Source organism: Orbicella faveolata, unplaced genomic scaffold (assembly GCF_042242905.1).
Source record: "Orbicella faveolata isolate gen_17 unplaced genomic scaffold, um_ofav_v1 contig_24, whole genome shotgun sequence".
NCBI lineage: Eukaryota > Metazoa > Cnidaria > Anthozoa > Scleractinia > Merulinidae > Orbicella > Orbicella faveolata.
In genome coordinates, this window is record NW_028301552.1 from 11,831,474 (window position 1) to 11,950,000 (window position 118,527).

Consider the following 118,527-nt stretch of genomic DNA (forward strand, 5'->3'; position numbering starts at 1 on the left):
ATTCATGAATATTACATGCCAGCAGGGTTTCTTGGTTTTCATCGCATAAAACTTTTGTAAACGAACACCGGTAGCACGGCAGGTCTTGCATGGTCTTTTACAAGAAGAAGACAGCTAATACCAAGGATTTTATCGCCATAGCTAGGCTTTTTTGGTTAATTTCTGCATGTCTCCACTAAAAACATGTATATGCTGACTCACTGCTATATAGTAGCGCGGAAACGACTTAGTTCAGTTCTGTTTTCGCCTCGCAGATGAAATCTAGAAAATCCCGGGAAACCCTAGCCAGCAGAGCCAGGTGCCGGCAGTTTCAAGTGGTATTGTTCGTAGCACATATCAGGCTAACAGGATAGGAGCATTTTTGTGTAATTTGAGCAGAGCACTGAGACCACACCCGATGTAATCGCTCATTTGGGGGGCTCTTATAGCTTAGCCAGTTTCGTTTTGTTTCAGCTTTTTGCTAAAATCAATTTACCAGCACGTAATTTTGAGGAACACTTTGAAATTCAGCTGAACACACTTTTGAGAGCGTGGAAAATTCTCCCCGTAATGAGACGAAAACGTATTGCAAAACAAGCGACCAGCTTACATCCTACGATTGCATGAAACCCAGGCTGATTAACAGCGTGTTCTTTTTAACCTTCTGATGCTAAAATGTTTAAGTCGCAAAGCTGATTTTCCTTTAATAATTAAGTAGCATTGCTTTAAACAAATTTGACCGATAGAAAACGGAAAAACTTGTTGCGATGTTTGTCGCTGCGCAGTCGTGTCAGGAAATGATCTGACTGATCTCGAGCTGCTCTAGTTGACACGATAATTTTTATGAAAGCTGACCTGATTTCCGAACTGATTTTGCTTTGGACCATTAATCAGTTTATTTAGCTTCAGGGTACCCGTGTGTCCACGATATGCTAAGACAACACACGTGAATCAAGTCACCGAGCCCGTGTGAATCATTGAGGCGACTCTTGAACTCAAAATGAACGGTCTAAAATTCAGTTGTTAATACACAGTGGCCTCTCGCATATTCATTTAGCAGACTTAACACAATGATCTGATGCAGAATTCGGCTTGAAGAAAAGTTAACGCCTTGTCAGTGGCGAGCTACTTTGAAAGCACATTTCGTGATAAAACGGGCTTCATCCCAAATGAGACAAATTCCGGGTCCATACCTAGAACCTGCTTGTAATCACAGTCAACTTTAACTCTATTGACTGTAACGACTTACTATACACCGCACACCCCAAAAAGGAGCATAGAAAAACAAATAATCTGTGCGTAAATTAGAACACGATTGACTTAAGCAATGCCGGACTCGCTGCGATCAAGTCTTTTGTTTCTGCCACTGTTTAGGTTTATAAATTCGGTTTTCAACGAGCAAGGTTTATTGCTGTCCAGTTTTTGGTCTACTGTGAAGCTGCTGCGACTTCACACAGATTTTAAAATTAAAAGAGAAAGTGTTTGATTCTGGTGCAATGGACAATTCTGTGGTTCTTGTGTGAGTGTACACCAGTACTAACTGGTGCAGGCAGACTGTTTGCTAAATGAATACGCGAGGGGCCAGAACTGCAAGAACAAGATTGCACGCTTTTTCTCCTCCCATAACACAACAGACAGATAATTTTCACGCATTTATCTCCAAAGTTTGCAAGTTTTCACAACTTAAAGGAAAGAATGGGAATTTTCTTGGGGAACTGTCGGAGAAAAGGAACTTGAAGCGCGGAACGATGAATTATTAACAACTAACGAAGAAGAAAAGGGTTCCAGTAAACTAACTCAGTTTGCTGGATCTGTCACAGGCGCGGTGCCGTTTTAGCGCCGGACAGGAACAACTGGGCAGCTTTGATAGTCAGTTGCATCAAATAATGGAGTGAAATTCCTATAAAAATTCCTATAAAAATTCCGGAGAGAACCAACGAACGCAGTAGTCTTGCAATTCTGAAACAATAGGCTAATACCTGTCCCGCCGTCCAGTTCAGGCCTTTACTCCAAATTAACATTGTAAAACCCAGGCAAAAATGCAACATATACTTATACCGACAACGTGATTTTTTACGCGTAAGTTCCTGAACAACTCTGGCTAACTCTGTTAGCTTTCAGAGGATCTCAAAACGAGGGACACCCGTAGTTGATTTCGCAACAGATCCGAGTGGCATAGCGTGATGAGAAAGACTCAAAACTCCTAGTACTTAAAATCCAGTTATTCCATACAGACCTTGAACAGTTCAGCGAAGACTTCATCACAACACTTCTGTTCCAGTCAGTATCGCACAGCAAACTGGCTTCCGTCGTGCATTGAAAATGGCTTTGTTTAGTGTCACAGTGACAAATTTAACACTGATCGCTCCGTGATTCCACGGTAGACACAGTGCATCGAAGCGTTCACAGATGACCGGTATTACAGTACAACTGCCTTGAACTTCAGCCAGGTTTGCACGGGTGGGCGCCGGGAGAGACCCGGCCACCGGTTTGCACAGGCTAGTACCCAGGCGTTTTCTTCCACGCCCATTTGATTTGGCGCCAAACGTGATGACGTCATTGAAATGACAACACGGTCTGGAGCCCAGTCTCTCCGGCTCGGTCAGCGTTTGGGTCGAGCCGAAGACTATACAACGTAGGCTCGAGATTGACCTTTTGGTTTCTTGCCCTTGGTAAGCTGGTAAGTTCGCTGATTGTGGAGACTTCGGCGTTAAATGAAGGTTCAATGGTCGAGTTCGCTAACAACTGGTTAACCGATTAACATTCAGTTAGATTTCTATTACAAGGTCATTTTAACATCTATTTCTTATGGCCTAATCATTACGGGGTTCATAAGACCCTCTTTGACTATATTGGAACGGATTCATGTAAGAGCAGTAAAGATTATTTATCGCCTGGTTTGATGTTAACCAACGGAAGAAGTTTTAAATACTGTAGACTGATTACCTCTTAGGCACACCTGTTGTCAGCGGTTATTGTTTTCAGCCCACAACCGTTTTTATGGTGCTACACATGCACGTAACCCTCTTTAAGATTTATTTGTTAAACGTGAGACGAGTTACATTCTCAGACAAAAACTCTGTTTTAATGTCCCATGTTTTAGTATTCCATGCCCTAAGAAATATTGACTTTAGATATTGACGCTTTTAAAAGAACAATTAGAAAATGCCACGTAAATTTAACAGTTTTAAAATACGGATCTGGCTTTAAAATATTTTTTGTTTTATAGTTTTATATTTCATCGTATTATTTCTGTAATCAATAGTTCTCTTCTTTATAAATACCTTTTACTGCGAACCTCCATTCTCGACACACAAAGCGCACTGAGATCGAAAGCTTTAGTAATCTGAGCGCGCTCAAGGGAAAACAGCAGACTTTTCCGATATTTTTTGACGTCAGCATGATCGTAAAAAAAGCAAACCTGACAAGGTGTTTCCTCTGTTTTCTTGGGTAAAATTCTGTAAAATTTGGTACATTTAACAATTATTCTACCTTACTTGAAAATCGTTTTCCTTGAAGATCACCAAAGGCAATTCAAGAGCATCACAATCAAGGCCACATAAACACTGAACTCATTCGTTTGGGAGATTTTAAATCAAGACAAAAAGTTGTTAGCTAAGTTAACAGAGGTGACTCATCATCACTTATTACATTTCATAGGTGTGAATGAAACTGGGTAAAAACGAACCAAACAAAAACCTGAACGCTTTCAAAATAACTAGCGTGAAATGCTCAAGAGAAAACCCAGGCCAAATCATCCGAAAAACAGCGCCAAAACAGTTTGATCCGATTTCTGAATTTACCACTAAATTCACTACCACCTTCTGCTCTTTCAAAAATTTCCATCAATACAAATTTCTTTTTTAAGTGTCTATATGGCCAATGGGGTCTTTTTGCTGTTTTGGTATCTCTATAATGTGTAAAAAGGTATTCTAAGAAAACAAAAAAAATTAGATTCCGACATTTTAACGCCCAAAGATCTAACTTTAAAGTTCCCGCTTCAACCACGCCCAATGAAGTTGACCGTGAAACAGTGCAAAAAAAGAGTCTGAGTTCCTGAATGGGTCGTGACGTCAAGTCAGGAATTTCTAAATCCTGCTAGTTCAGGTCACTGTTGTTTCAGTAGTGGTTAGGAGTTTTCGTCGACAAAAAGCAAACAAACCGAAGTTGGTCAAACAATGCGGTCGTCAATCAAGCAAAATAAAAATATGAAGCTTTAAGATGTTCTTGAAGTGACGTCATTCGTCGCCAATCTTTCATTACGCGGTTAACTTCATTGGGCGAGGTCGAGGCGGGAAATTTAAAGCTTGATTTCAGGGCAAAAAAAGCGCAGGAATTATTATTATTATTATTTTTTTTTTTGGTGTGAATACATTTTCAGATGTTGTAGAAATACCAAAATCACAAAAACCCTGTTGGCCGTATAGACACTTTAAATGAAGCTGAACAGTTCCGCGATCAAGAAAACGTAACGCAAGTCGGTTGTCACTGCAGTAGTATTGCAATCAAACCAAACGGCATTCAAGGAAGAATCATGCAATCGGCGCCAAACGCGGGAAAATGTGCGTCAGATAAGTCACGACTGGGTTTGCTTTGGCTCCCGATTGGTTAAAAGGAAAGGCATGTTTGTTCTGATTGGTTGAACTTTGTTGCAAGCGTTTCTCTGTTAACTATTAACAAAGCTAGTGAATGGGTTTGCCTTGGGTTACAGTCACGTTCACCTTCCACCCGGGCAGGACCATAGGAACATGGAACAGGCGCAAAAGGGGTTTTGCCACGTAAAATTAGACTGCAACTAGCTTCCAATGGAGGCTCAAACGGGGAATAGCATTGAAGAGATTTTAAATGTCGTTTGCATTTGAAAACACTCCCCGCAATAGCCTCAGTTGCAAGCTAGTTCCAGTCCAATACCGAGAATACGGAAATGGTCTTTTCACCCCCAAACTCTACCAGTAAGAACGTTCATTGTTGGTAGAAAATTAGCTCGAGAATCTACCTCTTTCTAACGCCCGATTTCCTGTCCAGGGTCCAGAAACACAGACATCTTTTCACGGACAAGGGGAATACCTTTCTTCCCCAGACTCCTCTACGCAGGTATTTTTACTCACGCTGACTGAACGGTTCGCCTAACTTGTAGAAAGAAACAGAACCTGAGGAATCTTATGCTGTTTATTGGTCTTTCCCTCATCACGTGAAAAATACCTTCAACTCAGTTAATCGCGCGTCTCTTACAGAGACTGTACTTCAAAGTAGTAAAGAAATGCGACATCAGAGTAAAAAGTTACATACAAGGAAAATTGCTAGAGAAATAGGGCTGCAAAATTTACTGGGAAACCTCGTCTGCAAAGCAATGTTCGTGGTTTCAATGGGTTTCGTTTTCTGCGCTTTTTGTGGTAAATTGGTATCGTAATACATTATTGGGTAGAACCTGTTTTGTCCTTGCGACGACCATCTTGGTTGAATTGACGCCACAACACTGTTCTGCGGGCTAGGTTTCCTGTTAGGGAAGGGCTATCTACAGAATTTGATTACAAGTATATTTTTTTTTTCTAAACTTCAATATCATCCAGGCCTTAACGTATCCGTTTCGTCTCAAGCGAGTATTGGTCGACAATGACCGCTCTACGCCAGTAATACACACATTTATAGTAAGGCAATGTCACTGTACTACCGGACGACGAAAGGCAACAAATGACCACCGACACCGTAATCAAGACGGAATCGAGCGCGCCGTGCGCCGGACGACCACATTAAACAAAATACACAATAAAACGGCGCTTCGGCGTCACTTTTACCACCTCCCTCCGCGCGCAGTGAGTAACTTAAGACAAGGGTATGTAACAACCCTCGAGTCTGAACAATATACGACATCTTAAATTAATAAATTCTTTCGTGCTTTTCGAAGGTGTGGTCAGTCAAAGCTCAACTTCCTCAAATTAGAAATTAATAATTTCTTTCAGTCACTGGTCAACGGAGTGTCACTTGGATCACTTTTCACACTAATCAAAATGTCGGAGGAGGTCTGGACAAAACAGCAACCGCGGGCGGCGCTCGGGAGTTCAGCTCTTGGCATTCTTAGTCGCTGTCCCGGCTCCCGAACTGGTAGAGGGATTCGGGTTCGAGCCCGCGGGATTCGACGCCGAGCAAGTTGACTTATTTCTCGTTTCTATTTCCAACTTTTCGAGTTGTTTCCACAGCTCTTCTCTTTCTTTCTCCTTTTTCTTTTCTCTGAAAAGAAAAGGCGAACAATTTATAGTTACCACAAGCAAGACAAAGGTCCGATGACATCCGAAAGTAAAAAGTAACTGGTGAAGGTGCTGAGAACTTTCCAGTACTCAACAAAATCGAATTCTTTTGCATCCACCTTCAAATTGTGCCCTCATTTCAAAACCAATCCAACATTTCCAGGAGTGAATCCAAGAACTAGTTAAATGATTCACTGCAATGTAATATATGTCATAAACAAAATTGTTTTTAGTAGTTCATTTACTACAAAAACTGTTTCATTCCTTCCGCATCGGAAAAGAACGTTCTAAATCAACCTAACAAAAAAAGTACACTCACTTTTGTCTATCGCTTTTGTACGAAGACGTTAGTTCGTCAAACAGTTTCGAGTTCATTTCCATAAAGGTCTTCAAAACATTATAGACGAGCGCTACGATGGTCCTGAAAGCGAAGACAGGTCAGTTAGTATTGTACTATAAAACCGGATTGATGGTGACAACAAATAATGATGGATAAAAAAGGCTTGATGAAAACTCGCACGAAAACTCAGGCTGAAACACGACTGATCGCAGCCAGACATGAATACAAACAAGCGCCAAGTTAATTGCATTTAACGTTGTTGTATTTCACGGTGCTTGGGAAAAAATAAACACGGTAAAATCTGATATGTTGCCCTGGGAACATTCCCATCCAAAAAGAATTCTTTTGATGAGTTTATAACCAGAATTCAACGTGTTTAGCAAAGAATCCAAGCACTTTACCGGCCACTCATTTTCTGGAATAACGGTTAGAAATCTTCAGACAATAAGGAGAGGAGTAATTACGAAATGGAGTTTCAAACAAAGGGGACTAATGGAGTTTTTGCCGGATTTCTGATTAGGTAAAAACCGAGACCCGGAAAGTATTGACATACGAGGCCCCATTGGGGGAGAGGGGGGGGGGGGAGGGGGGAAAGTGGGTCTTAGTATCCCACATCCCGTTAATTTTTGGCCTACCATTTCCGAGTTGCCTTTTGCCTTTGTGTCAAAACCCTGTCTTCGTGCTAAACCATTCATTCCGTCTACAGGTTAACTTTCATGCAAATCAAACTTATTCTCATAAGGAAGGTTTCGCACGAAGACTCGTTTTGAAACAGAGACACAAGGTCACTCGGAAATGGCCTATTGCAAAATTAACGATTTTCCTACTCGATGTCCCGTTATAAATGATCTAAATATCCCATGTCCCATTAATTTCCACTCCCCAAACATCCTGTATCCCGTGAATATTTTACCTGACTATCTGTATTTCGAAAACCCCAAAAGGGCCTCACATACGAAGATTTTCCAAACGCAGACACAAGAACAACGTAAGAACGCAATGCCAGTCTATGGACGTTAATTGTTGTTACTACAGAGACCGAAAAATTTTATCAATGCTAACAGAAAGCTTTGGGTTACCGTAGACCTTCAAGGCACGATTTTTGTCGGATAGTTCATTTTAAAAACTTTACATTCAGTGGAACCTCGTTAATCCGGTCACCAACGGGCCACAAAAATCTGGCCGTATTAACGGAGTGGCCACATTAATAAAGGGGTTCTTTTAACTAAGAAAATGCACGTTTAATAGCCTTCCAACGAACATAAAGATTTTGCCACCTAAGGAACGTTTCAAGGCTATCTCCGATTTTTTTTCTTAGGTTATTTTTATAGAACATTTTCAATTCGATATCCAATTTTTATGAGAACGCTATTACCTTTTTAAGCTTTTTAATTTTTTAAACATTTTAGCGTATCTGTTAAAGTAGTTAGTTTTTTATAGATATATATTATTTATACATGCTCTTTTTATTTTACGTTATACAGGGCCCCCGTTGATACCAGTCCTGCGACTGAAGGGGTCACCCTGTTTAAATATCGATTATTATTCTTATTATTATTGACTGAGCTTTTGTTCGGGAGTCGGAGAGGGTAAAGTGACCCCATCAACGGGATGGCGGGGTTCTACTCGGCGACCGATTTTAAAACAGTGCGCTGACAATTCTTTTTAAACCTAGGGATACACGCGAAAGTCTACGGTAAGCTTAATGGTTTCGTGGGCTTCGCCGCAGAATTTGTGGAGGGCGGGAAAGACGATTAACACGAGTAGAAAACGTGATTACGCCTTGGTTGTTTGAAAGCCGATTAGCGGTAATTCAAAAAAAAAAAGTCGATCAAGATTAAAGCAGTCTTCTTTAAATGCTCCACTCCTGTTCCTCTAATCTCTGAACAACCCATTAGAATAACGCTTGTTATCAGAGAGGAAAACAAATTCTGGCGTGCAAACTTATCAGGTGAATCGCGGGAGCTTCAAAGTTCAGCACCGCTTGGCTCGTCTTCTGTCGTGGGTGCAACGGGGCGACAATGGAACAAGTGCGCCGTGATGTCTGGAGACTGGAGTCTACAGGATTATCACAGATTTGCTGCTAGACAGATTAAGGGCACGCACTAAACTACGCTGATCCAACAAAAGCACACAAATAACGCAGAAACGATTGAACTGACCGAGTGAGATTACGCCCAACCAGAAAGGCGGAAGAAAGAAAACCAAAAGAGCAGAAGTAAAAATAACAACAAACGAAACGGATTTCGATCATTTCAAAGCTGCACAGTTAACACCCACTGAGGAGTTTCGAAGACAATAACTGTCTAAATTGTTCCTAATTCTCTTCTCCTAATCGTCTTACAAATCGATAATCCTAGGATTACCAGACCACAGTTCTGATTGAAAAGCGTCTTAGCGCGATATGTTTAGTTTTTTAATCCTTACAGAAAGAAAAGAAGACAATGACTGATCGGGGGGAGCCCGGGGGTAAAAGCATCTCCACCAACAGACAGATAATACGATGCACATGATCTCAACATGCATAGGATACTCTTACGCAAAATGACCATTGATTTGTTAAGTAACACGCAAGGTCGGCAAAGAGCTTCACAAAACGTGTTTCTTATATAAAACCGGTTCTCTCGTCATTAGGAATATCCTTACTCCCACACACCAGACGAACTACCAGAACAAATTGACTGCTCCCATGTGAACAAAAATTCAAATTAAAGTATACCCGAAGTAAAATCTTATTTTGAGTATTACCAGTGGGTTCAATTTCACGAACATGACGCCTTCTTTGCCAGCTGGTGCAACACCAAAACCAAGCGTGGTTTGGTCTACATTTTCCCCTCGTTTTCTATAATGTACGATACAGGTTTTTAAACCGAACTGATTGGCTTATTTCACTTCTAACCACGATAGTAATTGGCTGTGACTTAGGTCACGTGATTTCTCTCGAATCACGATTTGGTTTACATGTTTTACTTCAAAACTTCCCACCAATCACATGTTTTTACATCGAGTTCTGTCAAATTTAAGTCACTTTTTGTTGCGTAAGAGAAATGCCTGGTTTTTTTTCATTTGGATTCTTTCAATTTGTCTATCATTATCCGAGCAACGCCAAACAGAATATGTAGGACCGCGATAAATTCCAAACAGAAGATTAAAAAATTTTCCTTTCTGGTTAACGGCAACAAAACACGCCAATATCACACACTCAGCCATTGTTCTGTTCATTATACCTCCTAATTGTTTATCGACGTTGTTGTTTGCCAAACAAACTCCTTCGCAGCCGTTATCTGGTTCTTCTCGAAGTATTTAAAGACGACCCCAAAAACCGTCGACGAAAAGACCAGGATTTCTCCTAGCCTGCGTAGCAAGCGTTTCCCTACGAACGAACAGCTTTTTTTCCCCCATTCTGGCCGCGCGAAAATTGGGGCGAGAGCAAACACCCCGGTCGAGTTTTTGCTCTCGCTCCAATTTTTGCACGACCAGACTTTGCTCACCCACACTTTCCTGTGAAACGCTTGCTACGCAGGCTCGATTTCTACAAGTTCAGGTACTTACTGGTTCCAGTGGTCCTTGGATATCCTATATAAACTTGAAAACATGATGGGTAAGATGGAGTTCGAGTTTTCTTCGATTAGGCTCATGATGTATTCGTTATTCCAGAAGTAAAGCGCTCTCTCAGCGACCTAACAAAAGGAAAGAAAAAAATAGGCCCAATTTAAAATCATCTCGCTGACTTTGAGGTGGCCGCGAGAGTCCTGGGGAAAGTTCTGTCCCAATTCTCCCCGGCCAAGGGCACTCCCCTTTTTCTCCCTTCAGCAAAAACAGCAAACTTACAAATAATGTTTCAAACTCACCTGGAAATGCGGGCTTGATACACATCGAGCGATATTTTTGAAGAGCGGTACCATAACTTTTTGAAACTGAGCGGGATCTATTACATCTAGAATTTCTTCTATTTCACCTAGGAACATCACCTGTAAAACAAAGTGTGCCATTGTGAACGCGAAGGAACAGGCGAGAAGCCATATTAAATAATTGGTCACCTTGCAGTTCAAAGCTGAAAGCAATTTTAGCAAAACCATGAAAATAAAACCAGTTTGGATACGTTGTCTTGTCAGGCGCAACAAACACAAAAAATTCTCGAGGTAATATATTTTGGGGCGTGGTCCTCAAATGAATTCACAACGCAAATTCTGCAGGGTGTGGACACTTTTAAAACTCGTAAATTTTTAGCTTCTAATGAATTATCTTTTCTGGAAATGATTTCAAGAAAGTGAGTAACTAAACAAAGGAGGTACAAAGTGAAAGATCCACAAACTGAAAACGAAATCTTCGGGATAACCGTATTACTTACCTCTTTTTGACTGCTTGTTTTTGGCCAGTATTTTAGTAAGCCTAAAACGACCTAAAACAACAACAATCAGGTTTCACGAGAAAGACACAAGTGAAGTCTACTCCCAGTCGAACCAGACAGCTCAATGATGCTGGCATGATCGCATCTAACTTTGTTCTTTTGTAATATGATGCAACAAAGAAGTCTTGCTACCCCCCTTAGATTAGGTACCACTCCAACGCAGGTTACCGACTTTACCCTTCCCACCCACCTCCCCTCCAAAAGAAAAGAAATATAACACAAAAGAATCAGTATGCCCGAACAATTCACATTGTGAAAATAAGTGCCTTGCTCAAGAACAAAACACATTCTAACGCTCGCAAGGTTTGAAACTTGGAGTTCAACAGACCAGCCAGAAGACCACTTTGCAAGGTGTTCCCAAATTTTGGGAAACTCAGATCTCCCTGGAAATTTACATTCCATTCAGTTTTCTTGGAATAGTGCATATTTCTTATGTTCATCACAAAATTTCAACAGAATAATAGAAAACTCACATTTTCTGTAAGTGTGGCATCCTTTTCCAAGAACTGAACGACACAATATGCCAACTGCAAGACAACGAAAGAAAAGAAATGTTGAAAAAGATATATTTAGATTTATCTTCTACAGGGTTTCCTAGCTTTCATTACTCAGTAGTTAAAGTTAAAGCTGTTGTAGGTGGACATCCATTTGGACCAGAGGAAAGTCTCTGCTTGTGTGATAGGCTTATTATGGGAAGTTATGAATCATAATGTTTATATGTGACTTGGATCATGATCAAGTGCCTGTTTAAAGGAGCTCAGTCGCGGTTTGTGAATCTTGAAAAGTCTAGCCTCAATTTCTCAAATTCGTCGTTTGTAATCCCTGTAAATCTTCTCCATTCTTAGCCATCCGTGTTCCTTTATGGTTTATCACTATCTCTTTGGCGTTTTTCTATCTTATTAAACTGTTATTTTCAGGTTTCCTACCATTTAAAGGTAATTTTGTATCTGGCCAAAATAACTCAAAATACCGTGACTGAGCTCCTTTAAGGTGGCTCGATAAGGTAATGATTTATCGCGTTCGGCGCGCTAGTGTTATGTTTTGAATGCTGTTTTTGCATTCGTTTTAACACCCAGTCCTCTCAAACATATTAGATGTAATAAGTAATGATGATATATTGATTTACTATCATCTCTGCTAAAATTTTGGCTTTTAATCTTGAATTGTAAATGCCCAAACAACTGCGTTTTTAACCGTTTTTATGGCTTTATTTGTGATTTTCTTGAATTTCCTGAAGGTGAAATCTTCCAAATTTTTAACAGTACATTAAACCCGGCAGGATACGAATTTGAAACACGAAAAAAATTGGGTTTCTAAAGGCAGTTGTTTAGATTTGTGAAAATTTCTGTCTTTTAGTGCTGCGGAAAAACTAGTCTGATAGATTTCCCTAAAAAACGAGCTCCATCTAAAGTAAGGTATTTTTTTACCAGTCTGCATCTTACGGAATTTCACCAAAGGAAACGCAAGAAAATTCACTGTCAGTTTTGCTTTTTGTGCTCATGTTGACATAATAAAATATCCAAAAACACTGATGTTTTCGTTTGAGCGCGCAGATTACTTGAGCTTCCGCCCTAAATGCGCGTGCGATCGTAAAACTATAGGGAGCCACCTTAAAGGAGTTGTCCGCCTACAGAAGGTGAGGATGACTCATGGCTCAACTGACCAACACCTCTTTAAAACCTCTATTTTGATTCATTCTTGTTAATCTGAAAGGCTTTTGTTCTTAGGGCTAGGTGTATTGTTTGTGTTGGTTACCTTCGTTTTAGAGCAGTTTTCAGTTGAATGTCAAAAAATCAAAGCCAAAGTAATCACTCTGGCCAATCACAAAGGACACAAAGAATCCAGTGAACCAATCAAAACTCGAAGTAAGTACATGGAGCTGACGCAAAGCGCGGGAAACGTGTGCGAGCGAGTCACAATTGGTTTTGGTTTTACTTCTGATTGGATGAAAAAGTGGCGCGAGTTTCTTAAACCAATTGTGTAGCATAGTTGATGCAAAACCAATTAGTTTTCAAAACTCAAATGAAAACCAGTTTTTTACCACTCTATTGGTGAATTATAAAGAACCTTGTAATTGGTGCAGGCTGCCCCTCAAGGCTGGATTGAAGATATTGTCAGTCATGGGAGCACTGCTCCCCCTAAGGGAATGGCTTGACACAGTGTATTTATTTAGTGATGCTGGCCATAGGTTATTTCAAAATGGAAAGGTCATTTCGTGTGTTTATCACAGAATAGCCTCCATTTTGTCTCCCATTCTTACCTGTGCATGGTACAGGCCCAGGCACTTCACCTTGTGAAGAGGAATTAAAACTCGGTTTAAGAACATCTTGTGTTCAGTCTTCAGTGGAAGAGCAAATCCATTGATGATACTGAAACAGAAACACAGTGATTATCTAACAAATGAAAACTCATTTTAAAGGAGCTCAGTCACTGTTTGCGCATGTTGAAAACTTTACCCTCAATTTTTCAAATTCATCGTTTGTAATCCGTGTTAACCTTCTCCATCCTTAGCCATCCTTGTTCCTTTATGGTTTATCACTATCTCTTTGGTGTTTTTCTATCTTATTAAACTGTTATTTTCAGGTTTCCTACCATTTAAAGGTAATTTTGTATGTGGCCAAAATAACTCAAAATACCATGACTGAGCCCCTTTAAATCTTGGCTTCTCCATGGGGTAAAACATTTAGAATATGAGGAACCTTTCTTACTTGAAATACCACTGGCTCTTCAAATTATAGGTACAAAAAGTTATGACATTGTTTTAGTTGGAAGACACTAGGGTGCTTAAGGAAACTTAACATTTCCTAATGTGCTTTGTGGTGTAAGCCTTATCAGTCATGGTCAGGGTCAGCCTTGCAGTTAAAGTTAGGTTTCCAAGGAACACAAATTAGTTTTAAGTGCAGAAAGATTTGGGCAAGGTCACTCTAAGAACTATCCACTACACAGGTCCAAGTGACTGAATTGGTCCTGGAATTAGGAGTAAGAATTAGAAAAGCACAAGAGTTTTGTGCCAAAAATAAAGCCAAAAAAGAAAAAAAACAGTCACACTCACCTTCCTAAGATTTCTAGTAGTTCTCCAACCCCATTGAAGTGCTCTGTCTCATAAACGAATCTGTGACATAGGATAACACCTCAGCAAGTTCAAAACGACAACTAAGACTCTTACAAGTAGAGAGAGGAGTACACATTATGGGATTCATTGAACAGGAAAAAACAACTCTAAATCTTGGTGATGAACATAATTTATTATTGACGTAGTGGAATTGCTTGAGGACAGTTGCATCATTTTTGATTGCATAAGAATGGACAAACGTACACTTTGAAAACTAGTTTCTTGCTTTATTAAGGGTGTGTCAATACACAAATGTAAAAACTTTCTTTTTGCTAAAACTCCTAGTAAAATGTTGACAGCTGTTTTCTCTTTCCTACCAAATTAACAATGTTAACACACACAGCCTTCTTCACTAAGTACTGGCAAAATCTTGTAACCAAAGTCATCGCTTAGGGAAAGATGAAAATACTTCGCTTGCACTCAAAGAAAAATAACTCGCATAAAAAATGAAAAAATAGGACAAGCTAAGGGAGTAGTTACATCAAGGTGGGAACTGAGCATATACTGAAAATCTAGTTCATTCATAATTCTTTGAATCTCAACCTCTCAAATAACTACACTGTACACCAACATGGTAAAAATAGACCTCTTTAGCTTAGGCACTTTGTTTCCCCATTGTAGACCATGTGATGTTCTGTAGAGAATTTTGCGTCAACCATCTTAAAATTACTCATTCATATACATGCAACTATTTAAGAATTTGAAAGCAAGAATCCTCAAGAGTATCATCACGTGGTCTGCAATGGGAAAACAAACTGCCCAAGCTAAAGAGGTCTATTGAACTTAATCCTTTCACTCCCAAGATCTGAATTCCAAATTCTGAACTTAATTCTGGGAATTTGCTCAAAATATATTTTAAGTTGATTTTATTGATTGATTTTTTTTTATTTTTAAGTGGATGACTTTCTTTATTCTTATCACCCATCTGCTTGAAAAGGTATTGATACTGTGAGGAGAATTTACACATCCACCACTTTAGGGAGTGAAAAGGGTGGGAAAATATTACCATAAAATAGTAACAAATAGGATGCACATACTTTAAAAATATGTGATTGATGTGTTTTCGAATGTAAGCCCTAAGTCCAAGGAACTTTCCATATATCCTGTGAAGGACTGTCTTGAGGAAGTCTCTCTCACGAGGATCTTCACTATCAAAAAGTTCCAGAAGCTGCAAGAGCAACGTTAAAGACACCACATCAAATACTAATAAATCATTTTCATGTGACATTATCAAGTTCTAAAAACAATGTATATTTATCTTATGATTTTTAGCCATTTGAGAAGTTAAAGCAGGGCTCAAAATTAACGCTCGCAAACTTGCAAAATGCAAGTGATTTTTGATAATCTGCGGGTGAGAAAAATATCCACTAGCAAACGTTTGTGAGTTAGAATCATCCATGTCTCCCAAACATTTGGAAAGAACTTGCTAGTGGTCTCACCAGTTTGCTAGTGGGAAAAATCTTGCTAGCAAAACTTTGCAAGTGGACTAAAAGTTACCCTCAAGCATTGTTAAAGTAATAGGTAAAGTGTTAATTCCAAATGATTGTTGTCCAGAACAGATGATCAGTGGCCCAAATAACCAAAGAAAGTTCCAGATCTTTACATTATTCTCACGCCGTCATGTTGGTGGACAACAGAGATGTACTAATATTGTCATAGTAACCATGATTTGGGATTCAACTTCAGTGTTTGTGACACTGAAAGTTGTAACAAGAGTTGTATTTTAACTTCAATTGATGGTACCTTAATCGCCAGAGGAAATAAAAGCCCAGTTTTAACCTAAACTAATGATAAGAAAGAAACTTTGTTTCAGTTTATGTTATGTCCCAGTAAAATGGCGTCATCGAACCAGTTTTTACCTGTAAAACAAACTTCTGATCGATGTGTTTCTTGGCAACACTGGGTTGAAACTCTGCAGACTCCAAGAACCGAAGGAAGAATTCATAGACTATCTGCAAATGTAAAGTTCCATTTTGTTTTCAGAAAAGGGAAGACAGGGCCTCATGTAACATTAACCTAACCCCCTGTTAACCTTCAAAACAAAAGCAATTTCACATCTTTCAATTCTTGACAAACCTCTTCCAGTTTTATCAAGTAAATAAATTAGAACTTGTGTATTGTAACTGATGGAAAAAGATTTTACAACAAGAGAGATCATCACCAGTTAATTGTACAATTTAGGTAGTTGTGGATGTTAAGTGTGGAAAAAAACAACAACAACAAAAACAAAAACAAAACAAAAAAAAAACACTAGCTTGTAAGGGGTTCAAACTCATAACCTTTTTGGTACCACAGCAGTGCTCTAGAGACTGAGTTACCAAGCGAACTAGGAGTTGTTTGCATAGTGAGTTCAAAATATACCCATATACAAAGAAGTGTAATTTTATTCAACTGATTATTTTGGGGAGTAAAAACAAAAACCAAAAAAAAAAACTGTGTTATAGATACCCAGTTCAGAGTTCTTATTTTTGTTCATCAAAATTAGATTAAAATTTTATTGCCCAAGCATTTACAGAAGAAACCAAACAAAAGAGGAAATAAAAAATAGTAACCTTGAAAAAATAAGTTTTTGTTGTCTTCCCTTCTGGTTTGTTTCAATGACTAACAAACTTTTCACTTTCAAAATTTCAGCTACAGTAAATCATTTCAGGGTAACATTGTTTCATTATGTAGCACTTATAAAAAAGGAATATTGCATAAGTCATAAACAATAATTATACTGGAAACCCATATTTTTTGATAAATATGCTTTATATCGAGAAGCATGATTGCAAAACCAAAGGGAAACACTTGATCTTTAGTTACAACACTTGCCTCTAAGCATAATCATTTTTTTTTCATTTTATCGTACTTTATCCTCTAATGTCTTGTTGCTGTTTCTTCCTTGCATGCTCTACTTTTAGAATTTGCATTTCTTAATCTGATTAGTAAACATGTAGTATCTGCTTCATTTTCTTGACTGGTTCAGCAAAACAATTTCATTTATTCCTGTCATAATCAAGTTCTAAAGGTTTTGTTGTTTTGGTTAAAATGCTGTAAGAAGAACTTGATGTTATTCTAGAGGCTAAGCTTATCCTTTCAAGAGTCAAAATTTAATTTACTATTGACTCCTAACATGTGATAATTCAAATGAAAACTTCCTGTGGCAGTGTTTATTTTTCAATTTTTCCCAAAGTAGATTTTTAGAAAATCTGTCAAATATGTTCATTGTCACAAAGAAATTCAGAATCAAGGGATACGTTCCAATTAAAACAGCACTTTGACTAAGCCCTATGCAATGTTTAGGGTGGCATGCAAATTCTTAGTGAAATAAAACCTTCTCCAAATGTCACATCTTCAATTAAGTTCAAAAGGAAAAAGAAACAACATCACCTGACGTAAAAAAATATACATATTAAAACAAGTACACAAACAATGTCCCTAAACAGAGTACACTTCACTGGATGTTTCTAAATGGCATTTTTTTTAAAAAAATGAAGGCATTGATTTTGTTTTATTTCAAAAATTTGATTCAGTGGAATAAAATTCTGGAAGAAAATAGATGTAAATTTTATGAATGTGAAGTACAAGTATATGAGAAACATGAAATCTCACTCATTTGCAGTAATTATTATCCCCACCACATTATTGATATCATTCACCTTTTCTGGCAGGAATTCATCATATAAGTGAACTCATCAAGTGGACATAAGTATGCACACTCCTTAATTTATCATGCGACTTAAAATGAGTTTAGTATAGGTAATCATATGGTTTCGAGTTCAATTTGGAATTAATTTGCGCGAGTGTGTTTTTCAAAAAGCTGAAATTGCACAAGCCGCTTCGTTGAGTGCAATTTCAGGTTTTTGAAAAACTCAAAAGTGCAAATTAATTCCCAATTGAATGAGAAAAACTGTATGATTACTGATTAATAATATAAACATGAAAAAATTCACAGAGGAAGTGCTGGAAGACCTTCCTTGAATCAGAATTGAGTACTTTTTTCATGTATATTATTATTATTTGTTACTGTGTGTGAATTTCAAATACTGTTAATGCTCTAGTAAGGCCCTTGAGGGTTATTTCTATTGAATTATTTTAGGAGGAGGTTTGGAACTCTTAAAAAAATATCCAAGTTCAAGAGGATGGACTTGCTATTAAAAAGCTGGAGGGGAAGGGGAGAGAGAGGAGAAGGGATAGACCATTACATGTTACCCCCCCCCCCTGCCCCCTCAGCAATTTGTCAAGTTGCCAAAACATTTGCCAGTACGAATTTATACTCAATGATGGAGAAAGGCTTGCCTCACAATACAACAAAATAACCCTGACTAGCCCTTTCAGACAGACTGGTGATCCAGTGCAGGGCTAAAAAACTTGAATTCCAGCTAGCCCTTAGGACAAGTAGTTCTCAAATTTTGCTAGCCCTGGGTAAGTCTTTGTTTGCTCTTTAAATGCTTTAGATGGCAGATGACATGCCTGATCCCTGCCCATTGGGCACATGAGAATGAAAATCTACTTGTCCTGGATGACCAGACAGCACTTTTTTCAAGCCCTGCCAGTGTCTGAGTAGGCGAAAGTGTTTCCCGCCAGGAAAGCACTGGGAACCCTGGTAAACTGTAAGCAGGAGTGAACCGTGCCAAGTTAAAAAGACTCACCTGTAGATGAGGCCAGGATGCTTCTAGCGTTGGATCATCTTCTTCTGGATCAAAGTCTGGGTTGTCCGACGGAGGTAAAGTCCTAAAAATGTTTGCATCGACCTATAACACAACAAAGAATGTGCATTAATAAAAGTACATCACTGTTTTTCAAGAGCAAAACCACACCGACCATGACTAGTTCTTATGGATGTCCTACACCAAATGTTCCATACTGACAACAATGCTCTACTACGATCTATTCAATAACTTGGAGGAGTTATTATTTTGTGCTAAATAAGGGATACTTTCCACTGGCTGAGAAAAACAAAAGAACTGGAAAATATTTTTCTCACACACCACTTGGGTCTGGAGCTAATAAAGGTCATGTGATTTGCGAGGCACGTAGTGGTTTTTGTTGCTGTCTGCCATAGTCTGACCTCCGCACCCACCCACCTTCGGTTGAATAATTAGCCTTTTTCAGCACTTCTTTTGAGATTATGACTATCATTGTGCATTGGTTCTGTGTTTTTTGTTCAAGACAGTGTATGTTTTATGGAGTTGTTTTGAGAATAAAGGTCAGGCTTACTATGGCCAGCTAGAGACGGCTCCTAGTGGTGTGTAAAAAGAAACAATTACAGACCCTGCATGGATTTTTGTGGCTAGAGCTGAGTTATCACTATGAAATTCTTCACATTGAGTTTCCAATGTCTCATAGACCCTTTGCAAAAATACTGCCTGAATTTGAATAACAATACTTTATACATCCTAAGCCTTGTCCTTATGTTTCCAGACAAAGGACTTTTCACATGAATGTGAGACTTAAGATGCATAAGTATTGTTATCCAAATATTGGTGCATTTATGCAAAGGGTCTACGAGTGGGAAGGACTGGGAAACATGAGATGTACATTTACTCAGGCCACCATATGGACCAACATTGGGAGCTGCAAGGTAAACTAACCACTGTTAAAGAGTTAAACAACTGATACATTGAACAGTAGGGGTGGATGTTGCTAATGCACAAACCGTCAGCTGTCTAAATCTGTAAGAAAGATCAATTTGCCTTGTTCTATCAAAAAACTATGAGCCCAGGCTTGGAAGCATATACTTCAAGTAAGAACTGTAAGTACAGGGTTTGCTATGTTTTGAAGTCACTATATCCATCTTTTAAGAGAAACAATAAGATACTTAAAACTTTTGATAATGAGCACTTGAAAGAAAAATCACTATAATCTCATACAAAATTATCATATAGGATTACATCTATTTTAAAACTTTTTACCATTTTGAGTCAGAGAATTAGAAAACAGCAAATTTCAAGCAATTTCACCAGCAAGTTCACTTTTCAAAGACTTCCACTATGTCTACAAACATTGTATTTACCACGAGATCCTAACAATTTTTTTCATTTCTACAGAAACTATTAATGGATCAAGACCCATCTCAACACTGATGCTGGGAAAAATACTGATTATGCCAATTCAATGTTGTTTTCACCAAACACAACACCTTGTACGTACAGTACAGGACTACAGTACAGCTTTAATTATTAGATTTTTAAGTAATAATGATTCTAGTTTGCATTTACATCTCTGTAATAGCCTAAAATAAATGGTCTCTTGTCCCTCCACATATATGGGAACTTTACATCTATGCCAACTCTCCAGGATTATCTAAAGTCTCCTGGATACAAACTGAATCTAAAGAGTTCTCATATAGGTCATCAAGTCTCCTAGATACCAAAGAAGCACTTACAGTACATTTGTTGCACTTATTTTTGCCAATTTTTGGTATTTCGGGGAAAAATTTTATACTTTCTGAACCGGCTCAAAACAGTCACAGACTTTAGACAATGTTCACTGTTTAAACATAAACATATCTGTCCTACATTTTTGTTACTGCTAGTGAAGCATTTTTTTAATTTTGTAATCTAATGTGAATTTGAGTTAAATCTGATCAGAAATTTAAGGCAATTGAGAACAGAGTTTCTTTTAAGCTAAAGACATCTAAAGGATTATCTAGTTTATGAGGTTACCTCTATAATGACATCTTGTTTTGTACAATACAAATGTTCAAACAATTTGAACACAATTTGCACAAACATCAGCCTTGGACTTAAGGTTACAGCATACCTTCAGGGGTGTCTCGCGCGCACGCGATGTAGCGCGTGCAGTTTAAGCTGTAGATACCTAAACCCCTATATCAAATTAAAGCTTATGGAGCTGGCTATCAAACTATACCAAGAATTTTGAAAGAAACTGAATTGTCGAATTTTTCACCACCACTAAATGCGAGCGCCCGAATCATCTTTCGAAAGCTACAAGTCAAAGCGAATTTAGTTTTTCACCAATTTAATTTTTTCCTCGATTTCAGGGCCCAAAGTACTTAAAAAAGGTGTCTGCGTTTTGGCATATTCAATTGCAGTAAAAAGTAACAGAACATTTTCGAAATAGGATTAAAAAAATGAGGAGTGATTGTACAAAAATCGCTCTCGAAGAAAAAGTATCTCGAAATTAACAATTCCCAGACACGCTTTTGTAGTTTATATGTTAAACTAGCCACTGTCCAAATTTAAGAGCAATTGAACAAAATCCCTTTGAGTTATAACTCTTTAAAGTGTCTGCTTCAAGTGAAAAAATTTATTCGAGAAAACAGCGCTAAGAAAAATTTTCTGCTTCGCAAACAAACTCCGCCCACAAACGCCTTCAACTGGGTTCTCAGATAACTAAACCAATCAATGCAGGGAAAGTTTACTACCGTTAACCTCCTGGTGAAATTTATGTGCGAATCTCTAAAAAACTCTTGTGTTTAGCAATGTGCTCAAGGAACCAAAGGCAGAGAGATAATTTTTCTGTAGCTTGGTTTTTCTTGAAGCTGGTCTGGCAAAATGGGGAAGACTAAAAGGGATACGAATGCTAGAGTGGCTGAGCGAAGGAAACAAACAAAAGAAAGTGCAGAGAGCAACTGTGTGTGGGCAACTGTGCATGGATAATATTTCAAATGGTCTCAATGAGTCCGACGATTCGTCGATATCAGACTCAGCATCCCTGTTATTGCTGTCAAGTTCCGAAATTTTTACAGAACCTTTCTTTTCTCTTACCACGAATATTTGCCCACCTTATACGATAACTATAGCTTCATCTGCGTGGCAAACTTTTGCTTCTTCACTCATTGATGTATTTTCATTTGTTCTTCGCTGTTTCCGCTTTTTCGAACTGGTCCATGGTTTAAACGTGGTCTATGTTTACTTATAACTTAATAGAGACACGCCTAATACCAAAAATGCTGGGTAGTCAGAACAACAATGCTGATCAACTGAGTAGTCAATTCGTGACATCCATATAGATAACTCCCGTGAAAATCGTCTTGGTTGATTGCATATGCGCCATAGGGCTGTCAATCAAGAGGTAAAGTTTTACTTCTGGTGAAAACGTAAAACCGCCATTTCTCCGCCAATATTTAGCCTTTTTCAAATTTTTTTCCAGAAATTAGAGATTATTCTTCGACCACTATTTTGACCCAAAAATCCAAATTTGAAGAAAATTGCCGACCCGAAGGTATACTGTAACCTTAAGTAACCAAGAGTACATTAATGTGAATCTTGGCTAACTGTACAGAAACCTAATTTTTCATGTCTTTAATGTAAGATAGCTTTGTAATGTTATATAGATTTGCTGGCATGAGGTTACATAATCATGCTATGCATTGACTAATTTAAGTGTTATCATATTTCAGCAGCATCCCCGCTTTTGATCACTGTCTACTTAAATCTCAAAACTTTAGTAAATTTTGTGTTATGACTGATCCATGTTTTAGTATTTTAGCTGTATTAAGTTATGAAAGGGCCATCCCATCAGTAAACAAGATGCCCCCTCCTACGCATCTGGTGTCCTTACTTGAATTAAGTTGGGAATTACTTTCTTTTTGTTTCACAGCAGAGTAATTAGACAACAAACAGTGTGTACCCTAAGACTGTGTTTGAACTTAGTGGTCCATCAGGCCAGTGGTGGTCTCTGCTTTCTGTAAAATAAACCTACCAGGAGTATTTCTACTCTGCCTGGGAGGAATGGTAGTCAATTAAAAGGTAACACCAAACATTTGCCACCACTGACCCACTTATACTCCTAGGTGAAGAGAGACACTGAAGACAATAACCCAACACCCTGACCCACTCCAGGGCTCGAATGCAGCCCATTCACTCCTGGGTACATGAAACTAACCAATTGGCCACCCGGCATCCCAGAAGGACAGAGTGTACAGGATTTTAAATTAATCAATCACATGTGACCAAGAAATGATCAATGAGAGTGACTGCCATTTTTAAGGATATCCTGTGATATAATGTTGAATGCACTCTTATGGTGACAGTTTTGGGTACATCCTGTAAACTCTGCAATAACATGATAACGATGACAGTTTCATTTTGCTTATAGTACTTTTAGCATCATTTTATCTGGTGGAGTATATAATTTCAGAGGGCAAACCGCTTTTTCGCAAAGTGTGGAACAAACACAACTTTGGCAACATTTAGGACCGCAAGGATGTCGTTCTTGTGAAAAGCCCAAACTTTAAATCTAAACAACAGCACTGGATATCTACAGGCAAGCCAAGGCAGAATGACAGCGATTTGATTGAAAGAAGTCCAATTGATTAGATCATATATTGGCAACATGAGGAATAGTGCTAAAAATAAAGTTACTTTAAATGGAGAGAGAGACAGACAGAACAAAGAAGAAGTGTGCATCTCTTGACAGCATCATATTACATGCTATCAATCATTGACTCAACAATTAGTTTACTCCCTCATAATTCATCACAAAAGCACATTAATTTAGGTTTATTTCCTTTATACTTGTAATAATGTAGGGGGGAAGATTGCCTTGGGAGGGAATTAAAAAACACATTTTAAAATTCTACTTGTGTTTTGAGCAGAAAATAATTTGACTTCCAAGGCAACATGGAAATTCTAAAACTCCAATAATACGTCTTGTTAAGTGCCAATTAGCTGTGACAAGAAGCTATCGCTCAAAGTATCACCACATCAATGGTAGTAGATTACCCTCATTAGCTCTGATGTTTGACAGTAATTAACTATACCGCATAACCAACATTAAAGTATCTTTTTTCAGGAAGTACACAACAAATCAGAGGTGCAGACTAGACGATTTTTGTCTGATCCATGTTTTGATACAAAATTCTCGAATATAAACCATAATCCATCTGTCCTTTGGACAAGCTCAAGTGAGATGTTTCTCACCAGGGAAAGGCAAAGGATGAAATTCATCTACTGTCCACATGTCAAAACTAGTCTTAGCAATCAGGTATCGGCAAATTTTCAGACATGTTTCAGGGTTGTCAAAGTTCGATTGACTGGGCGACTTTATCCTTGGAGCAGGAGTAGATGAATGATCTTGGCATCTCTTTCTAAAGAATCAGACTGATAGCTCAGCACAGTAGCTAGTAGATGGTGATTTTCACCAGCAACCAGCTACTATTGGCAACGCCCTGTAAGCAGTGGGTATGTCATTGGGAATTAACTGCATTCAACTTATTGTCGTAATCTTCGAACCCCTAGGTTACAAGAAGCCAATAGTACCTGTTCCTAAATAATCAAAGATGTGCACAACATTTTAGATATACAATTGCAGAATATAAATATTAATTATGTTGCCATGGTTGCTCCATTCTCTCAATTACTAGATGCAGAGTGAATCTTGGAGACCAGGGACGTCTGCTAAAGGGCCATTATAGGAAGCACAACTTAAGCACGACTTAAAAACATTTTTCATTTACTTTACAATCTGATAACAAAGAAGTTCAAATCATTACGAAAGTATAAAATTACTGATAGTCAAACTTTTCACACCTACAACTTAGACTTTTTGGAAATTCAAGTACCATAATGCAGTGCCAAATCAGGAGATACACATTCATTCCCTTGAACTAAAGGCATGAATGCAGCAAAACTAATAAAACATACGACAGAAGGACAAAGTATAAGCAACAATAGGCGTCGAATGAGAAAATATTAATTTCCATAGCCGGAAAAGATATTAGACTGTTTACAAGTAGTGGGATATTACAGCAACAGATCTTTCAGAATCGAGTGTACAGCTGAAGGTAGTCTCAAAAGTACGTGCATGGAAGGAAAGGTGACTTGTAAGTGTTTAATATGTGTCATTACTTAGGATTTGTATCATTACAATTCCGAGACATAGTTGGGCAAACACTCCTTCATCAAACACGTTTGGCAGAAGATCGATTCCTCGCTCGTGGCAATATCAAAGTAATTGATATATTTATCAATAGAGCCTGGTCGCCAGCAAAGATCTTAGCCAGAATAAAACAAAATAATCCTAGATCTGGGAAGTGTAAAAGTTCTTCAAACCCTGGCTCAATGTACTACTCAACCATCACAACGAACAATATTTACACTAACAGACATGTTTAATACCGAGGTATAGAAAGGCGGAATTTATCAGCTTTCTGCTGCAAATGCCCGGAAAGATTTTTTTTATATAAAATTTCGAAAGTTAATAACCCTCTGCAGAACTGACGTGTAATAATGATTTATGTGCAATAAACTCAACGACAAATCTCATCCCTCAGCCATTTGTGGAAAGGGAGTTCTGTAACTTGTTTAACGCCTTGAGGAAGACAGCATTGACTTGCTATAGGGCGAATCTTTCCATACTTAAGGATAATGCGAACTAAAACTTTCAAGATGAATGAGTCTAATGGACGAAAGATCGACTGCTGAGAGCTGGACAGATGAAAATTCAGGGGCCCAACTCCCTAACAAAATAGGCGCTCAGCAAATCGATTCTAAACATGTGAGCTTTCCACTACAGACTCACCGGTAGGCAACTCCTAATGGACTATAATAAATCAGCATTCTCATGACATTCGTATGCTTTACTCACCATTTCGATTATTTTTGGATATACTGCCTCAGTAAGGACTCCACGACCTGACGCAATATAGTCAACAAGTTCGTTTAAACATGCCCGTTTAATTTCCTTTCCCTTCAAATCACTGACTGGATCCATGAAATCGAAGACTACACAACACTGTTGTAGTTTCTTGATGAACAACTCCTGTTGTTCGGCTGGCGCCGAGTCTAGTTTGTAAACAGAACAGTTATTTTAGAGTAAAACATTGATTCTTAGGATATGAGAATGCCCAAACAAAGAATAAGGCCAGCTCTACCGTCAGTTTGTCACCCACCTTTCAAAAGACCAAGAGGTTGGATCTCAAAGCTTGGCTTGGACCGAAACCTAGACGATCCTTGTTGCTTTTTCTGCGCAGCTTTCTGCGGTTTCCTAACAGACTTTCTATTAAATGGATCTGGATGAGCAGTAGCAGGGGCAGGATTAATACCTGGCCTTTTTGCCTAGAGTACAAAAGAGGAAAAAGCGACGAAATGAGTCTTACAGTGCGAGCATGTTTGCACAGAGGCGAGTGCTTGCCATACGTAACGACAACAACACGCTTGACGTGATCTCTACTCATTATACTCACTTCCACAGAGTCCATGGTACGTGTGGATAGCAAACTGGCGATTTCCCGATGGAAAAGGGAAGATCGCTTCCTTCTCCGAGCCTACGACTACGTTTTGATTCCTTTTCTTGGCCTAAACAATCTTTTGGAAGAGATAACTTCAAGCTATGGAGTGTGGAACCAGCGAATAAACACCGCTGTTTCTCATTGGCTAACTGGTCGCCGCCATATTAGAAGTCCCGGATGTTAAGAGCGCGTTGACGTAAAGCGAGAAAGACCTTTAGCTGAGGAAGCGCTGCTTATGCGAAAGTCAGACTTACAGTTACATTGCAAGAATTAAAGAAAGCTTATTCATAAAAAAGTCCTTTGGTAATGTATTTCGAAGAAAAGTACTGGCAAGTCTCACATTCAACAACATGTAAGTTAAAAGTTCTATTTTTAACTCATGTCACCTCTGCCTGACCAGGAAATAAGTCAAAAGCCACTGTATAGGCTTATGCTGATTGCGATTTCAAAAAAAGATAAACGCGCATTTCAAAAAGTAAACAGACAGACATATTATGAATAGTGCCTGAAGTTATTTGCATAAATTCTATCTGACTATTAACTACTACTGTTACTATGCTGACTTATAATAAGGGCGTGGCTAAAGTTTATGACGCAGAGACAGTGGTTTGTTGTCAATTTTTTTAAAAACTACATTTACTTTTTGATGAAAGCACAATATTAAATCTAAGCCCAGACTGACTAACATGTATAATGTGTATCATAAAATTATACACCCGCTCTTTCGAAGATTCAAGAATACAGAGAAAAATTGACTCTATGGAACATGGATTTTTTTTTTTGCAGAATAGTTTAAGAATACTCTCTGCCTGTCTTTTTAGCCGGCCGCTCGCGAGAGCGAGAACATGGGTGTTTGTTCTTTTTGTGATTTAGACAAGGGAAGCGGCGAATTGATCTTCGAACCTGAACTTAAACGCAAACTCATACATACCCCCCCCGTGGTACAGTACAAGGCATGGGGTGGATAGAGTCCCTACTCTGATTCCACAATAATGACATATATCTAAATTGTTTTATCGTTTAATAGATATTCCGTAGGCCCTCGGCGACACCTTTTTTTGTTGGTGATGACGTCGTCTGACGTCACATGACCTACATCGTGGATCCATCATCTTGGATTTCACTTGTTTCGACTTGTTTCTCAGAAAGTCAGAAAATGATGTGGATTGGTGGGAAATTAGCCAAACACGATACTTTAATGTAAAGCGCCAGTAATTTTGTAATTTTGCTCAAAGGAATTGAAAAAAAAAAAAAAAAACCCAGATAATTTCTGTCAAAAAAGAAAGAAATTAAATGGATGATCAGCATTTCAAAATGCGGTTGCTATGGCAATGTCAAATGATTTAAATTAAAGACATAGTTGACAGGTCAAAATATTGGCGAAGGGTGAATGAACAGCTACAGACAGAGCTAATCCTCTTGTCAAAATCTGAAAGACCTTTGAGAGGTAGCATTCGCCTCATCGTTTTGATACTTTTTATGACCTCCGACGTTCGGGGTTTGTGTAAGGGAAGCTGTAAATGAAACTACGTTTAAATACGATTCTAAGATACTTATTCAAAGTCAACGGCGCACACACACACTAGTTCAGCAACATTTGCAATTTTATGGAGATGGAAAACCCCTCCGTACATGCAGTTGCAATGATTATTGCTTTGTTGATTTTAGGGCCCTTGGATCCTATTATTAACTGTCGCGCGAGGCGCGATCGTCACTCGTGCTCTCGCGTGTAAGAATTAAGGAATTTTGCTTACATTTCATTTTTCAAGGACATGCATCTTAGGTTTCCCTCAGAAAACAAGAATACATCTATCGAGGCAAATTTGTTTGTCAAAGTCTTAGCAAGTGTATGTCTAGTTGTAGAAACAGCTGTTGCCATAGAGACGGGCATGGCTACATAACTGGCCTGGTTACAATGTGCGACAGCGAGAACGCCTGTCAGATTAGCGACTTTGACAAGTGAAGATGGTTCGAAGTAAGATTTAATGAAAAATCACTGGCGAGAAAAAGCAGTTCCATTTAAATTTTGTTTACTTACCATCATTAATTATTTCCTTATAAAACAGTAACGGAGGATTTACTTCGGAAGAGAGCCGAACACAACAACTGCGAGATCTTTTCGCTGGAAGAAATCTCGCTCCACCAACAAGAAATCGAGAGGTAACTTAATTAACTTTGCATTATTAAGCTTAAACTTTCTTACATTGTGTTGTGTTCTTTGACAAGACACTTCACTCAGCTCTCACAGTGCCTCTCTCCACCGAGGTGTATAAATGGGTACCGGTGAATTTAATGCTGGGGGATAACCTTGTTATGGACTATAGCAAACATTCACTGAGAGGGGAGAAGAAAAACTCCTAGTGCATGCCTAATTCTATAGAAACCGGGATAAGCTCCGGCTGCATTGGCCACTGGTCTGATGCAGAATTTACCATACCATTTTAATTAGTACAACAACTTTGATAGGATGATTAGACCTTAGAATAACAGCAAGCTTATAGTGGAGGCCACCTCAATGATAAATTAGTTTTAATTTGTTAGCCTTCTGTGTACGGCATGACCAATTCGGCATTATAAAGATTAAAGTGGTTACCATATGGGTGGTGTGGTGGCCAAATGGTTAGTGTATTGAATTCAGGATAGAGCAATCTAGGTTTGAGCCCTCTCACTTCACCTCTACGCCCTGGAGTAAAGTAAGGATGGAATAGTGTCTCATACAGGGGGTAGCAATAGCCCGGTCACTTAAGGTCATTTTCCAGTATTGCACTGTGCATCCCTACTGCGCATAATTTCATGCATTATTAGCGCATGCATTACAAAGGCCTCCTAATATAACTTCCACTTGGAGACAAGCAGTTTTGCTGATGATTATCGTTGTCTTGCATTGCTTAAGTCTTTTTTGCCTTTATTCCAGGATTGAACTTCTAGATAAACTGTGTAGAGATCTCAAAATTGTGTACTTGCAGAGCAATCTAATACCAAAGATAGGTAAGTTGCATGGACAAATGGGTCTGCAAACAGAGGGGAACCAACAGTTTAAAGGAAAAGAAATTTAACGAACTATTTCAGAAGTACTCGTAGTATCTATAAAGAAGCCTTTCAAAATTAGGGCATTAACAGGATTGAAATCTGGGACCTTTGCAAGTCCATTCTACATAGGTGCTATTTGTCTTAATCTCTTATAAGGAATGAATTGATTGTAAGCTAACTAAGAGAAATGTTTGTTTACTTAGGGTGAAATTCAGTTATATCTTACTATTAGTAATTCAATGTTTAACACAAGCATAGGAAAAGAACAGATTAAAAGGGAAGGAGAAAACTTTGACTGGCCGGTTTCAGACAATATAATCATAAAAATATATCAATTGATTTTTTTCATTTCATTTTTCTCCTCTTAGTATGGTGTTGTTTAGGGGTCCAAATTTAAAGTATTTCATGCTGGTGGAATACTGCTTCAGATTTTAACAGACTTTAACTATTATCTCCTACCTCTTGGATTATATCCCTTCTAATTATCTATGACAATATCTAAGATATTCTTTTTCTCCAGAAAATGTTGGTAGACTGAAGAAGCTAGAATATCTTAATTTGGCACTGAACAATATAACAAGGATTGAAAATCTTGAAGGTGAGAGATCTTGATGAAGTTATGGAATTTCAGCATGGAAACCACAGAGCCATAGAAAGTGTCTGTGTTCTCTCTCCTCTGCAGAGGCTCAAAGGTTTTTTTTTTGGGGGGGGGGGGGGATGAGGGGGTGGAGAATCTACTGAATGATATGAGTGCAGGCGCTGGGTCGACTTTGCACTTGCACACACCTTGCACAGTGGCTTTCTATAACAAATGTTTTGAGCCTCTGTGGAGGAGAGAGGTCTATGTCTATATTAATCAGGTTACACTGAGCCAAAGTGAAGATATCCTCAAGTATTCTAGTCTCAAATGTATAACCATAAGACCTAGAGTATACAAGGTACACACAACAGGTGCAGTAGACCTGGAAAATTCAGGGATGTACATGTCTTTATTCAAGTCAAATTTGGAAAAAGCAGGCTGGATTCTAATAAAATATTCTGTGCCACGTGCCTTGAAAAGCTCAGAATACTTTGGAATACAAGGCATGCACTGATCTCACCTGCACTCATACCCTTCCTCCAAAAAATTTGTGATCCCAGGTTACTACTGATCCATATATATTCAAGCCCAAATATTTGGCTTTTTGTGTAGTGTTATTTAAGAGAAATTTCAGCCTCTCAGTTTGCTATAATTTTCACACTACATCTGTACAATATTCAGGTGTCTGAGGTAAGTACATGTCTATTACGGGATTTGATATTGATGATGGATTAGCACATGCCTAGTAGGAGAAGTAAGGCTTTTAGTCTCGAAAGAAGAGGGACAAGGGGCAATGTACAGTTCCAGAAAATATCCAAACCCAAGGAAATACATGTATTGGAAATTCCCAGGTGGTTGGGGTCTAAAGAGTCTGAAGGAAGCATGAGGTTTAACTGGAATTTCTGGAGGGTTGAGGAGGGAAGGGGGGGGGGGGTTGAATTAAAAACCTACAGGGAGAGTATGATATTTCTAGAACAACACATTGGTCTCTGGGTCTAAGTAACCTGCTCAGAACAGCATTGACTAGCATTGATTTCCATCCATAAGAGCTGGCAAATACTGACGCCAGACTTGACTTTACTTGCCTACACCTAGTCTGTTAGCAGTTACTTCAAACGATGTACATGTATAAAGTCATTCGATGAAAATTATACTGTTTTTCACTCTATTTTACAGGCTGTGAGTCTTTACAAAAGTTGGATCTCACTGTTAACTTTGTAGGAGAACTCACAAGTATTGAATCACTCAAAGCAAATTATCATTTCAAAGAGCTGTAAGGAATTTTTTTTTACATGCTATGGTTTGAATTTGATTAGAGAGTTTTTTGCAAATCATTAACAAATTAGACATTAAATTGACGTTTTAATTTTCCTTTGCCTAACAATTGTTGGAATCTGGATGAATCAAAGTAAAATTTAAAAATTTTATTTATCAATAAATGGTTGCAAGTAGTGAAGTCATATCATTAAATTTCATAAATAATTATGATAAATTAACTTCAAAAGCATCTGCTTAAAACCTTCTCTCTTTGTATCTTCAGTTCTGAGATTTGACCTCCAAAAATAAATGTTGCACTCAATTTAAGGTTTACATGGTATGTGCCTGCTAGACTGTTAGCCAGGCTCCACTCTCCAGGTATATCTCTACACAACTTGATTGTCAACCCTTGGTTTCAGGTATCAAATCACAGAGTGGGAAGAAATGAACTTCTAAAACTTATTAACAATTCATCAAGTTTAAACAAAGGAAATCATAACTTACTGTGACAGTACACTGTATTTGGATATCTGATCTTAATTACCATACATTTTATTTATGATTTACTTTTATGCTTTCTCATTAGTTTTTGTTTTGATTGAGAAGAGATATCAATCACTCAAGACAGTGTTTAACCACTCTTCCAAACACCCCAAAGTTTGTCAAATATACTCTGCCTCACATCATATGTTCAACTCTCTTCTTGTTGTTTAGAAATGCGGTGAAACAGTCTTTTGTGCCAATATATTTCATGAAGATAGAGAGGCACATGTCTTGAATGTATTTCTGTTTCAATTGGATAGATATCTGACAGGGAACCCATGCACAGAGTACGAAGGGTACAGAGAATATGTCATTGCTACTTTAGATCATTTACAGTGGCTTGATGGAAAAGAGATAGAAAAATCTGCGAGGATTTTGGCCAAGCAGGTTAGCTTGCAACTTGATGATCCACATTATACTCTGGTAATACCATAGATATAGTACTATGTAACTATGTTAAGTACAATCTGATAGAAAGAGATTATGCAGTGCAGTTGTAAAGCAATTGTTAGCCTGAAGGTGAGCAACAAAAATCCAGAGCTCTTAGTTCTTAGGGCTAACAGTTTTTCCCTGCACAAAGACCTTTTGAGGTTTGATCTACTAACTCTTTACTAGTTAATGACATAGCTACAAGGATATCCATGTTATATCTCATGACAAACAGCTGTCAAACCAACCTCTCCTTACAGACGGCTCTATGGACACTTCCATACTACAGACACTTCTATAAAACAGACACCTCATTCTGTATATTTACATCCAATTATTCACTTGGGTCCATACTAACCCATTAACCCAGGGATCACAGATGAAATTCAAGTCTCTAATATAGGCACCTCTACTAAATATATACAGATGCCTACATAGCAGACAATTCACTTGGTCCCACACAAACCATTAATTATTGTTCACATTATCCCAGCCTGCCTCTATAATATGGACACCTTCATGGCAATCCAGACAGTCAACTCTGTCTTTTATGTCCTTCATTAAAGATATTTGACTCTAGTTATAATTTAATTACTGACAGAAAAATTCAATACAGCAAGTTAAGACTACCCGGTAGTTAGAAATAATAGTTTTTCATAGGTAGTTATTTTAGAACCTTCCAATTTTGTCTTTGATTAACTAATGAAAAGTTTCTGTATCAAACCTCTATGTTTCAGAAAACAGCAGTCAACTTCTACCCTTCACATTAGAATATGTGTGAGTTTCCAAATGATAATGTTAATTATTAATTTTTTTATGTTTTAGGATTATGAGAATATCAGGAACGGGATAATTATTCAAGAAACAGAGTACACTAAGAAAAGGGTAAAACTTTAAATTTTTGAACACTACCTTGAAATTTAAATGTTAAAATGGAAATACACAGTACCTATACATCAGATGCAACTTTTCTTCAGGAGAAAGAAAAACAAGAAGCAACAAAGGCGAAAACAGATGATAAAGAAACTGAAGATCTCAGGTAAAACTTACATGAGGTTATACACCTGTCGGGGAATAGGGGTAGGTGAAGTCTACATTGGATCTAAGTGCTCATGAGGGATTCCCATATAAAGGACAGGGGTGCTTTTGGTACCTTTTAGGGGTTAAAAAGCAGGTTTAGTACCTCTTAGGGTGTTTAGCCTCAAAGGGTCTTCATCAGGAGCTTTCAAAGTACCTTTTAGGGTATTGCGCCGGGAAAAGTCATTGTCAGTCATATGCATTGCTTTAGAATCAGTACTTCTTAGGGGTGGAAAAAAGTTTTAAGCCACACCCATGAGACATGATCTTGGTACAATGTATCTCGTAGGGATTCTTTTCAAAATTTCTGATGAGCAGCCCTGTCCTTTTATACTGGAGTACCATGGTGTCTAAGTGTTCCATAGTCTTAACAATAGGAGACCTCTACTCCTACACTGATGTTAACAATGCCTTTTACCTCAGGCAAAGATTAGATTTGTCAAGCAACCAGTTCATAATGGTGTACGGAAACTTTAAATTATCTTAAGTTTGATCTGTGTAACCAATAGGCCAATTTCAATATGTTAAAGTTCTAACTTGGTTCAGAGGGTTGAGGCAGTAAAATAAAAGAAATGTCATTAAGATTGGGTGCTGAATATTTAATTTCTTTTGTTTTATTCCCCAAAGCCCTGGAGCCAAGTTAGAATTTAATCTATGGAGATTGGCCTATTTCCCTGCCCCCACAGATGGAAGGGCTGATTGTTTTATATTTATGGGAGATGGGGTGTTTCTTTGCGTCATCTCATGATGTAACCTTATTTCTTAGAAGCCTTTTGCATATAAGGCAAATCCCCATGCATTCCTTAAAGCATCAGAAAAGATTCTACCATTGAGTGGCAAGATTCACTGAGGACAACCTACATCATTACAGATGTGCTTGCTAACTAAGAAGCACTGGGCTGTGCCCCATGTGTGGAGATGTGGTGGCCTCATGGTTAGTGTGCTCAACTTGGGATTGAGTGATCCAGTTCGAGTCCTGGCTGGGGACATTTTGTCATGTTCTTGGGCAGGAGACTTTACCCCACAGTGCCTCTCTACACCCAGGTGTACAAATGGGTACTGGTATGGGGGGTAGCCCTGCAATGGACTAGTATAGTAGAAATATTCTTTAAGTTAGTAGCTTCATGGTACAGAAACCAGGATAAGCTCTGGCCTGATGGGCCACTTGGCTCGTATGCAGACATTGCCTTACATGGCCTGATGCTGCAGGCCCCCTATAACTATAGGTAAGCATGTGAGTGTCTGGTTCTTATAAGGGGTAAATGGCCTGTAGTCATTACTTTTGTCCTGTCTTTCTCTTCTAGTAAGAGTAATCAAGAAAAAACAGAGAAAGAAGAAGAAGAAGACGAGAAAAGGTATTCTCAGACTAATTTGTGTACGTGATTCATGCAGACCCATGGTGGCAGTTTTTCAACCTAGGTCAATAATAATTATTGGTTGTTAGCTATTGTTCTCTTCTCAAGCATTAGGTCTGCCATATCATATCCAAAAACGTCTCTGTTCTTAGTTATTCATTTGGTTGTTCTATTTAAGTTGCCACAGTTGTTAGTTATTTAATACTTTAATATCATTATGATTTCATAAATAATTTTGATTTTAGATTTTGGCAAGAAAAAACAGATTTCACCCCAGAGTCCAGGATTGAACTTCATCAACACATTGAAGAAAAGCGGAAACAAAAGGAGAAAAGAGATGATGAGTGAGCCAGTTTAAATGTCTTTAAAATCCAAATCATACCATTAATGTAAAAGTAATATGAATTTTAAAATGAGTAGTTTCTAAATTTGTAATTAATTTAAGAAGTTTATTAAAATAAATGTATTGTATTAAGTAGTGTTATGGTAATTTTAATGACACGTTAAAACATATTGCAAGCAATTTAATTTTTTAATTAATGTACAGTGAGTAGTTTATTACAAGAAATGTACGGAATGTATTTCAAGAAAATATTTTTTTGAACTGCTAGAACAAAGAAATGACTTGCCTCAATCTGTAATTTTTATTCCACAAGGCACGTTTTCCATGGATGCATGATCATGTTGTTATGACTCACTGTCATTTTTTTAAACCTTTTTCTTTACATTTTTCAGGAGACTTGGAAGAAAGAAACAAGTTAAAGAAATGAGGTTCTTTGCGGCTGATGGTCATGTGCTGAATGTAAACCAAGGAAAGTAAGTACTTGAATTCTATAATATAAGTGAGACATGACTGTCTGATGTTTACCCATTTGAAAAATGTTTACTAGGCACCCTGGGCCAAGTCTCAAGTTTCATGATGAACATTGAACAGTCAGAATTAAATTGACATCTGATACAACTGAGTTTGTCTTTTTTCTGAGGGAGAGTAGGTGGGGGGAGGTGGGGAGAGGTGGGGGGAGGTGGGGGTGGGGTGAGGAAGGGCCTTTAGCGTGTAAAGTAATATTGCCAGGGGTGATCAACAAAAATCGTAATGAAAAAAGGCACCTTAATGCCTTTTTGAGGCAGAAGCTCTGACTAAATCATGGTTCCCTTCAAGAGGTACCAATTTATCACCACCTTTATTTTCTCTGACATGTCATTCTCATCATACCTCTTCTAAAATACCCTGAAAAGTACTGGATGACTTTAACAGTGGTCACGTCAGATTAGACATTCTAAGTGGTACTTAAGTGGTACTAAGGGGTCAAATAAGTGGTATCTTTTAAGGGTTAAATAAAGCTCAAGCCATGCCCAGATTGGTCTCCTTTAGGGGTTTAAATTCAAATGTTTTGATGAGCATTCCTGACCATTTCATATGAGAGTCCCCCGGGTTGACACCAAGCATTTTCTAAGTACCAATAGTCCCCCCCCCCCCCACCCACCTCTTGAGCAGATGGCATGTAATGTTTCTTTTTGAAAATTTGAGTGTTCATTGCTCCTATAGATGGGACTTTGAGTTTCATGATGATGAAGATAACAATAGATTTGTTTTGGATCTACCTTGTTTTAAGTAAGTGCCATGTAATATTTGTTTTTAAATCCTTTTCTAATAGATATGAGGTTTGTGATTTAAATCCCTTAACACCATTGCAATTGTGATAAATGGAAGTACAGGTATCTTTATACTACCATGAAAAATTTAAAATGTATTTAAATTTTATTTTTCACAGAAAGTAAATTTTTATTAGAAATTTCTTTTCAGGAAGTGTTACATGTGTGTTAAGTCATTTCAATATTGATGATTGTTCCAGGTATTTGGACACATCTCTCATTGATGTTGATGTTCAGCCCACATATGTAAGAGTGACAGTAAAAGGCAAGGTAAGAAATGATAGCTCACATCCCATGATTGCAGTATAACTTAACTGGTGCTTGTTACAGCAGTTGGTAACAGCAATAAAAGTTTTTTTCAAAAACATTTTTCTGTGGGAATCCCATCTCCAAGAAGTGACTGTGCTTATATTAAGTTGTTAAGAGTTCAGCTTGTGGAAAAATGTTTTGTCCTCAATTTAACTGCTGTCATGACAGTAATAGAACTGGTGATTAATAATGGCATGATTAAGAGCTTTGGAATGCATTTAAAGAATTCTGGGTAAAACCCTGGCTGGAGTTGTTGTGTTGTGAATTGTTGTAAATGTTAGGTACAAATACATTTGTTGTTGTTGTTGTTGCTGTGTTCTTGGGTAATTGGAAGATACGGAAATTCCACTGTTTTCTGAACCACTTTATCATTTATTGGTACAGTGGAACCCTGCCCTACGACCACCCCATTAATACGGCCACCTTGTAATTACGGCCACTTTATTCTGACCCGAAAAAAGCTCAGTCAGTCATTTTCCTATTTGAAGAACTCCTTTAATACAGCCACCCCTTTAATGCGGCCAGATTTTTGTGGCTCATTGGTGACCGGATTAACGGCATTCCACTTTACCTGTGAATTGTTGGGCCAACCCGTTGTAGTGAACTAACGAAAATATGCTGAGCACTCTATGGAGAAGACATACATGTATACTTGGACACTTCATGATAAAAAACCAAGATTCTGTTCTAGACTGTTGAGCCACCAGCCTCTCAAAAGACAAAAGGAAAAGGTCTTTTTGCACTAGGTGCTCAGCATACACAACACATAACATTTTAATGTTTCTTGGGGAAGAGATATATCAGATAAACAGAGATACTGCGCACTATTAAAAAATAATATACAAATTTATCATTCACGTCAGTAGCTTAAAATATGTTGTAGGTGTTTCAACTGGCTCTGAACGAAGAAGTCAATCCTGACTCAAGTTCTGCAAAGAGATCGCGGACAACAGGCCATCTGATCATAGAAATGCCCAAGGTATGAAATGCAATCAATGGGTCTTTTGCAACAGAAGGTCACATGGTATTAAATCAGCCATGCTAAAGGGTAAGTTACATACTCGAACATTAAAAAAAAAAAACAAAGAAAACTCAAGTTTGATTGATTGAAATTGCTTTGTTTTGGAGGCTGTCACATTCTTTTGCCCTCCAGCATGACAGATTTTGTATCATGTGACTGTTTGTTGCAAAAAGCTTGTTGTCTTGTAGGTTAAGACTACATACAAGCCAAGTGGCCCATCAGGCCGGCACTTACGTCCCGTTTCAGTAGCATGAAGTGACTAGGAGTACCTCTACTCCCCCTGGATGAGATGCTAGTCTATTGCAGGGTTACCCACCAGCATTAAATTTGCCTGTACCCATTTGTACGCATGGGTAGAGAGAGGCAATGTGAGCGTAAAATGTCTTGCCCAAGAACACAACACAATTTCCTCGGCCAGGACTCGAACCTGGACTGATCAATCAGGAGACAAACATACTAACTATGCTGCCTTGTGATTGACAGGAAATGAACATACAAAACATACATAAAAAATCACTAGACCGCCTAAGTGACTAACTGTGACTTACTGCACAGACATCTGACTAGAGCATGAACAGGTTTCCTGATTTTTTGAGGAACACTGTAAGTGATTTTTTCTTCTTGTGTTGAAGATGAAGCAAGTGGTCAAGCCACTGAGGAATTTACCGACAAAAAGTCCTAATAAACCAAAACATGACAGTCAAGATTCCCAGTCACCTTCAGAACCAGAGAAAGAGAACAGGTATGTTGTTGATGAAGGTAATTTTTGAGGGTAAATGCCCCTTCCGAGGAGACCCCCATAAAAAAAGGACAGGAGTGCTCTTTGAAATTTAAAAAGAACCCCTAAGAGGTACTTAGATCCTGTTTTGTGGGTGTGGCTTGAATTTTTTTCACCCCTATTCTAAAACAACACATTATCTTCTGTCATTTGTAATTTTTTTTTGGGGGGGGGGCAGGGGGGGAGGACTCAATACCCTAAAAGGTATTGCAAACGTTCCTGCTGTGGACCTTTTAGTTACGATGAGAACCCTTGTCCTTTATATAATTGGAGTTCCTCCCCCCTTGGCCTGGGGTCAACCCCTGCCAAATGGTCCCAAGATTTTGATCCAGTGTCATCAAGAAAATCTTGGAACCATTTTATTCACCTAGTTTAGGAAGATATTGGATGAAGAGTTGCTGCAAGGGCTTCACTGACATTTACAAACACAGTCTGTCTTATTTATAGCTATGGTCACATGCTTTTGCCCAAGGAGATATTTCACTTGTAACTTGGGTGGTTGTAGACGGGATATTTGAATTTCTGAGATTAAACAGAACTTAGGATACATATACAGTCAAACCCCTGTTAAATAGCCACCCTTGGGCAAATGGGAGGTAGCCACTTAAAAGGAGTTGGCCGCCTTATAGAGGTTGGTGTACCTTAATACTTTTCACCATCGGATTAATTTCTTAGTGAACATGGAGTCACTTCAAGACAATCATGATGAACGTGTGTTTGAATGGTTTTGTCACTTCTCACCTTCTATTTCAGACACTTATTTGTCATTGCCTTTTCCACCAAAAAAGGGTTATTTAGGTGTATTAAAATTTGGGTGGCTGTTCAAAAGGGATAAAGAGGACAGAAAAACCCTCATGAGGACAACCAAAGGTGGCCGCGGCCACTTAATGGAGGTGGCCGCGGCCACTTAATGGAGGTGGCCGGTTAATAGGGGTTTTATTTACAGTATTTTGCTGACAATTATCTTGGGACTTTGATAACTGGCTGCTTGATAGAGGTTCAACAGTACACAAAGCCTTTGTCTTGGCTGATTCTCCAACAAACCACTAAACATCTCCGATGATGGGCTAACCCAAAACTGTCTGACTTCCTACTTATATTTTGGTGCTTTTTTTATACCTTACTTCAGTTTTACAATATTTGTCTTTGACAAGTGCCATGCAGACATGATTATTTCTGTTCATGATAGGTAGAAAAGTTCTTGCTCTCTCCCAGATCAGTCATTTTTTTAAGGCTAACTCGTTAACTTCCCAGCTATTTAGCCTCCAGTCTCAATATTTGTACTTTATTAATATGTGTGTGTGAGAGTTATAAAATTGTAAGTACAAGAGTAAATAAAGTTTTGTTGTTGTTGTTGCCTTCAGTCTGTCACAAATGCTACCTTGTGTTACAGATAGAGAGTACAAACTGCATTTATTATCAGATGTGAACACTTGTGTAAATACATCTACAAATTTTCTCATCTTTCTCAGAATACACCACGAGCGATTGGAGGTCAAACCCAATACTAACAGTGACATGGATTTCAGTAAAATTGTAAAAGACAGCAAAACTGTTCAAGACAAAACTAAAAAGCAAGATGAAAAGGTGAACAGAATAACAGAATCAAAGGAAGATAATTTTATTGATGACCCGGATGTTCCGCCGCTTATGTGAGATTTGGTGAAATCTTCTGTACATGTACATAATGTAATAAATATCAATGTTTAAAGAAGCATTTTTTAAATTTTTCTTAGTGTTTCTTCACATGGAATTCATTAAATGCTATTGGGAGACCAGAATGAACATTATTTTCTTACAGCAAAAGTCCCAACATCAACAAGTTCTTTGTCAAAACCAGGTTTTTAGCCAGATGGGTGTCCTGTGGATGGCCACTTATTAAAGAAAATCATTTTATTTTTCATGTGTTGCCTTATAAATTGTTCATTTGAGCAGACCCTATAGCACATTTTGGACGCCCACATTTTAAATCCTGGCTAAAAGCCTGCTCAAAATGTACTCTCTGCGTTGTTCAAGTTACGAGTCACAAACCAAACAACTGATTCAAAAAAAGACACAAGAAAAAAAATGCAATGCCTTGCAATAATTTTAATGGACTGAAATTGTTCTGCTTCCTTCTCTCAATTTTTAGTTTACAAAATCTTTTTGGGCAACATGCAGTTTCCATGGGAATAACACAAAATAAAATCCAAAACTAACGACAAATATCAGTACACAGTTCTCCTAAAAAACACGTTTATTAACATAGTTCGCCTAGGTGCCTTCACTCTTACAATCCAACCAAAATGTGTTGAAACTGTAAAAGACAAACCCAACAGCACACAGGCCTTACACCCCTCTATTTATTTACTTTTTTCAAAAGTTTTTGCACACAGAAGTAGCATTTAAGAGCTTAATCCAGGGAATCTCCATCTTCAGTTTTCTATCAAAGAGACAACAAGAGAGAAACTTGTGAGAAATTCACTTCAGTCATTCGTAATCAATCATTGACTTCCATCATTTGCAATGGATTTGTAATTGGGAAGTCCCAAGTTCAAATCCTCCTCCCCGCCACTTGATGGATTTGTGTTTGGTGGTCCCAGATTCAACTCCTCCACACTTTGTAAATAGCCAACTGGTCAGCCTCCTGCCAGTTAGGATTTTTAACAAGTTTCTGTTCAATTTACAATATTTCTTTGTTCATTTCAGTGTACTCAATTAGTGCAGTAGTGCTAAACACTTCGACACTTAAATAAAGTGATTTTTATTATTTGTTTTTTTTCATCATTACTCGGGGTTCCATAGGAAAGGTAAAGGTAAAATGTGCATAAAAGCCAAGTGGCCCACCAGCCAGAGCTTTTCCCCGTTTCTGTAGCATGAAGCGACTAGGAGTATTTCTACTCCCCCCTGGATAGGATGCTAGTCCATCACAGGGTTACCCGCAGCATTAAGTTTGCTGGTACCCATTTATTCACCTGGGTGGAGAAAGGCACCATGAGAGTAGTGTCTTGCCCAAGAACACAACACAGTGTCCCCGCCCAGGGCTCAAACTAATTATTGGCAGAGTCTAAGCATTGCAGGAAGGGGGAGTGACTTACTTCAGACATCTACAATATTTCCCAAGAGAAATCTATTCATTTCACCCTAGCAATTTACCAGTTAATGGTAAACATCCATCAAAACAGTCAAACAATAACTGATTTGCATGTAAAAGTTACACTAAAGTCCTCCGTGTTTTGGCAGCTAAATTTGCCCACCATCTCTCATGTGGCATTGAACTTAAACCTTTAACCCTCAAATTTAAACATGTGCATGTTGCTAATATAGACCATATTTGTATTCTCAATATTGGACTGGTACTAGCTTGCAAAGGAGGCTCACGTGGGGGAATATCATTAAGAAGGGATTAAGGTCATTTGCACTCGCTTTTGGACTAGACTGTCCGATAATGCCAATACAAGGTCATTTGCATTTGAAAAGCTCCCCGCATTCTTCTCGGTCGCAAGCTAGTTCCAGTCCAGTACCGAAAATACGAATATGGCTTATTTTATGAACGTTGTTAAACTCACTTGCGTTGTCGTGCTTTGTATGCTATTGAGGCTTTCGACCAACATTTGAAAGACATGTTCTGGTAGAGTTGAATGAAACACTTGTAAGAGCTGTTGGGGCTGGCCACAAACCACAACAGCATTTGTCAAGTGTTTTACAGCTTGCTCAAATTCACCTGCAAAAATTAAAGATAATGTCTTCTTTAGTCATCACTGATGAAAATCTACTCTCAGCCAGATATCCAATCAGTCAATCAATCAATCAATCAACTTTGTTATTGCACACTATTTACAGAGTTAAATTACATCAGTATAATTATAAAATAATTATTAGAAAAGAAATATATGTTACATATGGCTATGGAAAGAATAAAAAAATACGTGCATTTGAGATGATGCATTGTACGTGATAAAATTATTTCTCAGGAATGGAATAAAAATGAAGCTGATAACAGAGATTTTGCATAGTATTGTGTGGCAGTATAATAAAAAAAACTTGTTCCATATTCGGCCACAAATTTCCAGTTAAAATATTTCTCATTGTAGCAGAAATGCCTGGTCAGTGTGTCTGACCAGGCTAAGCTCTTACCTGTCAAAACCTCAAATTTACTGGACAATTGTCGGATGACCTACTGTTAATTGCAGGCTTGCAACAAGGAGAATTTAGAGACTGACCTTGTGCAAGAAGATCCTCTCCCAGTTGAACTTCCTCCAAGAAAAACTGTTGAACTGCAGCTGCATCTTTCCTATCTGGTACACGATTCTACAATAGACATGAGAATATAATTTCACTTTTACATGTAACAACGTTTAATTTTACTTAAAATCAAAAGTATGTGTCTGCTTTTGGTATGTGAATGAGAAACCTATATTGAAAAACAAACAGTACCACTCAGAAGGAATGCCAAGTGGCTTTCATTAAAAGGGTTTCATTCTCAGAAATCATAGGTAGCACAACCTTGGCTTGTACCATATAACAAACATTACTCATGAAAGTACCACTTGATAGCTTTCATTGGAATGGTCACCAATTACTGTTTCATCCACAGACTCAATGGTCAGAGTCACATGACTAGAGGTTGGCAGAAAGGGTGTAAGAAATGTTGTTAGTTGTTAATGTTCCCATCTATAATTATCATAGATGGTAATATCCAAGGCACGTGATAGCATGTTTTAGGTCACATAGACTTAGCCACAATAAGCAACAAATAACACCTTGTTGGCTTTGCTAAATAATTCTTCATGGTGAAATAAGGTACACAACATTTTTAAGATCCAATAAAGTAATTTCTTTCAGCAAAATGTTTCATCTATCAGGTGACAAATTTACCACTTCTGCACTATCATTTACCCTCAGCTTTATCTTCTGACTTGGGAATAATTTTAAACTAAATTATACAGTTTAATGGTGGTCCCCCAGCTAGTTTAGCTCTATAGTTATTTTCGGTGACCAGCTACTGTATATATTTTTAAGTTATGTAATTATATCTAATCCTGTACATTCAGTCAAATATTATTACAATGATAAATACATGTTGTCATATGCTGTTGTCAGCAACTGCTGCAGTTATCGTAGAAACAAAGATAAAAGACGCCCCAGTTTCTGCTACATGTTCAAAATTTAATTTTTTCACTTAACTTGTGCTTAAAGATGGAGAGCCCTTAAGTTGTTCTAAAGGCACTCACCTTCATTTCCTCCATAGACGCTTCCTTTTGTGCTTCCCTTTCTCTGCGACGTTCTGATATAAAATGGAATAATACAAAGTATGTTTCTAACTACAGACTGCCCTATAAATATTGTCAGGTGCCAGTGAAAGTCCTTTAAGAATAAAAGCTCCACTGAGCCAACATAATGTTGACCCCTAAAATATACCTCTTCAAAACAGACATGACAGCAATTTGTTTTTATTCGTTGAGAGCAACCCTAACAAATACCTTGACAGCTAAAAATAGTGCCATCTTGTTTTGAACACCCTAAGGTCTTCTTTACACGACTTCGGGTTACTTCCTAAGTCAGGTTGAATCATCATCAAGGGTGACCCTTTTGCAGCCAAATGCTTGTCAGCGTTAACATGAAAAGATAACTCAAGTCAGGTCAGCTTCCCTTGCTGGGTAACCATTGTCAAGACTCGGGTTAACCCGGTTGGAAGGGTTGAAATTTCTTCCATTCTTTCATGTAAACATTGGGCCAAAAGCTAACCTGGGCTGGTAAAGGTAACCATTTTTTTTTCTTTTTTTTGTTTTGTTTGTATATCATGGCCTCCCACCATTCCTTTACACTTGACTTTGCAGGATTATTGTTTGTCAACTTTCTAGCCCGTGTTTTCAGTTTTTCAGTCAGTAGAAAGGTTGACCCCAGTCAGGCTCGAAGCAAACTACATGCTTATTGCAGTGTGTTTTTTTAGCACTCTCTGCAGTGATTCAACCTGGGCTTGTGCAGAGAGGCCCTAAGTGAGACCATAATCTGTAATTTACACCCCAAACCAAGAATACGAACATCCCTGACCTTTTTAAGTGGGAGTTCCCCCATGGGGAAGCCAGAATCCTGTTTAAAGAGGGGGGAAGTAGTGCTCTTAGCCAATTTTTGCAAAGGAAAGAAGAGTTATGTGCCATCAGAACAAGAATACACTTTCCTTATTAAATATGTTTACAGCTCACATGTACGGAATGACTCATGTTTTGCACTTGACCAAAGTGCACTCTAATAATCTAAGACTGGAAGAATATTTTCAAATGATCTAAGCCAATAAATTTCTTCACTATCAGCGGTATTTTTTTTTTTTTTTGGTAGTTCATTAAGTTGGTTGCTGCTAGAAAGAATTCTAGTAATGAAGGTGCCAATGACAGGACATCCAAAACACATTCATTTGTTCTCATGTGTCTCTGAATGTATAGACTGCCTGATATATACAATCTTTCCAATAACACTGACTCATCAAATTCTTTTCACATGAGTGTCATTAGCTTACACAGCAGTCTGTGCGTAAAACGTTAAAAATGTGTTGTTACATCACACCATGCCATTCAGCTCGAGGGGACCCAACACCTCGCTGACTTGACAAGTCATATTCAGAGCAGCTTAGAAGGTACGCAAAATGCTATTTCAAATCAATCCTGTCTCCCACAGTATTTCCCTTTACGTACGACATGCAGTACATAAGCTAAAGTAACTTACTTTCAAGAAGTTTCTGCTTAAACATGGGGTCGCTTCGTCTCTTCCGGTCAAAGTACACACAGTAACCCAAGAAAAACGTGCCACAGATTCCCGCCACAATTCCCGCTATTAATCTAGAACTCATTTTTACGGTTACCTAAAACATAAATAAGGGTATCTCTTGCAAATTAACACGAATATCCTAACTTAACTCCGTGAATTAAAACCCTTGCTTGGGAGAGCTGTTTGGCACGTTTTGCAAGTTGCGCGGTCGCTAACGGGATCTTCCCAGCAACCTTTGCGGCAACGATAATTGGAAGAAAGGCCACCGTACCTTCACAGAAGTAAAATGTTCAATGGAATCCGTTCTCTTTATGGAGGAAAATGGTCGGCTCTATAAGAATCTTTTCCTTTCCTGCACACGGCCGTAGCTAGACTGAAACCTTACCGAGGCAGTATTTCACGATTTTTACTGACTTAATTAAGTGTAGATATAGATATCAGAAAAAAAAAAAAAAAAAAACGTTTCAGATCTTTTATATTGTTTTTTTTTTCTTTAATGCATAGCCTCTTATGGGAACTTGCATTCAAACGTTTTACCGAAGTAAGTGCCTCAGGTGGCCTGTTACTAGGTACGGCCCTGCCGAATCTCTTGTTATCTTGAAACTTTGCACTGTTCTAGGTCTGTGTCATGGGATTCGGGCTATGCAAAACCTCACTTGTTATAGCTAAATTAAGCATACCAGAACTCAGTCATTCTATTTCTCGATGATACATTAGCTTGCCTCAATCACACGCTAAAAGGGTAATCAAGCAAAGGAACCCTCGTGGTTTTATTATTTTTGAAAAAGCATCTGGAACTAGTCGTTGTAAATTGAAGCGTAGCCAATTTTTTTTTTTTGTTTTCATATAAACTGGGAATGATAGAAAAAACGCGTAGTCGGATCACCTGTCTAACATGCTAACGTAACGTGTCACAAGTTTGCAGACATTTTGGGCTTGAAGTGGGGTCCCGTCAACACTCGTTCACGTGTTTTTGTGGTGCGATTTTCCCGATATATTTATACCTATCCTCCATACTGAGGTATTTTTGGAGAGGAGGGGAGGGGGTGGGCAATTTTCTGGGACATGAAATTTTTTCACACTTTTAGGGCCTGTTTACAAGGAGAGAGGGTTACCCTACATTCGCACATTTCCTCTTTTTCTCTTCGTCGTGTTACCCTGGCAGGCGGGTTAACTTTTTTCTCTTTAAACACTCTAGGTAGGGTTTACCCGCCTACCCGGGATTAACTTTCTAATTGTTTCCAGACAGGAGACCCTTTGAGCGTAACCGCGCTTTAGGTTGTCCCAGGTTGTAGGGTTACCCTACCTGTGAAAGTTTGCTTGTAAACCCAGGCTTTCTTTTGCAATCCAGCTAGGGTTAACCCGCTTGCTAGGGTAACCCTCCCTCCTTGTAAACAGGCCCTACGTTTTCTTAGTGGGCAATAGCTTGTGCAAGAATTTCGTAACATCGAAAATCAAAATTATGAAATTATGATTGTAGAAAGCACTTGCTCTATTTTTTTCCCATGGTTACCCTTGCACGATTTTTTTTTCGGCAGTATTTTTCTGCGTAGGAATTTTTTCAGTTGGAAATTGTCCATTCCCTCACCCCCACCCCCCCCAAAAAATAATGGTCTGCCCCTAATACGACAGACAACGCTTCGCTGCATTTTCCCCTGAGTACACTGATACCATAGTATCACATTGTCCCTCAGTGTATATATCGCTTATCGTACTTAATGGACTTCATGGCATCCACATGCCCCGAGGCATTTTATAGCTGAGACGGGATAAAATATTGAAGCAGCGAAAGTTTTCAAGAACAGGGCTTTTCATTTCAAAAAGTTGTCCAGAGTAGACCGTCAGAGTAGCCTCCCATTCCCTATTTTCCAATTGCTCATAATTCACTCTGTCTGCGCCCAAATTTTGCATAAACTATTGTTGTGAAATGCTTTTGGGAATTTGCACACCTCCCAAGAGGGTATTTCACAACAATAGTTTGCGCAAAATTTGGGGGGAAGACAGAGTGAATTATTGGCAATTTGGAAGATAGAGAATGCAGACATGGCGTTTTTATATCATTCAGTGAGGTGCATTTTTTTCCTTCCTTTTCATTGGCGGTGTGGTGCAAGGAACGCGGGCTCACAACGGACTGACTGGTTACTTTCCATTGCAGCGTGGCGAATAGCATACTGGGTATTGGGGATGCCATTGGGGATTCAGCGATCACGTGACAGTAATTACCCGAGACACCTTGCGTTATAAAACTTGCCTTCACTTCGGGTCGCCAGGAGGCACCGACATTGACGTGCGATCGAGTAATTACATCACTGGCAAGCAATTCCTTCTTTTAAAATGTGGTCCATTCCCTTATTCGTAAAGAAAAAAGTATTTTCACTTAACCCTCTTTATTAGGAGATAGGAGATGGTGAAAACGTGGCGTGGTTTTTTCTACGGACGAGAAACTTGAAACAACAAGACAAGCGCGCAGAGGAGATTCCCCGGTTTCAGGTATGGACTGAAATTTACAAGATACATCTTGTTGAGTTCGTGCCGAAACACTTCTTTTTTACATTTTCCTTTTCTTGCTCTTCCTTTCGATCAACTTGGAATTCTTGAGAAAAGTATTTATTTTATATCCACCAGTGCTAGAAGAAAACGTTGTCGAATTTTTGAGCACGTTCGGATTTCTGCGTTAAAGCAAGAGGCTGCTTTCGGTGCTTCGCATATTTTTTTTCAATTTTCAGCATGGAAATTGGCATCACCGTTCTGTTCATGATATTAAACAGTGGTCTTCTGATCAACCTATGCCCACAGTTTGGTAGATAACGTTTAAATTTGCAAGATGAAGGGTGTAGCTTTAAGCAAAACCAGGAAAAACGAACGATCTGCAGTAAACGGTGTAAATTAAATATGGCCGTCTTTTAATTTCTTCCTGCTTGAGTCGCCGTTCTTTTGTACACGATTCGTTTTGTTTTATGTTTGGAAAGTAGATAACGTTTGGATTACTTAGAACAAACTTATCTACGAAAATGTAATGTTCAACTTTTGGCCTTGTTATTATTGTTATTATTATTATTATTTTTGCTATTTCATTTTGCGGCTCGGTTTTTTTTTTTGTTGTCTTTGAAGAATGAGGCATGGCAGCTGGTGAGGGATTGTGCTGCGTAGAGCACATCCTGTTTGCTTGTTACAGGAAATTATTTTTGCTTAATAATGAGCTTTTTCTACCCAATCGTTACTCATGAATCTTTTTAAAGTTCATGTGCTAAACACTTGACCATATTGAAGAGGATCACAGCACAAGACTGAACTAAAAGAGGAAGATGGCCCCACTATAATTGTACTTTAAACCTTCTAATTTCCAACAGTGCTTAATTCATAAAATTTTCTTTGCATCTTTGTAGTTAATTCAGTATGCGCAGGTCATAACTATATGAGACCTCAGCATTTCTGCCTTACTAAACAAAACGAAGCTGCCTCACTGTAGCTGAAATTATACTCAGTTATAAAAAAAACTCTGATCCTTGCCTGGGATTTCTAGCTTTACATTGGGAGACTGGACATCAGAGAAACAAATTAATAGATAGCTTTAGGTTTTTCACATCACTTATAGCACAATAGCCTTTAGACTTTAGTAAGGTGGGTGAACAGACCGGCAAAGTTTGTTGTTAAATGCTTTTGATAGCATGCTATTTTGACCATGTAAGCACCATGTAAGCATGGATTAAAGTTGCTCTCTCAAGAACAATTGATTCTGGTTTAAAGAAGAAATGTTTCCTGCTATACTGGTCAATTCAAATGATATTTCTGATTTAACTTTCTCATTAGTTGAACAGAGGCGTTGTCTATGAGAAATTTTTTTAAAGAATACAATTTGAAGGAAACTGCAAATTTCTGCTAGGAATCTTAAGAAATTACTAGGACTACACCTGTAGGTAGACTTAAAAAATTAAATGGGGGACCTATGTTGCAAAAACATATGTGGCAATATTACCAGTAGTCTCAATTTTTTTTAAATAGGAGAGAGGGCTTGCAATCCCCAAAGCAATTGTCATGGATATGTGGTACTATTTAAACAGAGTCTAAGATATTTCTCTTTGCCATTCTATAAGTTAGTTACAACATACGGTTGTAATCACTATGGAAAAACTGTCAGCAAGAAGAAAAGCAACAAACTCCCGACCACTGTAAGACAAGTGAGATAATCTCAGTTAGTGCAGCATGCAATGTTGAGCTCTGGCATATAATGGTCAGGTTCTAATCTTAGCAGTGTGAATGTTTTATGCATGTATTTTCATTTAAGGTCCAAAACTTAAACTAACCATTTTGAAGATAGCTTTGAATTTTACTGTGCTAGGGTTTTATGTTGATTTTTAAATTTGGTATAAAACATTGAAGTAGCAAATGAGACAACTTTACTTTTCACACCAACTTCTGTAGCTTGATACTTAATTTTGTATGTTTTGTTGCCAAGGTATGTAACATGACACCCTTGCTTTCTTGAAAACACACGGAAGTTGTACTTGTTTTTTCACTACTGGAGTCTAAGAATGGAAGAAAGTTAAATATCTGATTAAAAAATGGAAGAGGAGCGATTTCATGTTCCTCAAAATGCAAAGTTTCATTTCACTGATAAGCAGGAACTAATTAATTATCAAATAGTCAGGGAATAATGCATTGTTATCCTATAGCCACCATTGGTGTAACAATGAAACCATTTAAAACTAATACACAATGATATCAATTAATACAACAGAGAACTGGGAAGGATTTCAATGGGAAGTATTGATGGTAAACACTTTTACTTGACCAACATTATATCCCACAGTGGTGAATGAGTCCTGTCAAAGACTAAGTGAAGTTAATTTGCGCTTTCAGTTTTTGGCAGCAGTATATTTAGAAGTTTTTTTTAGTCATGAATTTACAATTTGACAAGTTTAAATGCCGCTAAGTAGGAATCAATTTTATTGTTCTGACCAATTTGCTGCCATGTACAGTCAAAGTTAACAGGAAACTTAACATGTCCATGGTACCTTGAACTCACCATACTTGTGTTTTATTACGAAAAGGAGCAATATTAAAACCAAACTACGTTTTGATGACTCACGCAAAACTTTTTACTTCAAGACAATTCTGACAATTGAATACTTTAACACCTAAGAATATTTTCATGCTATTTTTCCCATCTGTATAATTAATGTCGTGTACTTTGAACTTGATAATGATGACATGGAGTCATTGCAACGTTGTTCAATTTTAATTTATTATCGCTCCTTTTCATTTTAAAATGTTTTTGGAAAACCTTATGGTATTTGTGTTTGACATTTCAATCTTAGAAGGATTGCAGTCAAAACAGTACAGTCATGTATTCCTAGTAAAATTAAAAAACGAGAATTCAAATTCACTCTTGGTGAAAAGCTTCAATCCATAATCTTTGTTTATACCAATAATTAAAATGAATTGTTTAACATTCAAAATTAGAATCAGTCCTTGTCTCTATTTTAGTACAATCATATTTTCTGAGAGGGTTATAAAACATCTATAATGAATAGAATAGGGAGACCCTGTGGTTAACTGTTTATTTTCAGAGTTAATATGCAAATTTTGGAGACACATATGAAATAATTTCCCTAGAAATGCTTGTGTACATGTCACAGGATCATGAAGTCTGATGTAATATATCAAACATGAAAGGGCATGTCTGACCAAACTTCCAAACACTGAGAAAAGTGTTGAAAATGTGTTGCAAAGCAGAGTATTTTTGACAAACTTCAAGGTGTTTGGAAATGTGGTCAGACATGGTCTTGAGTGTTTGATAATATCTTCAGAAAATAAGGAGAAAACAGAGAAATAAAATCGTGAAAACCTATGCTAATAAAGACCAGTTATCCAAACATCTGTCACAGTCACAACTTCCTTTGTTAAAATTTGTTGACTTATTAATACCTGTGTTTGAGAACGGAAGTTAATCAGCATTGATGGACTAGCTCAAGAGTACTGTTTGTCACAGTCACTGTTTTGTCATATCAAACTCGACTGATAGTCTGAATAAGTTTATAACTTGCCTTTTAACACTACTATAACTCAGATATTTGAATTGGATTCATCAGCGTAGCAATGATAACAATAATCTCAGCTTCACTAACCAGCTCGGGTACAACGTTAATTTATTTCTCAAAGAACAAGTAAAGAACACTTATTTGGGTTTTTGAATGATCTGAGATTAGTGCTTCTGTTAAGACTTATGCCGGTCAGGTATAAGTACTGTTGAACTAAATAAAAGTTCTATAGATAACTTTGTACCCAGAGTCTTTGTTGCTGTCGTGGTTTCTTAAGCTCCCTAATAGCACAACAATTGAATCAGGCCTAAGAATAACGATATTAACTTTTATTTGCCAGGAAAAGAATGACAGACAAAAAGGACAAGCCAAGTATACCAGCTTATGACATGAACTCAATGAATGCAGGGATGTTTGGACTTGCTATTCCAATGCCATTCCCAGTTTTTGCTCCTCAAGTGATGCCCATGAGGATGATGCCTCCACTCTGGCCACCCAACAATGCTTTTATGCAGCAGTATATGGAGGCAATAAGTGCAGGAATGGCGCAAGCAATGGGCCAGTCAACTGTAACAGGAAAAGAGCAAAGTGGTAATTCAAAAACAGCATTGTCAAACAGAGATGGGACATCTATGGGGTCTTGTTCAACATCTCTTTCATCCTCAGGTTTGGACAACGCAAGTAATCACATTGACACAAATCAGTTGCTAACAGACTATGGTAAACGACAAGGCAATAATTTGCCGCAGTTTCCAAACACGCCTCTCTTACTTCCTTTTGGCGGTTTTTTTCCATTTGGATCATACTTGCCCTACTTCAATCAGGATGCGGCAGTTAGTGGTTTTGCCAGCAAGCAGGGTACAGAGAGTGAAACATATACTGTGGAGAAAACTTTCACCGAAGATTTAAAAAATAACAGTCCACTGGAAAGCATGGAAGCTAGTAGAGAACCACTGCAACTTGATCATGGAGACGAACAACAAGAGCAGTCACCAGTTACATCAATTAAGCTGTCTGAAGAAAACACAGAGTCAGTATCTGTCCAAAACAGTTGCTCTGTTGACATCAGTGATAATAATTCTGAAGAAATGGATGTCGCACAAATTCTTATCAATTTCATGCCTGTCCCAGTTATAAGTGGTGAGAAGCAAGGTGCTGGTGATTCTTCAGACAAAAGTGCAGCTGTAAGCAGTCATTCTGTTATTAAAGAGAATGTTTACCTTTCTGCTAGCAATCCAGCTGTTGTTGAGGATGCTTTGCCTGTTAGTGAAACTGTTGTCAAGAGTGCTTCTCCTAGTAGAAGGACATCTGCTGAAAGTTTGGCTAAAACTGTGCCAACTTCTGCAAAAACTCTTTCACCTAGCTGCGAAGCTGTCATAAAAGATGTTTCTCCCAGTAGTGTTGCTGTTGCAAAGGATTTAACAGGAAAGCTGACAAAAGAAGATTGCAAACCTCAACAGAATGTCAGCAAGCCACAAAATGATCTTGTGATTCAATGCAATAATAATAATTATATTGATTATAATGATGTGGAAATGACTGAGAATTTAGGACAAAAACATGGTGTTGAGCTTACCGCCCCTGTGACCTCAAGTTCTATGGTACTCCCATTAAGTTTACAGCAGCCTAAAGAGACACAGGAATGCCAATCAAGTGTGATTACTTATGTTAAGAATGAATCTAAGGGTAATGCTTCAATTCGCTCAAATGAATGTACAGAAAACAACTCTGTTGAGCTTGTAGCTCTGGCACCAAAATCATTGGAGTATCAACAAGGAACTTCTTCTGATGATGAAATGGCTATTCCAACAGTAGACGACCTTCTCAAAGGAGATGTGGGAAGTGACAAGTCAACTTACAAGTGTGAAGTGTGTGCTCAGTTATTTCGCAGTTCTCTTGGCCTTCAGAAACATTTAGAGTTCCACACTGATGATGGTCAGCATTACACTTGTACGATCTGTTTCCAGCTTTTTAAGGACCCCAAAACACTTGAAGGCCACATTGCTCTCCACATGAGGAAGAGGCCGCACAAGTGTTCATTCTGTCCTAAGGCTTTTCGTGATCCTGGCTCTCTTCAGAAGCATGTTCGTGTCCACACTGGAGAGAAGCCTTATAAGTGTACAAGTTGTTACCAATCATTTGCCGAGTACAGCTCTCTGCGGAAACATCTCCGTGTTCACACTGGTGAACAACCGTACCGCTGTCAATATTGCTCCAAAGCCTTTTCTATCTCTGGGAATCTTCAAAGGCATGTCCTCATACACACGGGGGAACGGCCATACAAGTGTAGCTTTTGCCCTAAGGCCTTTAACAATCCCAGTCATTTGAGGAGGCATGTTAAGAACTTGCATTTTAAAGGTGAAGCAACAACTGGTGTTGTTGAAGACATGATATCTGCAATTCAAGGTGAAATCAGTGCTCAGGTGAAAAAGCCTGAGGAACTTAATTTCCAGGAAGGAATTCAACCTGTGGAACATATTGTGGAACTTTCTTCTTCTTAAGATTGACTATGGCATTGGCACAGTGTTAAAAAAATTAAAATATTTAATTCACTTTTACCAATATTGCACATTTTGGAAAAAAATTTAGAACCTTAATAGAAAACACAATTTTTGCATATTTATTTTGATAGATTTAACTCTTCTATAATCCCAGCAATGCTGTAGTCCAGATCAAACATGTACTGTTAATAGCTTGTATTAAGTGTGATTCACAAGTCACAACCATTTTGTGCAACATTGATATATTAAACAATAGCACATGAGGGAACTTTAATTTAAATGGTGACATGCATGGGTTTCATCCACAAATGTAATAGTAAGAAAAAAGTCACCTTGTACAGCATACTAGACAGTGCCTCATAAGAATGCAGCTCATTAGCTCTCACTTGGTCAAACTGGTTAGTCCATATTACTTGGTGGTGGCTTTCTTATGTTCTCACACTAGGGTTTCAAAAATTAATTAAAGCTTGCACAGTATCCTAAACAGTGCCAGTTGAAAGTATTGTACAGTAGTTTTCACGTGAATGGCTACACCCTAAGGTTTAACCCACAAACATTAAGGTTAGAAACACCTTGTGCAACATAATAAACTCTTGAAAGTACTATTTAGAAGCTTTTGTTACTTGGATTTCTTTGATCTTGACTCTGGGGTGAAGAGTTGAACCAAATTTGCTCAGTTTTATGACAATTACATGCATGATGTTAATCTTATCTAAAACAAAATCCAAGATCATAATTGGTTCCTGTGCACCTATTTGTCACGTAATCAGGGTGCAATCACATGGGTGTCCAATTTCAAGATATATCTATGCCATCCGCTAGGCATGTGCATGTAAACTATGCATGCTTTAATAGCTTCTTAATGTTTCCTGCAGTTTTTAAACTTATGGAAAGTGCCATTGACTTTTTCACTCATAAGAAGTTCTTAAAAAGTTTTTTTATCTCAAACTTTGTTATTGATAAGATTAATTTTAATTAGTAATTGGACCCCATGTCATACAGTTCACTTGATTACTCACTGAATTGTACTCTGCTTGGTCCAATTAGTGTTACTTAAATATGTCTGCTATTTGTTTGACATGAATTTAAGTACTTTTATTTGCTAAGCTGCCTGGCTGGCCATTGCTTTGTCCTTCGGTAATTAATTGTCTAGATAGCGTTTTGTTTTCATTTCTTTTTAAAAATCTCACCTGCAAAGAATTGCATACTATTATAGGCTTTACTATTTTATCTCTACACATAGCTATATATCTAAGTTATTAGGAAATGTTAAATGCGATTCTTGAACTTTTCAATGACTTTGTGTACATTAAAGTACGCTGCCTGATTGTTCAAAACAGGATTAAATTAATGTAAATGTCTAGGATTATGTGTTCACTTTGAATAGCTGAATTTGATTAAGTCATCAAAATAATTTCCCTAGTGAAAATACTTCAGAGATCATCAAGGTTTTCACAAAGTCCTCTCTACATCTTCGAGAGTCTTGTAAGATTCTGCATAGATCTTGCAATAATCCTGCAAAGGTCCCCAAGATTCATGCAAACATCCTCAAGGGTCTTTTCAAATCTTGCAAAGAACTTATCCTGGTCAATAAGGGTGACAAAGGAGCACGTGATGAGGGAAAAAAATTAGTGCATTGTGCGATTTGTGAATTTAGGACAAAATCAGTGTAATTAACAGCAACTAAACATATATGTAGTGCTTGAATTTGGTTCAAATTCATGCATGAAATAAGATCGCAACCCCCTCCCCTTCTTTGATAACCCAGCGAGCAGAGTCTCCTTTCATCTACTTACAAAGATCTCCTTTCTCTTCCCAATTCTCCACGATTGAAGGAGACTCTGCTTACAGGTACCTTTGCTACCCTTGTCTTACACCCTGGTAAAATCCACCTATAAGAAATTCTTGAGGAGCTTGAAGAATCCTGCAAAGATCTTTCTGATGATCTTTTGCTAAGATATTTTTAACTGACAGGTCTTTGGAGATGTTTAAAGGTTCTGTTAGGTTTTCACTGTGGGTTTGCATTCAATTGCAAGTGACATAACATTCTAATTTCAACTATCCATTTCCCCGAGGGTGGCTGTTTAATAGGGGTTGAACTGTAAGTGGAAATTTTATGTGGAGTTGCCCTTAATTTTTGAGCAATAATCTTGAGCAAGCAAAAGAAAATTAAATATAAATAAATGAATGACTTTTACCAGTATTGTTGTGAGAGATTTGTTTTGCAGCTAACTGCGAGCCTACTTTGGTTCTAGAGGTTTTTGTTCCTCTTTTTTATTTCTCAATCAAATGTGATTAACAAGGCCCTGGGAGTAAGTGACAAGAAAACTCACAGTACTTCAGCAGCAGAAAGAAGAAAAAAACCTGTGAGATCAGGGTACTGCCAGCCAAGACTGATTGCCATGAATATTTTAACACTGTGTTAATTTACCAGTTTTGATTTCACTGGATGCAATACTATCTGACCAAGAAAAGGACAATGCAAGTATTTGCCAATCTGCATTTCCTCAACCCCATCCTTACTAAGAGATTCTCACTTGCTAAAGATTTTTGTGCTGGCAAGTAACATCCCCCAGTAAGATACATCTATATCAGATGACCAACTGATGCATCCTCACTGTTGAACCTCTATTAAGCGGCCACTCTCGGGGACAAGGCAACTGGCCGTTTAATAGAGGTTCACCCAAAAACAACGTTGGGCGTGGTCCAGGTTCAGTCATCAAATATCAGCACAAACAATTGCAAGTTGAGAAAAAGTAGCACAATGATAATACGGTCCATAACATTAAAATTATGTTTCCACATTGTAATTCTTTTAGCTTCCTCTGGCTAAAAACGTCCAACTTCAAAACTTCCTGGCCATTTAAAAAGGTATAAGACAAAAAATCATCCTTGGGACAGCAAGAAGCTGGTTGCGGCTGCTTGATAGAGGTTGCCATTGAGTAGAGGTTTTTATTGCAGTGTATAGCTGAATATTTTTCTGGGACTTTGGCCGCTGGCTGCCAAATAAAGGTTGGCCGCTTAATAGGGGGCTGCTTAATAGAGGTGTCACTGTATTCATATTGAATGACTTGTGTTAGTGTAGTCAGAATGCAGTATCCCCCAGTAGCTTTGCAGTGCAGAATAAGAACTATATGGAACATTAAAACCACCCATTGCATTCATGAGATACATAAGCACACAGGGGACAGCCCAAAACAAAGTGAAGTCAGCATGCCAGCCAAGTGGCCCATTAGGCTGCTACTCCCCCTAGATAGGGTGCTGGTTACCCCCCAGCATTAAATTCACCGGTTCCCATTTATACACCAAGGTGGAAAGAGGCATTGTGAGAGTAAAATGTCTTGCCCCAAAACAGCACAATGTCCCCAGTCAAGGGCTCAAAGCCAAACTGCTTGATCCGGAGTCTAGAACACTAACCATGAGGCCACCACGCCTCCACACATGGGGCACAGCTTCCTAATTAGCTTGCACAACTGCAATAATCTAGGGAGGCACAATGGTCTAATGGTGCAGTGAACTCGAGACCTGATCATGGTCACTGTTTTGAGCACTTAGCCACGACACTAGCCTCTCACAGAGTCTAATCTCTTCATCCAGGTGATACTAATGTTGTGGGAGATCCCGCGATAGACTTAAATCCCATTCAGGGGGGAGTAGATACTCCTAGTCAATTCTTGACACAAAACCAGGAGAAGCACTAGCCTTATGGGCAACTAGGCTTAAATGCAGACTTACCCTGTTTTTCTGACATTGCATGCATGATAAGAAGCCTTAATTGTTAACGTGTGCATAGCCCACATGCTTTACGAGGCTATAAGGGATGGACCATTAGAAAAGTGATGCAGGGGGTGGGGAAAAACAAAAAAAAATTCATGCAAGGGAGGGTGACTAAAAGAAAAAAATTGTGCAAAGGAGAAGTGAAGAAAAAAAATCCTGCAGAGTGAGTTCACCTGGTTTTCTCTACAATTCTCAAAGGACATTTTTTTCCTTTCAAGGCCAATACATTTTGTGCACAGCAAAACCATGTGCTACAAACAGCCATCCTGCTTGATTTGTTTCCAATTTAGCAAGCACATACCGTGTTTTGAAAGCCTGGAGATATAGGAGTGATTTCACAACTGACATGTATAAATTACGATTGTGGACACAGATGTGTGCACCCGTGGCGAACCATAACACTTCCCCTAAGATGACCGCTAAGATCAACGTTGGACAAACGTTGTAAACAAAGACAACCATGGAGGTGTCAACACAACTGATGCATTTAGTATTGGCTGTTTCAATCTATTTTAGGTCTTTGACAAAGTAAACGAGGCATGATCATTCAAGTCCAATCGATACCTTCAATTTATCGGCTGAAAATTGTGGAAAACGTACCAAAAATGCTTCAACTTTGCAAAATTTTCTGAGGTGGGGGGAGGGGCACTCCCTCAGACCCCCTAGCAGAATAGGCCATTTGCCCTGATATTTGTTACTGGATGGCCACTCACAGAATCCTAGCTAAAACCTGAATCCACTGGATGCCAAGAACGAACTTCATTACAAGGGGGAATATTTGTTTGAAGCCTGTTCCAGGCAATCAGACTGTGCAAGTGTCAAGATTAAAATTGTGACAGTAGAATACTCCCTGCCCAACCCCCCTCCAAAAAAAATTCATGCAGGGAACTTGACTCCTGCAGAGAGAGTGGATGTGAAAATCAAGAAAAGCTTCAGACAGCAATTAAAATAAGGAAATTTTATTCACTGCCAAAAAACTTGCTTACAAGAAATGCAAAACACTGAAGCTATCAAACTCATAATGTAATGCTATTCAGTGATGCATAAAGCATACAACCATAACTTTTGCAAGGTAACATTCTTGGCAAGAAATTAAGCAGTTAAATTTTATTTACAAGTACAAATTTTGACATTTTTTTCTGCATGTCACATAACTAGACAAGTACTCCCAATGTACGGGAAATTGAATAATACTAATAATAAGCTATACGTTCTCAAATATATATAATATTAAATAATCAGAACAATAATAATTTATAATTTAAATTCATTTGAATAAATATATTTTGTTTAGTTAACCAATAACTCTGATGGGAAACACACCAAAATATTATTTAATTTCCTTTAAATTTTCTTTCAAATGACTTCATATAAATTATTGAGGCCCTATTATCCCACTGTTCCTGAATGCTCACAGCTCAGATTTTGAACCTAGGGAAGCATCAGAAATTGCCCCACTCTAAAATTATGAGTTGCCAACCTCAGATGGAAATGTCCGGACTTCATTTTAGACAGCTGTTGCACTGAGATGGCAGTGTTCATTATTCAGACTGAGAGTTACCTCAGGCAGGGCCTTAAGATCAATCTCTTCAAAAGTTTCCTTAAAATGCTCCAAGGCCTTTAAACCTTTTTTCTCCTGTGGTTGGCATTAGCAAATTTGACAGCATGTACCGTTTTTATTATACTATCACTTTCCCTGTGAATATTGAGCTAACTCCTAAGATTAACTTGGTCTTAATTTCTTCATACCTGCTTACTTGAATTTATTTTTAAAAGGTGAAGAGAAAATGTAACTTGGTCAGATGCTAGAAAGCAGACATGTTAAAATGCCCAAAGCCAGTGATATCTCTTGGTTAGTTTTAAACTCTCTTAAAGCACCGAGTCATGGTTTGTACCATGAAATCTCCTCAAAAGTGAACGGTTTAACACTACCACAAAAATGGGTACAAACCATCACAAAAACAAACCTATGCACTCATGTTATGTCCTAACACAAACCAACACTGGAAAATGCTTAAGAAGAAAATGCTTAAAAATTCAAAAAGGCGTAACTAGTAATCACTAACAACTAACCATTAACCATCAACTACTGGGGCAGATCTAGGAGAGTTCAGAGGGTTTGGTTGAGCCCCCTAACTTCAAAATAATAATAACATCCGCCTCAGAATGCAGGAAATCTCCAAGGACCTCAATTAAAAATTTTACAGTAAGGATGCCCCCAACCCCTGAGAGGGGATTGCCTTTGGCAGTTTGTATCTTGAACCTCTGTCTCTACAATCCTGTATCCACCCCTGAACTATTTACAGTCACTCAACCTAAACTTCTACAGGGCTGTCAAAAGCAGGCTGCTGGTTGCCGATGAAAATCATCATCTACTTTATGATTTCAGCCAATTACTCAGCTGAACTGTTCTTCAAATTCCTTAGCAATGATAGCAAACTCAGCTGTCTACTCCAAAACTAAGGCCACCTACCGGTACTTAAAACCTTTGGGGCAACCGTCAGCCTCTCGATGCTTCACACCCAACCTTGGCATACTGTTTGTTCCTGAGTTTCAAACTTAACCTACTCCATCTATCACCAAGACAGGAAGAATGACTTTTTCAATACCTGTAAAAGTTTTGGACAGCTGCTATGAAATAAAACTAGTTTTGAGCGTTTCCTTTTTCAATGTCAAATGTAACTCAAGTCTGTTTTGCTTCTGCATTTTCTCAGCTCTACGTTTAAACATTTCCTTTATCATGTTCCAGTGAATCAGTCTGAGAGTGAGATGTGCTTTTGTTTGCACCAATCATTTTCTATTTCTTAAATTTATGTAGAGTCTAACTGTAGTTTACTAGCACTTGCTTGACACACACAACCCCTTGGATTCGTCCCTTGGGGATGGTACTATCTTACTTGACCACTCCTCCAATGAGGCTTTTCAGGGCCAATGGAAGCAAACAATAATAGGGGTGGTGAATGGTAATTAATGCGAGACTTTACAAGAAGGCAAGACTGGTGTTTTTCTTTGTGAGTCCAAGACATTTTGACTTCTTCAATTGCAAGGCCAAGACTTCAAAGTGTTTTAAATGTGAGCTAAAATGTTTAGACATCATTTATAGAAAAAAAAAAAACATACCGGCACTGTGAGACTTTATAGGCTTGCTAAAAGTCAAGACTGCAAGACAGCTTTGTGAAAAATCCAGACTGCAAAATGCACATAACCACCATAAAAAAGACTGCGAGGCCTGGGAAATTTGATGAAAAGTTTGCGAGACCCATGGTCTTTTAAGGACCATTCGCCACCCGTAATAATGAATATAAAATATAATAGTGACTGATGGACTGGGAGGTTCAAAGGCATATTTAATGTTGGAATTACCAAACCGAGGACTTAAGGTGGAGTTAGAAATTTTGTGATAACTTTTTTAAGTGGCTTTTTGAGAGAAAAATTTTTGTAAAGACTATTTTGTGGTCACCAAAAAGGTTAACCCAAGATTTTCACAGAAGGACATTTTGGGGTTAAACTCTGCGTCATTGGTGATTTTTTGGTTTCCATGGTTTTGGCCTAAAAGGAAAATTTTGGGTCCACCAGTTATTTAAGCCTCATTTACTTTTCCCAATCACTAAAATACCTGAATAGAGTGCCCCCTACCCCCCAACCTAGCCAGGTATTTCCCCAAGCTAAATGTAGTACATCTTCTACTTAATTAAGGTGGCTCCACAGGGTAATCATTTATCACATCACACGCCAGTGTTGTACTTTGAAAGCTGTCTTTTCATTTGTCTCAAACTTTTTACATAAAATAAGCAATGATGAAATTTCAGCTTTTAGCCTTGAATTATAAATGCCCAAACAAATGTGTTTTTGCCAATTTGTGCCTTTATTTTTGATTTTCCTGAATTTCCTTCAGTGAAATGTTCCAAAATTTCACAGGACACTGAATCCAGAGGCATAAAAATTTTAAACATGAAAAAAGTAGGGCTTGTACAGGCAGTTTTTTTTCCGATTTTTGCGAATTTACTTCTGCTACCGCTGTGGGAAAACTGGTCCCATAGATTTCCCTGAAAAAAGAGCTCCAACTAAAATAAAATCTTTATTAACAGTATGCCAAATTTTACAGAATTTCAGAAAAGCAAGAAAATTTTGGTTTCTGTGCTCATGTTGACATTATAAAATGTCAAAAAACACTGATATTTTCCTTCAAGCACACACAGATTACTTTAGCTTTTTTCATCAGGGTGCTTACAATCATAAAACTATAGGGAGCCACCTTAACTGGTTTTATACAGATACTTCATTAAATAGACACCTTCTGTGGTCACTGTTGTGTCCATATTAATGAGGTTTGAGTTGATACATTTTGTACAGAATATCTAATTGTGTATATATTTGGCTTAGATATATCTCTTTGGTTTACCTCATAATAATCTCTAAATTACTATTAATAATTCATAACAATGTTCTCCTTTGAAAACCAGACTTACCTGAGCATAATATCTAATAATTATTGTTCAAATATTCAAGATACTGAGACCTAGAAATCAGACCTAACCTGAAAGCAAATTTATACACATACAGCAATAGTTTTGTAACCACAGCTCAGTTTCTCTCTTGCTAGGTCATGCTTAGAATTTGCTCCAACAAAAATTGAATGCAGTATAAATATAGTACAAGTCATTTGAAAAAGAACTCAAAGTATTTCTTGAATAAGTAATGTAAATAACCAGTGAATTCTGATGACCCTTCAAATATTAGCAATATGCTTCGAGAAAGAAATTTGAGATCCCCCTTTGTCAGCAAGTTAGAGTAAGATTGTGTCAATTTTTCTAACCAATAGCATGAATCCCTTCCCAAATGATGGGGGAAATACACTGGGCTTTCTTAGCAGTCTCCCTAAGTTTCTGGATAATTTCTATGTTAGCCTCTAAGAATGTTTTGGACCTGTAGGTGATGTTGTGCTTCTTACAAAGCTCCTGGATTTTGACCTTCGCCTCACGTAGCCTGTGACGTGGCAGGCGTGGGAAAAGGTGATGCTCAATTTGGAATTGCAGACCGCCATGGATGAAGTCCAGCCATGGGTAGCACTCAATGTCCATAGTTGTTGCCAGTTGAGAAAGGAGGAATTCACTGCTCTTGAAAGCATCTAGAGGGTGACCATGATAGGTTTCCATCGAGAAGTGACTCAGGGTGATCTGAATGTGAAGGATTCCAGCGAGGAAATGTGCCACAAATACAAAGATGAACAAGGAAGTCCAACTTGGTAGGAATGAGCAGAGGTAAATATACCAAGTCCAAAAGAACACCAAGCCAAATACTTCAAAATATTTATTTTGTCCCCTGGGTAATGAAAACACCAACAGAAAGCTCTGTGCGTACAAATTATACCGTGCAAGACCCATTATCAAGTAATACAGCCAGTGCTGGTAAGAAACAAAGAACTTGGCCAGCCCATCAAAGTAGAGAATCTTCTCATGGTACATTGACCTCACTGACTGAAAAAACTTGTCTGTAATGGCTAGTACAGGAAGGTGCTGAATATCTGGATCAAACTCAACTGAGTTTGTCACAATGTGATGAGCATTGTGGCTTTTCTTCCACCATGCAATGCTGATTCCTGTAGTCATGTTGCCAACAAAAATGCCTATATTACTGTCTGTCTTCAAATCATGAGTGACGGCAGTGTGACCAATGTCATGTCCAATAAAAGCCATTTGTTGCCAAAACACTGCCATGGATATGGACGAGGCTACTTGTATGTAAACATTGTTGCTGAAAACAACACCATAAATGAGCAGAGCAAATATGACGCTCAAATTGATTCCATGTCCAACGTAGAACCAATCTGTTGTAACAAAAATGAAAAATAAATAAATAAATAAATACATGTTTACAAGAAGAAAAGGAAGTGCAATTTTTTTCAGATGGGCTGGGGGTTCTACATGATACTCTTAGAACTTCTAGAAGTGTCTAGGGATCATTTCTGTCTTCTAAGAAATGGTTCTTAAAACACACAGAAGAGAATTTACAGACATAATGCAATGTAATCAGGATTCTCAGCGAATTCTTAGATGAGGGAAAAGGTGTTATGAGATGTGTAGTTCCAGAGAATATCCATACCTCCCCCACAGAAGGGATTTTTTCCAAGACCCCCCATCCCTCTGGAAATTCCAATTAAACTTGATACATTTCTTTCAATTTTTTGGTCTTAGAGAACCCCCCACCCCCCAGGAAATTCCCATCCCTTCTGTGGGGGGAGTATGGTTACTTTCTGGTGCTGCACATCTCTTTGTACGTGGTGGAACTGAAGTTGTCTGGAACTAGATAAGAATTTGTAATAACTTTTGCACATGTTTTTTTCATGGCTCATGAGATGTATGCTTCTATCATTATGGATGAATCCTTGCACTAATGATAATAAAAAATATAAAGCTGTTTTGAGAAGGGTTGTGGGATGAAAGCATCAAGCTTACGCAACAAGACCAAATGGTAGTCTGGGTATTGCCTGGAATTTTACATATCGCTGTAGAGGAAATCTACAAATTTGAATTTTTACATGTGAAGTATTGACAAGAACACAGAAGATTTCTGCTCATAAGACAATTTTCCTGTAGCTTTTCTTTACTGATATCTGACTTTAATTGAAAATTCTTCTAAAATTCAGTGTGGTGAAAAGAACCTCGAGCTGAAGTTAATTTCATGACTTTAGCACGTCACCTTAAAACAGTTTTTCCAAATGTTTCAAAAGGAAGTAGGGAGCACAGACAAAATTGTGCAACTTTTTGATTTGGAATATTTGTCACAAGCTAGCTTTTAATATTTATGGACATTGCCATTATTAAGTAGAGAATAATACATACGCACACATAGATATGGAATTTCTCTACTAGTGTTCAACTTGATATCTCATCTCAAGAGTGAGCGCAGCAAATGAGCGAGATATCAAGTTGAACACGAGAAGAAAAACTCCGTATCTACAAGCAACCATGTATTATGTCGATTATATAAACATACTAATGACGACGTTTTTGACGATTTTCCGATGATTTCCGCACAATTTCCCAAAATTTCTGAAGATTCTCCAAAAGATTTCCAGAAGGCCAGACGAACATTTCCGAAAATTTCCGAAGATTACCGAAGATTTCTGAAGATAACTAAAGATTGCCAAAGATATCTGAGAAAGACCCAATGATGTTTCGATCATACATCAACACATTTAAGTGCAATTAAAGGGATTTATTATGTAACCATAGTGATGGTGATCTTTTCACACGTGAAAATAACATGGAAGATATCATGTTTTTGCACAAAGCTCACCTGGTATTTCATAGGTGTTTATATAATAATAAGGTTTATCACGGAAAATATCTTCAGCCTGACCAAATCAATTATAACTCCAACAACATGACAGAATTGAAGCCAGTTTAATCACCAACTTTTTTTATAATTTATGGAAAAAATATGCAAATTTCACTTGCCAATGTCTTAAAAACTACTAGTAATTTAAATGTAAATGTACATGTAATTCATCCCAAATCATATGCAAGATGACATATGCAACATAATTTTTAAGCATATGACAGTCACAAACAAAGATTTTTCTCAAATGAAATTATATTAATCAAGTTTAGTTTTTTTTGGCACTCGGTTTTTTCTGCATGATTGAATGTAAGCTTATTATGTCAACACACCGCAGAAATGAAATTTGCAAAATGAGATGAAAGCAAGCAAGTCTTGGAGAATGGCAAAAACGGCCTCAAATCTACTTTAGCATGTAAGCGGATAAAAAAAAAGAGACTTGACTTAATCTTCAATTTTTCGGGTCGGTTGTTAAAAATTAACCACCGCCTCTTAGTCCATCTAATACATGTAAGTTACTGACGATCAAAACCGAAAAATTAAAAAATTGTGTAAATAATCTCGACACAACTGCAGTGCTTTTAACATGAGTTTGTTTATTGATAATTCAAATAATAAAACGAAATAGCTGCACAACCACTCCCAAAAACATGAAACCGTCGTATTTGTTCCCTTGATATGGCGCGATTTTATCGCTTGCCGCCGGCGTTTATACAGCAAAGACTCAAACTGAAACTTGAAAGCTGAAAAGAAGGAAGCCATTTTATGCATTGCAAATAGTCAAAAATAATATAAATTACAAATCAAGGACGGAGGTTGTGAAAAATTAGATTCTCCCGTGATTTGATCTGTGAGGTATACAATTTCTCAATAAAGGAGAGTGACATTTCATCATTTCCCATCTCGCTGAAAAAAAATTCTCGAAATGATCGTGCCGGGGGGTGGTTCGTACCGGTAAATTCGTAATTCGTACCTAGGTGTGAAAAATGTTTCATCTTCAAACATCAGGCTTGGGTAAAAGTCAACTACAGCGTCAAGAAAACTCTAAATTGCTAGTGAATGCATGAAAAGCTAGTGACAAAAGATCAACTTACAGTTGGTGTCAAGACCGCGCTCAATCTCCTCTCGTACTTTTTGGAAGTCTTTGACCAAACTACACTCCTGTACCGTCTTTTCGCATTCGTTTTTGACTTCGCCGATCTTAAAGGCAGGCAGCTTCTTCTCAGTAACCCACGATAGATGAAAGGCTTTGAACACATCCGTACAGTCATGACCAGCCATATATCTTATTGGTAGTTCTCCACCAGGATGATGTGAAGCCCACCGGCTCAAATCATAAACTCCGCCGTCGATAACTATCCAATAATCGCCTTTACGGTTGTGCTGCTTCACCTCATCGAGGCTGTAGTACTTCGTTTTCTTCATTCTGAGGAAATAATGACGAAAATTCCCGTCACAAAGGTCGACTGGCCGTTGTTTCAGGCCTTGCTACGACCGCATGGGAAATTCTCGTAATGCTTTATGACATAAGTTAACAGCTCCAGGTCCGGGCAGCTGGCTGTATATTGCAAATCGCGCGCTGATTGGTTGATAACAATGGCGCAATAAACCTGGACCAATCAGAAGTGAGGATTTCTAAATAGCTTTGTAGTGGAAAGCCCGGTCTGCTTCCTGAACTTGAACTTGGGCACGAGGCTTGTCAATGCTAGTATCGCCGAGTAAAGTTACTAGATGAATTTTGTAACGATTCAAGCTGGTTTGGGCAGTGTTAATTACCAGTTAACTAGAATCACACAAGGCAACTGATGGGAAAGGTTCCGTTAAAGTTTATTTCTTGTTCATATCACTCCCCCGTCCGCAAGACCGTCAGACTGCTGCGTGTGGCCCACTAAGACCGTGCGTGATAACTTAATTATAACACTATTGATTAGCGTTCAGCTGTGACGAATTTTAGTTCATTGCAGCAACTTTTACATAACAAGTTGTTTTTTTAACAGGAAACTTTGAACTGGAGATACGTATCGTATGAGAAACAAATGAAATTTGACTATTTCTTGGTACATTTCGTTTTAGGGTTGTACATGTACTATTCAGATTTCTCTGTGTAAATTAATTGCGCAATCTCGACGTTGTAAATTTTGATCGTTTGATCGTAAGAAATTCTAACTTATTTCTTGTTTCGATTTACGAGTGAAATTGACATATCATTACTCGTGAGGCAATATTGTTTCCTTACAAGTCGATAACCACTTCATTCATTGATATTTAAACACTTCTCCATCGGAAAAGAAACATCACGCCGGTCTGACGCACAGGTTATTTATGACTCGTAAAACAATGAAATAATTAAGTGTCGTGGACGCTATCCCATCGGACTTTAGACTCGGTACACGATGTTCAGCGGGTTGTTCAGATCCTTGGGTTCAAAGGTCCCTTCTGTGGACAATACGGAATGTTCTCGAGAAAAAATATTTGTATTCAAGATCTCTTTCAAGACATTTCTGATATTCATTCTTACAATACTCGATCCTCTGTCTCAAATAATTTTTACACACAAAGTTCTAGACTCTCAATTCAAGTGAATTCATTTTCTAGAATCGGAACAAAAATTTGGAATGAAATGCCTATATATTTAAGAAAGCTTCCAAGAAATGTCTTTAAGAGGAAAATAAAACAAATACTTTTTGAAATTCTAGCTTCAGAAGACTGTTATATTGATCTTACAGAAATCGTTCAAAAAGTAAAGCTGAATTTATTTTCCTCCTAGTATGTATTCATTAATACCCAATAATTTCGCTTTAGTGTATCTGTAGTCTCTCGTCATAACTGTTGTTAATTATTATTTGTAATATCGTTAGTTTATTAGTTGTCTTTAGTCATCGTTGTCAATTCTAGTCTCTTTAGTTCTCTTGTTACCTTCAGTTGTATTTAGTTGTACCTAGTTGTATATCAATAACTCGTCCAAACATGACCCGCCTAGATTAGCTCAGCTATCCGCGGGCATGTTACAGTTGTAATTTTAGTTTGATAACAAATAAAATGTATGTATGTATGTATGTTGTATCAGGAGGAGCTAGTGTGGAGTAGTGGTTTAAAGCGCCGGTCTTTAATCGCAATAATCCGGATGTAATGTCTGTCCTCTACAAAATTCGCAAGCTATAGTTTGGGATATTTCCCATTTAATCGTAACAATTACAATTTCGTCAAATGTGATTGGTGCATAAACTGCTGTATTTTGCGCTAATTAATCTGCAAAGTTGTAATCGGACAGTGTAATCGGACAGTTACATAGGCCAATCATTTTAAGTCCTCTCCACTAAATCTAACGGTCACGATGATTACAATCACTTTAGAAAACAGCCCTGAGAAACTACGCGCGCTGATTGGTTAAAAATCGATTAGATTATTCGCTCTCGATTTCTAATTATAAGCGTGATAGCTCGTCATCAACTATCACGCGATAGAAATCTCGAGCTCGTAATCTAATTGTTTAACGTGAAAGCTAAGTTTGGAAGAACTCGAAAAGGCTGTGAAAACACTCGCCTGCGGCTCGTGTTCCCACAGCATTCCTCGTTCTCCCAAACTTCCACTCGTGTTTCTGTTAAACAATTAGATTATAAGCTCGAGATTGTTATCGCGTGATAGTTGATTTATACTAAAAGAATTAGATTTATATTAAAACAATTAGATTATTCGCTCTCGATTTCTATGCGTGATAGTTGACTCGGGCTGCGCTCTCGTCAGCTATCGCGCGATTGAAATATCGAGCTTATAATCTAATTGTTTATAAGTATCACCCAACTAGTGGACTAATACAAATCCTGTATTTTAATTGGCTACGCTACTCGAGGACTATTACTAATAGTCCTCGAGTAGCGAAATTAGCGCAATCGAGCGTGACGCTTTCTTTCGTTTTATTCCCAAATAAATATTTCTTCTTATACGATTAAATTTGGAAATACAGTTAACAATAAAGATTAGCGAAAAAACTGAGCAACGACGTTTCGGTGTCATCCTGGCACCATTTTCAAGTTAAAAAATATTAGTGCGAAAAGTAAACTAATTTATACCAATGGTAGAGGTGCGAAATTGAATAAATTAAGATTAAGATAGCTGTTCAATGTTCATGTTCATTCCAATGAGGTGTCAAACACTGGTAATGAGTTCAGTGTCTGTTCAAAGCCTAAACAAATACTTTTGCGCGAATGGAGTCTGACTGTGTGTTAAGGCTCGGTTTCTTCTTGCGAATCCACAACATTTCGTGGATCAAGCAATCGAACTTTCCCTGACATTTCTTTAGGATCTTAAAGTTGTTAGTTAGGTCACCAACTGTATCAACTCGGTGTTCATTTTGAAGGTGTTTTCCGATGGCGGTAAATCGGTGTTCCTCAATGCGCTTGTAAAGATGACGGCTAGTGTAACCGACGTATTCTGCATCACACAGATCACATATATAGTAATAAACAACGCACTGTTGATTGATCAAAGGTGGTTTTGGCTCTTGTACTTTGAGATCATCGCCAATTTTACGGCTTCTGAACACCGGCTGTAGTTTGTGATCAAGTTTATTACTCAAGTCCGAGAGATGTTTCTTTACTATGTCCGCTGATTTCTGGTCTTTAAAAGGCAGGACAATGCGGTAGATATTCTCTGTTGGAGGCGTCGATCTTGTGTCTGGTGACATCACTGAATTAACGAAACGGGTGATGGTGGAGTTCACAAGAGAATCTGAGTACTTGAGGTTAGAAAAGATCAGTTTAAGGCGTTCGCATTCTGTTGAGAATAGTTCCCATGTTGAGGACAAGCGGTAAGCACGGTTTAACATGGTTTTAACTTAAGATCTTTTATAGCGGTTGTCGACATGACTTTGGTGGTGTAAGAGGAGACCAGTGTTTGTGGGTTTACGGTAAACACTTGTTACCAGCTTGCAGCCCTTCTTGCATATTTCAATGCCGACAAATGGTAGCTTACCGTTAGATGCGATCTCCATGGTGAAGGATATGGATGGATGACAGTTGTTCAAAGTCTTCAGAAAGGCTTCTGAAGAAATGAAAGACATACCAACCGCAGACACAAGATCGACGCCTCCAACAGAGAATATCTACCGCATTGTCCTGCCTTTTAAAGACCAGAAATCAGCGGACATAGTAAAGAAACATCTCTCGGACTTGAGTAATAAACTTGATCACAAACTACAGCCGGTGTTCAGAAGCCGTAAAATTGGCGATGATCTCAAAATACAAGAGCCAAAACCACCTTTGATCAATCAACAGTGCGTTGTTTATAACTATATATGTGATCTGTGTGATGCAGAATACGTCGGTTACACTAGCCGTCATCTTTACAAGCGCATTGAGGAACACCGATTTACCGCCATTGGAAAACGCCTTCAAAATGAACACCGAGTTGATACAGTTGGTGACCTAACTAACAACTTTAAGATCCTAAAGAAATGTCAGGGAAAGTTCGATTGCTTGATCCACGAAATGTTGTGGATTCGCAAGAAGAAACCGAGCCTTAACACACAATCAGACTCCATTCGCGCAAAAGTATTTGTTTAGGCTTTGAACAGACACTGAACTCATTACCAGTGTTTGACACCTCATTGGAATGAACATGAACATTGAACAGCTATCTTAATCTTAATTTATTCAATTTCGCACCTCTACCATTGGTATAAATTAGTTTACTTTTCGCACTAATATTTTTTAACTTGAAAATGGTGCCAGGATGACACCGAAACGTCGTTGCTCAGTTTTTTCGCTAATCTTTATTGTTAACTAAAAATATTTCTTCAACTTGCATTTGCTAACTTTATTATTGCCTTTTCTGTCCGGCTATTAGGGTGATACTTAAGGGGGGCCACGGGTCAATAGCCCATTCGGCTTCGCCTCGTGTGCTATTGACCCGTCGGCCGCGAGGGCTACGGGTCTAATTGTTGCCAACGAGACAGGCGAGCGAAAACGCGAGCCTGTCGAGGCGGCAGGATATCAAGCCGTGCGTAGTTTGATGGCTCTGCAGAAAAAATCTCAGATCTTTCAGCTCGATTTTCGTGTAATCCGGTTCCGTCAGTGATATTTTTTTGGCCATATTAGGATGTAGCCGGATGTTGTCGATATCTCGCACGAACCAATCAGAACACTATTTTTGAAAGTGAAGAATGATCGTCGCAGTTAATTTTCCAATTTAAGCAACTGGAAAGAAGAAGCCTGAAAAAAATCAGGGCTTCAACGGGATTCGAACCCGTGACCTCCGCGATACCGGTGCGATGCTCTACCAACTGAGCTACGAAGCCACACATTGGGAGCGAGGTCAATTAATTGAGTTCATATCTTCCCGTGAGGAGTGAAATGATGTAAAGTTTATATGAAATATTTCATATATGAACTGCGGTTATAGGTGAAAGTGAAGAATGATCGTCGCAGTTAATTTTCCAATTTAAGCAACTGGAAAGAAGAAGCCTGAAAAAAATCAGGGCTTCAACGGGATTCGAACCCGTGACCTCCGCGATACCGGTGCGATGCTCTACCAACTAAGCTACGAAGCCACACATTGGGAGCGAGGTCAATTAATTGAGTTCATATCTTCCCGTGAGGAGTGAAATGATGTAAAGTTTATATGAAATATTTCATATATGAACTGCGGTTATAGGTGAAAGTGAAGAATGATCGTCGCAGTTAATTTTCCAATTTAAGCAACTGGAAAGAAGAAAATTAACTGCGACGATCATTCTTCACTTTCACCTATAACCGCAGTTCATATATGAAATATTTCATATAAACTTTACATCATTTCACTCCTCACGGGAAGATATGAACTCAATTAATTGACCTCTCTCCCAATGTGTGGCTTCGTAGCTCAGTTGGTAGAGCATCGCACCGGTGTCGCGGAGGTCACGGGTTCGAATCCCGTTGAAGCCCTGATTTTTTTCAGGCTTCTTCTTTCCAGTTGCTTAAATTGGAAAATTAACTGCGACGATCATTCTTCACTTTCACCTATAACCGCAGTTCATATATGAAATATTTCATATAAACTTTACATCATTTCACTCCTCACGGGAAGATATGAACTCGATTAATTGACCTCGCTCCCAATGTGTGGCTTCGTAGCTCAGTTGGTAGAGCATCGCACCGGTATCGCGGAGGTCACGGGTTCGAATCCCGTTGAAGCCCTGATTTTTTTCAGGCTTCTTCTTTCCAGTTGCTTAAATTGGACAATTAACTGCGACGATCATTCTTCACTTTCACCTATAACCGTAGTTCATATATGAAATATTTCATATAAACTTTACATCAGAACACTATTTTTCTTTGTGACGTTGAGGCTTCGATATTGCGTGCGGAGCTATTTTGCCTATGATTCTGCTTTTTGAGACGTATACATCTTGGATTTGGTGATTGAATCGTAAAATTGTAAAGCTCAACAAGACCCGAGTTGTTTTCTGGAATGAATTCGAGTGTTGTTTATTTGATTCAGAGTAATGCTCAGGACTTGTTCGCCATCCGTTCGACGAATTATTTCGGTAAGTAGTTTGTCTGACATTCTGCTTTTCGCTGTGGCTACATGTCCGGCTGCCGGACAGGTTTTTTAAAATACTCTGTGTCCGGCAGTGAGACTTAATTATTATTTTTTTTTTTTAAAAAGTAAAACAACATAACAAGAACTTCATGACGGGCGACCCCAAGAGGAATCGAACCCTGGTCGCAGGCATGGCAAGCGAAACCTATTACCACTGCGCCACGGCAAACGGCCGGAAGCCTCCCAAATTCGGACACGGATTACTTCGAAAAACCTGTCCGGTTGCCGGACAAAGAGACACAGCGTCTGCTTTTTGAAGCCGATGGCGAACAAATCCTGAGCGTTACCCTGAATCAGATAAACAACACTCGAATTCATTCCAGAAAACAACTCGGGTCTTGTTGAGCCTTAACAATTGTACGATTCAATCACAACAAATCCAAGATGTATACGCCTCAAAAAGCAGAGTGGTAGGCAAAATAATCGCCCAACTAGGTCCCGCACGCAGGATTTTTAAAAATACAAAAAAATTAAGTGTTTAGCGTTTTGGTCACCCACTGAGTTGAAAAATAAACAATCTTGTGTTCAATTACAGCAATAATTTGAAACATTAACTAAAAGAAATTCATTTCAACACCTGTTACACTAGAAGTATCCCAAATAAATATTACAAAATTCAATCGACTCCTGTTTACTAATTCAATTTACTCGTTGGCACTTACTGATAGGTTCAACTAGTTAAATAGATGTGAGTAGCGTAGCCAATCAGAGAAGGGCATTCGTGATAGAACGTTAGTAGATTTATACTAAAACTCGATAAAAACATGGTACATGTTTTCTTTTCATAAATACTAACCAATTCAAGAGACTGAATTTGTAAAATTGTGCAGGTTTAGTCTCCGTTGACTGTTTTGAAAGAAACTTAACAGCCATTTTACAAGCTATTGTCCGTAAGCGGACACCGGTAAGTGTCCGCTTACCGGAGGGTGAAAAAAAAAATGCACTAGAGAGCATATAATGTACCAGAACAGGTACTCCAGACCACTTGTATTTGTATTATCTATCACTGGGTCGTTGGATGTTGCTTTTCTATTACACAGACATAAATTTAACACCAATTTAAACACCATGGGTCAGTGATAAAGACTAAGCGGTATCATACTCAATCGCCAATTTTTTGGAGGTGAACAGAACAGAAGAAGTACATAATTTATGCACATTTACATAGTCGTCATTTTCGGCAAACACAAAGTGTCCTGATCTTAAGGTCTATTAATTAAGATATCCGACACTTAGAGTAGAGTATTTGAAAGTTCCTCGTTACCATGGTAGTTGGCGAACTCCGAAACAGAGGAGCAGGATATGGTTTGGAATTGCTTTGTGAGTTTAAATTTCAAGGTGATAAATTTTCGTGCGACTGGCTCCAATAAAAGTTAAAAAAGGAAAACTTTGATGTACTGTAATGAAAAAGAAAACTTATTGGAACGTTGCCTTCATATGCCCTGTACTTTTCAGACTCAAACACTGCTTTTATCTAGGTTTTCCGTACCGAGAAAAGGAAGAAAAAAGTACAAAATTTCAGCTACCAGAATAGGTAATGTATAATGTATATGTACAGACAAAGCCGCATATTAAAACGCTGCGAATTGAGAGAAACGAAATAGTCAACAAAATTGTGATATCAAAGAAATACCTCGCCACAAAAAAACATAAAATGAATCATTTCACCGTGTTTGAAAATATGAAAAGTTTAGATAGCACTTGCGCCAAGGAAAATCGAGGAATCCTGTAACACACCCGATAAATATCTCAAAAGTGATTCAGTAGCACCCGAAGCGGTTTTAAAATATTATGTCTTTGTTGATTGCCCCCTTCAACAGACATCTGACTGGTAATATTGTAATTTGATTATCGCAAATATTTGTATTCATGGCTTCGATCACCAGGATACGGCGACGTAAAAATTATGGGAGTAGAGAATAGGCGATTGTAACACGAAACATTTACCTCTTTCCGTTCGATAACATTTCTCGCCAATATGGTGTTATTACATTAAAATCATTATCAGTACTCCCTCGAGAACACCGGCTGAAAAAAATCTCATCGCAGTCGCTGATAGCTTTACAGCTGTAAATTTAGTAATCAGAAATCTCCTCGCTGAGTTTATGTAAATATGAACTGACTTTCGAGTTTGAAAGAGGTAGCTTACACGGAAAGAAATAATGAACTCAGCTGGTGTCAGCTAAATATATGTAAACGATTAAAGAAGCGATGGCATTCAATCTGAAAATATGGTTCTCCGGCGAGGAATCGAACAGTCCGGCCGTGATTATGTAATCCTATGTGAGAATATCGAGAGAATATGGCTGACTTCCCTCGCGTATGTTGGTACGAATATTCCTCGCTATTAGTTTCGTCAGCTGAGAGCCACACAAATGTAACTTTCATACTGAAAACTGACATTCGGATTGAATCAGAGCTGGATTAATTACAGGAAACCTTACCTGAAAGGAATTGCTTTGAAATGTGAAATTCGGCTGGCTTGTTCAGGATTCGATTTTTCTACCGTTTATCTGCCTGCAGGTGCATCCAAATGTGTTGATAAATTTCTGTCCTTACAAGACACGAAAAAAGGCCAAAGGCGTGATCTGTACAGAAACAATGGATGACTTATGGCTCTATATTTGCTTTCTCAAGCGAAAAAAAATCCGCTGAGAGGCTTTGTTGTGTTCACCAATGAGATCGATGGTATTGGAAAACAAATGTGTCTCGAAGAACAGTAGCACCTGCTCTATAGGAATTATAAATAAAGCCCACAAAATGCATTGTGCATAATTTAAAACAAGGCGGGAAACCACCTGACTTCCTCTTGGATACCAGCTGACCAGTTTAAGTGCAGGCTCTTACCAGGAAGGCTTGGTCATCTATAGATTTAGCATAACCAAGAGAAAATGCGCATTAATTATAATTTTGATTGGCTACACGGCTAGGGGCGGTCTTATTATCGATACAATGTCCCGAGATCTGGTCAGTCGTGGAAAATGGCCTCAACTTCCCCTTTTTTTGTTGTTTGTTACGTCGGTCAGTTTTTCTGCTAATGCAACCCAGATGGCTCGACCTCGTTACCTATCGACTTTAAAAGTTGGCTCGGGGCTTCGTCCTCTGCCAATTATCAGCCGATAGTAACTTAGCTCAAGCGCGCCACCGCGGCCAGAGGAAAAGTGCCGTTTACAGTTCACCTTCGTCGACAATGGACGGTGGAAGAATTTTTGATTGTTACCATCCAATCAAAAGAAAAAAAAATTATTTACTCAGACCTGCCAACTCTCCCGGTTTTCCCGGAAGTCTCCAAGTTTTTCGTCAAATCTCCCGGTCTCCCGGTTAGAGCACCAGATATTCCGGGAACTACCTACCGTGGCTCTTTTTAATTTTTTTTTTTTCATTAATTTCGTTATTTTCAAGATTTCAAAAAGGAAAATAAAACAAGAAGGGAATTTGTTGCTCTTATTTGAGCTGCTCTTGATCGGAAAAAGTAAAACAGAACATTCAAATTGATGTATATTTAACGAGTATCCTAACTGGTCAGAAATCAACCAATCAAATTGCACAATACATGGTACAAAATTGGCAAGATTTCTGGCCGTCTCCAGGTTTTTGTACTCTGGGGGTTGGCAGGTATGTTTACTAGACAGCTTTTCTAACGACTGTACCTAACTGATATGGCATTCGACGTTTCAAGCACTGAGCACCCCTCCCTGGTAAGCCTTATTGGCATCATCTTGAAGCTGCAATCTGTATGTTTTTATTACTTTTGCTCCCGTCTGTTGAAATGGTAGCCTGTTCCAGCTCAGGCCCGCTCGCTTTTTCAATGGTCCCCACTGATCGAGAGCCTGGAACAGGCTACTGTTGGAATGGCTTTCTAGGCCCTTTCACGCACCGTTGGTTTCATTCAGGGATTAAAAAAAAGGGATCACGAGATGACGAATTTCATGATCATGATCGTGTGGTGAGTGAAACTCCTGCCTTCGGAGCAGGTGCTTCACAGTTTGTTAGCAAGCTTGTTGAGTTTCGAAATTCGCATGGACAAGATTTGCCTCGAACTTGACACTTTTGAGGAATTTGCAACAGCTGTGCTTCAAAGTTTAGCCAAGAGATGTTTGTCGTCACGTGATCACTTTTTGAAAAAAAAAAAAACAAAATCCGCGGCCGAAACCAACGGTGCGTACGACGGCCGGCCTGAAGAAAAAAACCTTTTAAACAGATGTCTGAGATCAATAGTAAGCGAGGCTAATTTTAGAACAAGCCTTCTTAGAGGATTTACAATTGATTAGTACTTATGATTCCATAGGAGGGTCTGGTGAGGAGAAGATGAATGAAAGTGAATGACACCTCTATACTATTACCCTCCTCAGTAATTTTACCGTGGTAGCGGCTGACTCGAAAGCTTTGCTCCTTTGGCTACTCCTTTAATATTCTTTTTTAATTTAATCTACTTTCGTCTTTGTTTTCTATTTCATAAGTTTTTGGATTTCTGTTTACTAAAAACGATTTTTCTGTAATTGAAGTAGGTGTAAATAAAATATAATCGAATCGGGAAATCAGCAAAACGGTAGAAAACTGACATTACATACTGGGCAGTATATATTTTCACGGGATCATGTTGGTGTTCCCAAACAACAGGATTACAGTCAATCCTCCACTAACGGCCAACTCTCTACAACGGCCACATTTTTGGTCCCTGTGGACAGTCCATACATTCACTCTTACTTTATCTCATCTACCACGGCCACCTCTCCACAGTGGCAACAGCCGCTAAAAGGCGTCCCGACTACCAAAATTGCCTCTCGCCAACGGCCAGTTAATCAAGGATTAAATTGACGATCGGTGGATACAAAACCACATTTTGTTATTGTAATGTGATATACATTTTGGTTTAAATATCAGTGATAAAAAAGAGCATTTTTTCGATAAAAAAAAAATTGTTGCACCCCCGAAAGTCTCCTCCCCACAACGGCCACCTCACAACAACGGCCACTTTCATATCCGTCTCCGAGGAGGCTGTTATGGAGAGGTTCGACTGTATTTTGTCAAGACCTTCTCTTGATTTTGTATAAGCCCAGGAAATTGAATTGTTTGAGAACACTAACATGGCCACCGAGACGCCATGTAAAACGGTCTATCTATTCCACGGGTGTTCCCATGTTGGTTTTCCGACGTTCGTCGGGGTTTTGATGAACTAAAAGGTGGCCTGATTTAAAATTAATTATACATACTTTCAATAGTATAATGTTGAATTATTACCAGTTTTCCTCGTATTTTTCGCACTAAAGTCTGTCAGGGGAATCTTCGGCAATCTTCGGAAATTTCCAGAAAATAGTCAGAAACGAGCGAATGTCTTTTACAATCTTTAGACAAAAAACAATTCAGTTTTGGAGTTACTCGGGAAAAGTCGGGATTTATTGGTAATTAAATTATCGGAAATCTGTCACATCCATTTCTAAATTATCCATGCCGACACAAGATATTGTGAAGTGAAATGAGGGGAAATAGTTATGCAAAGCTTTCCAGTAGTATAACGCATTGTGAGTACACCATTTCTTTCACAGACTTGATTCAGTTTAAACTAAAAATCAGATTACGATTGGGACATTTCTCGGTTTTCCACTCAAAAGTATTGCATAACCAAACTAACCGACACAGAAAGAAATCAAACTATAATGCTTAATTCATCTCTCGCTGCGTCGAACAAAGCTGCTAGATCTTTTTTGACATCGAAATCGGCTGAATTTTGATACGAAAGGTTGATGATAAATATTTTAAGTATACATTTTTCATCTTTCTTTCTTTACTGTGAAATCCAAATCTCCCTCGGTATCATTCATCATCGTACTGTTATAGATGGATGGGAACATATTGCTCAGTTAACCTTGATCGGATAATAATAATAACAATGAGATCTTGAACATTAACTTTAAGAACAACTAATATATCGTTCCTTTTCGAGCCCCGCGCTTGAGGCAAGCCTGGCTTTGTACTCAGATTCGCTTCTAGTGTAAGCGCACGTGTGAACTGTTTTTCAACCTTTTCAAAATTCCTTGGCCAAAAGTGATGCGAGTTAATGAAAGTTAGTATAGTACTTCAACCACCCCAGTGGACAATGAGGGCTACTGTCACATGAGTCGAACTATAGGGAAAGATTTTACTGACTGGGAACAGTACGGCATTTCAGCCGACATACCTTGAGAAATTTGACTAAGATCCGTTCTTCACTGACTCACTGGAATCCGCTGCAAGTTCACGGGGTCATCACAGTCTCTTCGGTGGTTAACATCAGGATATTCTCAAAGCAGAGTTTCCAGTTATTTTCAGTAGAGAATAAAACTGTCGACAGCGCAGTGCCATAACATTTCGCTTACTCAACAACCCTTGCATAAGATAACTGTCTCTTATGTAAGAGTTCAAGGTTAGTTTTAGCATAAAGCTCGCCCCAGTCTCATAATTATGACGATCGTCCAACTATTCAGAGAGATAAGAGATGGCCGAAAGAAGAGAGTAAATGACCTGGGATTTGCCTAGTTTTTCGCTGGGAATTAAATTTTGGTCACTGAGACTGGGAATCACAAACACAAAAATGGGAATGTGATGGGGTTTGGGCAAAAAGTAGGCTGAGAAACGGGATTTTGGCAAAGTTACCTCTCTTACCTTCAGGACAATCTTCAAATTGTCTGGAAATCGAATCGCAAAACTGAACGCTGGAAAATACGAAACTGAATAGGTTAAACAGGATTTAAATATCACGGTCTGGAGAGTGATAAAGAGGCGTCCTGATTACGCTTTTAAAAAAACAGCAATTCAGGTAAAGAGACTAAGTTACCGTGACATGTTGTGTTGATTATGTTTAGTGACATTCCGGCTGTACTTTGAGCTGTGAATCGTCTCGTCAGTCGTTGTGTAGTAATTGACGAGTGTTAATCGAAAAACATTCAGTTCTTTAACGCTTCCCGTGTTATTTTCGACCATTACTCAAACGGTACGTAGAACCGGTTACAAGAGTCCGCATTTCGCATTTTGTTATTCTCATAATATCGGAGATGGCCATGCACAATTATATAACATCAAGACCACGAGACGACAAACAAAACTTATTGGCAATTATTTTCCCTACATTATAGTATTGACTCGGAAGAGGACTAGTTGAAATATTGGCCAATAAATTTTGCCCTTTTGTTGTTGTACCAGCCTTGCAATCAGGTTGGCTTTATTTTTGACCTTTTGAGACCTAATCGTTCTACTTTTTCACGTATTTATCCATGAATTATAAGGTGGCCCTGAACTTCTTCAGTGAGAAATTTACAGTTTTTTGAATGCACATTTTTTAGCGGTGAAATTTCAGTAGCCTCAAAATGCAAAGTAAAATTCATTTGACCTTGTTTGGCCGTGATTGCATGACAACCAGTGTCCAAACTGTAAGATGGAGTTAACGAATTTTTTAAACGTTTCTTTGTCAGAAACAGGAGACAGAAATGTCGATAACCTCAAACATTTGTCAAAATTAAAGGTGAAAACTTAGATGCGTTTGACTATTTTGTCCTTACCATGGCAACCATTTTGAAGAGTTATAGTTTATTCAACTCCGCGGCATAGATGACGTCAAGAACCTCACCTACATAAGAATAGAAGAGCAGCTCCGCGCGTGCGTTAACTTCGTTCATTCCTCTGCCGCCATGGGCGTACGAGCTGGGGGAGGGGGGGGGGCTGGTGGGGCGAGGGGGGCCTCCCCAGGTACGGAAATAATGTGATTTTACGGGCAAAACGCTAATGATTCGGGCAACAACACTTGAAGAGAAAACATTACAAAATAATGCTGTTTGCGTGATTTCCAAAACTCGTAAATAAAGTTTCTAGCTAGTTACTTTTTTCAGATTTTTTTCTTTGATGAGTTGTAGATTTTACTCGGATTGAGACTGTTGATAGAGTATGATTGATTGATTATGTAAGCTTTGAATATAACTATTTTTGGAATTACAGCAGTTTCATTAGATGTGGGAATTGTGAACATTTTTGTTTTTCATACAATTTGAGCGCGCTTCAACACTCTCGCATTCGGGACGCATTCGGGCATTGCGTAAATTTTTCGGGTAAGAAAGTCACCACCCCCCCCCCCCCCGTACCTCAAGCCCGAAGGTGCCCGTACGCTAAAAGGAAACAGGAGCATTCTTTTAGATCGTTTTTATTTAATGTTAGCATTTTAACTATTTAATCGAACTGATTTTACATGGTTGGTCTGTGATCTTCCCTCCAAATTCCTTGTAAAGAGATTGTAGACAGATTAGTTTGATTGATTAATTGATTGATTTACTATTTCTCCCATTTTTTGCAGCTAGTTTGCTTTGGAGTCCATTTTTTATTTTTATTTGAAGATGAATTCTGTCTTTACACTTTACACACTGATAGCAGCTGATGGATCCAGAGATAAAATAAATCCATTTTTTTATCGACCTTGTTTTTGACTTCGTCGTCGTGGTTGCGTATAATTTTTCAAACTTATGCTTATTCCAAAAAGCTGTTCGTCAACATTGTCACCGTAGTTCGGCAGCTCTGAGGGATCGCGAAAAAATATTAGTGAGCCATTTTCCAAACTACTATAGTAGATACATAAGCGTTCGAGCTGAAGCAGCATGGTGCAGGGGGGGGGGGAACGATGGAAATTAAATTGAGACTACTGACAGAGGCCATTGAGTATGCAAGCTTTAAATATAACTATTTTTTTTTTTTTGAATTATAGCAGTTCCATTTGTTTTTCATGCATCCCGATTTCAACACTCACGCATTCGGGCATTTCGTAATTTTTTCGGGCAGGAAGGTCACCGCCCCCCTCTCCCCGAAGTCAAAAGGTGCCCGCACGCCTATGATAGATACCACTTTCATTCTTCGGCCATTTCAGCTTGAGTGAAAATAGAAAACAAACTGCGGTCACAGACATGACAAAAACAACGCATGTTGTAAAAACCTTGATTTAAGAACTTAACGTTTCGTATGCTTCTACATACATACTTCTGATGATGCATGTAGAAGCATACGAAACGTTAAGTTCTTAAATCAAGGTTTTTACAACATGCGTTGTTTTGTCACGTTTGTGACCGCAGTTTGTTTTCTATTTATAGATACTACTTTTATACAACCTCTTGAGATATAAGGATTTGTAATCAATTTAGGTGTTAGACCCATGCGAATTTACGTGATTTTATTTCGTCATGTGCTTAGCGCATACATTAAAAATAGCAGCATGGTCAAAGAGTCACGGAACAGGTTTCTAGTCTAACTAAGCAAATGCCACAACCACGAAGGTGCTGGGAATGAAATGAACACAAAAATAAAAATAAATAAATGAAATTATCAAAACTGCAATAAAAAAGCCTGAGTCGCAGCTGGTAGAGGAAAAATCAAACTTATTTAATACACGGTGGAGAAAATGGGTGCGTGAAATGGCAGCAGAAGTCAGAAATTTCTCTTCGACGAACGCAACTATTCCCGCGCTTTCATCAAAGGAAAGACCACGTGATAAGTTGAATGCCATAGAAAATATCGACCAATCAACAAACAGTTTTCAGTTGCTCTGAAGAGAACTGCATAATATCGATGTTCACAGCCTGTCGACGTTCGTAGCTGCAAAAAATGGGCATGTCGTCTCTGTTTTCCGTTGACACTAGCTAAATGGATCACGAGAATGCCAAATAAAGGGAAGAAAGAGAAGGTAATGTATCAGGCGTCGTGTGTTTTGTTCATTTTTGCCGCAAGTGCCTTGAACACGGTTGTGAGCACAACTTGGCAATTGTGACAGATCGGTTGTTCGACCGTACACGCTCTCTTTTTGTTTCTCTTGTCAAATACCAGGCTTCCAAAAGTGGGGGAAATGCTAAACAAGCGAATAAAGAAAATGGAGACGCTGTCAGTGACGAGGTAAGGTGGAAATTTCGTGTTTGAGCCGAGAAATCCTTTCGTAGCCTGAGTGAATCACACCAAGATCACGATATTGTTTATTGGGATGGGTGTTGACTGATTGATTTTTCTGTGTGATTTTCCTTGTGCAGGCAAAGCCAAAGTCTCAGCCTGTTTCTCATCCTCCGAGTCAAGCAGTGAAGCTCAGGCAATATGCAAATGGACCGTCAATTATGAGGAAGGAGAAGCGGCAAAGTTCGTCGTCTTTCAATGTGAGCGACAATCGAGAGATAGTGAAATTGCCTCCTTTGAAAGGTAAGATTACGCCGCGCTATTCGAGAAAACATTTTCCTATTCTTTTGCACGTTTTAAATACCCAGGGGTATTCAGAACGTGCTATATTTGAAGCGAAAATTGTTTTTTATTCGAAATGGTAATCGTTTGCCCTTTTCATTGTTGTATTCAGGCGGCTTTCGCGCAAATTGCTCTATTAATGCTTGTCGCACTGGGGTCTTTGCTATGTTAGGAAAAATGTACCCTCTGCTTTCGCCTCGGGTCAGTTTTGTTTACAATTTTATCCATTTTGTAACGCTGGTTAGTGTTTTCGTTTTGTAATTGCTACCATTTTGCAGCAACATCTAGAGACATTGCTCTGAATTAACGGAAGATTGTTGAAATAATGCCCGAAATACGGTAACGATATTTAGGTGAATATTTTAAAACTAAACTAAGGAACTTACTAATCTGATAAATTCGTTTAGAAATGTTCAGTCCTGACACTGCAGCAGTCCCCGGCCTGCGAGCCACAAAAAGCCATTTTTGTTTTTCAGTCTGTCAAAAAACGTAACCGCGTGTGTTATGGTTGGAAATCTTTTTACAGATAACAGAAAAATTCTCAGGTGGATACTACTGTAAACAACACTTCGGATCGACTTCAAATATATAATTCTTCAATTAAAAATAAGTTGCAATAGGGTTAGTGTTATGAGACAAATTTTTCGATTGGTAACGTGTATTTTTTGGCCATGAAAAGGCGTTTAAAATCGTTGCATTTGTGATTTCGGAAAGCGATGCCAAGATGTTTTTCATTGGCGCATCACTGGAGGTCATATTTACCTAAGAGTACACATTGTAAGAGTAAACAACAGGGAAAGCGATTTGTGCCTAAAAAGGTGTCAATTGAGCTGGTCAGATTTTTTTTCTTGAGAAAGAGAATATCAGATATAGAATAGTTTAGCAACTGATGGAAAAAATTCAAATAATTAATACCACATTACCTTTTTGTTTCGGAAATCTCCACACCTGTGGTATATATTTTTTTGTAGATTATTCTTTGCTGACAAAGATTATTCTCTTAGGAAGCTAGAGATAAACCAAAGGCTAAGTTTCTAATTATCTTTGTACTGTTTTCCCCTGTAAAAAGTAGTCATTAGTAGGGTGCAGGTGATTTGTACAATGTGCTTATGGCTTTGCACTGGTTTGTCCCTTTCTCGGTAAAAGTTTCCAAGACATGCCCAAAATGATAGTTGTCCAGTTGAAAGCTGAGCTTTTTAATGGCAAATTACTGTTAAAAATTGGCCATTAAACTCGGTATATTTTCCTTGATGCAATAATGATGACAATATACTCACTGAATTACGCTTTACATCAATGTTCTTTTGATAACTCAATGTCCTTTTTTGATCCATTGTGCAGTTGAGAGCGAAATGCTAATTTCCTGCTGGTGAAGGGTATTCATGAGTTCTCCATTTGTATTTTCTGTTGTTAAAATCCTACTATTTTGAGATAAGCAGTGGAAATGTGTTTTGTTGTTTCACAATAATATTTGTTTGATGGTTCCTAAATGAACAGCCTGTAAACACAGACAGATTTTTATCAGTTGCGTCACAATACCGCTGACAACCTGTCAATATTAGACAGCTTCCCAAAAAGTGCTCTTGTGCAAGGTTTAAAATAATTTTTTTTTTTTTTTTTTTAATAATCATTTCTTATTTTCAATGTGGTTTGCATTATTCTTGGAATAAATAATATACAAAAAGATTATTCTTGGAATTCCTGGAAAATACCTGGAATTTTAGAATTATCTTCTAGGATACCTGAGTGTTCCTTGAAAATAAATATTCCTTTTTTGCCCCTTCTCCTAGAAAACGTTTGGAATTTTGTGTGCATCTTAGGAAAAAATAAAGGAGAATAAGATTGCTTTTGAAACCTCTCCCACAACACTTAATACATTCTTAATAATTCAGTTGCTTGCAAAGCATATTTTCAACCATTTACAGTTCAAAATTTCTAGTAAGTTCTACTGGTTCTGAGAATTTTATATCCTGGAGAGGTTTATGAATTCCTTCATCTATGAGAAGTATAACCCAAGTAAAGAAACGGAATGAAGTTATTGTTGCTCTCTGTGGGTACCTTGACCTTACTGTGGCAACAATGCTTGAGACACTTGAAGATCTAGAGAGTTGTTCTACTGGGTGTCCTAACACCTGCTAGGGTGTTCTTAAAACGTGAAATGGTGAAGTGGCACTGCAGTAGAGCTCACTTTAGCCTACATGTAAATACCAGTGACTCAACAGTGGTTAGCTCACAATAACAGATTGCAGGTTTGGGATCAAGTTTCATGTTCACACAGATTGCACCCTGTAAAACTCTTTCATTCCACTAAACCTAACAGTTTTACTATAACAGTTACCTTAAATAGTAAATGGTTTGAACCCAGGAGTATCACGAGTTTTTCTTGTGTGATCGTTTGGGTGAGGATAGTTCTGAAATGAGCAGAACTGATCTTCAGAGTCAAGTGGATAGTGTTAATCAGGCGATGATGTTATAAGTCTGGCCTGTTGAACAAACCAGCTGATGCTAGGATTGCTTTCTTCTATTTACTGTAAATCCTTGAATTAGTACCCAGGGCACTTATTTCAAATTTGGGAGAAGACTCGGTCATTCGCGGGAGGTGCTTAATTGAGGGGAAGAGGCGCGTGTTTAATTTTTCCTAAATTGTGTTCAGATACGATCAGTTTTTTGTAATATATGTATGTGTGAGTTCCTCAAAAATCTCAGAATGATCCTGTCTCTCTTGAAGAACTATGTAATATGACTCCTTTAGCCAGTCAAGGCCTGGTGCACAAGGCTGGTTGGGCTTTAGGCAATGAATGAGGAGATCTTCACTACCATCCATTGCAACAGTCAATGCACAGTGCTTAAATGAGTCGATAATCACTTGCTTGTGATTGAACACGACCAAAACTGTGCATCCTTTGTTGTCTAAGCACTCTTTCATAAATCAGGGGGGGGGAGGGGGTGCTTATTTGAGGGGAGGCACTTATTGTAAATTTTGGCCAGTAGAAGGGTGCCTTTTCTAAGGAATGCGTATTTTAGGGGGGATGCTAATCCGCTGGTTTACGTTATTCAGGTTTTGTTCATTTTATACTTGTTTTCAGATGCACCACCAAATGAAAGGGAACAGCTTTTTATTCAAAAGATTGAGCAGTGCTGCATTTTGTTCGATTTCGCCATGGATCCTCTCAGTGACCTTAAGTACAAAGAAGTTAAGCGAGCAGCACTCAATGAGATCGTTGACTTCATTACACACAACAAAGGTGTTATCACAGAGCCAATTTATCCAGAAGTAACTCGCATGGTAAATATGAGTTATTTGTTATGCATTCTTGTGTAATGTGTCACTATTTATTGAAGAAGCTATGTCATGTTCTGCGCATCTTGAAAAGTTTAGCCTGAATTTTTCAAGTTTGAGTTGAGTTGATAACTTTATAACTTTGTAATCCATGTTAATCCTTTCAACCATCCTTGTTCTTTTAGCGTCTAATCTTTAATATTATCTCTTTGGTGATTTTCTATGTTAGTAAACTGCTATTTTCAGGTTTCCTTCAATTTAATTTAATTTTGTGGGGGGCCAAAGTAACTCAAAATGCTGCACGGCTGAGCCCCATTAAAGTCCTTCCCCCAGTATTGCATTGTGCAATTCGCATCCCTATTGTGCATAATTTGATGCATGATTAGTGCCTGCACATTAAAAAAATTTGTGGCTTTTTCTTTATGGCTGGACCTCACCATAGAGGTTAATTGTCATTTTCTGGAAAACGAGTAAGGTGACCTACCATTTTTTTTCTGTTGTTTTGAATTGAGTACTAGTAAATTTCTCTATGTAAAATAAATATGGACCAATTCTCAGAGTATAATCATGGTGTTGTTATCAGGATTTATTGAGTATAAACAAGGTGCTGTTGCACCTAAATGAACATGGGGACCCCCCATTTTTTTCAAAATTTAAGGTCCTATAATATAAATAATTAATAGGCAAAGTTTGACAAAACTCTCAGTGCAGGTTTTATTTTAGTGGAATGCCCTTAATGGAAGAGAATAATTTGGTAATCATTTCTTTTTGTTTGATAGTTTGCTGTCAACACATTCAGGACTCTACCACCACCATCTAATCCTAATGGTGCAGAATTTGATCCAGAAGAAGATGAGCCTAATTTAGAAGCTGCTTGGCCTCATCTACAGGTTGAGTTTGAAATACAGTGTAAATACAGCGCTTGGAAAAAAAACTTAAATTCCAGCTTGCCCTTTGGAGAAGCAGCTCTCTTTCAAATTTTTGCTTGCCCCGGGCAAGCCTAAGTTTACTTTTCTTTTGTTTAGTTACTAGACAACTTGGCTGGACCCTTGCCCATTAGGCAACTGAGTTACTTGCCTAGGAGGAAAATCTAGTTGTCTTGGACAACTGGACGACACTCTTTTCGACCCCTGAAATTTTTGCAACTTCTTAACATGTGACTAATTGACACTGCTGTCACTGTTGTCACAATTGACACTGTTGTATCTCCAAAACTTATTTGAACACAGACTAGTAATTGAACTTATATGGCTTGTAAAGCATCCAAACCTGTGTACTTAATAGTGATAATCACATGTCAGTCATGATAATTATTATAGTTTCATATGTCTGCCATCTTGGATTCACTATCTTAAATTTCACAAATATTTCAGAAATGTCAGAACAGCTCTGAAATTGATGTGAAAAATAAATAAATAAAGGATATAAAGATAGAAGAACTTCAGGAACAGATTTTCAAGATTTAATTGATGTCTTATAGTCATTAGCTACCAACCACGAAGAAACCATACACAATCATTGCTTTTAGCAAACATACAATTAAAAGAATCATAATAGTTATTGTATAGCACAGCAGAGCTGCCCATTAGGTTTTCTTCTGAGGCCCGTTTCTCAAATGTCCTGGGAACTTTTCGGGCCTGCAAAGCCATTTTTGTTTAATCTGTATCTAAAAATAGAGGTGTAATGTATGAGGAGAACCTCTTTTGATATTACGAATATGTGAATAAATCAGCTTTGTAATCATAACGCTTAAGATTTTGCTGTGGCTTTCTGGGTGTAAAAATGTTTTTAGACCTTCGAGAAACAGGCCCCAGGTGTCTAGTGCCATTATTTATGCTGGTTATGTTATTCTTTTAGATTGTCTATGAATTATTCCTGAGGTTCTTGGAGTCACAAGACTTTCAGCCAGCATTGGCCAAGAAGTTTATAGATCAAAAATTTGTTATGCAGGTAGAAAAAAGTAAATTGTATTATCTGGCAGAAAAATGATAATCTGTAGTGTGGAATATATATATTTATATATCTGTTTATAAGGGAATGAAAGGGAGATGCATAATGAGCTCATGGAGACGAAGTTGGTGTCTGGTGAAACCTCGACTGATTATGCAGAATTTTTGGCAGCCTCAGTAGGATTCATTAAAATAGTCTTGATTCCAGATAATTGTTTTTCAAAATATACATGTATAATAAAAGCATAACTGAGAAATACAGACAGAAGTCTGACCAAAAATCAATAGTTGAAGTTCAACTGTACTTGTATATATTGTCTCAAGAAAGAAACTCACAGTAACAAAAACTCACATTTCCTTCACTTTTTGTTTTAAGTTGGTTTATTCCTGTAAACTGTTAACTGTTTGCTTCTCTCTTTATTTTCAGCTTCTTGACCTCTTTGATAGTGAGGATCCGAGAGAACGAGATTTCCTCAAGACAGTCCTGCACAGAATCTATGGCAAGTTCCTTGGACTTAGAGCATATATCAGGAAACATATAAATAATATATTTTACAGGTGAGTCTTTTGTAAGTGGTAGTTTTGTGAATATTAGAACGTTTGATGTTTATCATGACAGCTGGCCCATGCATTGCTTGCCAGTATTAATGCCCTGCAAGATTGCATCTGTTAAGAACTGCACTTCTACAACTCTTTAGTATAAATCCACTAGCATTCTATCACGAATGCCGTTCTCTGATTGGCTACGCTGCTCACTATCTATTCTGTGATAGATAGTGAGTAGCGTGGCAGTGTGCCCTTGTTAACAAAATGACGGCTGCTTCTTGTTGTTTTTGAAGTGTCTATGAAGGGATTCAGGTAAAGTTCTCCATGACCAGTAGATTTATATTAAAACAATTAGATTATCCACTCTTGATTTCTATGCATGATAGAAATCTCCAGCTCATAATCTAAATTGCTTAAGGTATCAGTGTACCCCAAATGACAACCTCGCGTTGTCGCTACTTCTTGGTCACACGTTTCATAAAATCCCCAATAAAGTACATATTTTCTGAAAGCTTAGTAAATGCAGATTCTGATTATTACTTGATATAAGGCAAGAAATAGAAGCCTTTCCTAAAATAATGATCGTTTTCCAAAAGTATGTAGTTTCACAAATAGAGTTTGTTTCCGGTTAGAATTTAACGGGAAAAAGCGAGCGACATCGCTACGTCTTCTTCACACCTTGATCTAAAAAACCATGGCGGGGGATTTTGATTACTTGTGCAGTTTGTTTTTAATATGCTGTTAAACTTTAAGTTTTTATAAAACACGCATTACCTTTGCTTAAATACTCATTACTTTCAAAGAAAGCAAAAATTAAAAATTCCTTGACCCAGTTTTTTTTGCCACATTATCGGGCAACATTCTTGCTGAATTTCAGCGAAAAAGGATGAAAACTCACTGTAAACGAACTGTAAACTAGTGCCTCATTCATTGAAATTTTAGTTTTGAGAAATAAAGCAAAATGTACTTTAGGGTGTTTTTCCGGTGTAGGGAGATAAGATCTCAAAATTTGTGAAAAGTAATTACCTGTTGATCGATAAAGTGAGGGCTCTTCTTACTTAGACAATAGAACTCGCATTTACGTATTGTCCCGCAAAGCGGTCTCAAATGCTGTTTCTGGCGGGAAATACCAACAAAGCTCTCTGTGCTGCTGATACACTCGCAGTTTTGGAAGCACTGGATGCAATAACTTTACGATGCTGAAGGCCAAAACTAAGGGATCTAAAAAGTGCGATGGAGGAAGCAATGGGAATTTGAACAGCGAATCTGCAAAAGAAACCATGCTTTTGGAAATGAGAGTATCAGGGTAAGACTGCCTTTTACACCTACTATTAGTAGCTGTACTGTATATATTAATTGGCTATTCAGAATTTCAGCGAAGTGCTTGAGTTACCTTGGGTGGTCAATCAGCCATGTATCTGCAAAGCACCAAAAAGAATATTGTAACAGTTTTTCACTCCGTAAAGGTGGCAAGGCTCGTTGTTTTTTTAATCTTCCACAAATAAGGACAAATGAAGAACCACGGTGAATCTTCTATAATGACGTGGTGCTGTAAAATGCTGGGATATATATTGTGAAAACTGGGAGCCTCGAAGGTGAACTGTGCTCAAAAGGAGTGGCTGCGACTCAAGACTGTTTAGAAAACATGACAGCGCATATTGGAATATAGGACAGATGTAAATGGAATGTTTAGCAGTCGAATTGTTTTGCTGTGACTATTTTAAAACAATCAGAAGGTTTTGAAGTGTTCTTTATTATTTATTATTAAAGATGTGTTCTTTATTATTTACAGCACATTCTGTCTCTTGCAGACCCTCATTACGCTTTCAAACGGCTTTCAAACAGCTGGCACTGAAAACAGGAACTGCTTCGTTTTGTACTTCGTCAAGACAGTCAAAGTCTAGCAATTTATCTTGCTCAAAGTGTGAGCCTTTCTCACTAGCGGCGAGTGCTTCAGCCAATTCCTTATGAAATACATGTACCTCTGAGGTTTTCCGTTTCGGTGCCTTCTTTGTACTTGAAAAAGGACATGATCTTTTGCGTTTCTTTTTTGAAGACATCTTCCACTACAAACAAATCGATTACGCGTGACAGACTAATCGCGTGATGCAAAGGAAAACGTGCTGCGCTTCTATCACGTGACTATTAGTGGCAGTTTAATTGATCATGACAACTTGTTGACAGCATCCAATTAGAGATAATTTATTCATAAAATCATTTTTTCTTTAAAACTTTGTCTAGGAGAAACCTTTTTTCGCAGAACTTTTTGTAATTAAAAGAACTCAATGAGATGTACTTGGGAATATCAATAACTAAAATTTGGCAAAATTGTCGATTTTGGGGTACACTGATACCTTAATAGAAACGTAGGGTCAGTGCAAGCTGCTGATGTTATGATGTCATAAGTAGAGATTTTTTTTATTTTTCATATAATCAGCCCTACATGTATGTGCCATGTGCAACAAAAGGGGCTGTTAGTTAGTTGGTTAGTTAGTTAGTTTTCCTTGCAGTGTTTTCTAATGCCTCCTCTTGGTTCTATCATGTTGTGATAACTTGAGGAAGCCACGACAACACTTCTTGCTTTCAGCTTATGTCCTTACAGCATCTCGTATTCCCCCAATCATACACCCATGTTTTATGACTCAATAGCAACATGGAACTGTTTTTTTTTTCATTTAAGAAGTATTTTATCTTGTAGATTTATATATGAAACTGAGCATCATAATGGGATTGCAGAGCTACTGGAAATTTTAGGAAGGTAGGAGATGTTACTGATTTTGTTTATACAGTCATGTACAGTCATGAAAACATTTTGAGGGTATGGGCACTGCATGCTTCACATGACAATGACTTGTTATATTTTGGATACACAGCATTATCAATGGCTTTGCACTTCCACTCAAAGAAGAACACAAGCACTTCTTGATGAAAGTGCTCATGCCGTTACACAAGGTCAAAGCACTGAGCATGTACCATCCACAGGTCAGCCTCTTTTCTCTTTTTAGTTGCTTAACTCTTAACTGGACTTCTTAAAATTATGAATAACAATGAAAACATTAAAGTGCCACTAACCCCCCAAATTTTTTTTCGCTAATAGAAATTTCCTTTTTCTCCCGATCACCACTGCGAAAAAATTATCGTTGTAGCTATTTTTGTTAATTTTCTATGAATTTTTAAAGTTTGTAAATTTGCGCTTTTCCATGTTCACGACCAAGGAATAGGGGAGAATGGTACGAGTTCGCTTTTGACGTCACTTCGGGAATAACAATATTTTGTTTCTGAGAAGAATGTATGCGCACGTGCGATAGTGTGTGTCAAAATTGTTGCAGAATGCAAGGAAGATATGTTGTTGGAGGCTGTAGCAATACAGGATGCATAGAATAGAGTATTCCTCTTCATTCAATACCTCTATGTCAACGAAACTCTACCAGAAACGAGAAAAAGACCAAAGAAGTGGGCTGATCTGTGTGAGGCTAACGCTGGGGAGCCATTGAAGATTTCTCTGATCTCGGGTTCGCCACTACTATAAAAACCTAGAGATTTTCATGGCCTGTATATTCTTCTCTATCTCTAGTGGAAAGCTTGAAATTGTCAAGGTACTGCATAAGACACGAATTTGGGATAAGCTGGAAGCCATCTGACTATTTCGAGCACAAACGATCCTCCAACGCGAGTCCCAGACGAAACTATATGTAGGTGACAAAATTACACGGTAAATTAAACGCATCGCGTTTTGAAATAGACTTGTCTAAAGGAATAGTAAACTAAACCTACGTTCTACAACGACGCGAAGATTGTTGACGCTTCAAACTGGTGAACTATCTATGTATTTGTGGATTTTGATAAAAACACATGCACGCCGGAGGTTGCCTGTCATGTAATCTGGCCGTGTTTCTCAATGACCATTCCGAATACAAACTTGTTCTGCTCTTTGAGTTTCGTCTTTGAGGAACAAAATGCATCTAAATTACAAACTTAGAATGGATCAGGCATTTATAAATATATGAGGAAAGGGAAACAAACGATTAAGATTCAACCTTAGCACTACCGACGGAGATTGTTGTGCTGAAAGAAGAATGCGCTTGTCAGTCAACCGAAACGCAAACTAATAAGTTGAGGACTCCCAGGTTATTAGCGTGCGTAAAATGGACATTTCATTCAAAATAACAGTGAAGTAGAAATGCATTCATTTAACTGAAAGTATACTGAACCTCTTTTCAAGATCTTGTCGAAGGATTTTCCATGATTTCACTAGTACGGAATATGCAAATTTGCATAGCTTGTGTTCGTACACAGTAATTGGATATGCATATACTACGGTCAGTCAACAATAATGAAGTGAAAAGTTACCTCACCTTTGAGTATTGTTTGCCAACATCTCTGCCTATCTCTTATGTTAAAACTATTTTCAATCACTGATCTGGAGAAGTAGGCAGGAGTGCAGTGTGACTGCATCGCATTTTAACTTGTATTTCGGGGAAAATTAATATTTGAATGTAAAAGTGTTTTGTCACTCCGAAAGTTGCACGTTCCGTAAAGTCAAATTACCAACTCTTTGTGTTCATTGACATCTTTATAACTCTTTAAGAGCTGTAAGCTAACTCTTCAGCCATTGTTTGTACCTTTATAACGCAAATGGATCGGCAAATTGTCAATCCTGGCCTAAATATAATTATACAACGCGACGACCTCGACTGGTGACCAGCACTTTGAAATGGAAAAAATATGTACTTCGCAGCCGTCCAAATCGTAGCTAGACTCTGAATTGTAATGCTAGATGATACAGTTCTTTCACTTAAAGTTCTTGTCCAGTTTTGATAAAATATGAATGACAAATAACCCGAAAATGTTTTGACTGCCCTCGAAGCTCAGTCAAAAGTCTCTTGAGTGTTTTAGCCCGGTTCCCGAAGTGACGTCACTAGTAGCCCGACCCAGATCCCACTTTGCGCGGTCGTGAACATGGAAATTACATGTTTAAACGCCTGTAGAAACGCAGGGATTTTATCAATCAAGATAATTTTTTCACTGAAGTAATCAGGAAAACTGGTAGATTTTATTAAATGAAAAAAAAAAATTGGGGGTTAGTGGCACTTTAAAAGGTGGCTTTTCCATTACTTCAAAATTGGTGCATGTTTGGAAATAGTTATGCAGGGGTTTCATTAAAGGAGAAGGTCACTCCAAAAAGCTGACGTCTTTACCTATAGCAAGTAAACATTCAGTTTTTTCACTCACCAAAGTTTCAGCCTCTGAAGTGCCTGCTATCCTGAAGAAATTACTCTCGAAAGAAGCGACTTCAGAGGCCATCAGTTTGAATTGTAGTTGGCAGCCAGGCCATGTTTATGTGACATCATTCCATCCGACCCCTGATTATGTAGTTGTTTTAGAGAGGCGCAACTCCTGAAAACCTTCAATCAATCAACCGCCTTAACAATAGACAGAGAGATTTCAGATCATAAAGGAGATTAGCTGCTTGATCAAATGTCTCGCAGAAGAAAAACTGCACTCGAGAGACAGTGTCACAGAATAAAAGTCAGCACCAAGAGAGTTTTTGTTTGCAGGTTATTTCTTGGAGGCTTGACAGATTGAGGATGAATGCAACCTGTTTTAATCCTTTTAACAAATAGATTCCATGTTGCCATGTGTCTGTTTAATAGTAATAGACCACAGATGATGTAAAAATGTGTTAAGAAAAAAACAGTGGCACAGTCCAGCCATCAGGTGAGTGTGGCACTGAATGTCTTTATCATACTTTGACTTCTTCTGTGATCAGTTTCTAAACAGAGCACAGCAACATGAAATCTACATACATGTGTCAGTGATTTATAATAAAGAAACCCAAAAATATAAATGGTATCATCTGTACATCTGTTCTCCAATAGATCAAATGTAAGAACCAATCAAAAGACTTATTATGTAATTTTGAATTGTGGTTATGGACCAAAGAAGGCAGTATCCTTGTGTAAATTTACTCTCAAATCACCTGTCTGCTTGATGGCACATTGTAAAGCAAAAATTATTGTTAATAACCCTTGCCAATAGTGCAATTGGGTGAGTTAAATTCATGCAAATTATATGATTTTTCATATCTACCCAGTTGGCCTACTGCATTGTACAGTTCTTGGAAAAGGACCCTGGTCTTACAGAACCGGTAAGAATCATGATAGAAAGGAAACCCGTGTTAAGGCGACCTCGTTTATTACGGCCACTTCATTCTGGCCCAAACGAAAGCTCAGTCAGTCATTTTATTATTTAAAGAACTCCTTTAATTCGGCCACCATGTCAGTAAGGCCAGATGTTTGTGCCCCATTGGTGACCAGGTTCGACAGGGTTCCACTGTACAAGCAAATGTATTGCTTGAGTTGTCAGGATTACTAGTTTCAGTCTCTGACATTTTTCATATCTTACTGGTCAACTTTTTTGTTCTCAAGGTCATTCTGTCACTGATGAAGTTCTGGCCAAAGGTACACAGCCCTAAAGAGGTGGGTTTGTACAATTTATATTTGAATTTACATCTGAGAGTCTAACAAAAACGAAATTTAATTAATGTATTCACAGGTGATGTTTCTTAATGAGCTTGAAGAAATTCTTGATGTCATTGAGCCATCAGAATTCTCAAAAATCTTAGAACCACTTTTCCGACAACTGGCAAAATGTATATCCAGCCCACACTTTCAAGTAAGTAGATTTATTAACCATTTGAATTCTTGTTGATCAGTAGCTCCCTGTTATTTCATGAATACATATAACTGATACAGTTTGGATTGTACTGTAAGTTACACCTACATTTTGAGATGTATGTTAGTTAATTCATGCTTGTACAGTACCACCATTGCTATGGTACTGCAATGGGTAGCACAGTGGTCTGTCTGCATTACAAAATGTGTTATCCCAGAAAATACCCTTCCCCACCTCATGGAAGGTCACTGGAAATTCCTAGGGGTGGGGTTGGGAGGTGTGGGGGGGTTGTGTCTTAGAAGCCAAAGATTTTAAGGCGAAATACATGTATGAATCAGAGTTGCTTTTAGATAATAGACCTTTCCCGCATTCCGCTTCAGTGCGTACGAACAATAGCACCAGAGCGAGGTTGGGGTGGACATTTTCATATCGTTGCTGTATTTTTGTCCACCCTGACCTTGACTCAGTGCCATTGTTTGCTGGAATGTGGGAAAGGTCTATTATGTCTATCTTAAAGTCTATACTTAATTTAGTTTAAATTATTATATTTAGTTTTACTCTCATGACTGTAAAGTGATACAGAGATTTGTATATACTCACTATATAAATGAAATTATTGTATTATTGTGTTGTACAAAACCAATCTGGAATTTCCAGAGGGGTGGATTGGGGTGGGGAAACCAAAAAACCTTGCTTAGAGAGGGCATGCATATTTTCTGGAGTAATGCATTCTGGGTTCAAGTGCTGGGTCATTGCATTGTGTTCTTAGCCTAGGCACTTTATTCTAATGCTGCCTCTCTGACACACGTTCAAGTATAAATTGACACCAGTGTGATGTTAGAGAACCCTGACAAAAAACATCTTGTGATATACAAGTATAAGTATCCCATCCATGTTGACTAGCAACACTCTTAGTACATGTAGTTTCATGTTGTGGAGGCCGGGATAAGCTCAGCAGTAGAGGACTCTATTTTATGATGCTTCAACAATAATTCATTTCTCATAAATTTGACAGGTTGCTGAGCGTGCTTTGTATTATTGGAATAACGAGTATGTGATGAGCTTGATGAGTGACAATGCTGGTATCATAGTGCCCATCATGTTTCCTTCCTTGTATAGACATTCAAAAAACCACTGGAACAAGTAAGAAACAAGTTTTCTTTTAATTAGTGAAGATGCTTGTTGATTTTGAACTTACGTGCTTGTTATAGGTGTTGTTCTGTATTGTATCCAGGCAGGAATGTATATGTATGCTGCGCTGATCGACAAAGTAGCAGGAGACTAAAATGAGTAGAAGTGATTATATTTGATTGCAAAATTAAGCCTGTGATGGTTTAGAACATTTTCACAAAATATAAACACTGCTTTCTCAAAATTTTTCAATGTAAGTTTGATTTTGGGCTAAATGAAAGGCTTTCAAAATATCAGAAAAACTAATTACTTACCTTTAGGTCTAAGATTCTTGCGAGGGGGTTTTCTTTACTCCTCCATGTGAAGAATCGATGACTATTCATTGTTTGTTGGGCTCAAAAAAAGTGCTCTGTGTTCGTCCAGGACTAATAGATTATCTTGCCAGGCAAGGAACTTTTATTCTCACGTGTCCAATGAGCAACGGCCCAGGCAAGTTGTCTGCCAACCAAATAAGAAAAAGGCAAACTTGGACTTGCTCAGGGCAAGCAAAATTTGAGAGCTGCTTGTCCAAACAGAGAGCTGGAATTCAAGTTTTTTTGAGCCCTGTGTTTGGTACATTTTTTTGGTTTCTTGCCCAATTGTTAATCTCTGCTTACAGATTCATGGTGGTTGTTGAATGCAGGCTGGGGAAACTGTTGAGAAAGCTGAAATGTTTATTTTGTTCTTTCTTAGGACAATTCATGGTCTGATATACAATGCCTTGAAGCTCTTTATGGAGATGAATCAAAAGCTCTTCGATGAATGCTCACAAAAATATAAACAAGAAAAACAGAGGTATTGCTCTAGTTAAAAATAATTTGACTAGAAGCTTAAGGGGTTTTTTGTGAGCAGGTAGTTAATGATGAGGTGTACCTGATTGGGGCATGCAGTGGCTGAACAGCTAGTGCACTGGACTCAGGACTAAATATGCTTAAACTATTAATTAAGAGAAATGTGAATTTAGGGTATCTTCAAAGTGTAATTGATGACAAGATATGTGAAAACCTTGGCCACAAAAATGTACTACTAAAGCTTTGCACTGTTAATTGAGTTTTCTGATGCATGTTTGAGAGTGTTTTAAAAGCAGTTAAATACCCCAAGCATTCTCTAGGTGCAAGAAATTAGCAGTAAAAGTAGCCCTTCTTATACTTGGGCTCTTTCTGCTGTTGTCATCCATGCCATTTTTTCTTGCCCAGGTGTTTTTGGTGTTGCTCAATGATCTTCTTTATGATTAGTTGGGACTACTAAAAGAGCACTGTTAAAATTAATAAAGTTTAAGAGGGAAGCAAGGGGGTGATGTGCATGTGTGATCCCATTTTCCTGGCAAATGTTAACAAAATTCATGAGTTACATACTTTTAGCTACTGTTAACAATGTTTTTTCTTATGAATTCACAAATCAATGTATTTTAGTGGCTTTTCACATGTCAGACACAAATGTTCCCTCTTGGCATGTGTCGTGCATAAACCCTTTGCCACCCTCGCTTATCAACTGGGGTAAGGGAATTTTAGTTAAGTTGATTTTTTTCTGGGATTGGGCTAAACTGTATCTCAGTGACATTGTGCCTTGTTCGATTTGTGGATAGAGATGGGGATTTGTGAGCTTAGAGTTTCATTTTGACAACTAGAATTATTGTTGCTGTTATTCTTAGGGAAAAAGAGAAGCTTAAAGAGAGGGAAGAAGCTTGGCTAAAAATAGATGAACTAGCTCGTAAGAACCCTAATGTAAGTACACTTGATTGCCAAACTATAAAGGACAACATTAATAATCAACTATGATGTAGGGAGTATGTTGCTACCTGTTTTCATGTTCTTTACATACAAAACCATCAAATTGTAATCTGCCTTGTGCAGGATGTGGTGTACCTTATTTAGCTATGCAAGTTAATTAAGCTTTTGTTAATCTTGTCTTGCCCTCTTGTGTAGGTGATAAGCACTCAGATGATAATTGTCATCTCTTAATTTGTTTCAGTATGTGAAGATTGCTCGTTTAACTGATGCCGAGGATGGAGATAAAGTGTCAAGCTTGTGTATGGAGTTGGGTAATGAAATGGAAGGTGTAGAGGAAGGTGCAGTTTATATTCAAGAAGTATCAAAAACGGTAATTTGCTAATAAGCTGGGTGTTTTGCTGTTCAACTACATGCCGGCTGCAACTAAACCAAACAAGAATTGTGTTGCTACCTTTTTCTCAGCTTGCCATTGTTACATGGTTTTTGCTTCAATTATGACTAAATTTTCTTACTGCATTCTTTGGCACTGAAGTAAATTCTTCTTGACTAATGTTTTCTGTGGGGAGGCGTGATTGCCAGATAGTTTGTGCCCTGGACTCCAGATCAAGTTGTTTTGGTTCGAACCTTGACAGGGATTACTGTGTTGTGCTTGTGGAGACGTTGTTTACTCTTACAGTGCCTATAAAAATGGGTACTGGTGGCTTGAATGCTGAGGGGCTGGGGGATAACCTTGAGAAGACTAGCTAGCATCTCATTCAGGAGGGGTAGCAACACTTCTTGTTTGTCATGTCACAGAAACCGGACTGAGATAAACATCAGCTCAATCGACCACTAAACTTAATCACAGGCTTTTTTCTAACTGAAATGTTTTCCTGGCATTGTTATCTCTCTCGACAGGAATTTGCTGCAAAGAAGCCAGAGAATAGGAAGTTTGTGCGGCGGAAATCTGAACTTCCACACGACTCAAGGACTGTAAATGCACTGTCAGATTATAATAGTCCAGAGGAGTACCTTACTTCAGCACCCGAAACGTAAAGTGCATATCTACGTGTTGCCTAAATTTGGCAGATTTGAACTTTTTAAATTCAATTACAGGTTTTCTCTGATATCTTTATTATTAGACTTATTTTGAACCCTGTGTTCTTACTTATTTTAAGGCATAACTTACATCTAATAGCATGTAAGGCAACTATTCATAGAGATGAGGCAAACTAATTTAGTTTGGGCGAGAAATTTTTTAAACCCTTAATTCAATCAGAAACAACACAATCATCACTCCAGTGTGTCATCGCCATATGTCGATGTACCAAGTAATGTGATCAAGAAGAAACCGTGGATATAAAGAAGAAACCTTTTAATATTGTGAGGATGGAATAAGAATATTACCCATTTTTCCCTTAATCATTTGCTTTGAAGGGATTTTTACGACAGTTTTTAATCAACTTACTAAAAATGGCCAGAAAATTAATTCTTCAAGACATTGGCTGCTAAGTGGATCACTGTTAAAGCTCTGGTAAGCCCCCTCTCTCTTTAAGAAGTGTCTTTCCTTTCACTCATATAATTTTGTGAAAAGTGCTCCCCCCTTTACAAAGATGGAAGCCCAAATCAATTTCTGATGATGAATTTAGTTATTAGTAGTTATTTTAGTTATTACTATTACTAGTTATTATGACTTTCATTTTGTACTATGTCACGGGTTTTTAAGTTTATTATTTAGAACATGGATGTTTTAAACCATTCTGCATGGTATATGCACACATCAAACAGAAGTTTTAATCAACTGTCAACCTGTTCCTCTGTGAATATTTTTAAAAAAGTTGCTTTGGGTTCTTTTACAATATAGAGAACCCCGCGCAAAGGAAGGTAATATAAGAATGAGTGATATGTGAAAGATTGTCTTGGACAATAAGCTTGTAAATAATTGCGAGATGCTCTGTGGTGAATTCCAGGGACGGTGAGGGGAATTGTCGAGTTTCTAAAGAAATTATTCTGATCAAGGTAGTTTATTACTTGGGGTTAACTTATTGAAAATCACTTTGGAATTGTCTCAGAAGTGGCACCGATTCAGCTCCCTCAATATGAAGTGGTGCTGGCCAGTTCTGAGTTAATACAGTTGAACCTCTTCACAACGGCCATCTTGGGGACAGAGAAAGGTGATCGTTGTAGGGAGGAGGCCGTTATCGGGAGGTTGAGGGTGTAGTATAACGGTACGTAGGGATCAAGTTTCGTGATCTTTTGCCATAAAAAAAATTGTTTTTCATCAGTCGCTGATAAACTGGCCGTTGTCGAGTTGTTATTTTGGTAGTTGGAACGCGCTTTAGAGGCCGTTGTGGAGAGGTGACAGTTGTAAATGTTAAAAAATAAGGTTGAATGTATGGACCGTCCGCCAGGACAAAAATAAGAGGCCGCTGTAGAGAGGTGGCCGTTAGTGGAGGTTCCACTTGAGTCAGCTAAATGATTTTAGAAGTCGGGAACTAACTTAGCTTCAGTATGGTAGGGGAATTGTAAGTAACACTACGTAACTGCTACGAAGTACAACAAAATGTCTGAAACAGAAGTCTTTTATTTTCTTAGTCCTTCGTCTATTTTTATTCCAGGGTTGGACCCGAGTGGTTTGTGGGTGTGGATTTATTATGCAATCTCTCTGTTGATAAGGGTAAAGGGCGTGTTTTATCTACCTTGGTTCACCTTGGTTCCCAATGACTGACAGAAGACGGACATTGTAGTAACCTGTAGACATGTGTATCTCACGGGTACGGGGGGGGGGGCGGGGAGGGGGGGCTCCGTTTTGAAAAGGTCGAGGATGCTCGTCGTCCTGCTTTATAGGGGTGTTAATTACAGATTGTGGCCTCACTGAGGATGCTCTGAACGAAACATCACTATTTTTGGCCATCCGGTTATCTTAAAGGATTACATTCAAAGAAAGAAAGAAACGCTGTCAGGTCCATTTTTGGGGGCTGAATAAAGTTTCAGCCACGCTCAACATCCTCGAGCTTTTTACACGGGAGTTCCCCTTCCCCGGAGTGTGTGTCGCTCTAAATTTGGTGGCCTAAAATGGTGTGATCTTGGGCAGCTTTGGGAACCGTCGTCCTTTCATTGGACATGGAAATCGAAAGTAGTGTTTTTTTAGAGAAGGCCTAATTTTATCCCCATCTGTGTAATGTTACTATACAGAGTACATTGTCAAGGTAACAGGTCGCATCCGCGTTATATTTTTGGGGGAATACAACGATGAAACAATAAATGTTCTTCTGTGAAATGTATATTTATTCAAAAATAAACATCAAGGTATGTATTTTGAAGTGTATTTTTCTGGTGTTTACGTTCGCGAACACAATAGACCATTTCCGAGTCACCTTGTGGCTCTTTTTCAAAACGAGTCCGTGCAAAAATGAGTTTGATATACATGAAAATGAATCTCAAGGTGGAACACATTTTCAGAAGAATGGTTTCGCACTTTTGACATGGGCAAAAACCAACTCGGAAATGGCCCATTGGGTGCAGCTGGTTACCTGCCACACGCTACTTGCATGTGCTTACCCCTGCGGAGTAGCATCACATCCGGGGGGAGTCGCACTCCCGTAGTAGCTGTTATGTGCTATGGAAACCGGAGATACGCACCTGCCTGATGGACCTTTACGCTCTAACGCATACTTACCTTACCAGTAAACATCCAATAGCCTGTGAACGGTTTTCTAATTAGGCCACATGGCGAAAAAGATTCGGCGAATTGAGCAAGCCTAACGTGATAAAAAACGCGTAGCCATGGGATTTTCTATCCCAGACCCCTCATGGCTAGCTCCACTTGCCGTAGAACTGTATTTTCCAATCTCGTCCCAGGGCGATTCCCCACTGAATGTCAGCCGTCCCACATTTGAAGGGATATGGGCCCAGGGACGAGGCTGGTAAATCTAACAGACTAAGACCGTCACAAGAGTCAAAATGTAATCATTTTGTTAGTATTCATCTCACTTAAGATTCAACAAAATCATTTTCTAATGTGTTGGGCAATTCCAAAAGTACGCTTCCGGGCATAGGTCGGTGGGGCGCGTTCGCACGTCAAGTCCGCGAGAACACGTTTTAGTCTACCTGGGACATTAAGGTCGGCACACACGAGGGGTCTAGTCCCTGCCACTAGTCTCTGCAACAAGTCGCGGGGACAAGTTCCATCGTGTGAACTGGCCATTTTTGCTTCAAAATCTAGTCGCAGGGACTAACTTTGGTCCCTGAGACTAGTCCCACGAATTCAAACCAGTTTGAATTTTTGTGACAAGTCCCTGCGACGTGTTCCTCTTGTTACTTGTCGCATGGACTAGTCCCCTCGTGTGGCGACCTTTAGCCTCATTGAAACATTCAAACAGTCGACTAATAAGTAAACAGTTTTCTCAATCAAAGAACTATCTCCGGCTCGATTCTATTGCTCTATTACAACGAATAAATAAAAGCCTTCATTTGGCGCGAAAATATGCTAGGATATTTGTCCGCGGACATGATCTGTTCCGAGAAGCGAAAAGTCTTCCGAGAGCGTAGCTCGAGGAAAACTGAGATTTCAGGAACAGATTATGTGCAAGGACAAATATCCGAGCGTCTTTTCGCGCCAAATAAAGGCTATTGTGTTTATTATTCTTCAAATGTTTTTTTCGCAATACACGCCGTTTAAAAATTGGGGAACATATAAACAAAACCATTTGACGCGAAAATATGCTAGGATATTTGTGCGCGGACATTACCTGTTCCGAGAAGAGAACGGTTTTCCGAGAGCGTAGCTCGAGGAAAACTGTGAGCTTCGACCTTGTAACATACCGCTGAACAGTGCTCACCTCTTCCAGATTAAAGACACCTTTATTACAACAATTAATTCTCATTTATACATTACATGTACATCTTTTGAAACATTATCGTCGTGTAACAACTGTTGCGAATAGAGACCAACAGAGTAATTTATTTTACATATCAGGGCTTGTGTGTTTCTCAGTCCTGGCTAGTTACGTAAATACAGATTATCACAAACAGATGAAAGACTATATTAAAACTCGGATAAACATAGAAAAATTGTCTATTTACATCGTTTATTAAACATATGATAAATTGTTACATGCAGATACAATTCTGAAAGCTTTTTTACATTAATGAAAAACAATACAGCAATAGGCCACTTTCGATATATTAAAATTCAGCTTGATAGTGAGACCTTGAGGACACAAACAAAAGAAATAAATAAACATGGTCATTCAATTTCCATTGTTTATGTCTTCTAAGCCTCGCTGCCAAGCTAAATTTTAATATATTGAAAGTGGTCCATTCTAGCATTTCCCTTGAAGTCAGTCGGTTGTTCCCAGGAGTCCTCGGCTTAGTTTCGTCTGGAAAGAGAGACATCTAGAGACTAGGCTGACCTTCAGTCAACTAATTTCTATTTGAAGCCCCGGAACATTTTTCCCCGCTAACTCAACAGTACATGCTTCCCTTAAACCGTCAAACCGGGAAAAATTTTAACGATTACTTGCGTAATTTTTCCAATCAGATCTCAACTCCCTATTCATTGTGTAATGACTGAAGAAAGGACAAAATATTAGAAAATTCCACTGTAGTAGAGATGATTAAAAAACTTAACTACTTCTGGACTTCCGAGTGGTAAGAAATTTTGAAAGCAAAGCAATTCGTATCTTACTTAAAAGCCAGTTGGTCTCGAATTATATGTCACATAAAAGATCTGTCAGTGTTCATTCAAAAACAAAAACTTAAATCAGCTAGAAATCGGGTATTTGTGGAAACAAATTCCTTCTCAGTGTTGTGTTGGATTTAAGCGCCTCAGCTAGACCTGCTGCACCAGCATCACCAATGCGATTCCGTGACAAATCCAACACTGTCAGTGTTGTGTTGGATTTAAGCGCCTCAGCTAGACCTGCTGCACCAGCATCACCAATGCCAGTGCCTGACAATTTCAACACTGTCAGTGTTGTGTTGGATTTAAGCGCCTCAGCTAGACCTGCTGCACCAGCATGAGCAATGAAATTCCATGACAATTTCAACACTGTCAGTGTTGTGTTGGATTTAAGCGCCTCAGCTAGACCTGTTGCACCAGCATCACCAATGCGATTCCGTGACAAATCCAACACTGTCAGTGTTGTGTTGGATTTAAGCGCCTCAGCTAGACCTGCTGCACGAGCATGAGCAATGAAATTGCATGACAATTTCAACACTGTCAGTGTTGTGTTGGATTTAAGCGCCTCAGCTAGACCTGCTGCACCAGCATCACCAATGCGATTCCGTGACAAATCCAACACTGTCAGTGTTGTGTTGGATTTAAGCGCCTCAGCTAGACCTGCTGCGCCAGCATCACCAATGCGATTCCATGACAAATCCAACACTGTTAGTGTTGTGTTGGATTTAAGCGCCTCAGCTAGACCTGCTCCACCAGCATCACCAATGCCAGTGCCTGACAATTTCAACACTGTCAGTGTTGTGTTGGATTTAAGCGCCTCAGCTAGACCTGCTGCACCAGCATGAGCAATGAAATTCCATGACAATTTCAACACTGTCAGTGTTGTGTTGGATTTAAGCGCCTCAGCTAGACCTGCTGCACCAGCATCACCAATGCGATTCCGTGACAAATCCAACACTGTCAGTGTTGTGTTGGATTTAAGCGCCTCAGCTAGACCTGCTGCACCAGCATCACCAATGCGATTCCGTGACAAATCCAACACTGTTAGTGTTGTGTTGGATTTAAGCGCCTCAGCTAGACCTGCTGCAGCAGCATAACCAAAGTAATTCCTTGACAAATCCAACTTTGTCACTGTTGTGTTGGATTTTAGCACATCAGCTAGAACAACAACGTTTGCAGCATCAATTTTGCCACGACAAAGTCGCAGCGTTTGAAGTTGAAGAGATGAGCCAAGCTCACGGGCCAAATCCGCTTGAAAACTGCTGTTATCTTGTTTACATTCTTTTACGCACTCCAATGCAACTGTCAACCAATCATCGGTATCATCGCCATCGTTATCATCGCCATCGCTTTCATCGCCATCGCTTTCATCGCCATCGCTTTCATCACTTTCATCGCTTTCATCGCTATTATCGCTATCGGCATCGCTATCATCGCTATCGGCATCACTATCATCGCTATCATCCTGGTTCACCTCTCTCATGATACATTTCGTTAGGGCTACTGCTTCTTCCTTGCATCGTGCTGCTAACAGACCACATGTGTATAGAAGCACCTCTTTTAGCTCACGAGCAAATCGTTTTTCAGCAACGATTTGGGCGGGAATGATTTCTTTCTCAGTAAGCTGACAATAAAGATACAGGGCTGCAAACCATTCTTGAAAACTCTTGTGTAGAAAGCTATACTGTCGATGCGGTCTTAGTTTACTGCCTCCAGTCTGAACTGACAAAAATCCGAATCCAGGTAAGTCATCTGCATGACTTTGAAGCTCACTTTCCTCAAAGTCCAATTTGTCTTGAAGTAAACCATTCAATGCTATTCGGCCAAGATGTTTCAGTTGAGGGTAATACACTTCGATGAGATCCGCGTTCACTTCTGGTAGTCCTTCCTTTCTTCTATATCTTCTAAGGATACATTGTATTATTTCCACGTACAGTTGCGTCCTACGTTCTGGGAAAACACCTCGATACTCTTCACAAACAAGGCAAAGGAGTGCAGTATTCAGAGGGTTGGCGGCCATGTCTTGCAGATTTCCATCGCTTTCCAGCTTGGACAAGAGCTTTTCGGCCAAATCCTTCGATGTTTTGAAGTACTTGAAGATAAACTTACTTGCATCTTCTTGGGTAAAACCTTCAATTTCCAGCAGGGTGTCACTGTGTATTCGGACCTTAATTCCAGCCTCGTGCCTTGCAGTCGCAACCAAGTGACATTTTGGAAGCACTCTGCCCTGAATGATTTCTGTAAACACTGGCAATTTACTAGTGGGAACCTCATCCAATCCATCGAGTACTAGCAAAACGTCAGACTGATTCTGGCGGATGAATTTGAAGAATCTATCTCTTACGTCTTCTCCAACTTCTCGAGGCAGAAGTTGATCATCAATGGCCTCCCACAGGTCAGACTGCATATCACGACACTTCAGCAACAGCACTGTTTCAAACCATGGGAAACAATCTTCTTGTTGTTGTTTTCCTGTAGCCCAGTCATATACCAGCTTTTTGCAGTAAGTCGTTTTCCCCATACCAGGCTTTCCTTCAATTAACACTGTTCTTGGTTGTGAACATTCTTCATGTGGTTTGAAGATCCCAGACATGTTCACGATGTTGTCTGTCGCTGTTCCTCTCGTTTTTTTCCTGCTGACCACTTTAAGTCTAATAAAAATTTCATCAAGACGAAAGTGAAACTCTTCACACCAGGGAAACGGTGCAAGCCATCCCTCGCGGAGTTTGTAGAGTTGGCGAATTCCGTCAATTAGCTCAGCTGGATCAAAAGCATCTAGAAGTAATTAAATAAAAGCTACTTCAAGTACCCTGTCAATCGTAAGTAAGAAATATGCAAACAATCGACTAGACATATAGTTTTTAAAAAAGGAAACGGAATTGAACCGATGTAGAATTTTTGCAATACGAAAGTGACCTTGTAACATTGCTGTGCCTCGCTCCCTTCCCACTTACATACATTTGGTTAAGGTATCAGTGTACCCCAAATTTGATCATTTTTCAAAAAAAATTGTCTTTCGCTTTTTCAGATAGATCTTATTGCAATCTTTCATTTAAAAAAATTGTATGAAAAAAGATTGATTCTAAGCAAAGTTATTAACGAAAAACGTTTCTTACCACTAATTAGCTCTAATTGATAGCTGTCAACACGTTGTCATGAGAAGAAAATTTGCATTAAAAGATAAAGTGACAGACGCGGTGTTGTGCTACTTTCATGCGTTTGTGCTTGTGTTTTAAAATTGGTCGTCGACGTGTTGCTTCGAGTGTTTTGCTTTTGTAGATGATAGATTTAAAAGCTTATGGTATATCTATTCCATGTCGTGGAAGAAAAAACGCAAAAGTCCTTGTCCTTTTGCAAGTGTGAAGAAACCTTCAAAGAGGAAAAAGCTTTCGAATTCAATCGATAACGATCGAGCTGATGTGTTAGCTGCTAGCGACCGAGGTACCTGCTTTGAGCAGGAGAAGTTGATTGCTTTAATCATAAGTTCCTTAGCGCTTTCGCTGTTCTAAGTGGTAACCTCTTGATCTGCACGTGTAGGTCCCCGTGGGTTTCCTTTCCCTTGTTTACGCGAACGCTTTTTACCTGTCTTCGGCATCTCTCAACCTGTTTCGTTAGAGGGAATGTGAATCCACGTTAGCTAGGGCATTTAAAAAATGGAAAATAAAAAAGTGAACGAAAATCATTTCCCGAGCAGCGGAATTTAGATCTTGCAAAAGATTTTTCCCGCCAGGAGCAACATTTGAGCCCGCTTTGTAATTGATATTAAATTAAACTAAGCCTTCACTTGGTCGATCAACGGGTCATTAATTGTCACAGATTTTGTGTAACTATCTCATTACACCGGAAGAACGCCCCAAAGTATATTTTCCTTCATATCTCGAAACGAAAATTTCAGCGAGTGAAGCGCACATTTTGAGTTCGTTTCCGGCGAGTTTTAAACGTTTTTCGCTGAAATTTGGAGAGAACGTTGCCGGATAATCAGGCAAAAAAACGATGTCGGGGAATTTTTATTTTTTGCTTCTTTCAAAAGGTATGATTATTTTAGCAAAGAGAAGGCATGTTTTATCAACGCTCAAAGTTTAACTGCGTGTCAAAAATAAACCTGACAAGTAATCAAAATTTCCCGAAACCATTTTTTTGAGAAAGGTGTCAAGAAGACATAGCGATGTTGATCGCGTTCTCCCGCTCAAATTCGACCAGAAACGAACTTGATTAGTGAACCTCTGTACTTTGAGAAATAGCGCACTATATTTGGAAAACCTTAAACTTTTTTATGTTAATGAATATACCTTCGTAATCTACAATTATTAAGCTTTCAGAAATTATATACTTTGCTGGGGTTTGCGTCAAACGTCCGACCGTAAAGCGGCGCCAAAGAATGGTGGTCATTTGGGGTACACTGATACCTTAAGGTTTGATTCTTGAATATTGAGCCTTTTTTGTTATTTGGGAGGCTCGAATAAATTTATAGCGTGACTTCTAGGAGATGCAAGAGACATGACGCCTGGATGAAACGGTGCAGGAAATGCAGTTTAAAACCTTTTGGGGTAGACAAGTTTATCCCTAAGCCCGTGACATGTGGTTAATTTAAAATCATAATTGTAATCTTTATTTTCAATAAAAGTTTAAAAGGCTCATTCACAGCTTAATATAAGCTAATGGCTGCACAGAATCATTACTTTTTCACTTTCGTCAAAATATTTCTTTCGCTGGATAAGCTGTGGTTTTACTGTGGAAATATGCTACCAGTTTTTATCTAGAACTGACCTTCATCCTCAGTCTCTCTGTGTGTCATCAAAGTGTCTAACTTCTCCCTCATGTTCCCTATCTCACTTTTCATCTGTTCAAGGTCGTTTCTAATTTTGTCTGAGGATGAAAATTAACATCAGCCTTTATTACGACAAAGTAGCTGTTAGAGCGATTTTCACGTAAGTGTCCATTTGAGCACTACGCTATACACGATTGGCTTAAAAATCTCGCGCCACTTTTTCATCCAATCAGAAGTATAACCAAAACCAATTGTGACTCGTTTACACTCGTTTTCCCGCGCTTTGCGTCAGCCCCATGTATTTACTTCGAGTTTTGATGGCTTCTGGATTGTCTGTGTCCTTTGCAATTGGCTAGAGTGATCACTTTACACTCATAGTTACACCAAACTATAGCTCGACAAATGTTGACGTTGGCAAATTTATCAAAACTTCTACCAGTGTGAACTGAATAATGACCCTGTGTTTTTTCATTTATTAATTGTTTAGTTGACGTTTACTGCGTTAATTACAGAAAAACTTTTCTCTTGACTAGAGATGGAATCTAAATATCCTCAATTATAATCCATCAAATATTTTTGTTCGCGCGTGATTAGTCTAAACACGTCACGTGACCGATTATTCCCCAGCTAAAATTAGGGAATATCCGAGGATATTTCCCAATTTTCAAAACCGCACGTGTTGCGGAAACATATTGGAAGGATAATAAACACAATAGCCTGCATTTGGCGCAAAAATGTGCTCGTATATTTGCCCTTGGAGATTATCTGTTCCTCTAAGCTCACAGTTTTCCTTGAGCTTCGCTCTCAGAAAACTGTTCGCTTCTCGGACAAGATAATGTCCGCGGACAAATATCCTAACATCTCTCCGCGCCAAATGGAGGCTATTGTTTATATATTCCCCAAGTTTCAAATCCCGTATGCTGCGAAAAATGCTTGAAGGATAATAAACACCATAGCCCCGATTTTACTTAAAAAATATTCTCGGATATTTGTGCTTAGATATTACCTGTTCCCCGAAGCTCTCGGAAAACTGTTCGCTTCTCGGAACAGATAATGTCCACGGACAAATATCCGAGCATGTTTTCGCGCCAAATGGAGGCTATTATTTATATATCTTAACGTCTACTGACCTTCATCTTGGCTGGATTCTCTCAAGGAATCCAACTTTTCACTGACGCTTTTCGTTTGTTTTCTCATTTCCTCGAGTGTCTCTTTGAGGTTTTCTGGGAAACAAAACTCAGCACATTAGGTTTAGTTTAAAGCTTACTACGGATTGTTCTGTACGTTCAAGTTTTGGCCTTTTTATTTTCGTTTCTTTATTTTTCAGAATTGTATGAGATGACAGATAACGCGATCCTTATTCAGGAGACAGACAAGCTCCCAAGAGCTGATAATAAATACTTGAAATTTCATACTTCTTGAAAAATAGCAGGAGAACTATTTGTTTTCTCCAGATAACTTTTTTTAAAATTCTACTGATGAGTTCTTTGAACTTTGCTTGTTACTTTTTTAAGTCACAGTTACCAATTTTAAATTCGTCATTGTTATGAATATGATATAGGCGACCTGTGTAAAATATTCCATGCTACAACCGTTCATTCTGGTCTCAAACGATCAAGCATTATATCGCGACCAACTTTTGGTTCTGTTTATCCTTGCAAGGTTCAAAGTGTATGTTGAATGAAAGATATTCGTGTTATTGATATCTCAGTCAGTGAAAGCCGAAACTGTTTACAACATTTGCTATCGCTAGTGTTCTGAATTCTCTAGTTCTCGCGAAGTTCTGCCATATCGAGAACCGTGTGTTTTAAAGTGCAATAGAACATTATAAGTTGGGTAACTCTATTGACCAATGACAGCACGCGTGTAGAATCTCAGTTATTCTTATAAAGGCTAATCAGAACTAACTGTAGTTAAGGAAATTAGTGCAACCGTAGAGTCTACTGCAGCCATTAACTACAGTTGAGTCTGAAGTCTAACGACCAAACTATTGTTACCGGTGTTTCTGTAACCACAGCCATTAATTCAGCCATTAATTTTTTTTTCTAAGTACATACCGAATAGCCCTTTGTAAGTATGTAATAAGGTTTATTAATATTGTTATTAACCCCAAGCAAGAAACCTGGAAATGCTGGATTCCTTTATACGATTTTTGATCAGTTGATAATAGCGCGCAGCACAACGACACAAAACAAAGAAGTTCAGTATCGATAGCTTGACTTGGTCAAGAGTTGTGAATTTTAAAACTAACTTGCCTTACTCGTAAGAAAAGAAAGAATAGAAACGGCTTTCGGCCTCATAAACCTCTGTAAGAGAGGGCTGTATCTGTGTCGGTGCGCAACTCTGTGCTCGATTGTGTTGAAAATGAATTACAAAATTCCCACCGCCGACGGACTTTACCTTAAATTTCGAAAACATTACTTAGCAAGTATCAGTCCTCATTACACCCGGACGTTTCTCTAGTTTTCATCATTTGTGTCTTGTGTTCATTCATTGATAACTTGAACAAAGCGATTGCTTTTAATAGAATGCCGATTGCATCAAATGAAACAGAAAACAAAAAAGAAAAAAAACCCACCCACACATAAGATCGGCCCTAAGTCTGTGAAAAATACTTGAAAGGCGGATTTATTTTTATAACTAAGGGTAGTATTTTAACAGCTATTGGCCTTCGTAATCTTGAGAACGTATTAAAGCAAATAAAGAGGCGCGCGCGCGAACTCCGATCGCTTGAAACTTGACAATGGATCATTTTTATCAGGGAGGTCAGAAAATAGCCATCTATTGTTTTATTCGTTCCTGTTTAAGCGACCGCATTTATCAATTTCAAATAATGCGAATTGATCAATATCTAAAAATATTGCTGCCTTGTTTGCGCGAAGTGCTTGTGCCATTAAATACCTAATTCGGTAGGCTCGATTTCCGCCGCTCTCTCATGTCTGGTCTACGTTCCTCCCTGAGGCTTCGGGGAAGGAGCGCGAGCTCCTTTCCCGAACAGCGGCTGGTAATGGAGCCTGCTAATTTGGCCGTGGTTTAAACCCGATTTAAATACTTTGTAAACATTTGCGTTGTCATTGGGTGGTTACTTTTGGGGTTTCCTTTCGTAATTCACTATTGTTAAAATCAATGTGTCGGCTTATTTTAGCAGCGATGGGAATAAATGCGAGTAGCGTGCATCCATGTTCCGACATGCATTCGAGTGTAAGCCAGAGGTTGCAAAAGCCCATCAATATAGTTTCAGAGCGCTACGAACACAAACCAAGATCCTATTCTAACATTGTGAGATCTGAAACCGAGCTGCCTGTCAATTTTACGGAATGAGAAATTTTCATTGAGTTCATCACTCTTTGCCAGTCTCTCAGTTGCGACATTCCATTTCTTAACCGACCCTTCCTGAGTAACAAGTGACCTCAAACAAAAAGTTACTCTCACTGCCTCCCCCAGGTAAGATTTGACACGAACGCGCTTTCGACAAATTTCCCGCTCGTGCAGTGATCGACTATCTTTGAATTCCTCTCGTGAATGTCGCTATTGTAATAAAAGCAAGTTTGAATTTCCCTCGTGAATTAATAAGCCTTTGTTTCGCACTAAAGCTATTGTTTCAAGATCTCCTTCTATGGCCATATTTGTGACACTAAACAAAAAGCATTGTCTTTGAATTTGATCGGCTTTTCTTGATACCCTCTGTGAATAAAGCGTGGTACATCAGTTTGTGTTGACTGTTAGAAGTACTGAACGCTCAAATGACCGGTAACCAATCAGGAGCCGAGAAAGACAATAGGCTATTGTTTGAAGAACAATGGACTCTATTGTTCTCCAAATCCAAGATGGCGCTATTTATTTTTAACCAATCCGGAGCCGAATTAAGAATTCAAGATGGCGGCGCCCACGAAAGTCGGCCATGTTGGAAAACAGCCCACCAGCCTCGACAGAGGACTGGGATCGGTCTCACGGTTTTCCATGACGACACAAATCACGCCAGGGTCACGCAAAATAATGTCATGCAACTTCAAAATCGATACTTACAGTGTCCTGTGGTCCTAAACGACAGAGGTCCGTCCGGCAAGTGGCCATGATGAAGACTGAGAGACTAGGGTCCGAAATAAGCACATCCGAGGATTTAGAGTGAAGTGACGGGTCTCGGATGACACTTATATACCTCTCTATTCGTTCCAAAGCATCCTGGGACGGTGACCTCATCGGGAACCAATCCTAGACTTGCCCCACTCCCTTCGCGGTCGAAGGGGTAAAAATAGGGGTGAGGGGGAACTCCCCGTTCCAAAGCATTGTGGGACTGTGACCTCATTGGGAACCCAATCCTAGACTTGTCACACTCCCTTCTCGACCGGAGGGGTAAAATAGGGATGAGGGGGTACTCCCTTTTAGTCTGGTATATAAAACCTTCACACGTTTTGAAAGGGAGCAAACAAAGTTGTTGACTTACGAAGTGGAAGTTAGAAGAAGTCGAAGACTACTAGGATTGACCCCCGAAGTAGATGAGTTCAAGGACAAATGTTTCATCTGTCAAGGCGACCTTGTCATTGACTCCTTGACTCGATGAAGTACGAAAACTTACTGCTGTGGAAAATTTTTGCACGAGAGATGTTTGCAACAGGAGTTACAATACTCAGATAAGCGCGGACATTGCAAAACCTCAAATCCTCGTGGGAATGAAGATGAGGAACAACTTTCACCTTGGGACGAGGTGGTACGCGAGAGGATTACCAACGCAACGAATGCCATCAATAGGTATCGGCAAGGGGGACGGCCTTAACATATTCACAATCGCAACATTGTTTCGTGGAGGACCTTGCCGTTCCATGTGAATCTTTCCATCTGGTTTGAATTTTATACAAGACTCACCATCTTCGTGCAGCAAAGGCGAAACGCTACCCTATACATCCATGCCTATGTCAACTTGCCGTGGATGACCATTACTCAATCAATAAGACAGATGGTGTATGGAATGTTCAGTAGAAACATCCCCACGGACGTAATGCTCTGCCAACGCGAAGTAAAGTTTAGGTTATTGTTCCTGTCGTGGCTGCACTTCGACGCTGAGGATGAAGTGATTATCAACAGATTAACTCTTCAGTCATTCTTTTCACCCCCCATTTACCCTGAAGACACAGCTTGGTTGTAACGTGTAACTTTTATTGTAACTCAAAAAACTCCTTAAAAAAAACAAGAAAAAGAGTATGAGTCTTTATAACGTTTATTGAATAGATGGAAAGATTCACATGGAACGGCAAGGTCCTCCACGAAACAATGTTGCGATTGTGAATATGTTAAGGCCGTCCCCCTTGCCGATACCTATTGATGGCATTCGTTGCGTTGGTAATCCTCTCGCGTACCACCTCGTCCCAAGGTGAAAGTTGTTCCTCATTCTCATTCCCCCGAGGATTTGAGGTTTTGCAATGTCCGCACTTATCTGAGTATTGTAACTCCTGTTGCAAACATCTCTTGTGCAAAAATTTTCCACAGCAGTAAGTTTTCGTACTTCATCGAGTCAAGGAGTCAATGACAAGGTCGCCTTGACAGATGAAACATTTGTCCTTGAACTCATCTACTTCGGGGGTCAATCCTAGTAGTCTTCGACTTCTTCTAACTTCCACTTCGTAAGTCAACAACTTTGTTTGCTCCCTTTCAAAACGTGTGAAGGTTTTATATACCAGACTAAAAGGGAGTACCTCCTCATCCCCATTTTACCCCTCCGGTCGAGAAGGGAGTGTGACAAGTCTAGGATCGGGTTCCCAATGAGGTCACAGTCCCACAATGCTTTGGAACAGGGAGTTCCCCCTCACCCCTATTTTTACCCCTTCGACCGCGAAGGGAGTGGGGCAAGTCTAGGATTGGTTCCCGATGAGGTCACCGTCCCAGGATGCTTTGGAACGAATAGAGAGGTATATAAGTGTCATCCGAGACCCGTCACTACACTCTAAATCCTCGGATGTGCTTATTTCGGACCCTAGTCTCTCAGTCTTCATCATGGCCACTTGCCGGACGGACCTCTGTCGTTTAGGACCACAGGACACTGTAAGTATCGATTTTGAAGTTGCATGACATTATTTTGCGTGACCCTGGCGTGATTTGTGTCGCCATGGAAAACCGTGAGACCGATCCCAGTCCTCTGTCGAGGCTGGTGGGCTGTTTTCCAACATGGCCGACTTTCGTGGGCGCCGCCATCTTGAATTCTTAATTCGGCTCCGGATTGGTTAAAAATAAATAGCGCCATCTTGGATTTGGAGAACAATAGAGTCCATTGTTCTCCAAACAATAGCCTATTGTCCTTCTCGGCTCCTGATTTGTTATCGGTCATTTGAGCGTCCATTACTACTACTGTTGAAGTACATTCAAGTCAATCCAAACAAACAAGAAAGTTATGTTTACACAACTGGGTCGGATACGAGATGTTAGAAAAGGGGGTACGAGATAGGGACCGCCGAAAGCGTTCCCTCGTAGGGGGTTCCAGGGGCATCCTCCCCCTGAAAATGTTTAAAAGTGAGGTCTTCAGATATGGGATTTCCGGCTTTCTGAGGCCAAGTCAGCGTGTTATAATACCTCATATTTTTTTAACATAGGGAGATCGACCGAACCCCACTAACCCGCCTAACCCCCCTAACCCCCCTAACCCCCTAGATCAGCCCCAACAGAATCCAGTACAGCAGGTTCTTGTCATTATGTCACGAAATGTGTAAACTAAGAGAGTAAAGAGAGCCCGCCAAAAGTAGACCTGGTGGAGTGAGTGCATGACGGATAGAATAGACAAGTTTCTAAGCTCAAGACAAGTGGTTAATATAAAATCATAATTAAAATCAGTGGAAAAATCTTGTACACAGCATCTTCCATAAATTAAAGTTTAAAAGGCTCGCTCATGGCTGAGTCAGATAAGCAAATGCCTGCGTAACATCAGTTTTTTTTTCACTTCGTCAAGGTGTTTTTTGGGTAAAAAAGCTTTTTTTGTATTGTGCAAAGAATGCTACCAGTTTTTATTTAGAACTGACCTTCATCCTTGGTCTCTCTCTGTGTCATCAAAGTGTCTAACTTGTCACTCATGTTCCCTATCTCACTTTTCATCTGTTGAAGGTCGTTTCTAATTTTGTCTGAGGATGAAAATTAACATCAGCCTTCGTTAATAAGTGCGCAGGTGGTAGCTTTATCATCATAAACTCACTGTTAGAACTACTTTTACTACATTACTTGCCAAAAAGGTCGGACGATTTTAATTTCGGACGAAAAAAGTGTCCGAAAATTAAACCGTCCGAAATTTTTAAGCGTAATATTTACAGTGCAGTACAAAGTAAAAGCTTTAAGTAGCTCCAAAGCTCTTGGTTTCCATTATGGAGAGAACTCTACACACGATAGTTGAGATACGTAACGACTTGGTAGAATTCGTGATATTTCCTCGTCAGTGTATCTCAAAAACGTTGAGATACATTCATGTTTTCTGGGTGTAAATTTACTTAAGCTATGTTTCAGAAGTTTTGTTGGAAATTTGTCTGAAATGAAATAAAAAGTGTACGAAAATTAAAACGTCCGAAATTTTAACGTACGTCCGAATTGTTTTGCAAGTGATGTAAGTGTCGAAAAGTAATATTGAGCTAACATTACTACGCTACACGATTGGCTTAAAAATCTCGCGCCACTTTTTCATCCAATCAGAAGTAAAACCAAAACTAATCATGACTCGCTCGCACACGTTTTTCCGCGCTTCGCGTCAGCTGTATGTAATTACTTCGAGTTTTGATGGCTTCTGGATTCTCTGTGTCCTTTGTGGTTGGTTAGAGTGATTACTTTGATTTTGGTTTTGCCACAATCAATTGAAAACTGCTTTTCAGTCATGGTTACATCAAACTATAGCTTGACATGTTGACGTTGGGAAAACTATCGAAACTTCTACGAGTTTGAACTGAATAATGACCCTATTTTTTCTTTATTAATTGTTTACTTGACGTTCACTGCGTCAGTTACAGGAAAACCTTTCTCTTGACTAGAGATGGAATCTGAATATCTTCAATTATAATCCATCCAATATTTTTGCTCGCACATGATTGGTCTAGACGTGTCACGTGACTAAATATACGCCACCCAAAACTGGGGAATAGCAAGTGATATTCCCCAAGTTTCAAATCCTGCATGTTGCGAAAAATATTTGAAGGATAATAAACACAATAGCCCCGATTTGACTGAAAAAATATATTCGGATATTTCCGCTTAACTGGACATTATCTGTCCCTTGAAGCTCTCGGAAAACTGTTCGCTTCTCGGAACAGATAATGTCCGCGGACAAATATCCGAGCATATTTTCGCGCGAAATGGAGGCTATTATTTATAAATCTTAACGTCTACTGACCTTCATCTTGGCTGGATTCTCTCAAGGAGTGTAACTTTCCACTGACACTTTTCATTAGTTTTCTCATTTGCTCGAGTGTCTCTTTGAGGTTTTCTGGGAAACAAAACTCATCACGTTAACTTTACTTTAAAGCTTACTACGGATTGTTCATTACTCCCAAGTTTAGTTTGTTGTTTTCGTTTACTTTACTTTTCAGAATTGTATGAAACGATATATGACGCGATCCTTATTCAGGAGACAGAGAAGCTCCCAAGAGCTGATAATTAAGACTTGAAATTTCTTACTTCTTGCAAAAGAGCACGAGAAATATTTGTTTTCTCCAGATAACTTATTTTAAGTACTACTAGTAAGTTCTTTGAACTTTCCTTGCTACTTTTTTAAAGTCACTACAGCCTTTCATTCTGTTCTCATTCTGTCCTTTTAATACTAAGTAAAACTTCCCTAAAAACTCAAGTGTTGACGGAATCAGCGCAACATTTTAGCCATGAAATAAAGATTAAGCATTGTATCGCGACAAACTTCTGGTTCTGTTTTTCCTTGCAAATTTCAATGTACATGTTAAATGAAAGATATTTGTGTTATTGATATCTCAGCCAGTGAAAGCCTAAACAGTTTATAACATTTGCTATTGCTAGTGTTCTGAATTCTCTAGTTCTCGCCTAGTTCTGCCTAGTTCGATAACCGTGTGTTCACAAGTATAATAGAACATAAGTTTGGCAACTTTACTGACCAATCAGAACGCGCGTGTAGAATCGTAGTTAGGTCTGCAGTCTAACGATCAAACTACTGTTAACAGTGTTCATGTGACCACAGCCATTAATTCACACTAAGCTAACAACAATGGAATCCAAGACTTTCTTAGTTCAGAATAAAAGGTGTGTAAGTTGTATTAAACATGAGTAATCATAGGCAAGCAGAAAGAGTTCTTTTTAGATTTGAAACGACTGTTTTACTTCTGTGAAGTATATATGAAATAATTCATATTTGAACTGCGGTAGTAGATGAAAGTGAAGTGTGATCATCGCAGTAAATTTTCCAATTTAAGCAACTGGAAAGAAGAAGCCTGAAAAAAATCAGGGCTTCAACGGGATTCGAACCCGTGACCTCCGCGATACCGGTGCGATGCTCTACCAACTGAGCTATGAAGCCACACATTGGGAGCGAGGTCAATTAATTGAGTTCATATCTTCCCGTGAGTGAAATGATGTGAAGTATGAACTCAATTAATTGACCTCGCTCCCAATGTGTGGCTTCATAGCTCAGTTGGTAGAGCATCGCACCGGTATCGCGGAGGTCACGGGTTCGAATCCCGTTGAAGCCCTGATTTTTTTCAGGCTTCTTCTTTCCAGTTGCTTAAATTGGAAAATTTACTGCGATGATCACACTTCACTTTGTTTTACTTCTCTTCCGCAGAAAGAGACTTTTCTCGTAGGATGTTTAAGATCACATTGTCGAACTGCGTGTTAAGATTACCTCGTAAAACGACTAATTAAATCTCTACCTTCATTCAACTTTTCGCTGATGGTTCGTATTTCCCTTTTCATCTCCTGGAACTCATCTCTCTCTGTGGATAAAGCGTGGTACATTAGTTTGCGTTGACTGTTGAAGTACATTCAAGTCAATCCAGACAAACGAGAAGGTTGTGTTTACACAATCTTGTACAGCAGGTTCGTGTCATTAAGTCACGAAATATGTTTTTATTGACCACATAACATCGTCACTTTTTCGCTATTGTCAAAATGTTTCTTTCGCTGGATAAGCTGTTTTTTAACTGTGCAAAAATGCTACCAGTTTTTATTTAGAACTGACCTTCATCCTTGGTCTCTCTGTAGGTCATCAAAGTGTCTAACTTGTCACTCATGTTCCCTATCTCACTTTT

General features: G+C 38.6%; 7 protein-coding genes across 17 annotated transcripts in view; 3 read left to right on the plus strand and 4 right to left on the minus strand.

Moving 5' to 3' along the window:
• Nucleotides 1-5,875: 5,875 nt before the first annotated feature.
• On the minus strand, nt 5,876-26,379 carry LOC110043183 (serine/threonine-protein phosphatase 2A 56 kDa regulatory subunit epsilon isoform-like). Its single transcript, XM_020748618.2, has 14 exons — nt 26,224-26,379; nt 25,930-26,095; nt 25,626-25,822; nt 18,722-18,823; nt 15,947-16,039; nt 15,125-15,255; nt 14,028-14,087; nt 13,236-13,344; nt 11,449-11,502; nt 10,916-10,966; nt 10,416-10,535; nt 10,117-10,244; nt 6,544-6,645; nt 5,876-6,207 (listed from the first exon to the last, which is right to left on the minus strand). Exons 1-14 carry the CDS (start codon nt 26,236-26,238, stop codon nt 6,039-6,041), a joined length of 1,497 nt encoding a protein of 498 aa, XP_020604277.1. The 5' UTR covers nt 26,239-26,379; the 3' UTR covers nt 5,876-6,038.
• Nucleotides 26,380-28,150: 1,771 nt separating this feature from the next.
• LOC110043204 (dynein axonemal assembly factor 11-like) lies at nt 28,151-42,218 on the plus strand. The gene is made up of 16 exons (XM_089291777.1): nt 28,151-28,243; nt 28,335-28,428; nt 29,183-29,256; nt 29,819-29,896; nt 31,055-31,151; nt 31,939-32,065; nt 32,933-32,992; nt 33,085-33,146; nt 34,489-34,539; nt 34,785-34,883; nt 35,275-35,355; nt 36,086-36,151; nt 36,393-36,462; nt 37,385-37,480; nt 38,155-38,264; nt 39,773-42,218. The coding sequence occupies exons 1-16, from the start codon at nt 28,234-28,236 to the stop codon at nt 39,954-39,956; spliced, it is 1,359 nt and encodes a 452-aa protein (XP_089147903.1). The 5' UTR covers nt 28,151-28,233; the 3' UTR covers nt 39,957-42,218.
• On the minus strand, nt 40,519-45,278 carry LOC110043203 (mitochondrial import receptor subunit TOM20 homolog). Its single transcript, XM_020748641.2, has 5 exons — nt 45,003-45,278; nt 43,514-43,566; nt 42,503-42,590; nt 41,849-42,003; nt 40,519-40,722 (listed from the first exon to the last, which is right to left on the minus strand). Exons 1-5 carry the CDS (start codon nt 45,124-45,126, stop codon nt 40,693-40,695), a joined length of 450 nt encoding a protein of 149 aa, XP_020604300.2. The 5' UTR covers nt 45,127-45,278; the 3' UTR covers nt 40,519-40,692.
• Nucleotides 45,279-47,092: 1,814 nt separating this feature from the next.
• LOC110043210 (uncharacterized) lies at nt 47,093-54,947 on the plus strand. The gene is made up of 2 exons (XM_020748648.2): nt 47,093-47,534; nt 51,426-54,947. Exon 2 carries the CDS (start codon nt 51,433-51,435, stop codon nt 53,584-53,586), a length of 2,154 nt encoding a protein of 717 aa, XP_020604307.1. The 5' UTR covers nt 47,093-47,534; nt 51,426-51,432; the 3' UTR covers nt 53,587-54,947.
• A 3,359-nt stretch (nt 54,948-58,306) lies between these two features.
• LOC110043191 (uncharacterized) lies at nt 58,307-66,263 on the minus strand. The gene is made up of 2 exons (XM_020748627.2): nt 65,799-66,263; nt 58,307-63,190 (listed from the first exon to the last, which is right to left on the minus strand). Exons 1-2 carry the CDS (start codon nt 66,127-66,129, stop codon nt 62,175-62,177), a joined length of 1,347 nt encoding a protein of 448 aa, XP_020604286.1. The 5' UTR covers nt 66,130-66,263; the 3' UTR covers nt 58,307-62,174.
• Nucleotides 66,264-81,806: 15,543 nt separating this feature from the next.
• The window catches only part of LOC110043257 (serine/threonine-protein phosphatase 2A 56 kDa regulatory subunit gamma isoform-like), a 73,115-nt gene continuing 36,394 nt past the window's right edge, over nt 81,807-118,527 (plus strand). Inside the window, exons 1-18 of one of the 4 annotated variants that reach the window (XM_089292747.1) lie at nt 81,807-81,976; nt 82,117-82,182; nt 82,314-82,476; nt 85,602-85,801; nt 86,575-86,685; nt 87,653-87,745; nt 88,172-88,302; nt 89,456-89,596; nt 90,989-91,048; nt 91,164-91,272; nt 94,385-94,438; nt 94,719-94,769; nt 94,846-94,965; nt 95,981-96,108; nt 96,829-96,930; nt 97,787-97,859; nt 98,107-98,235; nt 98,763-101,160. In XM_089292747.1, the coding sequence (XP_089148873.1) occupies nt 81,950-81,976; nt 82,117-82,182; nt 82,314-82,476; nt 85,602-85,801; nt 86,575-86,685; nt 87,653-87,745; nt 88,172-88,302; nt 89,456-89,596; nt 90,989-91,048; nt 91,164-91,272; nt 94,385-94,438; nt 94,719-94,769; nt 94,846-94,965; nt 95,981-96,108; nt 96,829-96,930; nt 97,787-97,859; nt 98,107-98,235; nt 98,763-98,900 (1,896 nt within the window). In that variant the 5' untranslated portion in view covers nt 81,807-81,949 and the 3' untranslated portion in view covers nt 98,901-101,160. Of the gene's footprint in view, nt 81,977-82,116; nt 82,183-82,313; nt 82,477-85,601; nt 85,802-86,574; nt 86,686-87,652; nt 87,746-88,171; nt 88,303-89,455; nt 89,597-90,988; nt 91,049-91,163; nt 91,273-94,384; nt 94,439-94,718; nt 94,770-94,845; nt 94,966-95,980; nt 96,109-96,828; nt 96,931-97,786; nt 97,860-98,106; nt 98,263-98,762; nt 101,161-118,527 lie in introns of those variants that run through there. The other 3 variants (XM_089292748.1, XM_089292751.1, XM_089292750.1) reach the window with 3 other exon arrangements.
• LOC149110407 (uncharacterized) overlaps nt 102,689-118,527 on the minus strand; it is a 36,137-nt gene continuing 20,298 nt past the window's right edge. For 6 of the 8 annotated variants that reach the window (XM_089292737.1, XM_089292735.1, XM_089292733.1 and 3 more), the window contains 7 exons: nt 118,458-118,527; nt 118,150-118,212; nt 116,649-116,741; nt 115,300-115,398; nt 109,426-109,518; nt 108,295-108,393; nt 102,689-106,302 (listed from right to left, as the gene is read on the minus strand). The exon at nt 118,458-118,527 is cut by the window's right edge and continues 29 nt beyond it. In XM_089292737.1, coding sequence (XP_089148863.1) covers nt 103,613-106,302; nt 108,295-108,393; nt 109,426-109,518; nt 115,300-115,398; nt 116,649-116,741; nt 118,150-118,212; nt 118,458-118,527 — 3,207 coding nt within the window. In that variant the 3' untranslated portion in view covers nt 102,689-103,612. The remainder of the gene's footprint in view (nt 106,303-108,294; nt 108,394-109,425; nt 109,519-115,299; nt 115,399-116,648; nt 116,742-118,149; nt 118,213-118,457) is intronic. The other 2 variants (XM_089292738.1, XM_089292739.1) reach the window with 2 other exon arrangements.

Coding starts and splice junctions, on each gene's coding strand:
- LOC110043183 (XM_020748618.2), bottom strand. Junction 6,646..10,116: donor TCCAAGGACCACTGGAACCA/GTAAGTACCTGA, acceptor CTTCGCTTTCAG/GACCATCGTAGCGCTCGTCT. Junction 6,208..6,543: donor TACAAAAGCGATAGACAAAA/GTGAGTGTACTT, acceptor TTTTCTTTTCAG/AGAAAAGAAAAAGGAGAAAG.
- LOC110043204 (XM_089291777.1), top strand. Junction 34,540..34,784: donor GAAGAAGAAGACGAGAAAAG/GTATTCTCAGAC, acceptor TTTTGATTTTAG/ATTTTGGCAAGAAAAAACAG. Junction 37,481..38,154: donor TGATCATAGAAATGCCCAAG/GTATGAAATGCA, acceptor CTTGTGTTGAAG/ATGAAGCAAGTGGTCAAGCC.
- LOC110043203 (XM_020748641.2), bottom strand. CDS start 45,126: ATGAGTTCTAGATTAATAGCGGGAATTGTGGCGGGAATCTGTGGCACG. Junction 42,591..43,513: donor CGTCTATGGAGGAAATGAAG/GTGAGTGCCTTT, acceptor TGTCTATTGTAG/AATCGTGTACCAGATAGGAA. Junction 40,723..41,848: donor TACAAAGCACGACAACGCAA/GTGAGTTTAACA, acceptor TCTCTTTGATAG/AAAACTGAAGATGGAGATTC.
- LOC110043210 (XM_020748648.2), top strand. CDS start 51,433: ATGACAGACAAAAAGGACAAGCCAAGTATACCAGCTTATGACATGAAC.
- LOC110043191 (XM_020748627.2), bottom strand. CDS start 66,129: ATGAAGAAAACGAAGTACTACAGCCTCGATGAGGTGAAGCAGCACAAC. Junction 63,191..65,798: donor GCGCGGTCTTGACACCAACT/GTAAGTTGATCT, acceptor TTGTTACAACAG/ATTGGTTCTACGTTGGACAT.